The 120,000-nt window shown below is 40.9% G+C and overlaps 8 protein-coding genes and 7 non-coding genes across 21 annotated transcripts in view; 8 read left to right on the top strand and 7 right to left on the bottom strand.

Annotated features, from left to right (window-relative positions):
* The window catches only part of LOC144534277 (uncharacterized), an 18,550-nt gene extending 5,688 nt beyond the window's left edge, over positions 1-12,862 (bottom strand). The window contains exons 1-3 of one of the 2 annotated variants that reach the window (XM_078276115.1): positions 12,663-12,862; positions 1,782-3,220; positions 1,159-1,400 (exon numbers count right to left, since the gene is read on the bottom strand). In XM_078276115.1, the coding sequence (XP_078132241.1) occupies positions 1,159-1,400; positions 1,782-3,192 (1,653 nt within the window). In that variant the 5' untranslated portion in view covers positions 3,193-3,220; positions 12,663-12,862. Of the gene's footprint in view, positions 1-1,158; positions 1,401-1,781; positions 3,221-3,907; positions 4,345-12,662 lie in introns of those variants that run through there. The other variant, XM_078276114.1, reaches the window with a different exon arrangement.
* Positions 12,863-22,231: 9,369 nt separating this feature from the next.
* slc3a2a (solute carrier family 3 member 2a) lies at positions 22,232-28,310 on the bottom strand. Of its 2 annotated transcripts, none has more exons than XM_078276224.1 (11): positions 28,147-28,310; positions 26,857-27,079; positions 26,551-26,735; positions 25,442-25,615; positions 25,191-25,285; positions 24,928-25,055; positions 24,213-24,322; positions 23,704-23,903; positions 23,523-23,597; positions 23,212-23,431; positions 22,232-22,488 (listed from the first exon to the last, which is right to left on the bottom strand). In XM_078276224.1, exons 2-11 carry the CDS (start codon positions 27,051-27,053, stop codon positions 22,346-22,348), a joined length of 1,527 nt encoding a protein of 508 aa, XP_078132350.1. In that variant the 5' UTR covers positions 27,054-27,079; positions 28,147-28,310; the 3' UTR covers positions 22,232-22,345. The 2 variants fall into 2 exon arrangements, with proteins under 2 accessions (XP_078132350.1, XP_078132349.1); XM_078276223.1 differs by lacking the exon at positions 28,147-28,310 and adding an exon at positions 27,401-27,493.
* Positions 28,311-32,478: 4,168 nt separating this feature from the next.
* trnam-cau (transfer RNA methionine (anticodon CAU)) lies at positions 32,479-32,550 on the top strand. The gene has a single exon. It is a non-coding gene; the product is annotated as a tRNA-Met (tRNA).
* A 2,855-nt stretch (positions 32,551-35,405) lies between these two features.
* On the top strand, positions 35,406-42,465 carry snx15 (sorting nexin 15). Its single transcript, XM_078276276.1, has 7 exons — positions 35,406-35,632; positions 36,236-36,392; positions 37,465-37,580; positions 37,889-38,183; positions 38,258-38,431; positions 39,827-40,024; positions 41,738-42,465. The coding sequence occupies exons 1-7, from the start codon at positions 35,534-35,536 to the stop codon at positions 41,851-41,853; spliced, it is 1,155 nt and encodes a 384-aa protein (XP_078132402.1). The 5' UTR covers positions 35,406-35,533; the 3' UTR covers positions 41,854-42,465.
* Positions 38,900-38,981, top strand: trnal-aag (transfer RNA leucine (anticodon AAG)). Its single transcript has one exon. It is a non-coding gene; the product is annotated as a tRNA-Leu (tRNA).
* trnal-aag (transfer RNA leucine (anticodon AAG)) lies at positions 40,733-40,814 on the top strand. Its single transcript has one exon. It is a non-coding gene; the product is annotated as a tRNA-Leu (tRNA).
* Positions 41,396-41,477, top strand: trnal-aag (transfer RNA leucine (anticodon AAG)). The gene has a single exon. It is a non-coding gene; the product is annotated as a tRNA-Leu (tRNA).
* An 8,064-nt stretch (positions 42,466-50,529) lies between the features above and the next one.
* prox3 (prospero homeobox 3) lies at positions 50,530-62,250 on the top strand. 2 transcript variants are annotated; one of them, XM_078276273.1, is made up of 7 exons: positions 50,530-50,879; positions 53,285-53,363; positions 53,921-55,785; positions 55,895-56,008; positions 56,703-56,815; positions 57,324-57,429; positions 60,125-62,250. In XM_078276273.1, the coding sequence occupies exons 3-7, from the start codon at positions 53,923-53,925 to the stop codon at positions 60,296-60,298; spliced, it is 2,370 nt and encodes a 789-aa protein (XP_078132399.1). In that variant the 5' UTR covers positions 50,530-50,879; positions 53,285-53,363; positions 53,921-53,922; the 3' UTR covers positions 60,299-62,250. The 2 variants fall into 2 exon arrangements, with proteins under 2 accessions (XP_078132399.1, XP_078132400.1); XM_078276274.1 differs by lacking the exon at positions 60,125-62,250 and having other exon boundaries at positions 56,703-56,861; positions 57,324-57,405.
* trnai-aau (transfer RNA isoleucine (anticodon AAU)) lies at positions 58,504-58,577 on the bottom strand. Its single transcript has one exon. It is a non-coding gene; the product is annotated as a tRNA-Ile (tRNA).
* Positions 59,233-59,306, bottom strand: trnai-aau (transfer RNA isoleucine (anticodon AAU)). Its single transcript has one exon. It is a non-coding gene; the product is annotated as a tRNA-Ile (tRNA).
* Positions 62,251-64,329: 2,079 nt separating the features above from the next.
* Positions 64,330-70,276, top strand: tmem179ba (transmembrane protein 179Ba). The gene is made up of 5 exons (XM_078275892.1): positions 64,330-64,475; positions 65,501-65,697; positions 66,405-66,542; positions 67,007-67,085; positions 68,065-70,276. Exons 1-5 carry the CDS (start codon positions 64,380-64,382, stop codon positions 68,263-68,265), a joined length of 711 nt encoding a protein of 236 aa, XP_078132018.1. The 5' UTR covers positions 64,330-64,379; the 3' UTR covers positions 68,266-70,276.
* On the bottom strand, positions 68,497-68,578 carry trnas-gcu (transfer RNA serine (anticodon GCU)). Its single transcript has one exon. It is a non-coding gene; the product is annotated as a tRNA-Ser (tRNA).
* Positions 70,277-76,517: 6,241 nt separating the features above from the next.
* On the bottom strand, positions 76,518-83,195 carry brms1 (BRMS1 transcriptional repressor and anoikis regulator). 3 transcript variants are annotated; one of them, XM_078276343.1, is made up of 10 exons: positions 83,060-83,195; positions 81,555-81,800; positions 81,370-81,460; positions 81,129-81,256; positions 78,762-78,841; positions 78,542-78,638; positions 77,361-77,447; positions 77,173-77,237; positions 76,929-76,968; positions 76,518-76,837 (listed from the first exon to the last, which is right to left on the bottom strand). In XM_078276343.1, exons 2-10 carry the CDS (start codon positions 81,766-81,768, stop codon positions 76,830-76,832), a joined length of 810 nt encoding a protein of 269 aa, XP_078132469.1. In that variant the 5' UTR covers positions 81,769-81,800; positions 83,060-83,195; the 3' UTR covers positions 76,518-76,829. The 3 variants fall into 3 exon arrangements, with proteins under 3 accessions (XP_078132469.1, XP_078132468.1, XP_078132467.1); XM_078276342.1 differs by having other exon boundaries at positions 81,555-81,774; positions 83,060-83,194; XM_078276341.1 differs by having other exon boundaries at positions 81,555-81,774; positions 82,924-83,194.
* A 2,296-nt stretch (positions 83,196-85,491) lies between these two features.
* ppp1r14bb (protein phosphatase 1, regulatory (inhibitor) subunit 14Bb) lies at positions 85,492-108,567 on the bottom strand. The gene is made up of 4 exons (XM_078275908.1): positions 107,942-108,567; positions 87,638-87,721; positions 87,441-87,473; positions 85,492-87,317 (listed from the first exon to the last, which is right to left on the bottom strand). Exons 1-4 carry the CDS (start codon positions 108,140-108,142, stop codon positions 87,249-87,251), a joined length of 387 nt encoding a protein of 128 aa, XP_078132034.1. The 5' UTR covers positions 108,143-108,567; the 3' UTR covers positions 85,492-87,248.
* An 8,560-nt stretch (positions 108,568-117,127) lies between these two features.
* The window catches only part of plcb3 (phospholipase C, beta 3 (phosphatidylinositol-specific)), a 55,803-nt gene continuing 52,930 nt past the window's right edge, over positions 117,128-120,000 (top strand). For both annotated transcript variants that reach the window (XM_078276539.1, XM_078276541.1), the window contains exon 1: positions 117,128-117,867. In XM_078276539.1, coding sequence (XP_078132665.1) covers positions 117,769-117,867 — 99 coding nt within the window. In that variant the 5' untranslated portion in view covers positions 117,128-117,768. The remainder of the gene's footprint in view (positions 117,868-120,000) is intronic.

The following is a 120,000-nucleotide window of genomic DNA, read 5'->3' on the forward strand; positions in this document are numbered from 1 at the left end:
TGTGGAAAAACGACTTTAGTACAGCCTCACAGATCCGCTAGTGTGTCTGTCGACTCTTTTAGCTCTTTTTCTTTTATTAGTCAGAAAGGACCATTCCGTTGACTATTTAAACCTTTTTAAAGGAAGTGTTTTTACAGAAGCTTTGCAGAAGTAGTGGGCAGACATATAAATGGTTGTTTACAAGAAATTACATTAGTTCCAACTGCATTTCTGTTTCTAAAACCATAGACTGTCTCGGTCTGTATGTTTAGACATGTTGAATAGGTGAAAGGTGTAAATGAGAGAGATTTGGAGTTTGTGAAAGGCATGTTATTCGCCTTTAACAGAGCCAGGCGAGCTGTTTGTCACGGACTAGTCTATATCCCTTCACACCCTTCACACCCTTCACACCCGTAGAGTACAACATAGCGTACAACTAATTCTGTGGGTTACCATTGTTAGGTGAATGAAAGAAAATGTGTGGGAATTATTGATGGTAGCTTGGCCATTTAAAAATACCGTGTTTGTGCAGGATGTCCAGTGTCATGCTAATGACAATTTCCTCTGACCAATTAGTGGTCTGCAGTGTTTTAACTCCACCTTTTAGTATCGGCTCAGCCTTATTTGGAACCTTGACTGAGGTGGTACCAAAAAAGGTACCAGGTACTGTCCAGAACTTTTGCTATAGGAAAACCAAAAAAGAGTGAGTCTAGTAGAGATGCGTCAAGCCGTACCATGCAGTGGAAATGCACCATTAGGCACAGTGGTGCTAACATCAGCATGATAACATGCTCACAATGACAATGCTAACATGCTGCTGTTTAGCAGGTATAATGTTTACGATGTTTATCATGTTAGTTTAGCATGTAAGTATGCTAATATTTGCTAATAAGCACTAAATACCAAGTAGTTATTGGACAAAATGACATTAGCCAACTAGTAGAGGATATGCATCAACTGAAGGTTTTCTTCACTTAAATGTAGCAACCTGTTAATCTAGAATTTTACCTCAAATTAATCTCACAGTCTTATAAACACACAGGATATATAGTATATCACTTTTCTTGTCTCAAACTCAGCAAGCACAAAGCGCAAGCATACTTCCTCAAATGGCAAACTTCTATATATGTGCTTTAATTGTTTCCTGGGGTGAACAATAGTAGAAGTGCCATACTGTACCTGTAGCTGTGATTGGTTTGGATTAGCTTGTTCATTCTTTGCTTTCTGGGTCACAATGTAAGGAGCTAACTTTTCTGCTGCCTCATAGTGTTGGCCGGAAAGGTGAGATGGATGAGAGGGAAGATGAAAGGAGGGATGGAGGGACGGAGTATTGGAGGGACAAAGGGCTCTGGATGGATGGAGGGATGAAGAGTGGGATGCGGAAGTGAGGAATGCCACTTCTGGAGACTGAACATGGGAGGCTGGAAAAATAAGAATGGGGAAGACAAGAGCAGTGGAAGTTAATGCGCCGTGATGACAAAAAAAAGTCAGAAACATCACTGTTATCTGTGTAGACAGGAAAGCATTTCACCGCACACTGACAGAATCTGTTTGTTATTTGGAGACACTAATCAATTCTTGTGAAAACCCACATACCCCAAAGGCACATACAGTAATTCTTCTACAATAGTACAAATGGTTTTATATGTGAAAATGTAATTTGCATATAGGAAACGGGAAATTTCACAACCTCACCTACAAAAACCCACATGTCCCATAAATGTACATGTGGGTATTAACCTGTGGTTTTTTTGTAAGGGGGGTGGAATAAAGTTTACAAAAGTGCACACACAATGCCTTACCTGTGATGTTGCCATAGTCACTACCATGAGAAGGTCTCAGGTTGCCCTCAATGATGCTGGGGTCGCCTGACGACTGTGGAAAGTTGTGTGACAGCAGTGGAAACTTCCATATCATCCCAGAGGACTGGATAGATGGGAGAGACTGAAGGTGCGAAGTGAAAAACTGGAGCGTACCAAGTGAATCTCCACCCTGGGACAACGAAAGTCCGGGGCCCCCAAATGCATTGGGAGAGTCCATTTTGGAGGGTGAGTGGGAAGGAGGAGGTAGAGGTGTAGGAGGAGGACTAAGAACTGAAGACATGATGTGAGATGATGTGGGAGGAGAAGGGAAGGACGGAAGAGAGGGGTAAGCGGGTGAGGAGGAGGAGGAAGGAGGCAGGTAGGAGTCTGAATCAAAAGCACAGCTGTGCCTTGAATTTACAAATCCAGGGCTTTCTCCTCTCCCTACTCCGAATTCCCAGAGCTGTGCGGAGGAATCTCCACTGGGAACCACAGGGAATTTTCTCTTACGTTGGGAGAGGAAAGCCTCAGAGAAGGAGTCCAGTTTCTGTGTGCTGATGCCGATAGGTGATCTCTGCGGTAGGCACCCTGAGTCCAAAGCGTGGGTGTCTGCTGATCCTCTCCACCTGCCCTCTCCGGTCTGACTCGAGGGAGAGACACTGAGCCAGGGTCCCTCAACTTCTGCTGGTTGGAGCTGATCCTCACCTGAGCCACAGCTGGACCCATAATCTTCTTCCCTTCCCAAATAATTATCACTCACTCTTGAATAATCGACACTGCTGTCACTAAAGCTCCCCGCAGCAGTTCTGCTGTAGGAAGTAGTTTGTTTAGTATAGTGGCTAACGTTAGCCTCCCTATTGTACACTGTTTCACCTTTAGCTTCACAGCTAACAGGAGCATAATTATTATAGGTTGCTCTGAGTTTACGCCTGACTACGTCCTCACTGCCACAATTCACTGTGTAGAAAACATCATTTGCGTTACTGTAGCAATCACCTTTTCTATAAAAATCGTCTGCAGCGCTTTCACAACTCTCCCCATCCTCCCAAACATCCTCTTTTTTGCTACCACTATACCAAGTGTCAGCAAAATGGCTGCCCAACCTGCTTTCTCCATCAAGATGGCCTCCCAAGTTAGCATCTCCGTCCAAACCGCTACCACTTGTGTTTAGGAAGCCCCTGTCACCTCCACTGCTCCCCCTTCTTCCCCCTGACGAGGTGCTTGAAATCGGAAAGGTGTTTGTGGATTCTTCCCCTCTACTTCCATACTGCTCCAGAGGGTCCCGGGAAGGCTGAGAGGACGGGTATCCTACTTCGGGGCTTTGAAGGCTGGGCATGGTGAGGTGAAAGGATTGGCGGTGGCGATGGTGGTGGAGGTTGGGGAAGGATTGGGTGGATGAAGGGTCGTCCATTATGGCTCGCTGGGTGTAGCTAGAGTGCCTAGAGGAGACAGACAGAAACATAGTGTAGGTATAAATGAACAAACATAAAATCATGTCACAACATTAGCGGTATCGCTTTAACTAGTACCAACTTAACAGTAGATTAGGCATGTTAGTTATCTTCTAACTGAGTATCGTGTAGGATGTAGTTATTAAGTGTTGGGCAGAATAGCCAGATCAAGTAACAAGAGTTGGCAAGATTTGTCAATTCTCCAAAATCCCCTGTCAAAATAGTTTGTACAGAGCCCCATTTTATGAAAAGTTTATGTTTACACTAATCTACCTTGACTGATTATTTAGTTTTGTTTGCCTTCAGATTAAACAGATTAAAAAACGGGTGACAGATTATCAATTGTGTGTGGAAATGTCTGCAACGTGGTCTGAAGAAAAACGCATGAACACTCGCCAAGAAGCTAAAGGGAAAGTCATTTTGCTAGCAAATGCGATGCTACGCCAAACAAAACCCTTGCAACCTATTAAGAGAGTAATTAAACTACAGACTTGTTCATTGCGTTGCGTCAAATCTTGAAGTCTATGTTTGCTTTTCTTTCTTTCTTTCTTTCTTTCTTTCTTGAAACCACATTCTGCTCTAAATAGGACAGTGAGTGAGTCAGAAAGAGAAAGTACGAAGGATGATGAGATGAAGAGACAAATACAATGTATATGTCTTGAGGGTTGTTTTTACCAGTCCTTGGCGCTTTATTTCCTTTTCACATATGTTCCTCCTCTGTTGTTCATGTTTTCGGGTCCTGGTTGTTCTTCTGATTGTCTTCATCATTCTCTTTGACTTGTTTATGCTCACTCGCTCTCCACTGTCTCGAGTGTTTGTATCATTATTTCCCCCTTCAGATTTTCATCCTCTCACATAGTCCTTCTTATCTCTCTCTCTCTCTCTCTCTCTCTCTCTCTCTCTCTCTCTCTCCTCTGCTGTGTATCCTTTGACAGCACACGCACACACACACACACACACACACACACACACACACACACACACACACACACACACTCAGTCTGTCGCATACTTAAAGAAAAATGGACACACTAATGATACACAGATCACATACACTGTCTTTACACGCACACAAACACTCATTTACTCATTCAATTACTCACTGAAACACACACACACACACACACACACACACACACACACACACACACACACACACACACATACACACACACTTTCACAATGTATATACATATACACATATACACTCTTGCAGGTGTCAGAAGGGACCAGCGAGTGATGTTGCCCTCTCTGCCTTTCTGTCGTCGTGGTAACCACATCCTGAGGAAACAAATGCTGACGGATCTCCCTCCTTTCAGCTATCTTTATCTCTCTGCCCCCCCCTCCATCTCTCGGTCTCTCTTTCCGTCTCTTTGCCGTCCTTATCTCTCTCTCTTTGTCTCTTATTCTCTTTCTCACCGCACGCCCAACTTTGTTTTCTGTCTCTCTCTCTCTTGTCCTGCCTTTCTTCTTCTGTCTTTTACTTGCTTATTTTGTATCCCTCTGCTTTTCTCAGTCTCTGTGCACTCTTTACTTCTTGTATATTGGTTGACCTTTGTAAATGTATCTGGCTGCGTAAAGTGTGATAAAGATGTCTGTATGTGTGAAAATGTGTCTTTCAGTACTCAGTTATGTGTGCGCCTCTGTGTGAATGTACATGCATACGTCTTTGTGAGGCCACATAGTGTGTTTTGTGAATGTGTGTGTGTGTGTGTGTGTGTGTGTGTGTGTGTGTTTGTGTGTGTGTGTGTGTGTGTGTGTGTGTGTGTGTGTGTGTGTGCAGAAGGTAGCATAGCTGTTTACCAGATCAAGATTCTCCGGCTGAGTCAGCTGACAGGAAATGAGAGATATTGAAACAGGAAGGAAGACGGCGACAAACGATGAGGTTCAGGGAACCCTCTAAACACCCTGCACTCCCACCTACTCACCCGCCCACTTACCCACACACACACACACACACACACACACACACACACACACACACATAGTATGCACCTTTAACTTGCCAACAAGCTGTTTTCTACCTTTGTTATGTCATAGGCTATAACTTTAAAACACCTACTCACACATGCACACGCAACCTCAAACACGACCGCTGACAGCTATTTTATAAACTGGAAGAATGCCTGCAAGATTACTTCAATTATTGTTGTTAAAAGTGTCATTATATTTTACTATAGCATATATAGTCAACTCTAAAATGCACAAAGTAAATGTATACAATCTTAGAAAAACAGAAGTACTCAAAAGAAGTGTCACTGCCTCTTAATTATACGTACACCACTTGAGTTAATGTACTTCATCATTCTAAATCTAGAACACTGTGTGAGTATTGTATTAGAAATGACAGTATCTGTTGTAGTTAACTGCATGAATAACTGTGTGAAATCAGGGGTGTATATCTTTCTGATAACAGTTCAAATCTCCAAAACTGTTATTTAACATGAAATTCCTCTGATCTATGATAACCTATTCTGAAAATTGTGTCCCTTGTTGACTTAATACTCGGCCCGTTCCATTTTTTCTTCTTGACACATTTCACGCATGAAAACGTGTTACAATCCTAAACGATTTAGTGACTGATTTTTTTAGGTAATAAAAGGATAACAGTTACAAGTAGAGCATGAAATCACTTTACTTAAGCAACAAAGAGAAAAGGAGCATGTGTGAGTGTGTGTGTGTGTGTGTGTGTGTGTGTGTGTGTGTGTGTGTGTGTGTGTGTGTGTGTGTGTGTGTGTGGGTGATCATGTTAATGCTGAGGTGACTTGTACAGTGTGACTTCTTCGCTAGAAACCTCCGCATTGACACGCACTGCACATAGTGGAGTTGTGGTACCTACACAACCCGTTTGACACAATAACCTCAACATTAGCATGTGTGATCATTTGGCATACTTTATTGATAGATTATATCACCTTATTTGAGCTTGATTTAGGCTCGTACAATTAACCTCACTACATTACACTTCCTGCAAATATTTTAGGTTGAAGGTTCCATGGTCAAGGCAAAGATTTCAGCTGCTGTGAAGCATTTTCCCGATATCGTCGATAAAAAAAGATTTTTATCGATGTCGATATTTGAGTCATCTTTACATTGCTGCGGGTAGGACTTGAGAACCACGAAGTCGATCGATTCCATATTTTCTATCCTTACACATCCAGCCAAACAACACGCAGTTGTCTAAAAGTGGGGAGTGAGATTCTGCTGCTCCAGAGTTTGACCAAAATTAGTCAGATCACACTAAAAGGGAGTTATTTTCGAGACTCCTTTTATGTCGTTCATGCTCACTAAACATTGAGATTACTTTGCTGAATTCAAAGTGTCAACTTAAAAATCCTCCTCAATAATTAAGTGCAGAGAAGAAAATACATCAAAAAAGATTAAAGGAGAGAAGAAACAAAACCCGTCAAATGCATTTTTGCGAAGCGCTGCACCCAATAGGCCTAAGGCGTTAAGGTTAGCCTTCAGAAGCCTAAACTGAAAATAAAGTGGTTTCTTACAGTTTGTTTGACTTTTTGTTCCCTGTATATAAAACACATCCTACCTTCTTCATACCCGTGATTCTGACATGCTCTGCTAATTTGTCTATGTCTCCTGTGTGTACACATTTGCCTACATTTGTGCTTGTGTGTGCACATAACCTTGAGAAAAATGTGTGAATGAAAGAATGTGAGAGGATGGAAGGGGAGTACGGGGGAGTTTGTACGGGGGAAACGCTTCTCTAGTTTTCTCTCAAATTCACCATAAAAACCTGCAGGAGCAGAGGAGGGGGAACAAGAGAAGCAATTCTGGACTTTTTTCTCTGCTTTCTTTTTTTTGTTGTTGTTGCTCCGAACAGTCTCTCCGCCTGCCTTCCGTCACTGAGAAAAGAAGTGATGACTGGCGAGAAGAGAGTAACTGAATGGATGAGGGAGAAATTAAACAGCCTAACAACATGAATCATTGTGTGTCACAAAACACGAAAAAAGTTTATTTTGCTGAAGGTCAGCCTTGTGGACTATCAGCAGTAACGATGCTTATTCCCCCCTCGACAACCTTAATAACAAGTGCCGATGTTCCATATGAACGCTGTAGGTGTATGTGTACCGGCCAGCACAAGAAAGTGTAGCATTAAGCTACCTAAAAAGCATGACCGTGTATGAAATACTGAACCCACAGAGGTGAAACTGCTACCAAGAAGTAGGTGAACAAACAACCATTTGAAGCTAAGAGATATACTTCAAAAAACAACTTTGAAAAAACATTAAAAGTGTGTTCAAGACAACATTATGTTGAAAACACTGTCAGACAGCGCAGTAACATTCTATAAAATAAATACTAAATAGTAGACAGAAACCTTTTTTTTTTTTATCTTAAGGGGACATTCACAAGATTAAGATTTATGCAAGGCTTCGGTGCAGTGAAAATTTTATTTCTGTGTCATGCTTTTTGGTTGGAGCTTGGAATTTAGGATTTCAGAAGCCAACATAGGCGAAAACACACACCGTGTGCAGGACTTCTAAAACAGCTATATTGATGTATTTTAACTAAGAAATAATGAGGTTGGAAATATAGCATATTTTCCATTTAATGCATTTGATGCTTTTACATGCCGGCCTGAAAATCCCATGCATCTTGACAAGAGCCTCTGCATCTGAAACAAGATCACAGACCAGAAGTTTTTCAGGGACCCCACTGTGAAAATACATAACAGCAATGCTACACACTTCTAAAGACTGCTACAGGCTGCTTTCATGTAGAATTAACAGTCTTCACCACAGCAGGAGCCCTAAAAGCATTTGTAAAATGTCCATAAAATGATCAAATACTACAGCACAGTTTTATGTGGTTCCACGGTGGACATCAAGGGCCATTCTAATGTCGTCACCTTCACATTACTTTCATTTATTAATACACATAGTAAAATGTGCCAAACGTTGGGTATGTATTCCTATGGAAGCCCAGTACAAAAGCAACAACCGCAATCTAAAACCTACTGATCGATCAGAACTGTCTTAAACGGTTTACTGTAGTCTCCAATGACCCATAAGTCCACTTTTCAAGAGCTAAGAAAATGATCAAGCTTTGGTTTGAGAGTGACAAAACAATTCCTGCGCAATATTATTCATAAGCTAAAATATAGAATTCCAACTTTGTACAGCATCATTTTAAAGATGTGCATAATAGCACAAATCAATGGCAACTTTATGATCATGTTCATCTATTTGCTTTAACGTCCATAATCATTTTCTGATTGCGCGCACACACACACACACACACACACACACACACACACACACACACACACACACACACACACACACACACACACACACACACACACACACACACACACACACACACTGCTGGTACAGTCTGATACTGATAATATGATACTTTGATACTTACATACTTTGCCTCCATAGAAAATACCAACATTTGTAGTTCTAATTCATAATTGCAAAGGACGGAATTTAGAATACATGAATCACTTCAAATGAAGGTTAGAGGTCAACTGACGGTGAATCAGCACATTTTGTGAATATACAAACAGAATGAATGTGATATCCCCATTAGAAGGTTTCTTCCTTTCCTTTAAGCTATCACAGCATTCATAATTGATAAATGATTTTGATGTGCAGTATGTAGCATAATAAAATACAGTATTATGTATTTTTGGGCTTGGAAAAAAACATATTTCCTTTATACGATATTACTATAAATGTTGAATTAGCCGCTGATGCACTTCTAAACATACTATATTCTGGTGAATGGCTAAACCACCAGTAATACCAGATAGTGCCAATAAATATTGCATTTTTAGGATAAAATGAATTACAGTCGATCCGTTCTCCAGATTAAAAATAAAACAGTAGTTTGTTATTTTGGTTGTGATATATCAAGGCAATTTTTTTTATTAAATTACATTTTTTTAAACAGTAACCCAAATCACAGTTCACGGACGAGTGTATTTAAAATTGTCATTTTTCTCAAAGCGACAAAAAGGAGTTGCACACGTCCTTATATTTGCGATCATTACTGATATGTCCACCATAACCGACTTCCACATCATGATCATTGGAGTTTATTTCATGTTAAATAACAGCAACACAAAACCTGCAGATAACCCTTAACCCTTGACATTATTTCATACTACTTTAGTATAAACGAAATTAAACATTTAAAAAAGTCATTTTCCTATGGGATTTTGCAGGCCGTCATGCCTTTCTTTAAGAAATTATCAAACTATTTGGGAACTTATGCTTAATGTAAAAGAGTTCATTCCTCCCAATGCACTGCGACAAAGAATTTCTTAATTATTTGAAGGATTTGTTTTGTTTCTTTATAGCAGAAATATATGACTACTAGCCGCCCAACTGGTATGTGAGCAGTGATCAGGCAATAATCAGTGCATTCATATTAAATAAGATCAATGGTGAGGAGGAAAAGCACCTTGTATTCACACCTGCCCATAGTCTGCCTGCTAGTTTAGATTAGTGATATCGCTGACCCCTGTCCTGTCTCTGCGTTACTGTAGCATTCTACACTCCAGTTTTCCTACTGTTTCAGTTTTACACTCAACTGTGACTACAATACCATTACAATTTAGTAATATAGCAAATATGACCAAGTCAAAATAGGAAAGAAATATTAAGTTAACATAGAGTGCCTATAGAATTTTTCATATATTATTTGTCACCGCTTTAAATTACACTGGATGTAACACAAATTGATCTAAATTAAATGCAAATATTAAAGCAGTAAATAGTAGATTTCACAAATATTTACTCCCCTCTTACTTTAACACACCTAATTTATCACTTGTGCAGCCGATTGATTAGAAGTTGCATACTCATTTGAATGGCGATCAAATGTTTGTTATAAGTGTGTGACAAGCGATTTTACATTACACCCGCTCAATGTCCTCGCCAAAACCGCACCATAAAGATAAAGGAACATTGTAGGCTCATCTGCAATGACGGTACCCAATCAGGGTAGGAATATAAGAACATTTCCAAAGCCGTGACTGTAGGTGTGTCTACATGAGACGCTGAGGAGTCAGGGAGGCCTCTAGGAAGTCAACAGCAACTGTGAGGGAGCTACATGCTTCCATGGTTGAGACGGGAGATACGGATGCTTCACCAGCAGCTTGTATGGCCTGATGGGACAAAAATATAGCTTTCTGGCCATCATACTAAAATGCCAAACACTGCACATCAGCAGAAACACACCATCCCCATCCCTGATGTGTGGTGTAGCAGCATCACGCTGTGGGGATGCTTCTCTGCAGCAAGCCCAGGAAAGCTTGTGAAACATAAAGCCAAAGCTACACAGAAAAAGATGCAGTGGGCAAGTCACAATTCAGACCTCAGTCCAATCCAGAATATGTGGCAGAACTTTAAATTGTTGTTGTTGCCTTAAACAGCCCTAATGCTGCTTAACAGAGCTTGAGCACTTTTGCAAAGAAGGATGGGGAACGATTGCAGCGTCAAGATGATCAAAGCAGATCTGTCCACAAAGACTGAAGTCTATCATTGCTGCATGTACTGCTTGGGGCAGTACTTGAGGGGCGTGAATTGTTATGCATTCATTTAGTTTGTGTTTAAGTCCATTGAGGTGTTTTGCATACTACAGACGTTGTAAATCAGAGGCCCCAATAACTTAACAGTGGCATATGTCTTTGGATCCAAGTTTGAGAGTTAGACGTCTCTGGATAGAACTGAAATGTACTGCAATGTTTTTTTCCTTTTCCTCATTTCACCCCCTTTTCCAGATAAAGTGTGTGGAAGCCCATGGGCGCTGTTACTAAAGCCATTTAAAGATGAATACCATTGCAACAAGAAAGCAACATGACTTCATTCTGCTTCTGCATTCAGCTTTGATTTTCATGTTGAACAGCGCAAATGTTCAATACAGATGTTGTTTTTTTAAGTTTGACTTCATAGTGTCAAAACAAGAAAGCAGTTGTTGCCCCCGTTCTGTCTGCAGATGTCGAAGGAGGTCACAAACTCGAAGGAGGTCAAAAATAGCAACAAGAATACAAACTCTTCTTCTAAGGTTTCGTCTGCCTCATTTAAATCCGTTTGGATAGACTACATATTAGAAACACCTCTTCGACACAAAGTACAGCCTCCAAAATGACTAAGAAGTTGAATAAACATGTCTTTTTTTCAACAAAAACTGACCATTATAACAGCAGTGGTGGAAGAAGTATTCAGATCCTTAGATCCTTACAAAGTAAAAGTAAAAGTCCTGCCTTGAAAAGGTTACTTAAGTAAAAAGTATGTAAGTATCATCAGGGAAATGTACTTAAGGTATTAAAAGTAAAAGTACTCCATTCAGAACAATCCTCACATTTTAGAAACTGGAAACGATCAGAACAGTTCTGTCAAGTGTTTAACCATCTAATCACTTCAGCTGGACTTGTAGGCCTATATAATGTTGGGTAGTTTCATTTATAGTAAAGCATCATATTTTATAAACTACTGTTTTGTGTGCAAAAAATCTTAATGTGTAAAGTAACTAGTAACTAAAGCTGTCAGATTAATGTAGTGGAGTAAAAAGTACAATATTTCTCTCTGAAATGTAGCGGCGTAGAAGTATGAAGTGGCATGAAAAGAAAAGACTCAAGCAAAGTAGAATTACTTCAAATTTGTACTTAAGTACAGTACTTCAGTAAATGTACTTAGTTACATTCCACCACTGGGTAGGAGTTAGTACAGGGATGTTATATTAGTTTTAGTAAGGTGTAACAAATGAACTGCTAACATCATATAGTATATCGATGTATAAGTATAAATAAAACACTCTTATCAAAGCTTGGCAAATGAATGGCTACTTTGGTTTCATCACAGACTTCAAATTACGTGTGGGCCTTTTGGTGACAGATCACCTGAATATGTTTAACTGTACCTGGGTCAGGTTTATCATTTCATGATATCTTTACAAAGTGTTCACAATGAAGAAATGCATGCCTGTGGTTAAGCCTCTCTGTGTAAGAGCATGTTTGGTGTAACAACATTGCAATGCTACAAGTAATGTCGAGACTCAGAAGGCTCAGAAAAAAGCACGACTTTGTTACTGCTCGAGCAAAACCATAGGCCCATGCATCTGTAGATGGACTTTCAATCGGAGCACATTTAAAAAAAAAAAAATGGCACTTTCATTAGAATTATTTGATATTTGTGACTTTGCTTTGTATTTTAACTGGATTTATATCTTTATCTTTTCCATGTATTCATTTGGCAGACACTTGTATCCAAAGTGTCGTTCAAATCTAATCATTTAACCCATGAAATTCCTAAAAATGCACCTTGAGTTATAAACTTAGATAAAAGGAATTGTTTAGTCATGTTAAAGAAGACTCAGGGGACAGGTGTGTTTTAGTAGTGTACTAGAATAACTTTAAACTTTCTCATTCTAAAAAACGAAAATAGAAAAGTTGTCTTACCTATTAAGTTGTCATAACGATGAGAGATGTGCCAGTAGCAGTGAAGTGCATGTGTGTATGGTTTGCTGGTAGGCAGACGTGTGTGAGAAAGGGGGAGGAGAGAGAGAGAGACAGCGAACAAGACAGAGCGATGTAGCTTCACCAAAGACGGTCGGCCACTGTCGCTCTTTCAGTTGATCTTTCAGCCTTTTATCCACTTTGTCATAATGGCACTCTTCGTGTGTGTGTGTGTTCGTGTGTGTCTGTGTCTGTGTGTGTGTGTGTGTGTGTGTGTGTGTGTGTGTGTGTGTGTGTGTGTGTGTGTGTGTGTGTGTGTTACAAGCTGTGTCATAGTGATGCTGGAAACAAGAGAAAAACACCCTAGTGTGCGGCTTCAATCTGACATGCACACACACACACACACACACACACACACACACACACACACACACACACACACACACACACACACACACACACACATACAGTACATGCACATACTTTCAGTTTGAGTGGGTGCTTTTTTTCTCTCTCCCTCCCCTCTCATCCCTCATCTTCTCTCTTACAGTCTCTTTGGTCTGTTTATTTTTAAAAAGCCATTTGGTTTGTCCAGGAAGGTGTGCATTTGCAATCGAGGTCTGATTTCAGTTAGGTGAAAGTATGCACCATAAATTCAATTTCTCGGTAGATGTTTGCAAAAGAAGAAGTTCCAGACACTGATGATGTGAAGTCCTGTTCTAGTTTTTGGAAAAGTCAACAAAAAAAGGTTTGGCATTTATTCTCTTTAATGCCGAGAGTTGATGAGGGGTGATGAGGCGATCAATACCACTTTCATGGTAGTACAGTAAATATGTAGCTACAGCAAGCAGCCGCTTAGCTTAGCTTAGCACAAAGACTGGAAGTTTGGGGGAAACAACTAACCTGTCCACAAACAGACATGTGTACTGAGCCTCAGAGGTGATGTTAGGCAAATGTTGTTACCTTTGGACAGAGCCAGGCTAGCTGCTTCCCTCTTTATGCTAAGCTAAAGATGACATCTTCTCATGCTCAGCTTCTCATCTATCTCTCAGCAAGAAATGTATTTCAAAACTTCCAAAAATCACTTTAAGAGGTCTCCTAAGATTGAACTTTTCTCCCATTGCCTGAGAAATGTAAATTCTTTTGTGCATTTTGAGCTAACATACCCTGAGTTTAGGTCTCCAGAGTAGGCTAATGGAGGATGAGTTAGCAGGAAAGGTGGATGTTTGGATTAGGGCAAGGACAGACGGAACAGAGAGAGGAAGAGAGAGAGAGGGTTTGAGAGAGGGAAGAATGGAAGCAAAGTGGATAGGAGTGGAAGAAACAATTAGTGAGGTCGGCAGTTACCTTTGAACAGGGCGTCTTTATGCTAAGCTAACCAGCTGGTGGCTATAGTCTTGAGATGAGAATCCTTTCAGTTCTCATCTAACTTTCGGCAAAGAAGCTAATAAGAATATATTTCAAAATGCCCCAAAAAATTGCTTTATTACTTTATGACTAATATGTCAAGGTGTTTTTGCTTATATTTTGTATGTTCTTAAATATTTATTTGCATTTAATTAAATTACCACACAGCAAATCCGGGAACAGTTGGTATCCAAGCACTGTAAAAGTGTACACAATGCACAGAGAGTGGGTACAGTTGTAAGCTTCAGTATGCAAAATTAGAACAGAACACAGAAGAACACATAATGAACATAGCAAAGAGTGTTCAAGCTGAGAAAAAAAACAGAAAATCAACAGAAAAGTTTGTACATTTGATTAATTCAAGGGAAGAAAACTATCCTGTAGCCACTCTAGACTGATCCTCTAAGAGCTGTCTGGTGGAACATTTTTAAATTATTTTATTAAATTATCATTTGAATTGATATAAACCTCAGAACAGAAAATACACAAAATGTTTCTAAAATCCTCAAGTTTGTCCTTCAGAGCATTTCTGATTATTTGAAAGTGGAGGATACTCGACAAGTCCTTTAGCCAATGCTGTACTGAAGGTGGTTCTGGTGTTTTCCAGTGTAGTATTGTCTTTGCTGCAGAAGTGGGGGGTTAATATGCGCCCAGCAGCTCATTTTGACACATGACATCATTCATCCAACCAATGTTCAATCTGAACAGGAGTGACTACATTCTGATGCACTGACAATAATCATTGATGGAAGTCAGAAGAGAGGATCATGAAATACCCTTGAGCAAGTCACCGAACCTCAAAATGAAGCAGAGATATGGACTTGTGACTTGGTGACTTGGACTTAGGTCGACTCAAGTTACCGTTTTGATGACTTGCGACTTGACAAAAAATAAATGACTTGAGACTCAACTTGGACTTGACTTCACGCATGGTGACTCGGATGACATTTGTAATTCGTGCATTCATAAGTTTAAATGTTGGCTGTACAACACAGGGGTGCCGCCAGGAATTTTGGGCCCCATGACAAAAAATCGAATTGGGCCCCCTCTGTGCAGCTGTTGTCACCACATCTCTAGGACCTAACTGTCCCATCAAAAGCTTTACATAACTCTAATTAAGGCTTGCAACTGTCTTGCTTCTTGTAGTTCAATACAGTTAATATTGTCTGTATCTTACATGCAGGCTCAGGTAAGCTACTCAATGTTTCCAACTGTCCAGCATCCAGTACAGACAGTAGGTTGTTGTTTTATTTTATTTCATAATGATCATTATGTGAGACAAGAATTGTTATTAATGTGTTTGAATTTCTGTCATTAATAAATATTTCATTTTCTTTTTTGTAATGGTAAAAAGAGAAAGAGAGACAGAGAAATCCCCACAGACTCCCTGCAATGATGCTAACTGGCAGGTCATTGAACACAATGTTGCTCACCTTCTTCACTGGGACAGGTAGGGGCACAGTTAAGGGGAGACTGGGGTGCTGCTGACTCATCTGTTGTTAAGTCTGCTAAAAGGGGCAGGGACAATGATTTAATATGAATATCTTGCTAAACGTTTCCCTGCACTGATCAAATGGTGATTAAATGTAGGCTATCACTAGTCTGTATCTAGCTAGCTTATTTCACTATGGACATTAAGCCAACAGGTTAATACCACTCACAGACTATAGGCTACCCACCTTTCTTGGTGAAAAACTGGGTTACAGTTTGACACCTTTTCCTTTGTCTTTCCTCTCTCTCTTTTCTCTCTTTCCTTTTTTGAAAACCAGATTTTGATTTAACGTTACTTGGCAACATTGTGGTCACTGCAATTCTGGCGCATCTACTGACTGCAACTAAACAACATCACTGAGTCTGAGTGCGCTACGGCAGGACCAAACCATTTCGTACAGATACAGGGGGGTGGTCGGTCAATATGGATGTTTACTTTTTGGTCACTGGGGATATTTAACTTTTACTGCCAAAAACAAGTAAAAACAAAGAGATCATTAATTTTATTATTATATTTGAAATATATATACTGAATGTGTATGTGTCCCTGTCAGTCATGGGCCCTTGGAATTGTCCTAACTTTTCCCCCCTATAGAGCTCAACAGTCCCGCCCACAGCGGGTTCCGGAAGTAAAAATACAATGCAATTTCTATATTGACATTTGCAGTATAAGCCATAAAATCATAACCGTCGATGGTAGACTTAAAACCAGCTTGCGTACATGACTAAGCGATTGTATATGCTCATATAGACGCCAAAACTCATGGGGCACTAACCTTGTTTAGAGATAAATGTCTTTTATTCGCGATGTCTTGGATAAGTACTTCATTACCCACAATCCTGAACAATCCCACAATCCCACAGTGATGACTCTGATTGGTGGAACCAAAGCCCGTCTACGGAAAGCCATTCCACTCCCTATTCACCCCCATTGTACCGAATTTGGTTACAGTTCCACCAGAGTTCCACTGGGGGTGATCACGGTCCAGTGCTAAATGAATGGGACCTTATGGAGCTAGACGGCTAAATTTGTCTCTTTCGCCTGATTGTCGTTGAGAAATCTCAGCTTTGATTGTAGTTTTTGCAAGTTCAACATGGATTATAGGTCAAAAGTTGAATGAACGAGTACTTGTGTCCTTTCGATTTGTTACAGGTTGAGTCGTTGTTGCCCATAACACGCTAGCATTCTGCTAATGGATGCTGATTGGTCAGTGAAGGACTGATTACGATCGGCGATCCCGCTTGACGGCATCAGAAGCAGAGCCAGAATGTCAGAGTGAATATTTCGGCGTGGTCTTCAAAACATTAGCAAACCTCTTTCTAGCACGTGTATTAACAGAGAGAGGCTAACCTGTCAGCTGTGTTGTCGATGCTTCGAGAGAACAAAGGAAGCGACTCAGAGCTCGTAAAGCAGTATCTCTGGCCGTATATGTGTATGACGTCATTGACATTTTAAAAGGCTTTTTAGAACAAAAAAGCCACTTTCAAAAAATCTAACACCCAGCAGTGTGTATTTTCTTAGCCTCCCCTTTCGAATACAACATTCAAATTACTAGACAAAAAATGATATCCTGAGAAAAGTGGATTTTGAGGGGTATAGCTCCATAGAGTCCCATTCATTCTGCACTGGCCTGTGAGCGCCCCCTATATCGAACTCTGGTGGAACTGCAACCAGTTCAGAAGCGGGAAGTAACGAGAGAGTGGAACTTCTTCCCATATTAGAAATTCTTTGGTGGAACTCATGCTGGTGAGGAGGGGGGGGGTGTCATTACTGATCTCTGCTGCTTGCACGATCCATCACGAGGATTTACGACACTACACAAATCACAATCTGTTCCCACGCTTCTGACGTTAGCCTCTGCCAGGAAGAAGTTCTGAAACGTTAGTTTAGCTAACAGCTAATTCGGCTAACCGCTAGCTGACAGCTTGATTCAGTGTAAAATAACATTAACTCAAACTTAACACTGGGTAAAGCCGTCTACAGCTGACGTAACAGCCGTTATATATGTTAACATTTATTTTCAGGTTTTATTTTGAGGGTCTTTTAAAGTTATTACATGCTGTCTCAGCTAGCGGTTAGCCGAATTAGCTGTTAGCTAAACTAATGTTAGCTTCCTTTGTTCAGTGGTGCGCGGTGGTTTATGGGATGAGTAGTTCCTTCGCTCTGAGATGACGATGTGTACACAGTCTTGTACCTTTGACTTTTTGGGGATTTTCTGTTCGTTTTTTTATTCGAAATGATACGTTGTATGCTTATGACTCACGTCCCACCTGGTTAGCCTAAGGCATGGTCTAAAACTCTTTATATACGGATTTTCCCAGACGTCAATGGGAGAAATGAATGGGAAATTTACTTCCGGAACCCAAGGTCTCTCAGAGGAGGGGTGGGACTGTTGAGCTCTATACGGCGCCCCTGGTACAATATAAAATAATATAATTCAATGTTGTCCCGTTTCTGTCCATCAAGTATGCTATGTTGCGGCAGCAGCGCAAACTGTGAATCATGACTGGACAATGGTATGTGATTGCCATGATTGGATGACAATCACATACTGTCGGTCAAACTCCTTGCTAAGGCAACATGTAATAAAATAAAATATAGATGCACCAAGTTGAATGTTACAATGTTTGATGTTGTAGTCTGGCTGTCAGTATTTCACCGTTTTCAAAGTGATGGGGAGGGAATATGAAATAAATAAGTAATAATTTGTTTTTGCTTTGATTACATTCATTTCACTGAATATCAATAATTATAATACAGATTAAAGTCATACTATTTGTACTAGTTATACAATAGCCAATTATGTTATTAGATGGGCTACTAATACCTTGTCTTTTATCTCTATAAAGACCGGATACTACAGGTAAGAGTGCTTTATACTTTTTTTTACTGTAAGTTCCCATTTTTGAGCAACTCACTGTAGGGAGGAGAGTAAAGATGGAAAGCTCCTAAAGCTTAGTTCCATATAAATGCACGGATAATTTGTTGTTTTGTCGTTAGTGAAACACAATATTGACCTTGTAGTTGAAAAAGGAGCCTCATATAAGAATGACATTTCCTCCTATGGAGTCCGTTCATTCGCATTCGGAGATCGCCTATTTTTGACTGGGAAAATGGCGGATAGCGTAAACAACAACTGCTAACGTGAGTTGCTCAAAACCTTTCTTTTTAGTAAACTGTGTACACGAACAATGTTTGCTCTACACATGCTTGTGTTTATGTGTAGAGCCCCTGGCGATACTTCGAGCAAAGTTTCATGTTGTGTCAAGCCTTCTTAGAGTTTTAAAAAAAGCTATTTTGAGGCTAGCATAAAAGTGCCCCTAGGACTCCATTCAAAAGGCCATTTGACCGAAAAACGAGAATACGGTAAATCTTAAAAGTGACGCTTCCGTCCTAAATATGCTTTTAAATGAAAGTTTGACTCGGGTGCATTCACAAAAAGACCCTAGGTTGCATTTTGGCGAGAGTTACGCTTTAACTTGACTTGCTCTCACAAAAAAAACTCGAGACTTGCTTGAGACTTGGACCAAATGACTTGAGACTTACTTGGGACTTTAGCAAAGATGACTTGGTCACAACACTGATATGAAGCTTACCAAAATAAGCTTTGGAAACAAGCATTCACATATATATATATATATATATATATATATAAAGACCTACAGTAGTGGTATATTAAATGGTAACATTAGTGGAATGACTCGCTTTGTGATTGCTTTTTGAATGTACAATATCGTGTTTTCACTCACAGGGCTTTCCATTATAAGGTGACAGGTAAGAGTGGATAACACTGCTGTATTTCAGTGTCAAACATCATTTGTGTCTCTGCGGTGCTCTATGAAAGCTAATAAAAGGTCATGTAGCTTCATGTCACCATGATGTAAAAGGTGTGTGTGTGTCAGACTCAGACTGAGAGTCAGTCATGAGTGTGCATGATGGTGGGTGAGGCGGTGGTTGGGTTTCACAGCGGCGTGGGGTGCACAGAGAGGTGCCGAGACAGGCTGTGATTCCCGGTATCATCGACTTCAAACCTCCCCTGTGATACCACAGCACCACGGCGGCCCTGTATTGTACCAAGACCCTGAAACTCTGCTGAGAATGAACTAGACTTTCAGCTGTTAAAGGGACTGTTTGACATTCTTCATCAAAAGGATGGTTTTAAATCAATGTTTTTGAATAAGAAATTACCAGGTTTTATGAGATTACATTATGCATAAGAGGATAATGAAACTGGACAGAAATGAAAAAATTTTTAAACTGAAAGGATACAGCATAAGATGTCAGCGTTTCATGAATACACTTTTTAAGTTAGATTGCCAGTGTAGTTAATTTGTTGATTTGTATATTTTGTGTGGAGTCAAACATTTTGCACATCTCAAATGGGATTACAAAACACCTTTAAAGATTATAAACCAAAATTTGCAACAAGCTATCTTAGTACATTTACTAACCACTACCACTACTAATCACAACCAAAAGAACAGAATAGAATAGATTTATACATAAATACAAAATCACAATTTAAAGTGCTTATTGTGCAGAATGGCCCCTTCTAGAGAGGTATATTATCATATATGCATATTTATATATTATATTACTGATGCCTTAATGTGTGAGCAACATTATAATGTTGTAGCTGGTTGAGGTGGAGCTAATTTTACTTTAAATACCTTTTCCCAAAAGCTTATATGTTTTGTATTAAAATCATAATTTACAAAGGAACTAGTAACTGCAGCTGCCAGATAAAGCACATCTGTGTTGTTCTATCAGAATTGAAGTGGAGAACTGTAGAAGTAATAAGAAGCATAGAATTGAAAAACTCAAGTAAATTACAAGTAGCTCAAATTTGTACTTAAATACAATCATGGCACACAATTAGCACCATCCACCAGCCAAATGCAGGTAAAATATGCTGTAATGCTGCAGTGGCTGGTAGATTTGCTTCACTCACCACCCAGAAAACAAAACCCCATTGTCAGCTAATGAGTGGCTGGTAAAACGGTGGACAAAAAAGTTAATTTTGCACCTTGAATACAGTACTTAAATAAATGTACTTTCCACGTCTGAAAAAAAAAGTACAATTGTCGTGTGATGTTAAGCCAATTACTGGAGCGACATCAGGCTGGGCTATAGTTCATACAGGGTTAAAAGGAATAGTTATATATCGTCATCTAGCATTTTTATTAAGTAAAAAGATCAAATCAGGTCAAGTAAAGACTGCCAGCCAACGTAAAGACAGACTGTGTTTGTTGATAAAGATAAAACCTTGATGGTTTACAGGTAGTGTTTTTCTTGGTCCCTCTTTTGCTCTCCTTCTGTGCCACTCTAACTAAACACATCAATACTTAGAACAGAACATTTCAATTGTGTGGATGGAAAACAACTAAGACAGTATGTAAAGTTATTCTTCCCGTAAGTAATGTTTCAGTCTACTGTATATGAACCCAACATCTAAAGCATGCCAGAGTGATAATTCAAGCAAGAACGTTGAGAGAAAAAATGGCAAGTTTTCAATCACACAAATGAAATTTCTCTCAAAATGTGTCCCAGTGCATTCAGTCCTTTTATTCACAAGATGAATTATTCATATATAAAAAGCAAGCAACTTCAAGCAAACTTCTCACTCATCTACTTGTTTTTGTAAATGCTGATTCATCTAAAAAAAAAAAATCACTAAATTTAGGAGAATGGTCTCGGAGACCACTATGAGACGCACTGCGATGAGAACGGTATATTGCAAGTTACCTTGGGTTAAAGTGTTGCTTAGCATATGTGACATAATGTTGGGGGTGTTATAACGGTAGTTACTTTAAAACAGTCAGTGTATGACCCATTTAGCCACGCGGAGGTATGTGCACAGCGTACATTTTAGAGTCAAGTATAATGAGCCGATATAAGCCATCTGAGGATGTTTATCAAATATAGGAGACGTGCTGCTTCCTCTGTTAACATCTGTGACACACTTCCACACCTGTACGTCCTGAAAATAGTGAATGTCTCATCTGATATTGTCTTTGGCATAAAGAACACGCTTAAGCACAGATAAGATTATAAAAATGTTGTCAAAACATTACAAAATACATGAGCACACAGGAGTCGGTACAGAATGTTGTTTATTCATTTCCAATTCTGTTCATTTAACAGACTTCATGCCATTCCCAACCATTTTGTTTACTAGCACTCTGAAAAGGACTTCAAATCGAGTCACCATACATGTTCAAACTTAAATTTGTTTTTTTCTGTGAGGAATACCTTTCAGTGAGCACAAACAGGATCATGAAAGAAAGTAAAACTGTCACTAAAACAATTTCTAAGAGTTCTAAAAAAAATAAAAAAAAACACACACCACAACAAAAGGACTGCTAAAGAAATGCCCAAAGAACAAAAATGGAATGTCTTTCACATATTTGGACAATGGTCAACAATAAAATTTCACAAAAGAACAAAATGCCCAATTGCTGAGTGCATGTCTGAGGTGGCTGCATCTTTTCCTAGCACAAAACAATGACAAAAAAAAGAGTGTTATAAACGTTATTAAAAAAAAAAACTAAAAAAAAAACTGAATTGAACCAAGTTTGTACTGGCCAACATTCTGTATTTGTATGGCAGATTTCCTGACCCAATTAATTTATGTTCTGCCTAAATAATCTGATAGAAAGTCCTATTTAAAAAGGAAGTTCCTGTATCTTTTGAATGTGCCATACTATTCCTAAAGGATTAGGACTGACTTTAATTTCTTTTTAAAAAACATTTCTGATCTGTAGGTTCCTATAGTTTGGCTCCATCTTTAGCCTGTGTAGGGGAACTGCAGCAGGACGCCTTGTCCGGGTCCTAGGGTGATTTGGTCCAGGCTGACGGTGGAGTCAACCTCCAGCAGCTCTGTGTCAGTCGACAGCCTCACCGTGGCTTTCTCTGGCAACTCGACTCCTTCTGCAGGAACAAGGATCGTGGTGTTAAAAACAACCAACTACTGCTAAAGCGTAACGCTCGCCAAAATGCAACCTAGGGTCTTTTTGTGAATGTGCCCGAGTCAAACTTTCGTTTAAAAGCATATTTAGGATGGAAGGGCCACTTTTAAGATGTACCGCATTTTTGTTTTTTCGGTCAAATGGCCTTTTGAATGGGAGTAATAGGGGCACTTTTATGCTAGCCTCAAAATAGCCATTTTTTGCTCCTGGTGATACTTCGAGCAAAGTTTCATGTTGTGTCGAGCCTTCTTAGCGTTTTAAAAATAGCTACTTTGAGGCTAGCATAAAAGCGCCCCTAGGAATCCCCCCCGTTGGACTAACGTTACGTCACATGACCACCTGTCTTAAAAAGGGGAAGGGTCGGTCGGTAACAATCATGGAAAAGGAGAACGGTGAAAGTTTACTTTTTGTATCAAGCAGCAAAGAAGTTGTAACGTCAACATCGCAACGTCCTGCGATGGGACTATCGCGCATGCGCACATCGCGATGTAGACGATGAAACTAAATATCGTGCAGCCCTACTATACAGCGTATAGTTAGTTTAGGAATCACGCAAGACTTTTGAAATTAACATTTGAAAGACATCTCATGTACCCCCTGCTGTACTCCAAAAGGACCCTTAGGGGTATGCGTAGCCCCATTTGAGAAACACTGCCTTAACTAGATCTTTCTGTTGAAAACTTGCCTGTATGTGCCAGTTTGAGTGCGAGCGTCTCAGGTGCTACTCCCCAGTTGACGGCCGTTATGTATCTATCGCTCTGGTCCCACAGACGGAGGAAAGAGAGCGAGGAGGCGGAGGAGAAGAGAGGGTAGTAGTCGCCGTAGAGGAGAGAGCGCTCTTTCACTCGCAGGTCGCTGAGGGATTTGAACCACTTCTTTACAGCAACGCGCTCCTTCCGCTCAGCCTGGAAAACGTGAGAATTGAAGAAAATGGTAAATATTTTTGACCAAGTCCTCACTACTATTCTCAAAGACTCACTGTGAAAACACTCTTACCTCGGCCGTCTCATTAGCAGCTCCTTCAGCAGGTTCCTTCTCTATGTCCCAAACCATCTTAGGAGATTCTGAACCCTGATAAGGAAATAAAAATGGAAAGAAAAAAAGAAAAGTTACACTCGAACTGCGGTAAGCTCATTGAAACATTTGAACAGCTTCTCCGGTTTTTTTTTAAGCTTACGACTGCCTGAAGGCCGATCTCATCTCCGTAGGTAAAGACTGGGGTTCCAGGCATGGTGAACAGCAGGAGCTGGTAAAGGCGGATCAGGCCCGGAGTCATTGCTAGCTTCGACAGCTGGCTCTTTTGGGCGGCACCGAGACCCCAGGCCACACTTCTCTGCTGAGAGTGAAGGGTGTCCATGGCCTGGATGCGCTCCACACCTGTACATAATTAGATTAAATAATCTCATGCAGTGCACCATTTTTTTTTTGCACCAACTACTTGGTTTTCACACAATAAATGGACACTCCGCTCAGTGAAATTGTTAGCTTCTGATTTAAAAACACTGAGAAAGTGAAGATTAAATACACAGAATAAGGAGAGATGAAGTAGAAATGAAAATTAATGGATGCATTCTGTCCAAAATATTATGATATTGTGTTCAGAATAAGTATAGAAACCAGCCCAAAAAGAGAAACACTTGATACACATGCAAGTATGGTGAGACAAACGGGACACTCCAGCCTTACCTCCACTCTTGCTGCTGAGCAGGTCAGACAGTACCAGATCTACACCTGTGGTATTGGCGAGCTGAGATACCTCTGCAGCCGAAATGTCTTCAACCACACCCATCAGCAACCTGAGACAGAGAGAGAATGTGGTAAGATGACACTGCTGACACTGGTTTCACTTAGTTGAAAGTTAAAAATGTTAAGTTACGGTGCAAGTTGGTTAAAGAATAGTATACAATTCTGATTGGTTAATTCAGCAACTTGAAATAACCCCTTGCATGTTGAAATAGATTTCTTTTTTTATTTTATTTATTTGATTGTGTAATTCCTCAAACCGTCCACAAGGTGTCGCGTCACCATGAGAGGGTGTAAAGAACAACTGGCCTGGAGGCCTCTCTTGTTGATCTATGGACCCCACCCACAGTCCCCTGCCTCACTGGAATGCTTTTCATCTCCACCTTCCCTCAGGAAACATTGACAATTAATCATGCTCCGAAAATTACTTTCCTAAAAAAAAAGTCTGATTTTTTTTTTTTTTGCCAAACTGAGCTCCTGGTAATATTCAAATGAATTGTTCATCATACCAGCATAGTCTCCAAATTCCTTTCCCTATCCACAGGGAATAGCTAAATTCATTCAGAAGTCTTGCAAATTAAACAAACACTTGTGTGTTCCTGCACAGATTGTCTACTTATGCAGAACCAAAGAGTCAGAAAATGGCAGCCGTAGTTACTTTTTATTGGTGTGGTTGCCATGGACGGCAGCCAGCAGCATTGACCAATCAACAGAGTTGGTGGCTACAGTGAGGGCAGATAGCTTGATGCCATCGACATCCAAATTCAGCCAGTACTCAGCTGCAACCTGAAAGAGAACAAGAGCACTTTAGAAACAACACAAGCAAGAACCGTTCAATGACATGGATTCTTTTCAGCAAGGAAATAACAACTTAGTAAATAAAAAAAAAAAGGATTACAGAAGAGTGTTTGTGTGTCCTACCTTGACTTTCTCCAACACATCACCAACATCCTCAGTGCTGAACCAGGGAGCGGCTCCCAGGTAGTTTGGAGTCAGGTCAAGCACCACAGACATGCCTAAGAGGAAAAGTAAACAAAAACAGTTAGTGAACAACATTAAACGTTAGATACTACTCTCTTAATATTAACTGAGTATGAGCCCAACATTGGGGGTTCATACAAATGCTGGTGTGAGCTTTTAGACCCTAACTTATTTGTTTTATGATGACCTACCCTTCTTGTGGGCTTTTTCCATCACAGCAACCAAGGCTTTCTCATTTCCCCGGGTCGGGTTGATCTCTTTAAGATACAGGGTGTCCGGTTGGTTGGCCTGGACGTTGTGAAGCGGGCCGAGAACCAGGCCTTTCACCTTTAACTTGTTGATTTCGTCCAACTTTGCCTCAACACCTGCAGACAAACAGGAGGGACAGGAATGGAGAATGAAATGTCACATCAGTGTGAATTTCACATGGGGAAAAGACAACTTGGAGTTGATGTGTGAAAAGGTAGCAGGGTCAGAGGGGTAGGAAGAGAGGGCAAAAGGCTAGAGAGACATTTTGATGGTTTAGGGACAGCAAAGTCAAAAATGCTACTCTTGTGGCTTGGTTTTGAATGCAGGCGCATTTGAATGCCCCCCCCCTCCCTCTACTGGCCATGTGAAGTCTGAGCACAAGGAGGTCCTTTATGTGAAAACAGCACCAAGTCACGTGTGGTTGTTGGAATTCTGCCCAAGGCCTGTTGAAAACCCCAATGCTCCCTAGTAATTCACTTTAAGAACAGCAGTACAACCTGCCCTTCCTGTCTGCCTCTTAAAACATACATAGTTGAAATCCAAGTAGGAAAATGAAGGCTTATAATTGTGTTGGCTATGTTAAGCGACATTTTGATGAAAAAAATAAAAGCCTGAAAGAAAATTACTTAATCACTTTTGAGATCTAAAATAAAGTCTGAAATGCGTTTGCACACCACTCCAAAAATGTACGGGGTTGCTTAACATTGACCGTAAATCTGAGAAGTAGAGATATGAAAGACATGACTCGTAGGCTTTTTGTGTTCTTTAGACTCTGAGTCACTCGTTGTCAGCTTTGTCAGCAGTGTGGTATCTGACCAGCTGAAATAGGCCACGCAGAACAAAGGAAACCCAAGACCATGTCACAAGGTGTATCCCTTGTGAATACGTGGGTTACCAAGACCACTTTGTAAAGATAATCTCAAATCCTTATTTTGGGAGTACAAAAAAAGAACATTCAAACAGCAGCAAGAAATGCAACATTAAGATTCTGAAATGTACTCTGAAAATACATATTCACTAAAAAAAAAAAAAAAGGTTAAAAGTACTCTACCTCCCAGTCCATCAGAGAAAGCATCCAGGTCAGAGATTTGGTACAGAGATCCTTCGTTCCACCAGTTCATCTCAGGGATGGGTTTGCAGCGAGGGGCCTGGACTATGATCACTATGGCTCCAGCCAGCATGCCTACCCAGCCCAGCCAAAACAGGACAAGAAGCACCCAACGGGTTCGCACCCATCTAAAACACAGAAGATGGAAAATAGGAAAATAAGATGTTATGACCACTGATTGTATGTACCCTAACCCTTTTTTTATTTTTTAAAAGGTTGTTATAGCGACTTTTGTCCAGTGGCTCTTACCCTGGAGTGCCAGCAACCTTCATCAGCTCCTCTTTGGACAGACCGGTGAATGTCACCTCGTCCTCCGGAACCTTTAACTTGACGCTGCCATTTTTCTCTCCGCCTGCAGTCTGGCCATCGCCTGTCATGGGCTCCTTCTCAGGGTCCAGCACATTGAGCTCTACTTCCTTCATGTCGATCTCCGTGTCCTTATTCATGGTAAAGAATCTGATTTCTGTTAGATCTGGAGGTACGGGTTGGAAACACAAGGAGAGAAAGAGATAATAGATTGTTAACGTTTCTTCTTCAGGGCAGCCTTGTTTCATGATACTATGTGACCAAATAAATAAAACAATAATGATGAAAAGAGAACAAAGTCACTTAAAGTGTATATTACAAACAGTACAGTTAAGGCAAAACATTAACTAAAGTTAGCTAGCCGAATCCAAAAGCGGAAATTAATGTGGGGGTGATTATAACGTTAATTAGCTAACACTCGCATGTTAGCTAACGTTAACAGCTTCTAAACCCGCTGGAAATTAACGTTAACTAGCTAGCTACTTACATTGCACTTTGTATTTAGAGCATTTGTCTATCATACAAAAATTCAAATGGGCAGACAACGCTTAAGAAAAAAGTTTGTTACGAGTTGTGTGTGTTCAACAATTGAGTGATGTTACGGTGCATTCGGCTAACGTTACAAACAGCGGTATCAACGGAAACAACAATGTAACCTTCACAATAAAACTGGATTGTTGCATTTATCAAAGAAGTGCAAAGAAGAGCACACCATGGATGTATTATATTAGCATACACTACTGTGTTCACTTCGTTGTGTATGCTTCCATATGGGCTTGTAATAAAAAATAAAAGAAAAAAAAGGATGTTGTTGCAAAATACATCCTTATGTATAACTTTACGTTTTTTTCCCGACATAAGATAATGTTGTAATACATTTACTCTACCGGAAGTCGATCAGTTTGCCGGTTTGCTCTATTTCTTAACGTTTCAATATTCGTTTGACAAAAACTCTTCAACTGAAATATTTGCCCAACTTGTTTAGCTAAGTCAGGTGAAACTGACCTAACCCAATCATCAACGGGCCCCAACAATGTTCGTCCCATGTAATTTGTCTTCTATGAAGATGATGAAATCAAGCCCATTGCTACGTCATCTGCTGATACACGAGGCTGTTTACAGAATTGTACTTTACTTCCCAGTGATGATGAATCTATAAAGCAGTTCAATTCGGAGTTACACAGTATTGCGCTTGTTCTGTGGCTCAACTCGATTAAATAGATTCCACATTACCTGTTAAAAAGCAACGTATACCGTCCGGGTTTGTTTTCTCCCCCTTTCCAGTCGTTAATCCTGTGGCCTTTTCTAATCTTGTTACAGGGAGGCTCGGTCTGTATTTGTAGTTGGCCTGGTTTCTCCGCCTACCAAGGGACGACCTGATACTCACTCACTCTCTCACTCACTCACACTCTCTCTCTCTCTCTCTCTCTCTCTCTCTCTCTCTCTCTCTCTCTCTCTCTCTCTCTCTCTCTCTCTCTCTCTCTCTTCCCCAGAAACAGAAAAACAGTAGCTAGGCTACTACACCCCATCCTCCAAACCAACAATCATTTTAATACCCATTCTATTCTATAAACCCACTTATGTCTGTTTTTACACACTATTATGTCTGTAAAATTGTTGCCTCTCACTGAGAATATAAATAGGGGCTAATGGATATGCCATTGGGGTGAAAGACAGTTGCCCTCATATGTTTTAATATGGAAGGTAAGTTATATAGGCTGAAAATATTCTGTTAAAAATGATTAGCAATAACTAACAAGTTCTGTTTGGCCTTGCAAGCTTTTCCTAAAGATTATATAATCAGTTGCATAAGCCATGCTGATGACCAGCTGATACTGATTGATTGCATAGTAGCCTATCTAGGTTTATGGTGAGGCCTTCATTCTCTTTTGATAAATGGAGATTGCCATTCTGTTCTTTAATCTAATTTAACCCCCACCTCATACCCGTTTTCTTCCTTTTGTTTTACCATACAGACTTCATTTGCACCATTTTTGTCTTCCAATAGCAAGTGACAAACACTCACCCAGTAATCTATTCAGTCTGATATGATCATTCTCTCACTATAGTGCTCTCAAATGCATCAAAATAAAGTAAAAATCTCTTTTGAGCTGAATTGGACTGTACAGTACAGTGCTGCTGTAGTAAGCAAATTATTAGAAAAATTACTTATATTAAATTTCTTTTTCAAGTATAGGGTTCCATTTGTGATAAACCAGGTCCAGAGAGAACCATCTCCCTTATTACCATAATGTACAATTAAACCTTCTTTATATATAACTCGTTGTGTCAGGTTGTTGTTGACATTGCTGCTGTTTCATTTTGTCACGTTGCTGCTTCTGTCCATGTTTGTGCTCTGAGTCCTTCCCCAGCTGTTGCTGACCTTGGTAGAGTTTCAGTAACAGCAGACATCTAAGAAAAGCATCCAACAAATGAAATGTACATACAGTACTGTGGGATGTTTCAGGCCATATTTGTACAGGTCACATTACAGTATGCACTGCAGCTAATCTTTTAATTTGTTGTAATTATTACAATGAAGAGTAGGAGAAGGAGGATGTTGTTGTTGTTGTTGTTTTTCTCAGTCAGGGACAGTATGCAACCTGAGATAACTTCAGGAACATGCTCCACCACTTTGCTCTGGTGTAACTGTATACCTTTGCTCGTGTGTGCTTGTTTTATGCACCTGCATGTTTTTGTTCACTCTCTATCCTATTGCCCTGAAGGTTTTTTTTTTAATGAATTTGTCTTTTTTTGACAAAAACTTTAAATCAAATCTAAATACACAGAGAGTCACATTTTCATTTACTTTTTTTCTTCTTATTCAGAGCAATTTCTCAGGCTTTTTTTTTTTGTAGAAAAATATAACTCTTTTGCTGTTATTTTATGTAAGTGGTTCTCAAATTGTGGTCTGTGGACAGTTAGTTACAGATAGTAGCCTCTGCAAAAAAAGGATATTCTAACGAGTATTAGTTTTATCAGAAATATTGCTACTGAGAGAATGTGTGTAGTGCAGAAAGGTCAGTATAAACACATTCTCAATAACACTTTTCTAGATACATTTCTATATTTGGGCCTGGGATAAAATCTTATTCAGTGGGCATTTATGGGCTGCTGCAGTGTGTCTATTTGTGGATCTGTGACATCATAACCCTGTCATTTAACCTCAATTATTGAGCCAGCTTTTGGAAAGTGTATCAAAACCTAAAACACTTTATGTGATGACCGTTTAAATATAGCCTTAAACGAAATATGGGCCCACAACAAGTGTATTGCATTGTAGAGATGGTACTATCTCCCTCCTCTAGACAAATTCAAACACACACCATCTGTTTCTGTTTATAGCTCGGCCTGTAGAGCATGTTTGTGTTTGGCAGAGTCAGGTTGTAACAGAGCTGTTGACTGTTGGCTGATGTGAACACACTGTCCTGTTGATCCAGGAAAATTAGTGGTGGACAGACATGAGGAAAAGAAATAAAGGGAAAGTCTATGTTTCTTATTCATCATCCCTCCTCTTTTTTCCAATTTGTCTGCTGTCATAGACTAAAGACACCACTGTTTGGACAGACATCCATGTTGGATAGTAGGAGATTTGGGGGGAAAAACCAGGCAAGAGGAAGAGACAGAGGAGTGGCCGGCTCAGGAAACAAGAGTAAGGAAGGGGAGACACGTGAGACGGACAGAGAGGAGGAGGGGGCAGGCATTTGAAAACATCTTTACGAGCTGAGGGTGTAGTAAAACTCAGAACAAAATTTGGAACGGAACATGGTCACAATTATTAAAGGAAACAACACTGAGCTTTAGCAAGACTTTTACCCACATGTTGTCTGAGTCAAGTTAATCGAGACATCTCTAACAACCAGAACTAACAGGATAACAGAGCAGCATTTCAAATTTTATGTGACCGTGTATTAATTCACATGTTTTACAAATTGGCAACTATGTCAACCACTAACAATGGAGATAAGTTCATGGAGGACACTAATGAAATAATTCACTCCAAGACTGTTCTGTTGTCAAGCCTGTGTGCTTTCTTTGGCAGTAGAGCAGGGGCAGTATCGCTAAATCCATCAGCAAGCATGCACACAGTCCCACACACAGAACGAAGAGAGAGAGCAAGAGGGAGGAAAAAGGAGAGCAAAGTTGATGGATAGTTTTGTAGGCAGGAGGGAGAACAGGCAGTGATTACTGTGCATGCAGTACACTGGTGGTTCAGGGTCGCGGTTTCAGAAAGACATACACGCTTACTGCAGATATCAGTTAAGTTATTTCAACAGCAAGTGTTTTCTTTTCATTAACAGTTATTGCACAGAACACAAAAAAGTGTATTAACACACAGTTTAGAGTGTAGTAGACCTATTCGATTGGTAACTGAGACAAATACGGCACAGTTTTGGGGCTTAACATAATCACAAATATGGGTAATAAATCACTTTTTTCATCCTAAAATCACTAAGTGTAACTTTTAGCGATGCCTGCATGTTCCTGTATTCTTCTGTAACAAAGTCCCCTGGGCTGGAGGGACACACACACACACACACACACACACACACACACACATGAATACACACACAGGGCCTCACTATAAATCCCCGTCTGATCCCTCTGAGAGAGTTTATTTTGCAAGACAGTGTGAGCTTGGAAAAAACAAAAAAGCACAGCAGAGCAGACCTGGACCAGTTTTAACCAGTTTGTTTGGGGTCTTGTGCTTTCATCCCATTGTCTCAGGCTCACTGCAATGTGCAGTCCTATAGATCAAGAGAAATCTATAGATCACTACTATATCGCGTTGATATTTAGTGATTAATTTACAGAGAAAGTTGCGCGGGAAACATTTTATAAGGTCATGCAACACAAACATTCAATCATATTGGGTGTACTTAGAGACTTTGCCATATTGTGTAATTGTATTGCTTTATGTTCTGCGCCACTGATATCATTGTACAGTGTAAACCACTGGGTATAACACACACACACACACGCGCTATGCCTTGCTTGTACATTTTTAATAACTTATTCAATAACCACCTCATCCTTTTCTGTTTGTCTGAAATACATTCAGTCCTGTTCTTTCTTTGTTCCCTATGTGTGGCCTAGTTTTCTCTCTCGGACAAAGGGGAGACTGTTGAATGTGAAAAGCCTCCCTCTCATAGTCTTTAGTGGCATAAATGGAGAGCTAATATGGACAGAGCAGACACTAATGAGTTCATCACATGAGTACATTCACATCAGAAATACATCAAAAATATATAAAAGAATAAATCACATTGAGTACGGCACTATATGTGGTACAAACTGCATATTAAAAAAAGAAGACACAATGGCCAGTACTGCTGGTACAATATGGTATATATAGGCAATACAAAAGGGTTAAATCAAAGTCAATGTCATCCTTGGGTTGCCCCCCCCTTCACACACTGAACCTTGTTCCCCCTACCACCAACTCTTTCTGTCAGCAGGAAACAGCGGTAGCTCATTATGTAAGAATGTGCCTCTCTGTGAGAAGAATGCCAAACGGCTCAGTTCACAGATGTAATGCTCTTTCTCTCCACTCCTCTTCCACAGAGCAGAGTGGCGCAGCGGAAGCGTGCTGGGCCCATAACCCAGAGGTCGATGGATCGAAACCATCCTCTGCTATTTTGCACATAATATCCTATTGAACAAAACCTGACTGTATGTGCTGTACCTATACTCCATAAGCCACATATGCTCACAAAGCCATCTGTATATACCTCTGTGTGTGAAAATATAGAAGGATGTCAGAAATACCAGCGGTGGAAGAAGTATTCAGGTATTTACTACAGTGTAGAAATTCTCAGAAAGTAGGAAGTAAAAGATCTGCATTCAAAAGTATTAGCATCAAAATATACTATAATGTATAATATAAAGTAAAAGTAGGTATTATGCTGAATGTCCCATTTAAGAATAATGTATATTCTATTATTGTAGTATAACCATTGCATTAATGTGCACATCACTGTAATGTTGCAGGTTGTAAAAGTGGTGATAAGTTTAATAACTTTAGCCTACATACAGCTGGGTAGCTTGTGAATTAGATTTTGTGATCCCCCCCAGATCTATAAAGTCTCATCTTATCCTTTGATATTACACTGCTAGAGTAGAAGTACTTCCAGCACTGATACATGCACATTAAAGCTGTAGCCTGAACACAACCTAATTTGACTTCTGTTTACTGTGCGTGTTAGTTTTACGTCAGTGAAGCCAACCTATAGTGGTCAAGCAGGTTATCTCGTTACCTCATTTGTGTCTGCAGCACGTTTCACCTTCAATTTAGCAGGCACTTACCGGGAAAGAAAGCAACACTGACCTTTGGCCTACAGCCTGTGGGATATATACAGTCTATTGATATAATCTCACACTCTATCTCTTGTTCAAGGCCTCCTTGAGGAGGTTTTACAGACTACATAATATGAAACACTTACACAAGGATCTGCTGAAAAGTTTCATCATTTCAGTTCACTTATGTGTCTGTGAATTAAATAAAGTAAAAAATAAATACTGTAAGGCCCTCTGACCTAAAATTCATTATATCATAGAGAAGAGCTGGGAAATAAATAAAAGCTTGGGAAAAGATTGTTGCACAATATGAATGCACAGCTGGAATTTCCTCAGCGCAGTGATGTCTGATGTTGCTCTCTTTGTTGTATTGTCTCAAAAAGGGTAAGGCCTAGACCTTTATGTGCTTCTGTTATTTTAGCGTCTTTGACACAGAGACACAGACAATATGAATACAGATTTACATTGGTTATATCAGGAAGGTATCATCAAACAAGTCATTTTTATTTACTGTAAAGTCACTTTTCCACTAGAATTCACTGGGTAAATGACATGAACCTTTAGTGCCCTCTGGAGTATTCCAATGGTCTCTACACTAATTTAAAATAAAAGGTGCAAAGGCAATACTGACGATGATCACACATATCATGATACATTTGACCTATATTATGACTCTAACTTCCATTTTAATCAACCATCGTTATATCAATTGATTTTTAGCTAAACATTATTTTAACTAAAACGTTCTAACTACTGGTATATTCTATTTCATAAGCACTTGAATCTATGTTTGAGATATTTAAATAAGGTTCTCACACCTCAACAGTATATGTACCAACTTCTAATTGAAATGCAGTGTGTCAAGCCCTGATCTATTGTCTTGATTTATCAATATTAGAGCATTATAGAAAATGGTCTGAATAATACGTCAAAATATAATTACAGTTTGCAAAGAAATCATCCTAATTCCAACAGCATTTCAACTGCAAAAGCACACAGCGTGTACTGCAACTTACAATAGAACAGAAAAAAATGTACACGCCTTATGTTACTTTGAAGATGTCAGCGTTCAATAAAGAAAATATAAAATAAATGTGCAAATATTTAACCACTGCTACTGATGTTTGACTAATGTTTAAGGTATTGTAATAAGTGCTTGGCATAATTTGTTTTGCTTTATATTCAGTGACTTTTACTATTTACTGGGGACAATAGGTAAACATAAAATGAACATGATTATATATTTTCAATGTCCTGTATGCATTTTGAATGCATCCGTGTTCTTTGGGATCAATTTGACCCCAGACTGTTGTGGCTGGGTTAGGGTATAGGGTATAGGCTATAGGGTTATACATGTATAAATATGATGAAAATATGATATTTTTACACACATTTGTGTAGGTTGTTTTGGCTGACATTGAGGTCACTATCACATGCAATGTTATAGTCTTTAGGGCCCTAATGTGCCACAACCATACCTGTAGTAGTGCGAGAACTCCTGATACTGTATGTAGGGGAACTTTGGTGAAGGTGAAGCAACAGAAAGCCTTTTGAATACTGAAACTGGAAGGGTGATATGGTTCCAGCCACCATGTCTCTGAAGACATTCCATGTTTTCTCCATGGTTTTCTCCCGTGTCCTACGCGACAAACTCGCAGCTTTACAGAATTGATAGGCCAAGTAGGTCCAGCGATTACCCTCTCTTTACAAGCCAGGCCCCCGTGTGACTGAGGATACACACCAAAACAAACCGGACAAATACAAAATATGGGCTTCATGCACCGTCCAGCTATGCTTGAAGTATGCAGGTGTAAACTGGGAAAGCACCTGAAGAGAATCAGGGCATGAGGGTGGTACTATGGCAGATGGACTGAATGGTCATACAATTACATGTGATATTTTGTTTCACATTGGACGCCCTGCGTGTGGAACTGCTGAAAAGGGGGTTATGTTTTATCTAGAGAGATATTAAGGTAGTCAACAAAGAGACATAAAACACTCTTTTGACACTACACATACAATTGGGTGATCTTTTTAATTACAATCATTTTCTGGAGGTTTAAATTGTTGGGGTCAAATTAACACCAAAAATAACAGATGTTAGTACATTTCTCTTTACATCTACATCTACAGCTACATCTTTCACTTGGCGTCGAACTTGAAGCCTAGCCACACAACGTAATCACGCATTTGCTGACGTCACCAACCAGGAAGTGAGCGGAGAGGAGGGAACAGCAGAATCACAACAGAGCTACTACAGCTTTGACAGCCCTGTTTTGTGTCGCTGAAACACGCTGTTTTTCTGTTGTTGCCGGTAACTGACATGTCACGAAAACCCAAAGATGAATACTACCGTTTTTTTACCGTTACAGACCCACGCACACACGAGAAGGGACACACCGAATACAAAGTGTCAGCAAGGGTAGGTTTACACTCTTTATCTCTCTTTTGCTACAATTACCAGCAACGTAAACCTACATTGTTACTATAGGCTACCCAATAACTTTCTGTTGAGCTAATTTTACTTGTGGCTTGCCTTTATGTTATGTTATGTCACTTAAGTACGTAACACACACGTTATTGTACCATTGTAGGCTTTGGTCAGTTAACGTTACATCAATCAGAAGTAACTGACTTTGTGTTGTTATTCGTTTCTAACACAATGAAGCCACATAGTCATTAAAAAAACAAAGGCTCTTTCATTCAAGTGAAACAACGCGAACTTGTGATTCAGTTCACGAGAACCCCCCATGACCGCACTACTCCGTGGTCCACGCAGGAATGCATACACAATCTGATTGGATCATATCTTCATAGATTCAAGCCTTCATCACCCTCCCTTATATTTATACACAAACATACTTACACATAACAACTGTACTGATCCACGACTTGTTGAAAATGTTGCCCGGTTTCAACACTGTTCTTTGATATGTCCAAAGGTGCCATAAAAACTGGTCTGCAACTTAATGGTAAACATGTTGTTTTATTTAACAATCCGTCCTCTCTCCTCTGTGGTTTGTAGTTTGTGTCCAAGCGTCATCCAGAAGATGTGAAAGAGGTGGTCGTGTGGAGGAGGTTCTCAGAGCTGAAGAAGCTCCATGGGGAGTTGGCCTACACTCACAGGAACCTGTTCAGAAGACAGGAGGACTTTCCATCTTTTCCCCGCGCACAAGTCTTTGGTATAATGGGCAAAGATTGTGATACACTGTAGATAGATACACTCAATTCCAGCATGCTTACCAGGTTTTAACGATAAGGTTTTTCGACTTGCCCCAAAGTCAATTTTTATTTGCCCGTATTAAAAAAAAAAAAAAAATCCAAGAAAAAAAGTTTGAAAACAAAACCCGTCAAAAATAGAGTCAGGGAAAAAAACATCAAAAAACAATGTCAAACTTTACATACTCTTTACTTATTACAACTTCACAAAAAACGTCCAAAAAAGTATAAAACCCCCCCACAAAAAACGTAAAAAATGTAGAGAAAAAAAGTTCAAACTTTGAAAGCATCACAAGTGTTAAAAAAAATTCTTGGTTGGCCAACGGCACATCCAAATCAGATGATTATGATACGATGATGCCCCAGGCCATCGTGCAGCCCTTATTGCTGAATCCTGCTTACCAAGTGGTAGGATCACTGACTAACTGAGTTGTTTGGTGTTCTGCAGGGGCTAGATAAATAACATAAATATGGTAACTCCTAATAGGCTACACTGCAGAGGTGTTTACATTGTCAGAGATGGTAATTCAATTCAACTAGGCAGTGGTTTGTAGCTTTTCTATACATTTAGCCTGTTGAGTGTCTTTCAGTCATCTCTGGCAAGGATACTTGTTCCAGTTTGCCTGTTATTGGCATATAGTCATGACTCTTGTGACACTTCCCCTCAGCCTATTACATTATTTTTCAGTGGTTACCGATTTACAACTGCAAAGGCAGCTACACAGTTGAGTCAAATACCAGTATACAGTTACCATGTATAGTGAGTTTCAAGCTACCGTGCTGCAGTGGTTGAATGCTTTGGCAAAGAGTAAGAGTGGTTCTAAACCTTGTTACTTAACAACACTGCAAACTACAGCCAGAAAAATGTCCATTTGAATAAACACATCTAAAAGTCTCCCCAAAAACAAACATTGTAAGGTTGATCAGTCCGGCTTATATTTCTGCTGTTTGTTTCTATTATTTTTTTCCATGCAACGTAATGTCCTAGCATCCTAATCCACATTGCCATTATTATATTGTCTGTCTCTGTTTCAGGAAGGTTTGATGAGGCTGTGATTGAAGAGAGGAGGAATGCTGCAGAGATCATGCTTCTATTTACTACCAGCATACCTGCACTCTACAATAGCCCACAGCTAAAGGACTTTTTCAGAGTAAGACCCATACAGAAAGTGAAACAGATATGAAATAGCCACGCACATCTGCACACAGGAAACATGTGCCAGACCAGGAGTCGTGTTGTAATGGACTCTCACCTTTCTGTTCCACATGTCCTACTTATCCTGCTTATTTCTCTCTCTTTGCTCTCCTTCTACCCCACACCACCTCCTTTCATCCTACCTACCCCTCTCTCTCTCTCTCTCTCTCTCTCTCTCTCTCTCTCTCTCTCTCTCTCTCTGTCTCTGTCTCTCTCTCCCTACATTTACCCTGATTTCCTCTCTTTCTCCCTCTTCTTTCTCAGGGTGGTGAGGTGACAAGGCCTCTGGATGCCACCCCTCTGTCCTCTGCTGGGCCCCTGCCCCCACCTCTCATCCCCCTTCCCAAGCGCAGGGCGTCAGACTGTGAACCCGCAGAGGAGGAGGAGGGAAGGGAGGCTCCCACCTTACCCCAAGACCTGGGCATCAACCTGGGCATCAACCTGGGCTTAGAAGAGGGAGAACCGGAGGTGGCGGCTGAGGCTTACAGCGAGATGGGAGGCTCTCCGAGAGAAGAACAAGAACAAGAGGAGCTTAGCGATACAGAGCTGGATGACAGAGGTATAAAACATCTGCCATAGATTTACACTGGTGTGTACTTTTCTTTCCTTATTAATCTTGTTTTCCCCCTCTAGTTCCGTCTCCTGACCCTTGCCCAGCCAGAAACCACCAATCAGAGGAGTCCCAGGAAGAATTTGATTCACTGTTTGACTCTGTGGCAGAAGAGCAAGTTCCATCCTCCAAAGAGGAAGGTCCACCTCCTCTGACTGATAATGACTTGGCTGTCTTTGATCCCTGCTATAAACAAGGTGAACATAAATGTCAGTGGATGCACATGAAACAATACCAATGCTCTCAGCCTTCTCAAATCTGTCTTAATCTAATTACAGCCTGGTTTTCCGGTCTTTTGTGATTTTTTTTCTATAAGTTTGTATCTTGTGCCGATTCTATTATGTTTACTCCTGATTTCTTATAGGCTGAGTTGCTTTGAGAAGTTATGTTGAGCTGACACTTGAACATTATAACCCCAGGCTGTGGGACCAAACACGAAAAACACATCATTTGCTCCAAACTGATATCCTTTTCTTGAGCTTGGTTAATAATTGAGTTATGTTTAACAAATGAATGAAATAGCTCTGTGGTATAAATATTATTGCAGGCATAAAAACTTGCTTGTTTTGCATTTGCTGCTCTCCCATTCATATCTAGCCATGGTGGAGTATAGCTGATCCACCCTCCCTTGAGCAGGATCTGATAGTGATTTTCTTGTCTTGTGGGGTAGCGTGGCCGAGCGGTCTAAGGCGCTGGATTAAGGCTCCAGTCTCTTTGGGGGCGTGGGTTCAAATCCCACCGCTGCCAGTGAGGTTTTTCCTATCTATGTAAGACAGAGAAGTAAGGAAATGTGTGAAGCAATCTGATGTTTTTCACCTCTAACGGGGCTTTCTGAGGAGCTGGATCTTGAACCATTGAAAAAGTATGTTAAACTCTTATATACACAGCATAGCACGTTCTTTGGGCTGAAGTCATTTCCAAGATCATCTTTTGGTACACAGAGGCAACACTTGAATAAAGAAATTAGCCAATTTTGAAAGAACTATAGAAGATGATACATGCGTTTTAATGCAGTAGTTTGGCTAAGGTCTAAGGTGCTGAATTAAGGCTCCAGATTCTTCACGGGGAGTGGATGGAATCCCACTGCTGTCAAGGGAATTCTTCCTGCTGGACATTTAGAAAGAGCAGTTGATTGTGGATTTGCCTTAAGTTGACTTTTTGGTGTATAGTCACGTCTAAGTAGGGATGCAACTAGCAATTATTTTCATTATCTGCTGATTACTTTCTTGACTAATTAATTATTTATCTAGCTATTATACATCAAACATTGTAAAAGGTGTAGATGATAATTTCCCAGAGCCTAGGTGACTACTTCACAGTGCTTGCCAACCAACAGCCCCCAAATTAAAATATTTCTGTTAAACATTGTATTAGACAAAGAACATTAGCAAATTCTTAAATGTGAGCTGGAACCAGACAATGTTTCCCATTTTTGCTTGAAAAAACAAACAAACATCCAGTAACTTTTTAGAGTCACTCCATATATTTTGGAGTGTTACAAATATGAAATCAAACATAATCTTATAATTGGCTTGTTGTAATTATTTCTCTGCTAGTAAATAAATCATTTGCTCTTTTTCTCTCTATTCCAGATAAATCCAATTCTTCCAGTGACCACTCTGAATTGTTCTCACTGCCACCAGCCAGTCTGAAAGGAGTGGACGTGGGTTACTTAAACCAAGCTGCCACTGAGCTCACAGCTGCAATGAAGAGGGAGAAGGAGGGAGAATTTAGTTCTGCCATTCGTGGATACAGGACGGCGGTGGATATACTGATCACTGGAGTACAGGGTGAGAAGACGTATGAAGGGATTGAGGAAGTTAGATTGCTAGGAAAGGGTAAAGCATTCAGTTCAGCAATAGTCCAATAATGTTTCCAAAATATTAATCAAAGACCCACATGCTAATGAAAAGGGGAAAAGTTAGTGATGACTAAAGAGTGCAGTGGTGCACATCTACAAAATGAAACAACGCTGCAGCACTTTCTGTGTTGTCTCTTTTTTGTGGTTATTTACAATCTTGTTCTTTCTGTGGTGTGTAGAAATTGGATTAATTCTGGTTATGACTTGGCTGTCTTTGATCCCTGCTATAAACAAGGTGAAAGTAACTGTCAATGGATGCACATGAAACAATACCAATGCTCTCAGCCTTCTCAAGTCTGTCTTAATCTAATTACAGCCTGGCTTTCTGGTCTTTTGTGAGTTTTTTGAAAAGTTTGTATCTTGTGCCGATTCTATTATGTTTACTCCTGATTTCTTATAGGCTGAGTTGCTTTGAGAAGTTATGTTGAGCTGACACTTGAACATTATGACCCCAGGCTGTGGACCAAACACGAAAACACATAATTTGCTCCGAACTGATATCCTTTTCTTGAGCTTGGTTAATAATTGAGTTATGTATGACAAACAAATGTGCTGCTCTTCATATCTAGCCATGATGGAGTATAACTGACCCACCCTCCCTCGAGCAGGATCTGATAGTGATTTCCTTAGATTACAGGGTAGCGTGGCCGAGCGGTCTAAGGCGCTGGATTAAGGCTCCAGTCTCTTCGGGGGCGTGGGTTCGAATCCCACCGCTGCCAAGTGAATGTTTTCTGCTCCGTGTTCTTTCTGTGGTGTGCTTAATATGTAGAAATTGCGTTCATTCTGGTTAATATGTGAAAGGGTCACGTGTGCTGCAGGTCACGGGATATCCATAAATCAAAGGTGGTTTGCTTTTCCTTTAGATTCTTGAAGATATTTCACCTCTCTTTTGACTAATTTGACTCTTTTAAGTAATTCACTTCTTTTTATAAATGACTTCTTTGAGAAATATATTGTAAGGGACACCACTATATTCTTTTATACGTGCTGCACCAGCTTATGGAGATTTCTCAGTTTGTCAGAAAAAGAAGCATTTGATGCATGCATTAATCAAACAAAAAATAACTCTGAACCTTCTGGTGTGCTGTCTACAACAAAGTCATACACAGATCTAAATTAGCTTGACAAACTAACACAAGTATGTGTGTTATCTGCTACCGTGTTAACATGTGACAGCCCTCTAATGGGTTATCTAGGGTTACTTTGTGCCCTCTCAGTTTTTCCTGAGACCCTTGGCCAATGAAACATTGACCTGTCCTTCCCTATGACTCGTCCAACAGTGACGTGACAGCTGTTATGAGGTAGCGTGGCCGAGCGGTCTAAGGCGCTGGATTAAGGCTCCAGTCTCTCCGGGGGCGTGGGTTCGAATCCCACTGCTGCCAAAGCACCTTTTGAGCTCAGCTGCTTCTTTTTTTTTTAGCACTGCTGTTTAAATTGATAAATAAAGTTAAACAAAATCTTTTTTAAGAAAGCTTTGACATACCTTTTTCTTCTTTCGCTACCTTCCCCTCTCTTTCCTCTATGTCCTCTTTACACTTTCACAGCAGCAGGACCAGGGACACTAATACCATTATTGGACAGTAATAATGAAAATAATCATATTTGTCTTCCTGTCTACGTGTCTGTCTGTCTGTCTGTCCAGGAGACTCAGATCCAATACGCAGGGAGTCTGTGATGAGAAGGACAGCCCAGTATCTGAAGCACACTGAGATGTTGGTTGACAGGCACTCCTCGCCCACACACACACACACACACTGACACACACACACACACACACACACACACACACACACACACACACACACACACATACACAGGACCCTTAGATGCACACTTTTTTTATATACACTGTTCACACACATAAAGACAGATCAAAGACAAAGAAGCTCAGGGTTGTGACATACATATGCACACACACACACACACACATGCACACACACACACACACACACACACTTACGTACTCATAGGCATACACAAATTCACAGTTATATACAGTATGTATGTTAACAAAAACTCATTTAAACCATTCAGAAATACATTCAGGTGCAAAACAGCTACCAGCACACACACATACATAGACACACACTCCTGAGGTACACACTACACTGCAGACTGCTACTTTAGCGGTCTTCGTGTAGGGAAGAATTTTGATTTACTAAATATAAATATAAAACTGTAAACTTCATGCATTAATGGGTAAATAATCCTTCATCTCTCTCTCTATCAATCTCTTTCTCTCGTTTGATTCTTACTCTCCTTTTACAATGTGTTCTTGTTAAATACAGTAATGTGTAGTGTATAACAGTAATTTGCATTTTGCACAAACAATGTTTTGATTAATAAATCTGATTTTAATTGAAAGTCAAAGAGATGTCTGTTTCCCTGGTGTTAAGTCAAGAGTAGATGGAGCGAGTTTGCTGCAACAGTGTTTGGTAAGACTGTAACTGCAAATTTTGGATTACATAATCAGATGGTCAAAATAAGTGGCACAAGGCCAGGATATGTTAGTAGGTCTAACCTCATTAGCCAAAATCACTTACTCAACATCAACAATAAATGCACAGGATTTGTTTTGGTGACAAATGGTGCTCTATAGCACAGGGGCTGCAGGTACATTTCTGTTTAGAAATGGTTAGAAACTTCCAATTGGATGTTTTTGGTCATACTCAGTGGTAAAAACTACTGATTTGAAACTATACATACACCTTTTTTTCAATAATGTTACTGTAGTTTAGTAGACAGCGACTGCTCAACACAATCAAAGAGCTGTTGTAGATTTTAAGTTTTTTCTTATTTTTGGGCTTTTCCGCCTTTAATTTGACAGGACAGCTAGGTGAGAAAGGGGAGAGAGAGAGGGGGAAGACATGCAGGAAATCGTCAGAGGTCGGATTCGAGCCTGGACCTCTGCGTCGAGGCATAAACCTCTCAGTATATGTTTGCCTGCTCTACCCACTGTACCAACCCGGCCACAACAGGTTTGAAGTTTTGCGGTAGTAAGGCAGTACCTCTGAGAGGCGCTGTTGGCTATTAGATTATATTAATTATGCTCTATTGCAGGAACTGCTCATTCCCGGTGTTCTCCACCAATAAATCAGCTAAATCTCAGCAAGTTTGACAGCAAAGTAGCAGTTTAGCTAGCTAAAACAAGCTGTTGGACTGCTGAGCAAACCAGGACTTACACTGCGGATGAACGCTTTTTTCAGCTACAATAATCAAATAAAAAACAATGGCAACTACTGTAGTGTTTTTTTATTTTTGTTACATACACTGTATGTACTGTAGCAAGTACAAGCCCTCCAGTTCTGCAAAATGACAGTTAAAGTTAGTAAAATAACATCACTAACATCTTTATCAGAGCTGCTGCTTACTTGTTATTGCTGATGTTAATTGTGCATATTATTTATTGTTCACCAGTCTGTTTGTATGCCAATTTATTCTTGGTCTACTTTACATCCCCCAATTCCCTGTCAACAAGTACGTTTCCTCTTTCAGTGCCCGATGTTGTACCTGGTTAAAGAATAATTACAAGATGCATTAGAAGAACAGTAATAGAGTGTACTTTTTTTGATTAATACCATACCAAGATTTTCACCTGAATACATTATTCCTGATATTAGACCATATTGTGTATTATTTTTTTCTGCAGGAGTTTCAATGTGCCCATTTCTAATAATATCTTAAAGAACCAGACCAACCTCCTTTGAACAGTTAAGTTTTGGTATTTCAAGTATAAACAAAAGAGGAGAGGGGAAGTTGGATGCAAAAGAGAGAGAAAAGAGGGACGAGATCAGCGCCATACAGCAGAATCCCTTCTCTGGAGAGGATAGAGGGATGGAGGGAGGACTGGAAGGACAAACAGATGGAGAGGCGACAAAAAAGGGAGGCCGACGTGAGGAAAAAGCTACCCTTTCTCTCACCAGATGAGAAATAGAGGGGTTGCAGGGAACGAGAGATAACAGAGAGGACGGAGGAGAGGAAAAAAGAAGGGATGTGATTAAAGGATAAGCAGAGATCATCCCTCCATTGTTAAAGGGATGGAAAAACTGACCCTCCCTCTTCCTCTATTTTTTTTCATCCTCCTGTACCTCTTTTTTTTCCCTGCATGCTTTGTTTTGAGCATTGTAGGGAGCTTGAAGAGGATGGAGGGATGGCAGAGAAAGCGAGAGATAACATTGCTCCATCCTGTTATGTATCCCTCTTTTCCTCTCATCTCTCCACCTCTCTACCTTTCTGTCCATCTCTCCCTCTTTCTAGTGCTGCACCTGTGAAATGCAGAGGATGTGAGATACATAGGAAGATGGAGAGACAAAGAGATGGATGGAGGGAGGGATGAAATCGGGGGTGGGGGGGTGGGGGGGTTAGAGCCTCGCAACATTAGCATGCTGAGAGTGTCAGCACTCTCCTCTTTTTCTCTCCCTCCATCCACATCCCTCTTTCCATCCCTCCCTCTGTCTCTTTCTCCTCACTGGTCACTGCAATTATACCATCAAAACACTCCAGCCTGAGAGCATAATAGCTTCCCCCAGTGTGTGTGTGTGTGTGTGTGTGTGTGTGTGTGTGTGTGTGTGTGTGTGTGTGTGTGTGTGTGTGTGTGTGTGTGTGTGTGTGTGTTTGTGTGTGTGTTGTCATGAGAGATCAGAAGAAAGAGATGTGTGTGTGTTTGTGCATAATTTAGTGCCATGCATGGTGCATTACATGTGCATGTATGACGTGAAGGGCAGCTGTTGGTGTGTGTGTGTGTGTGTGTGTGTGTGTATGTGCCAAAAACTGGATTTGCGGCATGTGTGGGTGCACATGAGAGTGTGTGAGTAGGTATATATTGAGTCCTACCAGCTAGAAAAACTGCTTCTCCAACCTCTGACCAAACACACTCTTATCAGCACGCTAAGAGACCCACTTTACATGCGTGTATCTAGTGAGTTTCTATATACGCACACACACACACACACACACACACACACACACACATACACACACACTAATGGATACACACAGGCATACAGTCATGGCTTTGAGACACAAACCGTTATGACCTACATGCCCAGTGGGTCATCATTAAGCCAAATAGCACACGCTGACACCTTTGGCTGTCCACACACACACACACACGCACACACACACTCTCACACTCTCTCCCTGTTTTTGTTTTTGTACCCTCAACTTCCTCTATCCCTCTCCCCTTCCGCCCTCTGTCTCTTCCTTTTTCTCTCATTCTTTAACACACACAGACACACACACACACAATCCCCCCTCTGTGAGCTCGTTATCCCTCTCTGTCCGTTCGTTTCTCTCTGTCACCTTGCCCTGAGCTATTTGAGTACACTTGTCTCTCTCTCGCACTCCCATCTCTCTCACACACACACACACACACACACACACACACACACACACACACACATAAACACACTCGTTGTCTTTCTGCCTGTCTGTCTGTCCCACTGCATGCTCTGTTCCAACCGGTCTCTCTCTCTGTTACTGTCAATCTTGACATATGTTGTCTGTCTCTCAGTGTCTGGTTCACTTCAACTCAGGGCCTGATTGTTAGGTGAACAGTATCACCAAAAGAATCCAAATACATCCGAATACAATTCAGTAAATGAACGCTCAGTACAGTTTGAGAATGAAAGATGCCATCCACCATGACGTTCAGTTTACACGTCACAAGGAGGCTACACAGTCTATGAAAACAGTGGGATAATGTCTGCTGTGGCTTTGGAGGGAGCTTTCCAAAGTCTGAAAAAATTACCCAGATGATGTTGTAGTGATGTCATCAGGGTTATTTTGTCTAGGGTTTGAGACAAAAGTATTTTTTTTTCTGTTTAACCGAAAACAAAAAAGGATGCCATTGAGTTGCATTATGGGAAATGTAGGATCCGGTGTTTTTGGAGAACATTTTGGCCATTCTTTTTAAAATCCATCTCTTGTGAGTCCCCCAACTATACTTAATTAAGCATTAATTGTTTTTTTTTTGCCTTGTGGAGGCAACAAAACAAGCTGCTGTATAACACCATTGACATATTACCATATAAAGCTGTTACGGCTAATGTGTTAGCAAGCGTATTTACACATCCAGAGCTGAACTACAAAATTGGTGGTAATTCTCTGCGGGTTCATCACTATGAGCGACCCCATCACATTACAGTCATTTGACCCATTGCTAATGTTAATATATTGATTTAATGCAGCTTTAATTAGGTCTCTATACCTCACATAGTCCCTCGCTTGATAGTATTGTTCTGACATGGGTGCTGTTTCCTCCTGACAGTAGTATAACTGATTCTCCCTCTCTCTCCCTCCTCTGCTTCTCTCTGCCCTTCCTCTCATTCCCTCTTTCTCTCCCCATCGCTCTCTCTCTCTCTCTCTCGCTCTCTCTCTCTCTCTCTCTCTCTCTCTCTCTCTCTGTAAGTAAATCAATGAACATACACTTTATGCATCTATTGATTCTTTCATATCTATCTGTCCTCGCCCCCTCCTGTTCTTGCCCTCTCTATTTCTCTCAGTTTTTCACTCAACTCTTTCCCCCATTTTTTCCTCCTCCCCCCCTCTCTCTCTCTCTCTCTCTCTCTCTGTCAGTCAGTCCCTTTCTCTTTATATCTCTCGCTCTGGGACGTCCTATTTATATGGCTGCCACCTTCATGTTTGTACTGAAGTGTGTGTGTATGAGTGAGAAAGTGTGTGTGTGTATGAGTGAGAGAGAGTGTTTGATGCTAGTCTAAGTGGTTAACATAATATGAGCCCTCAGAGAGGTGATGTTCCCGTACTCACTCACTCACTCACTCACTCACTCACACACACACACACACACACACACACACACACACACACACACACACACACACACACACACACACACAATTTTAGGTTCTTTGGTATAGGCTTTTCTGTGAACAATTTGTGCTTTTTAGAATTCTCTAGCTTGTGCAGCAGATCCATGTATTATGTTTCAATTGCATTCTCTGGCTCTGCCACTCTGTCCAATACACACACACACACACACACACACACACACACACACACACACACACACACACACACACACAGACACACATACATACACACACACACCTTTGTGGCTCGGCCGCCTTCCTAGAATGACGATAACCCGGTATTATCTTTTGTTATTTATTATTGCAGATGGAGCCATCATTTCATGACCTCGCCATCTATTGTGCTCCTTCCTCTGCATATGTTTATATTCATTCAGACCTCTCTGACTTTCTCTCTTTCCTACCCTCTGATCCTCTCTGCATGTTTATGTTTATTCAGACACATCTCCCTCTTTTTCTCTCCGTCTATCCCCCTTCTCTCTCCCCCTCTGTACCCGTGTGTCCAGCTTTTGTTACGAGCCTCGTTTCCATAACAACTGCGACCTTTCAGTTAGTGCCTTACCATTTTTTTTAATCAGAATTAGAGAAAGACAGAAATGAGATGAGATAGAGAGGGGGAGTTAGTTTGGAAGGAGAAGGTTACGCGATGCATTTGATGGATGAAAGAAAGAAATGATTCTCAAAGGGAGATAATAAGAGGATCTGAACAAAGTTGGCAATGGAAACTGGCCCTAGTCTCCTGGTATGACTCTGTGAACAGTTTGGAGGCTGGCTTACATGGGCAACATCCCCAGCAACAGGTAACAAAGTGCTGCTGAAGGTCAAGCATCTAATTTATAAATACTTGTTTTCCTGGAAGACGTTAAGGTAAATCAGTGCGGATAGTTCAAATGAGACTTCACTAAAAATGTAATGGTACACCTAAAAGGCTGTGACGAACAGGGTATTTTAACTCCATTGTGTCAATACTACTCTTCATTTCATCCTCTGGCACCTGGACTCCTCAGGAACCTACGCCAGGATCTAGGATGTGGACTTCAGCTCTGCCTTCAACACCATCCTCCCGGCTCCGCTGCAGGACAAGCTGTCCCAGCTGCACGTGCCTGACTCTACCTGCAGGTGAATCACAGACTTCCTGTCTGACAGGAAGCAGCCTGTAAGGTTGGGGAAACACATCTCTGACTCTCTGACCGTCAGCACCGGTTCCCCTCAAGGCTGCGTCCTTTCCCCTCTCCTCTTCTCCCTATACACCAACAGCTGCACCTCCAGTCACCAGTCGGTCAAGCTCCTGAAGTTTGTGGACGACACCACTCTCATTGGTCTGATCTCTGATGAGGATGAGTCTGTCTACAGGTGAGAGATTGACCATCTGGTAGTCTCGCTTTGCCAGACCTTCCTCCACAGCACTGCAGAGGAGGGTCTGGTGAGTCCACACAGCATTCCGGGATGAGAGAAAAACCTGCTCTGGTTTATTATTTATTGCAATTGTGATTGGCATTTCTTTAAACCAATCACAATCGTCTTGGGCGGCGCTAAGCGCCGGACGGAGCAACAGTGCCTCTGCAAAATAGCCTTGAGAAGGAACTTGTATTGGTGGAACGTGTATGTTCAAAAGTTGTTTTAGTTGTGCAACAGAAAACTCAGATTGGACAGATAGTCTAGCTAGCTGTCTGGATTTACCCTGCAGAGATCTGAGGAGCAGTTAACCATAGTCTTCAGAAATCCACCAGAGTTTAGAATTACAACACAAAGAAAGTGAAAGGTGACGGACATCCGGACAAAAAGAGTGCATCCGGCGAAATTTCCGGCGGCAATGGACCAATCCCGTAAGTGGAACGTCGTGGATATAGACTAACCATCTGGTGACCTGGTGCAGTCAGAACAACCTGGAGCTAAACGCTCTGAAGATGGTGCAGATGGATGTGGACTTTAGGAAGGAGGCAGCCACACCCGTCCCTATCACCCTGGGTGACTCCACAGTCAACCATGTGGAGTCCTTCTGCCTCCTGGGCTCCATCATCTCCACAGACACCCAAGTGGAAGCTGAACATCAGCCCCCTCATCAAAAAAGCCCAGCAGAGGATGTACTTCCTGCAGCAGCAGAAGAAGTTCAACCTGTCAAAGACAATTATGATGCACTTCTACACCACCATCATCAAGTCCATCTTCACCTGCTCCATCACCATCTGGTACGCTGGCTGCAGCCACTGCTAAGGACAAGGGCAGAGTGCAGCGTATCATCTGCTCTGCTGACAAGGTGATTGGCTGAGATCTGCCGTCTCTTCAGGACCTGTACGCCTCCAGGACGCTGAGGCGGGCAAGAAAGATTGTAGCCGATCCCTCTCACCCCGGACACAAACAGTTTGAACCCCTCCCCTCTGGCAGGAGGCTGCGGTCCATCAGGACCAAAACCCCACGCCATAAAAACTGTTTCTTCCCCTCTGCAGTCAGCCTCACCAACAAGGCCCTGGACCCCCATTGACTCTCAACCCCCAACTCCTAGTCACTACAGGTTGCATTAACCTCCATCCTGGACTAATACATCTGCTCATTGCACATACTAAATATTTTTTGCACATTCTTCACTCAATCCATTCAGCCTCCTCTTTCTTATGTGAAACACCTATTTTGTATATATTTGTTTCTGTATTTATTGTTTATTTGATATTAATGTTTAATTATGTTTGTTTGTTAATATATGTACCAACCACCAATTATTATTTATTTGGCAATAAATCGTTCTGATTCTATGAAATCTTTAAATTCTACAGCCTATATTTTAAGTATGGGTAATTAAGTCATCAAAAGATAAGTTTAAATTTGTGGTCATTTACAGCATATAACATAATCTTAATAATCTTTTATCTTCTTTTAAGTTCACAAAATGTTCCATTTCCACCGCTTTTTACGTTTTTAACTTAAATAAAGCATTACTTTTTGTTTACATATAGGCTATTTTGGAATCAGATTAGGTCTACAGTAATTTTATTTTATTTGACCTGTTACCTTAAATCTGAATATGTTTGGTTTATACTTAAATTCAAATTTAAAAGCTCAAATTGTAACAAACTGCGTGAAAATGAAATAGTCAGTTCTGTGTTGTTTTTGTGCTTGGTTTCAAGGGAAATTCCTGTGAGATAAAACTGTTAATAAATGACCTGACTTTCGGTAAATACGACCTTTACAGTACTGTAGCTGAGAATATGCTGCTGCTAAAAATTTGACTCCATTATTTAAATGGACTTTGTTTGGCCTTTAGAAATGCTCTTCAGTCTTGGTCAAGATACAGTAGATTTCCCATCTCCATCTGTGGGTGTATCTGGGTGCTGTGAACAAGTAGCCACCTGCAACAAACTGTTGCTATCATGACTTATCAAAAGAGGTAATTGCATTAATTTGAAATCAGTTAGCATTACTTCTGACTATTTAAACCAGCATCCTGTGTGTGTGTGTGTGTGTGTGTGTGTGTGTGTGTGTGTGTGTGTGTGTGTGTGTGTGTGTGTGTGTGTGTGTGTGTGTGTGTGTACACACACACACACTGAGGGTCATGCCAACATGGGAGGGACCGTCAAGTGGCCAGCTCTCGAGCCCGCCCGCCCACCGCGCGCCCACTCCACACCACACCGGGAGCAGCGCGTGATAGGGTTAGGTTTAGGATGATGCCAGGGCAGGGGAAAAAACCTGCACAGTGACACAACTCGAGTAAAGAGGAGGCGGTTGATGAGTGAGAGTAAAACTGAGAGAGTTACGGAACAAAGGACAAATAAAGAGCAGAGGGGGACAGAAAATAGCCGGAAACTCGCTGCAGGCTGGTTCTTTTCTGCCCGCACCGATGACCGAAGCCCGACCGGTGCTAGAGAAGACAGTCGACCGAGGTAGAGCGCACAGGAACGGCCACTGGAGTGGAAGGCTTCGGGGAACGGACACCGCTGGAGCTCTTCTCTGTCACTGAGTGTGAGTTATTTTTTTTAAACTTCAAACATTATGTTTGACATTTTACACGTTGAATAGCGTAAGCAACAAGGGTATGCTCTACTGGTCTCTCTGTGTGTTTATTGTTTATTTCATACTGCGACATTATTCCACCGTTGCCAATTAGTCACAGGACGCAACACGCGCGCGCGCGCGCGCGCACACACACACACACACACACACACACACACACACACACACACACACACACGCACACACAGCTCGTGCGTCAGACTGGCCAAAGCGGATTCCTCTCGCGTGGCAGAATCGGCAGATGTTACCACGAGGAGGCTTCAAACATAAGCTTCAAACATTACATAAATTATTTAAAGTAACGTTATTTCCACCAGCATAGATAGATAGATAGATAGATAGATAGATAGATAGATAGATAGATAGATAGATGAATGAAACATTAGGCCTATATAAGCAACATATATAAAGATAAATTTAAACAAAGTTAGATCCTGTGTAGGTATAATAATCCCAGACAAACCAACACAAAAATAACTCACCCCAAAAACTCCTTATTAAATTGTATTAATTTGAAAACTCTTGTTGAAACACACATATCCTACTTACTGAGTATGCTAAATTATCTGCAATTTAGGTTTACATGTATCTATCGTGATGTAATAGCCTACAGTTTGACCACAAAAATATGTTTTTGAATAAAAAACTGCTTGTATGCAAATAGGCCTATATGCCTAATATTTGATACAGAGGGAAAACCTGTTGGCCTATGTGATTTTTCCAGTGTACTAGCACATCAGCACATACACCCTGATTATAATTTACCAATATACATTATTTAATCCCAGTGAGTTGTGTGTGCTTTACTTAATGTGAGTTCCCTCTCTTGTCAGTTTTCCCAGTGACAGCTACAGCAGTCCAAAAGTACCATTCTTAAATCTAATCTAGTGGTTAATAACTTTCATTTTCATTGCTCAGTGTTAATATTTTGTGCAGCTTTCCGCTGGCTTTAAAAAGCTAATCTGTCCCTGATATAAGCGCATTGGCTGCTTTGCCATCTGGACTGTATAATAGTAGAGAGGACAGGGCATTTGAATAATTGATATTTAGCTATTTATAGTAGGATTATTCTCTTCATGTTGCACTGGTGGACCTATGCACTGAGCTATCTATCTATCTATCTATCTATCTATCTATCTATCTATCTATCTATCTAGCTATCTGTCTGTCTGTCTGTCTATCTATCTATCTATCTATCTATCTCTCTATCTATCTATCTATCTATCTATCTATCTATCTATCTATCCATCCATCCATCTATCTATCTCCATCCATCCATCTATTTATCTTTCAATTTTAACCACTGACAATCAAGTAGCTCAATCAGCCTACATTTTTAAATACTGTCTGTGTTCACATTTTGTCTGCCTACATTAACTCTTTTAGCTGTCCCCACATCTGTCCATTTATCATCCATCATTCTTTCTGTTCGGTGAGCAGTAGTTTATCCATCTGAAGTGGATTAGGGGTGTTATCAATGCTAAGTAGGACTGCTGTTCACACACACACACACACACACACACACACACACACACACACACTCCCGCATATGCACACACACATAGACACATGTACATGCTACTCTCACTCTATTTCACTCCCCAAGGACCATTGACCATTGTCAGCCCTCTCTCAAGCCTTTCTCTTTTGTGTGAATGTGTATGTGTGTGAGTGTGTTTGACGGTAAACACTCTGATCAAACAGTGCTTAACAAGCTGCCTGCACTGATAACAGATAGAGGAGGGAAAGAGAGGATGAGAGAGGAATAGAGAGAAAGGAAAAAGGGGAAAAGGGCGTCGGGACGGAAAGGAGGATACGCACTGAAAAAAAAGGACTGGGGATGCGTGTTTTTGATCTTGATTAAATAGTGAGATGTACTGTTATTCATAAGCCCAGCATTCGCTATTCTGTTTTACAAGCTTTTTCAGGTAATGTAGGGAGGCCATGCAGAAGTACCTACTGCCAGTATTTTAATTACCCACATTTTCCAGCAAAAAATATCCACGTCCAACCACAGTTATCGCCCTCCATTTTGTCACATGTATTTTGTGAATTCTTAGACAGCACACAGTTGCGAGAAACAGGAAATATAGTTTGAAGAGAGGTGGGTGATATGTGACAAAGATCAGGAGCCAGATGTTGAGCCAATACTGCAACACCAGCACTATAGTCTCTTTCGCTCTGTCTCCATTGGGTTGTGATCAGTTCTGCAGTGTGCCGTTTCCTCCTATGACATGTTCGAAAGCCAGGGAGGCCAATATCAACCTTTTGAATAACTGTTTGGACCATTTGGGAATTAATCTTCTCTGTGTTCCGCTAAACTCAAAAACTGTCACCATGTTTGTATTTCGCAGCTCTATGCAAGGACATTGCAGCTCATTGTTATTACAAGTGGAAGTAGCTGTGTGTCCTGTGACCTGTTTTGCAGTCCAGGTAAGCGGAAGTTATGTGCTAGTCACATCAGGATCTGCATCTATTCATTTGTCAACATGGTGTAGTCACGAGTGCCATACAGAACATTACATGGCCCTTAAGTTCATTTAAGTGTGAAAACCATTGAAAATGTTACTAAAGTAAAAGTATATAAGTATAATCAGGAACATGTACTCAAAACTACTTAGCAAAACTACTTGCAGAAAAATGTCCCCTGTGACAGTTATATTATTACAGGTTATTATTACTCATGCACTAATAAAAACAAAAACAGGATTTTACTGTTGGTTGAGGTGGAGGATTGTTTTCATTCTAGATTAACCAGATGATTATTTTTTCAATTTACTGTAATAGACTGATTGTTTGGTTTGTAAAAGAATCTGAAACAGTGAGAAATGCCCATCACAATTACCCAGAGCCCAAAGTGACACCTTTACAATGCTTCGTTTTGTCCTACCAACATGAACCCAAGTGAACCCAGCTAAATCAGTGTAACAACAGAAACATCAGCAACAGTAATTCTGTGTCTCTCTTTCCTCCTCTGTGTCTGTCTCCAGTGATGGATTCCCCCACAGATCTTTTCGATGACTCTGCTCCCCAGATGCACACATTTGCTCCCACTCACAGCTCCACAGATCTCCCTGGAGTTCATCCTCAGCCCAGTGTAGGTCGCCCTGCTCCTGCCTTTAGACCCCCTGGCTTCCCCCTCATCCACCACCTCCTCCAGCCAGGTGGAGCCTCCAGGAGGATCGGAGGGCAACTCAACACAAACCTGAGCACACACCGACACCTGGAAGACAGAAATCTGGAGGAGGACAGGGGAGAGAGGAATGGACAGGTGGAGCAAGGGCTGGAAGGAGGAGAGGAAGGAGTGATGAAAGAAGAGGACAGCTTGTTGGGGGTTAAGAAGAGGCACAGCGATGCCACCCTTGTGGCCGAGTGGAGTCAAGACATCTTGAAAGTGAAGAGGATGAAGCTGGAGAGCCGACCAAGAGATGGAGAGGCAGAGGAGGGAGGCAGGAGGCGCGAGGGAGGGAGGGAGGGGAAGAGAAAAGAGAGGGAGGAGCTGAAAGAACAGCTGGAGGAGGCAAGAGAGAGACTGCAGGCCCTGCAGGAGAAAGTATGGAGGGCTTTTGGGGAAAACCACATGGCAGAGGAGGAGGAGAAGACAAGGAGGTGTAGAAACAGAGGAGGAGATGGAGGAGAAAGAGATGCTGGGATGATGGAGGAGGAGGACATGACAGAAGGTATGTACGATGAAGAGGACATTGATGGTGGAGAGATGGAAAAGGAAACTTTCTCCCTTCTTTCTGTTTCCCCTTTTGACAACTTCCACAAACAGAGAGAAGAGAGGCAAAAAGACAGAGGAGAGAGAGGAAGTGGAGGAGGGCTGCACTTGGAGGGCGTGATGGAGGGAGCGGGGTTGTGGTTGGATTGTGGAGGGCTGGTACGTGGAGATTGGCATGGAGGGATAGAAGACGAGGGCGAGGAGGGAGAGCAGAAGTTTGCCCAGGCGCTGAAGCTGGAGTTGGGCAGCGCTGTGGCTCGAGTCATCGACCGAGTTCTCCGCCTTTACACTGAGATGACAGATGTCAATTCTTCCTCTCCTCCTGCCGCCATCTCTTTCCTCCCAGCCGACGCAGGAAACGATGAAGGGAGGGAGAAGGGGGCGTGGATGGGACTATTAACGAGAGGAAGAGATGAGGAAAAGATCAGAGGTAAGGTGGAAAAGGCGGGAAGGCAGGACGGAGAAAGAGAGCAGCATCTCCAAAAGAGGAGCAACGGGAGCGCCCTGCTTCCTCGCACTGAAGCTTCAGATCTGGCCATGCCATTGGCTGTTCAAAGGTCACCGGACATACGAAAAGCCCACCCACTCCTCGGCCCACCTCTCTCCACTCACCTAAATCCCTCCCATCCGAACCTCTCCCTTCATCCCCCTTCTCTACCTCGCCCTCCTCCTCTTTCTCATCCTCCCCTCCTGCCTCCAGCTTCACAACCCAAGGACCTCTCCTCCTCCTTCCACGTGTCCTCCTCCTGCTCTTCTTCTTCCTCATCTTCCTTCCCCGTGCCTCCCCCTCCCCCTCCTCCTCCTCCTCCTCCCCCCCTCCCTCTCCCCCTTCTCCACTACTCCATGCAGCAGCTCTTCTCTCGCTCTCTCCACCACCCTCAGCTCCCGCACCTCCCTCCGTCCCGCAAGGACTACTTGAACTCGGACCCTTTCCTGGAGTTCTCCTCTCACCCCTCGTCTCACCCCTCTTTCCCACCACTCTCCTTGCTTGGTCACCTAGACCCCTCCCTCGCACGCCACGCTCACGGAGGCAGAGAGAGAGGGATGAGGGGGGACGGGGGTATGAGGGGGGACGGGGGGATGAGGGGAGGAGGAGGGATGGACGGAGGAGAGCTCTACCTAACTGCTGGGGGAATATCCTTTTGTCAGCAAAGGGGGAGGAATGAGGGAGGGCGGGAGGGAGGGATATGTTTATTCATAAGTGTGTGTAAAAGGACATGTGTATCTCCTTAACTGGCCTCATGTATACACCCAGGAGGGCTTGTCTCCCTGCCATCTGAAGAAAGCCAAGCTCATGTTCTTCTACGCACGCTATCCCAGCTCCAACACGCTCAAGACTTACTTTCCTGATGTCAAGGTGTGTGTAACCCATCACAGTGATGGATCAAGATGGGTTTTTTTTTAACAATAGCAAAAGTTTGATAATATTCTTGTTTTTACATGTGTGACATTCACTTTTAAACTAAATTATTTTATGGAACGGATCACTTCAATTTGGTGTTTGCAACCAGTGTATGCAACCTACAGTAGTCTGTTTTCTGTCATTTTGTGGATATGCGTCTATTATTAAACAAATAGATTATTAGATGATATAATTATTATTAGTGCTGCCTCAAAATCAACTTGGCCCATACGGGGATTGAAACACACAGCCTGCAACACATTGAACTTTAATAAGAAAAATTAAAGGTCTAATATACATAAAATGTGACATTTTGAAAATGGATTTACTGTTGATACCAATATATCTGTAATATAAGCCTATATTAGCAGGTAATATCGGCTTGCAGACATTATCTCTAACTGTGAAATGTGGTACTGTGGTGAAAATACAATGTTGGAAAGGGTTTTTTATTTCTTTAACCAATTATAAGCTAAGGTTGTGTTCACATATTTATGATATTGATATGTGAGTATTAACATTTTCCATTGTGAAGCACAAAACAATTTCTCACTTTCTCTGAGCTACTGGCTAAAGCTCTCTTTGAAGTCAAATTTGCTGTCCTCACCTGCTCTCTTCCTGTCCTGCTGTTTTCCTGTCCACTGTCTAGTTTAACCGCTGTGTGACCTCCCAGATGATTAAATGGTTCAGTAACTTCAGAGAGTTCTTCTACATCCAGATGGAGCGCTTTGCACGACAGGCTGTCCGCGAGGCTCTCACCCGGTTGGTTTGAGTTGGCACTGGTTCATGCAAAACTTCCATTGTTTAAGTGGGTTTAATAGAAGCTAGCATTTTGCCACTGAATCTTTACATTAGCCGACACTCTGTCTGATTTATGCATCAGATGCTGTGCATAAGCTGATCTGCAAATTTGGTCATTTGTAAAAAGAAAGAATTACAGATTGAAGAATGACAAAACTTTGTTGTGTCATGCTCCAGGCCTTCCTGTTTTATGCACACTGTTGCATAAAACAGGAAGCAACAGTGTTTTTACAACATAAGTGTGTACGTAATGTCCATTAATATTTCAAGTGGTCAAAACTTGCCACAGTGCATGCATTGTATAACCTCAGGACTGTTAGGAAAAAAACATAATACAACGCTAAAAATGATTCAGGATGAGGTTTGTCAAGAATAATACTAGAACTACAATTAAATGTCAGCATTGTCAGGCTGGCTTTTTATAATGATTCCATTTAAATGAGTCTATTTGTCTGCCTGTGTAATCCAGGGATGGTGCACCTCGTCTGGGCAGAGAGAGTCAGATGCGAGTGGGGCGCGATACAGAGCTTTACCGCATACTGAACATGCACTACAATAAAAGTAACGTCTACCAGGTAAGAGTGTGTCTATATGCAGCATGTCTAGTCGTTGGGTGGATGCTTTAATACCTGTATACACTGTCGTTGTAGTTAAAGCATAATGCTTGGGGACCTTGTGTCTGGTTAGCTGAAGTTTTCTGTAGTGCAAGAGCACCCCAAGTTGCTTTTTTTCATGTAATCACTGTTGCATTATGTATAGAATAATACACAAACAGGATGTACATCTGAAACTCAAGCTGCTGTCTATTATGACATTAACTCTTGGTTTGTCCAATGTAGGATGGCTGGTGCTCTGCCAGATAGAGAGCTGTTATATTTTTACCTTGCGAATAACGGATTAGCTAAAGCCTTGGTAAAGACTGTAAAACCAACTAGATGAAAGAAGTGATAACTTTTTTATTTTTTATTGACATTTTATTTATTTTTTATTTCAACTACTGTGAGTATTTATTTTCACGTACATACATTGTTCTTCCCCAATTATAATTTTTTTTAGTGTTTTAAGTGTTTAATTAATTCTCCCCAGGCTTGGTTGTCAGCTGTCCTAAATAATCACAGTTAAAGAGCTGCTTGATATATGTCTTTCAACTACTGTAATATAAGAAGGCTGTGTACATGTAAGTGAGAAATGGAGCTGTTACGTGAACCTGTTAAAGGTGCTTTAAGCGATGTTGGGTGACGTCAGTTCTTGTTGACGTTCGAAATATTGTCAAACAAAACAGAGGCTAGCTCGCCCCTCCCTCCTCCTCCCCCCGTCCCCTCCCCCTCCCTCCTTCTTGTCGATTATTGGCTGGAACACTGTTTGTTATGGTTCGTGGTGCAGGTTGGCACAGTTTGTTTTTGTTGCCATTTGTGGAGCCGGGGCTGTCTACAGAGACCGCGTTTTTTTACAGTGTGTTCAGGGGCAGGCAGCTAGCGGATAGCGAGGAGATGTTCGCTGTATGTGACAAAAAATGTCGTAGCCTAAAAAACACAACATCGCTTAGAGCACCTTTTAATATTACAATGTACGCTATTAGGGGTAAGCCAGATTACAGTTTTTCTTCACACTGAGGTGTGTGCGTGTCAAATGCTTGCCCCGTAAAAATATGGCCAGTACGGGGATCGAACCCGCGACCTTGGCGTTATTAGCACCACGCTCTAACCAACTGAGCTAACCGGCCATGTTTAATGTATTGTATAATGGCCAATCCGTCGGTAATCATAATGATATAACTGCGATATTATTGTAATTGATTTGATGGGCAAGCAATACTTACATTCTCAATAAGCAATACAAAGGAAGGTGGTATTGGTCACCGACAATTCAACTTGAGCTGAGGCTCTCAGTGAGCTTAATCACAGTAAGGATTTTCATTATTTACTCATTATCATGTATGGTGGTTCATATGGAATGATAATTTGGGAAATAGTGTTGTTCTAGAGAACTTGGCTTAGTGTATAACCCCTCCATAGTATTAACACTCTCAATAAGTCATAAATGAGAGGAAATAGGAATTTAGAAATAATAACAACAACAATAATAATAATAATAATAATAATAATAATAATAGTAAAACATTTTCACAAAGGTCATAATTGTTGATTCCTAGTCCATGTTCTCTAAACCTCAGTTTACTTCAAACATAGATGTAACGAAATGTAAGTGATTTTGAGGGAGTCTATGATAAGACTTACAGAGTTCCATAAATAAACAAAGTGTACAATGTGTTTCATTCAATTAAGAGAGCAACCTATTTATATTGCATATTTACAATGAAGTGCATGTTTTTATAGTGAGTGCTGACATCATGTGTTATTTTCAATGAAAAACGACCTTGGCCCGTACGGGGATCGAACCCGCGACCTTGGCGTTATTAGCACCACGCTCTAACCAACTGAGCTAACCGGCCATAACTCAGTCAGACAGCTTATTCGGTCAGGAATCTGAACATGTCATAGTCCTTGATTAATCTGTACAGCGTCAGTGTGAATTCTACAGAAATGATTATTTTTTGTCGTGGACAAGGCAGATTTGTGATCAGGGAAACTCCAACAATGATTAAGCCTTGACAATGTAATAGAAATGCTTTAGCTGTAAAAACCAATCTTGATATTTTCCACAATGTCAAGGCTATATGTCACGGTTGAAAAACTAAGTCACCTCCTGAGTTAACTGGCTGATTAGTCTTCCTCTCCTGTTGTTTTTTTCTTCTTCTTTTTTTTTTTAATGCAGAACATTAATATTACAAAACTAAACTAGGAGCTATGCTGCATATATTTTGACATGTCATACAGCAGGATGAGCACAGGTGTAATTAATAACCGTAACTGTGCCCACGCTCCATTAACAGTTCAAGGGCCCACATGGCTTTCTGTGACGCCTAATGGAACAGAGCTATCATTAATGTTATTCTTCACACCTATGCTTTTCTTGCTAGCAAGGTCACCAAACTCCGTGCACTGATAAGAAATGATACGTAGACGTTTACTCCTCGACGCAGCAGCCGTGGGTTTTAATTAACATCATTTTAGTCTTGCACTTAATGTTTAAATATATGATTTTAACTGGTGGTTGTACGTATGACTCAATTTTATACCGTACTGAGCTTGTAGATTTAGTTTGTGTGAATTCTTACTAATTTCCATGTGTGTCCATAATTCCAAAGCCCTAATGCTGTAGACCTTGAAGTATTTTATCCTTGGATATAATTCACATTTCTGTCTGCAGGTCCCAGAGAGGTTTATCGAGGTATCAGAAGTGGCTCTGAGGGAGTTTTACTCAGCCATTTGGACTGGGAGAGACAGCGACCCCTGCTGGAAGAAAGGGATCTATAAAATTATCTGTAAGCTTGACAGTCCTGTACCGGATGCCTTCAGACTGCCTGGTTGTCCTGTAGGCTGATGATTGAACCACTTTCATCTGGTACACAAATGTATGCATGCATGGTATACAAATGCATGCATAAAACACAAACTCACTGAAAAAAGAGAATTTTATTAAAGCATTCACAAACTGTACAACACTGTAAGAACTGATAATCCAAACAATTCTACTATTCGGTTCATTCATAATTCATTCATTTTGAGAAAAAAATCATTTTAGAGGATAATGTGTATATATATATATATATACACAACATATTGTGCAGGAAAAGACACATACATGCTTAAATGGACAGACACACACAGGGTGAATAGTTCTACTGACCCCCTCAGTGCTGTGATAAGAGTCTTGTGACTGCAGTTTTCATGGAACGTGACCATGCAATTGAATTAAAACAGGACAGAACAGGAATTCCCTTTCCAAACATTCTTCATCAGTCAGATGACTTGTGAAATCACAGTGCTGCTACACGGGTGTGATAAAACTGTCATTAAAATAAGAGTTGATGCAGCCACAATGCTGGAATAGACTGATTGACTGGTTTTTTATTAACAATGTCATGGAAATATGCATACGTGCTGTGTCTGGTGTGTTACCAGGAGATGGCTACTGTTTCAGATGGGTTCAGGTTCAGGAGCATCATGCCCTGGCTACACATCATTCATTCACATAAAAAAATATAATAAACATTCCCTGGCAGTCCCTTGCAAAGGATTGCAATTCACCCAAAAATGCCATTCTATGCATTCCCTCAGTAATCAAATGTACTGCAGACTGTTTACCAAGCATGGACACTGCTGAACAAATACATGTTTCAGATACTTTCAGACAAAGAGTCCACAACCTGAGAACATACTAAGTTTCTCAGATTAGGTGCCCCATTTTCCTCAACATCACTTTCACTGTGAGCAGTGTTCCTACTCGGAAAAACCCAGCTTCCTGATGGACATTTCTTTTAAGAAAAGCGTAATATTGCTGTGTAATCATTAGCAATCTTGCACAACCAGCACTCATCTATCACACCCAAACATTTCAATGTTGCTCTCTCTCAGGAGTGTGTTCACAGTTTTACATTAGAGACTTGTCAAACCATCAAATATGATTGTTTGCTAGAAATAAACCGTAACTGTTGCCTTGTGTGTGGGCTTCTCTGGAGTGTCAGAAGGAGTACCTTTTTTGATCAGTGTGCCCCACAGCATTTACACTTTAGTTACAGACATTTTCCCACATCTGTAAGGATGCTTTGTATCCACTAAAGAAATCAGGCTTGGAAATCTTTGAAGAAAACATGAGGACCAATCATCATTAATGTTACACAATATATTGGAAATGTTACTTGTAAGACTTGCCCTTGGTCAAGAGAAGTGGTTTCAGTCAATGGATTTATTTTGCTTGTATATCCATCTCTTTGTTCAATTTTGAATTATTATTATATAGCTTTTGTACATGATGGCACAATGTATTTAAAATTCTGCCAGGATGGGAGAATATATTGAATTTAAAATAGTAAAAATAATGTTCTGTTGTTTTCTTGATGTACTCTTATTGTTGAAATATTCACTTCTGTTTTTGTATTCCTTAAATGTGATGCTAAACTAAATAGGCCGGTTACACAGTTAGTATATATTGACATTTGTTTCCCAAAGGTATTGCGGTAACTTTCCATCTACTGTATATCATGACTCTTTTATCTGGAAGAAACTTGGTTTTCTGTTCATTAAAATGTTGCTCCTCTGGCTTAATCCCCCCTCTGTGAGACCGAGCCCATATGTAAACTATTTGTGACGTGTTTTCAAGTGCATGTTTCCTATATTTGCATAACATTTTGTATTGTTATCTCTTTCTCTCATGGCTTTTATTGGTCTCTCTTTTATATTGTACTTGTATATTCTTTAGAGCTGTGCCTCATTCAGACTTTGGTGAACTTTGGTGTGTAGACTTATCAGTGAATTAAAGTGATACCAGGCTTGTGTTGCGATGTCTGGATTCTCACACACACACACACACACACACACACACACACACAAGCTCTCTCTCTCTCTTTAGTTTTCAGGTCCTGGTAGTCAACACTAATACCATCATACTATAAGCCTTTAATCTAACAACACTACCACACTAAAACACACACACATACACACATTCAAACTGGCATTAATACGTAGATAATGGCTGTGTAAGAGGCTCAGTCCTGCACTAAGTCTAGCCACCTGAGAGACACACACACACACACACACAGAAAAGCTCCTGTTTTTTTGATTAACAAGCTGGACAATGGGTCTGGTCAACGTGGACCTGGTTAAGCTTAGATGCATGCTCCACATACTAGTTTCAGTTTGGCATTTTGAAGGAAGAGAGGCTGTGCTTGATCACAAGAGACACAGAACACACATATAAATAAAAATATTCCCTAATTAACTTATTTTTGGATTGTCTTTGTCAACATTTGAGAATTAACCAGGTCAGATTTCCAGCATTCAACATCAACAACAAATGTTATATAGCTGTAAATTATATTAGGATCTGTAAAGGCTTTGTGACACCAAATCAATGTTAAGGCTGTTACTGATGCTTTAAAATAAAATGGCCTCTTTGAATATTATTGTGGCATCACTTTGTGTGCTTCCTCTTTAGAGAAATTATTTATGGCTGTGGAATCGGGAATGCACAACAACAAGGTTGCTTTTCACAGTTGTATAGAACTCCTCACAGCAGAAAACATCTAAAAGAGTCTACAGTGGCCTGACACAGAATTGACACAGAACTCAAAGCCTGACTACAGACTGTATAAAGCCTATTTGTGTAAATCAGTAATGAGTAGCTGTGAAGGAAAACTCCATCAATGCAGCAGCTTTATTCAACTTGCAAAACCTTTTTTTCGTCATATGACAAGTCTAATAGACCATCTTGATACTGTTGTTTCATTTGTGCAATAAAAGGTTATACATATTTATTTTGCAAACTTGAATGATGTAGCACCTTCCCTGTGGCTTCGGATATGTGTCAGGAATTAGTATTTCTACTGCAGAAGTGAACCGAGTGTTTCATCCCCAGAATGCTTAATCAAACCTTGTGACTTAGGTCATATGACCATGCTATTCTAACATATGTAACACAATTTTCTGTTAAATCCTGAAGTAGCTCAGACTAAGTCTAGCCACCTGATCTATTCTGTCCACTGAAGGTAAACCACAAACGTACATGTGCATAACACTTCCAGCCAGTTCTTCCTGATGAGCATCAACATGCTGTATAGTGCATCGTCACAGATAATAGGACTTATAGTGTAAACGTTTTACATTCACATAAATAAAAAGGAGATTCATTATTCATTTCTCATCCCTTGTTTCTGCTTCCCACAGCTTTTAGTTTTATCTTTCTGGGTTATCAGCTGAAACCAGCCACTGACCCGAAGAAAATTGCTCTGTATGACAACCAGTGTTGAAGTTCCTCAACCCATCAGTGTGACAAATAAACGATTTTTACGCATTTGTAAGTGGACGTAGCTTATGTGGTGGAGCTCAAGAGAAGCAGTTGCTTATTGAAACTAAAAACAGAACGGATGATAAGGGCAGGCTTGTCCCTTAGGGAAACTATGAGTGAGAACTGAGTGAAGCCGACCAAAAAAAAAAGCCAAAATAACGCCGGAAATCATATCTCTCATCTTCAAATATAAGCGTGACATTTGTTGCATTGCATAAAGAAGAGACAGGTGAGTTATCGGTATCAAAATGATCTCATCTAGCTTTACTGACAGACTTTTAAATTATGTTTTTGCAACCTATGACAAGTTTTTTTTTGTATTTTCCGATTTTGGAAATCACATTTTTCTGGCTGTGTGTTTGCTTTCTGTAGGCCTACTCTAAAATTGAATGGGAGGTTTTATTCATTTATCCAGTTGTAGGCTAATCGCACTGGTCTTCCCTGTTTCTATTTCAATAAATGCTCATTATTTTCACGGTTTACCGCAAGTCAATTACCGTTGCGACTGTGCGCTTCATCTAGGATTTTATTTTGAAACACTCTACCGGAAGTTTTATTTATCTTATCGTGGCTAACTTCATGCTGGTGTCTTCCCAGACAGGAACCTGGCCGCAGGACGATGGCGTTTGCGGGGCTGCTGTTGCTGGAGTTGGGTCTGTACGCCAGCTGCTTCGTCTGTGGGATTGTTGCCGCCGCTTCCATCACCATAGTCCAGGTGACTTCACCCAGAAATGAATAAACTAGCCTAATGTTTCTTTTATGTCCACCCTCTTCCGGGTAGAGTTCAGATTCAGTGCGTGTGTCGGTGCTAGAAAGGTTCAAAGACACAGAAAAAACTAAAAAAGAAAATCGTATCAGAGGTTGGACTTTTGGCACTCATTTGTACTTCATTTTACAGTAAATTACGTTTCCGATTAATTTGCGGTATGTGTTCTAAAAAAGCATCATAGAAGGTTACTTTCTTTGTCAAAACTAATTTCTACCGTTTGTTTACGCTCGCGCACAATAAAAAAAAAAAGACACGCGCTTTCACTTTCTTCTGATTTCCTGCTAACTGAGTGATGTTAAGCCTCGGACGCATCTCTTTGTATTTACCTAGGCTAACATATCACAATGTATTGTATCGTACATCAGGGGAACTACGCTTTCCCTATCAAACACAGACCCTAGGGAGGATTAGGCTACAGAAACACTATTATGATCCGCACGCGCACTAACGTTACAGTATTACTTCCATTTCCCTTCATTCCATTAGCTGCACCCATTTTACGCGAGGCTACTAAAACTAGAGGCACTGTAAAAAAAGAAAAAGAATCATTTATTTTGAGCCTTAGTTTGCTTTTAACCTAAATTTCTCTCTTTTTATTTTTTACAATGTTAGGACACGTGTGAGCGTGTGGAAGTGCGCGCGTACGTAAATGTTGATGTGCGCGCGCGAGAGTAAATGACAGAGTCCTACTGTTCTCACCATGTGACCAGGTGGACCTCGTGCCCAATCTTTCTCTCTACTTCTTTATATAAGTCAGGTGTGTGTGTGTGTGTGTGTGTGTGTGTGTGTGTGTGTGTGTGTGTGTGTGTGTGTGTGTGTGTGTGTGTGTGTGTGTGTGTGTGTGTGTGCGTGCGCGTGTTCTGGTGTTGCTGTTGCAATTCTAACAATGTAACAAAAAGGAAGTTGTTGAGTTATTGAAACTCTGACTGAAAATTAAAGAATCCAATCTCTTTTTCTCTCTTGTCTCTCAGGGTAATTTTGGAGGCCGCTGTATGCTTTATGGACTTGTCAACTACAATGCTACAGAAAGCCTCATCGGGGTCCAGTCATCCAGCGCTCCGTCTCTTTGCTATTTTGTGTCGGCGATATCAGTCATAGTAGCAGTGGTGTGTTTCTCACTGTCTCTGTACTGGGTGTACACTTGCTGCATCGACGGGGATATCAGAAGGTAATGTCCACACCTGATACCAACACATGGCACTAGTCAATGTTTCCTCTCAAAAAGGGATGCATGATCAATATGATAATGTGTTAAAGCAGATACCAATATCCCATACAGTACTTTCCCATTCATTTTAGCCGTCTCAGGCATGCATGTGTGAAAGAATTGCATTACAAATGTGTGTACAAAAAACATGCAGCTGCACAAAACATTTTGGAGATTGTTGTAAAAAAAAAAAAAAAAACGACACAATTCTAGCAATATTACAACTGGCCAAACTACAAAGATAAAGCTGGACTTATAGTAATGCTGCTTGTTAAATCTTATATTGGCCAGTACGTTGTCTATCTCTACTCCAAAGTTGTATTCTTGTTAGCATGACACTATGAAAACAGCATGAAGGGACACTCAACCCAGACTCTTAAAAAGTATTTTGGGCTTGTTAGCGGGATGGCTTTATTAGGGATTACTTCAAGTTTTACAGACCGAATGGCATCCCTGAAGCTGGTCTAACAGCACTTGCTGCAGAACTGGGGAGGAGGGAAAAAACATTGAATATAAATCAAAAAGAGGACATGCCATTGTAACATAGTCATATGTTACATAAAGTAGTTTTAACGTCATTTTCTCATTTGTTCAGAGGTTGAAGTAACACTTTGTTCTGGAGCTTACAGCCGTGCTTACGCTCTTTCTGTGTATTCCTTTCTCCACAGGGAGCGGGTGTGGATGAACCTGAATATAGCTGTGAGTGGCGTCTTCCTGTTCTTCCTGCTCATCACGGGGTGCATGCTGAAGATCGGACGTGACTCGCTCTGCGACTCGGTCATACAGACCGTTCACAACATCACCAGGTGGCACGCACGCACACACACACACGCGCACATACACACGCACACACACAATGCGGATGCATGCAATGGCATGTCCACACAAAACCAAAACCTCTCACAAACAAGTCAGAAATGAAACTTAAAAACATTTGAAACCTTAGTGAGCTTTACTTCATGTTTGCTACTCAGAACAGTTTCTCTTTTTCACAGCCTCATTTATCACTATTAAAAATACTTGCCTTTCAGTTGTTCTGTCAAGAAAAGCTCCACTTTCTTTTCCCTTGGCATATGAAAGCACATACCAATGGATAACTTACTGTATAACTTTGTCATCTACGTGGATACGTTTAATCTTTGATGATGATTTAGAAGGGACTTTGGCAGCTGAAATATCTCCTGTTAGCTACTGTTGGCATACACAAAATGCGTTGAAACTGTATTATCTGCAACCTTTTATAACGTGTAATCTGATCCTTTTTCTCAAGATGTGAAGAGGCCCAGGCTAGAAAATGGGTCAGTCCACTTAACGGGGAAAGGTTCTACAGCAGTCTATACAAAGCCGAGGTCAGTAGGCTTCATTCAGTTTTTTGTTTCATGTCTAGAGTGGATACAATAAGCAGTTCTAGTAACTCTTTGCATTATGTTGACAGCTAAATTCACGTACTAGTCAATAAAGCTAATCTACTTTGATTACAAACTAGGATCAAAACAACATTTTACAAGATTTTCATGGTCAGCCCTGTATTACGGGTGTAAAGTTTCGAGCTCAAGCTGAAAACCCCAAACATTCCTTTTATTCATTTAAATTAAAAAAAGTTTTAGTTTTCAAGTTGAATATGGTAATGGTTCTTCTGTTGAATAATTGGAAACTTTTCCTAACATTCGCAGAAACAAGAGGTTTTAAAAGAAAAGTGTCCTGAAGGGTTTTCTTTACAAGATGTGTGAATCAAATTGTACACAGCTGCTAAATCTGTTTATGTACAGAAAGTCATTCAGTCAGCATTACTGTTACTTTAAATAGCGACAAAGAACTGTTAGTGCTTCAAAGAGCTTCCGTATATAGTGGCAGCTGCTATAAAGTATCATAAGTCATTATCTATATGTACTGTAGAAGGCGTGTCCATTAGTAACTGTTAGGGCTGGCTACCGAATTCAGTACTTTGTAGCCACTGACTAAATTGCCTCGTTAGTATCGAGTATCGAAAAATACCTTTTTGTTCAATACCAAATTTCAGTACCTAAGGAGTAAATCTCATCAGCGTCAGTGAGCCAATAAGCATGCAGCATGCTTCTACTAAGATCTAATAATGCTGCTGATTGGCTGTCTAACGTAACAAAACTCTACTTTACGCACAGAGATGGGGCTCACGTAAGAAATTGGTATAGAAAAAAAGTATTGTTTAGGAACCGGTACCGAAGTCACGGAATTGGTATTGGTACCGGTATTGAACATTTTATAACGATACCCAGCTCTACGAGCTGTTGAGATTCAGATGAAAGAGCTTCATGTCCGTCTCGTGTGTCATGTGTTGTCTCCTCTCAGACGGCAGTGTGGGTCAACTTCTTCTTCTGGCTCATCATCGGGGTTCTGGTGCTCGTACAGAGGCGTCAGAGTTCTGGGCCGAAGGCGATTGTAGGAGGGTACGAAGGGTACGGCGGGCCAGCCGGAGGGCTTTTCGGTGACGCGGGGGTGACGGCTGCAGAGACGGAGCCTTTTTTCAACAATCCTGCAAGGCCGCATTGAGGACAGGTGTCGCAGATAACTTACAGAAACACACATACGTTAGCACAACACGATAATGTGTGAGTAGATGTGGGGAAAAGGGTAAATACATCTGGTGTACACTGCCTCGTATTCCAGTGAATACTCACACATTTTGCGAGATAACACATGATACTAATCACAGTAATACGTGATTACTTTTGTTTGCTTCAGGGTGTTGCACCACATAGACACAATAGCAATGCTTACCCTCGACGAGGATGGGATTCGAACCCACGCGTGCAGAGCACAATGGATTAGCAGTCCATCGCCTTAACCACTCGGCCACCTCGTCTGGCATGTAAAGTATCCTGAACCAACAACACTGTAGACCATCTTTGAGGCATGTCTGAAGATTGATGTACATGTACCCGTTTCCTACATTTACTCACAAAAGCCACTCCAAATGTCTAACTACTGGGTCACCCACAAATATGCGTTTGTTGTATTTTGTTTATAAAATATAACAATAAATGGGAGAATGCATATTGCAGGCATTCATTTTTTTTTTTTTCAGTACTTTCTTATGTGATTGGCAGATGTGTCCTATGTAAAACATGTTTTCACTCATTTTACAAATTATTGTAAACCTTTGAGAAGTTAGTATTCTGATGTTCCACTATGTGCCTGTACCAGTTTTATTTCTGTAAGTTGTCTTTATTCTTCATTTGTAGTTAATTAGTTAGTGTGACATTGAGGCCAATCGTATCTTCTCTTCATTTCGGATAGTTCACTCTCACTATGTGAACAAAACCACTGCTTGAAGAAGCACCTGCTACAGCTCAAAACAATAGGAATTACATTATAGCCAAATCAGAATCAGAAAAGGGTTTATTGCCACAATACGTTCCACTGATGTGGAATTTGCCTTGGTGTATAGTGCATACATAAAGTAACAAACAAACATATTACACATTAATATCAAATAAACCATACATACAGAAACAAATGTTTACATACAAAATAACTATTGCATAAGACAGAGATCTTCAACAGGGGGTCTGTGACCCCTAGGGGGTCCTCAGAGTTACTGCAGGGGGGCCACCAAATTCTTTAAAAAAATCTATTTTTTTGAAAATTTCTTTTTTCAAAAATGATCGATGTGAATCTAACATATTACCTAATAGCAAAGATAAATTGGCCTATTTGTGCAAAAAAAAAAAGGTAGCCACTATGTTAGCTATACAGTTTGTTTAACGTTAAATACTATCCATTTTGTTTCATCCATTCGGCCGAGTTTAATATGCAACTCAATGGTTTACAATATATGCAGTAGGGGTCCCTACTCGGTCTCTCTTTTGCGAAGGGGTCCCTGGCCTAAAAAACGTTGAAGACCCCTGGCATAAGAAAAATGAGGTTGAATGTTACATTATGCAACGAATAATTCAGATACATTTTTTTTTACTTTAAGGTATGACATATGTGCTCCCATCCTAACTTTTACATCTAATATCCTGGTTCACTCATCGGTGCTCATCAAATCCTGTGTTTGGGATATTGCACCTTAGGAGTTAGTGTACCTAAAATGGCTGTATGTCAAGATATCAATCACCGGGTTTGTGATGCTACTTGACACTGGGTATGCTACTTTTTTTTGTTGCAACAAATAAACCAAAGAGTTAAAGCACAACGACCCAAATGTGTTTTTCTGTGCATGTATTTCAGAAGGGAATGGAGCCATAGAACTAGATATGTCGAACTGTGTCTCCCTCTGCTGGTTGATAACGAGTAAGGACTCACTTGTACCGGAGATACATTTGTGTTAAATGGAGTATATTCTGGTGTCAGTTCACTGTCATTTGCAAAGGTCATTTTTTTCGTGAGTATCTGGAAAAAGTTGTATATTGTGCGATAAGTCATACTGGTATTATTGTGGTTATGAAGTGATGTAATGAGTCAGTAACCTCTTGATATCCAGGCTCTCTTGCTATGCTATTGCATTCAAATGAAACTGTGGTTCTTCTGGCAGTACAAATAAAACAAAAGCAATGTCTTTATTTTGCCATCCCATATTTAACAGCAATGACATAGAACAGAGATCTTCAACAGGGGGTCCGTGAAATGTGTCTGAAAATATGCATCGATGTGAATCTAACATATTACCTAATAGAAAAGATAAATTGGCCTATTTGTGCAAAAAAAAAAGGTAGCCACTATGTTAGCTATACAGTTTGTTTAACGTTAAATACTATCCATTTTGTTTCATCCATTCGGCCCAGTTTAATATGCAACTCAATGGTTTACAATATATGCAGTAGGGGTCCCTACTCGGTCTCTCTTTGAGCGAAGGGGTCCCTGGCCTAAAAAACGTTGAAGACACCTGATATAGAACAAAACCTATGTTTCTAAAAAATACAACAGTAGGGATCGACCGATACTTGTTTTTCAAGGCCGATAGCAAATATTAGTAGTTAGTGAAACCGATAACCAATATTTGGAACCAATATGCATTTACAGTGAAAATCAAAGTCAAAATTAAGGTTTTGGAATGTTACAAATTCCACAACACAAAACTGTGTTTAAATGCTTTAAGGGATTATTTAATAAATTAGAAACGTGTAACTTAATCCCCAGTAAAAGATAGTCGGATAGTGTTGTGGGACATGAAGTCAGACTCAGTGGTGAGTGAAACCGAATCAGAGGGACAGACACAGAGCTGTAGCTGAGCCAATGTTGCGCACTTTTTAATGAATTAACTTCATCGGCTATCAGTCGAATAAAACACACATACAGATAATCTGCAAACTGCCATAAAGAAACGGCAGATAATCGGTCTACCCCTAGACAACATACTTTTGCCTTTTTCCCTTCCATCAAAAGCCTGTTTCCAGTGGTGTAGTCTGTGATACGCAGGTATACACAGTATACCCACTAAGAAAGCTCCAGGATTTCCATGTACCCTCTTAAAAATGCTCAATGACACGCAAAAAAATACTTTCCTTCATATTTTTGATGTATTTGTGTTTTTGATATATATATATATATATATATATATATATATATATATATATATATATACACTACAGTATACCCACTACAATACATTAGACTACACCACTGCCTGTTTCTGCATTGACCCATTACAAAACTAATAGCACTTACCCTAAATCAGTTTTGCAAAGTTTATTAATCTTGTCCAAGACAGCTTCACCTAACAGATTTGTGTTATTGATTAGCATACAATCAGTTTCACCACACCTGGTAAGATCAGTCTATAATATCAACAAGCCCCTAAATAAATTCAAACCTTATCATTCTTTTGGTATTATTGTTGAAAATACAGATTATAAAATATGCCTCTGTGCAAAAATCAAATCAAATCAAAAATCAATCTGTGCACTGGTAGCGAATTAAGACATACTGTAGCTACATAGCCTCAAATCTAGAATCATGATTTAGCCATCAGCCTGAGAGGTCCAAACAGACATCTTACTCCTGTTATTACAACATGACTCCTACTCTCTTTCCTTAACTGTCTAATCTCCATGGATTACCTGACCTTGCTTGAGCCCTGAGGTAGAAGATAATGCTCACTAAAGACAGAGAGAAAGTAGAGACGGGACTAAAAAGAGGGAGACGGGTGGTGACGGAGAACGATCAGAAAAATATATAGGGAAGACAAACCGACACTTTGAAGGAACGTCGCTCGCAAGTAAGATTTCCAACAGCCACTTCCACGATCTATACCTAAAGTAGAATCCATACCTGGAATTTCTGTCTGTTCTTTTTAAATATATATATATATATATATATATATATATATATATATATATATATATACACACAGTAAGTCTGAAAAGGACAACGAAGAAGAAGGAGAACTCTGGAGAACAAAGGGGACTGTCTTACACTCGAGTCTCAGAAGAAAACCACAAAGCTTGTGATAAATTGGACTTTGAAGTGTATGGTAAGACCTTTTCACATCCTATTTGGCTGTTATATTGGGCTACTGATTAGAAAAATAAACTGGATACAAACATTTCTGAGGGAACAAAAACTAGAAGAGTGAAAAAAATGGAGATTGATGGTAGGACGGGGGTAAAAGAGAAGCACAGACAAGAGCAGTGGCCACTGTAGACTGAGCTAAGCCGTGATAAACCTCTTTAAGCTACTTCACTCTACGGATCAAATTTTCTGTTTAAAACCTGTGGATCTGTGCTGGACATCTGACTGTGAGCTATTGATTCACTTCATTGGATTTTTTGGCAGGATAGCTGTAGTTCACTGCCAAATCTGACAGTAAAAAACCCCCATAGAGAAACAAAGTCTTCAAATCTGAAAATTGAATCACAGAGAGTAAGGCTACACGATATGAGGAAAATATCTAATTGCGATTATTTTGACTGATATTGCAATTGTGATATGATTCACGATATTGGAGGCAATGATCGTTTTTGTATCATTATTCTCATTTTCATTGAAAATGATTAACATTGAAAGAAATTAAAAATGATTATAGTGTGATTTTTGCGAGGATCTGTACCAAACAAAGATTTTTTTTCTTTAGTCTGTAGGATATGATTTGTAGACCGGGACATCTCTGCAGCACCACAATACTTCATTCAGAATAGGTTGCCATTAAGAAGTATTGTGCCACCCTGCGATTTGGATAATGCACTAGTCCATATTGCGATTTGGATACCATTGCGATTAATTGTGCAGCCCTAATAGAGAGCCTTTCGAGTTGACAAACATATTTTAAGTCTCTGTTTTCAAGCATCTGACTGCTTGATGTCTTAAAGACAATCATTGTATAATGCCCTGCTCCTGTTTTGATCTTTGCCCTCCATCCATCCCTCTATCTGTCCAGAACATGTCTCAAAGTCAGTGTGAGTCAGTGGCAGTGAGCGTGGAGTCACTCCTGAACGATGCCAAGAGGTTGCAGATGCAGTGCCGTGAACGCAGCGAGCAGTTGACCATGGCCACCACGCAGCTGAGGGTGGAGTCGGCCGCCCTGAGGGAGCAGTGCGAGTCCACCCAGCTCGACATGGCCCTAATTCGCCGGCAGCTGGACGAGCTGATGGATACCAAAGCCGCCTTGGAAGCCAAGGAGAGGCAGGCCCGCAAACTCAGCAAGCACCTGTGAGGAAATGAGGAAGAGGGGGATAGGGATGTCATGAACTGTTATGCAGGCCTCCGTTGAAACCACTAGATTTGCACTCAGGAGAAAGAAGGGAAGTGGGGGCGAGGAGGAGATGAAGAAGGGGTTCATCTCTAAAAACTCTGAGGGGAGAAAAAGAAAAGGTTGAGGGAGGAACGGAAAAGATTAGTTGCATGTAGTGTCGATGTGAACTGAGTTACCACCGGAGTAGTAGAGTCTCAAATACCACTTGAGTATTAAAAACTTGAAAAGATATCTCTCATTTAGAACAGATTAAAAAAAAATGCAATTAATTTGCAATTGCAAGACAAAACGGAGGGAGGGAAAAGATGCAAAGTCACGGTAAAGAGAGTCAAAGAAAGGAATACGATGCAATTTAAACCCAGCACCAACTTAAAATGTGTACTTGTTGTCAACTTCAACAGATCCTAGAATGTAGTTTAGGACAGAATATTGTTTAGGATAGAACATGTATTTGACTTTTCTGAAGAAAAAAGTTAATCAGAAGCCTGAGAAAAACTAAATTGTTTGTGGTTTGTCAGAGAAATGGAGAGAAAAAAAGCTCTGCACTTTATCGATATTTACAGCTCTTTCTCCTTCTTTTTGGCTTTTGCAGCCATGTGAAACACACGTGAATACGCACAAAAATGTCATCCTTCAATCTTTCCCACTTTTCATGTCAAATAAACACTGTCCAAATACACTCTTGTCTTTTGCTTTTCTCTGGCACGTCATCACATCCACATTTAGCTTGATTTCCTCATGTTTTCCCACAGTAAATGTAAACTCAACCATATCATTGTGCATGTGAGGTAAGTGGCTCAGAGTTGATAAAGATCAACCAATGACTGTTGAGGAATTTGATCTTAAAATTTTAACAGGCTTGAAAATGAGACATGTTTTAGTTTTTTCACACATGAATTTAACCAGATAATCCTGAACGCCTCACAGAGCTGTCTAACTGTTCCCACTGATACAATGGGGAGCCAGAAACTGTTGAACATGGGCTGCTAGTTAGCTGTAGCAGCTATAATGATAAATGAAGGGAGCTAATATCAGCACAAGATTCTCCTAGCCCCTTTCTTGCAACCTCTGGTGTAAATAGCCCTTAGGCTGTCCTGTTTGTAGTGTCCTGTACACTGTCTTGTGACGCCATGACTGTCCCAGGACAGTCAGACACTGTCCTGTACACTGTCCTGTGACTCCCATGACTGTCCCAGGACAGTCAGACACTGTCCTGTGGCTCCCAGACACTGTCCTGTGACTCCATGACTTTCCCGGGACAGTCAGACACTGTCCTGTACACTGTCCTGTGACTCCCATGACTGTCCCGGGACAGTCAGACATTGTCCTGTACACTGTCCCGTGACTCCATGACTGTCCCGGGACAGTCAGACACTGTCCTGTACACTGTCCTGTCAGACACACTCATATATATATTTTTTTAATTGTCCAAATGGTGGCTCTTTTCTGGGTATTTCTTGTGAGGCTACACTGATGAAGGCTGTTGTTGATAATTAGCTGTAAACACAGAATTTACTGTTGGACTGTGTAGTGTGATGTTGACATTTAATGCATTTTATTTTGTAGCCTAAATATGTTCTTTCATTTAACAGTAGCATCATAACACCATGCTGCTAGCATTAGCCTCTTATTTAGCATACAGACAGTATCCATCATCTCGTATAATTGTCGACACAAAAGCATATTTCCCAAAACCCTTTTCTTTAAATGAGTGAATAAAGTGACTTTTTGTTTTTAAATGTACATGGTTGTTTTTTTTTTTGTTTTTTTTTGTTTTTTGGGGGGGGGCTGTTTAAACATTTCCTTGGTGGGTGGTGTTGTGCTGGGGGAATTTATTTGAGTTTTTTTTTATTTGAGTCATGGCATCTGTATTTGTAAAATCCAGTACAGGGTCTTTATTGTTGCTGGTTCAAAATAAATGGCTCATAAGGATGAGTGGAAAAAGTTGGGACACAAACTTTCATCACTCATATTCAACCTGAGAAATTGTGTGTATTGCCGTAATGAAAAACTTTGTTGAAATTACAACTTTTTACTAATTTCATTAAGACTTTAGTCTTGAAATATTTAGACCTAATTCTCAAAATCTCAATATTTCATTTTCGAAACAGATACCCTCATATTCCCTTATATCAGTGTTGTAGGACTCTTTGAAGGTCTCGCCTCGGAATCAACCACATCTTTACTCGGTCTTGTCTCGGTCTCTAAATGAAGAGGACTCTGGATTTTATTTCAAGACCGGTCAAGACCACAACTTTAGGGATACTAACTCACTAAATTGCCTGTGTATCGTCTGATTTATGTGTTAACATCATTACTGTGATTGGAGGTAAAACTTCCTGCTTCCAATGCAACTAATTACTTGACTCATTTCTAGTCTGAAATGTGTTACTGTTAACCCCCCGCCCCCTTAACACGCACTCCCAAAGTGAATGTAGTTGACAGGAGAAGAAGCCAAATCGTCGGTAATGTTATGTAATACATTTTATTATATTTTTTATGAGTTTATTTGCAAAACAACATCTGAAAGCGTGTAAATTCTGCAATGTTACACCGATTGAGACAGCTGGGACCACTAAATTTTTTTAAAATCGGCACTTAGAAAGGAAGCATAAAGAAAGGTAAGATAAGTGTAAGTGACGCTAGCGAAGCTAGCTAGCTAAAGTTATCAATCTGCCTTTGTACCAAAACTCTCCACCCAAAGGGATTTGCCGAATATTAGCTATACATATTAGCTAGTTGTGTATATACTGTATGTTTCAGTTGTTTGGTCTGGTCTTGGTCTTGAATCGGTCTCCAGTCATGTGGTCTTGACTACAACACGTCTTGGACTTGGTCTCAACCCCTCAAAGTCTCGGTCTCTATAAACTCTGGTCTTGGTAATGACTTGGTCTCGAGTTATGTGGTCTTGACTACAACACTCCCTCATACTTTAAGTAAATGTGTGTGTGTAAATATATATATATATATATATATATATATATATATATATATATATATATATATATATATATATATATATATATAGGTTACAGTTATCTACATTTTCACAAAAAACTGTGTGTGCAGTCATAAACATTGAGCGGGAATCAAATAAACATGCAACACCTTGTCACAAAAGATTAAAATTTTAATCATTATAAATCATTCTATAAATACATGGTTGTCATATCATTAAGAACTCGTTTTAAATAGCAATAGATAACAAACAAACAAGCAGTCGGGTGGTTGGTTGCTGGGGTCAGGCACGATTCAACACAATCTTGTGGGTCTTGAGGTGACAAAACCGTAACCGTTAGTGGAAGTAGCTGTGTGTGTGTGTGTGTGTGTGTGTGTGTGTGTGTGTGTGTGTGTGTGTGAGTGCGAGTGTGTGAGTGATGTTTGGTTTTTGCCACTGGTCTTCAATAAGATCCTTCTATTATCACCGCTCTGAAAGACAAAATGAGAATGGCTTACAGGAAGAAAAAAAATCTCCCAGCAGTATGGTGTTTTTATGCTAATATATGACAGGCAGACTTACTTTCAGCTTTCTTTTTTAGTGGTGACAGTGCTGCTTTCGCCTGTAAAGCACACAGAGACAAGTTACCAAAGTATATCTCTAACCAAGATACAATTAGTTTGTTGTTGGAGTGTGTAGTGTAGCGTTGTGGCATTGAGGAGTTTATTTACCTTCAATTAAGTTTAATGTCAACACTGAAATTACATGTTAGTGCAAGGTGAGAAATGTGGGAGCTTGAAAGGAAAAGTAGCTCTTAATTTTTTACCTTCTTGATAGCAGACCAGTCTTCAAGGATGTCGATGTCTCTCAACATGTAGACGATGAAAGGCCCTGTGAGACAGAGAGGGACACATTAAATCATCTGGCGGTCTGTCCAGCGGTCAGGAGGCAAATAATATTAAAGATACTGTTTGTGTCAGAATAAAAAGGGAAAAGGAGGATGAGAAATTTTACCTGAAACCAGAGCTACTTTCTTTTTTCTCTCTGACCGACCCAGCAGGTTCTTTCTTTTACACTTCTTGCCCATCTCATCACTCCACTCTGGAATAAGAAAATATAGCATTCATTACATTACTCGTCTCACTGTTTAGATTTATTTCTTCTGACAAGAGAAGTCTTCTGAGTGTAGTGATTATTACTTTGCGTAATGTGTGTAAACATTAGTTTTAGTTTTCACTAAGAAATTAGCAGGTTTTTGTCCAAACATTAAAAGGTAAAGTTTGGATTTTTTGAAGTGAGGTTGTACTTATCCATAGTCAGTGTATTACCTACAGTAGATGGTGGTCGGCACACATGCGAGTTGTGGTCTAAAGTGTTATTGTGTGACTTTTGGCATTTTAAAAAGGGTTAGGAATAGTGCTGTCAGTTAAACGCGTTATTAACGGCGTTAACGCAAACCCATTTTAATGGCGTAAAAATTTTTAGCGCGAGATTAATGTTCTTTTTGGCTTAGCAAACTTTGTAGTTTTTTTCACATGCTGTTGCAACAACTAGTAACGTTAGAAAAACTACAACACCACACCGGATCTAGCTAGACCGGAAACAAAACAACAGGCACGCCGCACACTTGTTTGGGCTTGCGAGCCGGCCAAAGAGTAGTAGGCTAACGTTACGTTCTGAGTGGATGGTGAGCGCTAGATGCCAAAATGGATGCCAGTAAGATTCTGAATGGAAAGTTTATCATCGCCGCACGTCCAGTCTGAAATACCACTTGATGGCCAAGCACACAGCTGATGCCAATTCTCCGCCCCCTCGTCAAAGCCAGGCGACAAAAGCACAAAGCAAGCCGATCCACTTTTCCAAGTTGATAAGAGCATTAAAATGAGAAAAAAATAATTGGACAAAAAGAAATCAAGGGACATTTAGAATAGATAAAAATGTGCGATTAATTGCGATTAATTGTTGCTGGGAATCCTGCCTGCTTCTCCAAACAGGGGGCGTGCCGACCGCCACCTACTGGAGGTTATACACTGACTATGGATTCAACCCCACTTGCAAAAAAAATAAAAAATTGAACTATACCTTGAATAATGGCAGCAAATGTACCGTAGATTTTGTTCCCTAAACCAACAAGACTAATAATGATGATGATGATGATGATGATGATGATGATGATGAGGACATTTTAGCTGTACCTGAGGTAAGGTCTACATTCTGTCTGTCCTCCTCCAGTCTTCGTATCTTCTCCAGCAGTTCGGTCTTCATGGCATCAAACAGCAACATCCGCTCACTCTGTATCACACATACATAAATACATACACACTTTTACTTCTGTAATAATTGTGTTCAATAAGATTGGCTGAAGTGTACGAGACTCCTGATGCAGTATGTAGTACTGTAATGTGTGTGTATTACCTCTAGGTGCTGCTTTGCTCCTTGTTGTTCACACTCGTACTTGTGTTTGATCACCTGCAGACACAGCTCTCTGTACACTCCTGTAGTTAGAGACAGTTAGAGAGGATGCTAAAGACAGTGTGGCTAATTTTAGATGTTTTTTGTGTCCTTAGTTTCTTTTAAAAGGTAGACAGAAACAGAGAGTGACACCATACAGCATATTAAACTAATACCAGTCTTTTAGGGCGCTTTCACACCTATAGTTCGGCGGGGGTGAAGTTACAACATTGTTAAAAAAAAATCAAATATCACGATATTTTTGACCAAATACCTCGATATCGATACCGCAACAATATTGTTGTGTTGACTAGTGGTGCTTTCACAAAATATTTACACAATGAGATTTTTGATAAATAATCATCAGTAATGTGGATATAATGACTTAGTGGGTAAAGGCAAATCATAGAACAGTTACAACAGTCTGGTAAGTTCAGAAAATGACACCACTTTAAAACCATATCACGATATCAATATAATATCGATATATTGCCCAGCTCTAAAGCGTACCAAAATGCATCATTACAAATCACGCAAGAACGTTCACTCCTTTTTATTGGTCGAATGTGTCTGGGGCGGGAGCAAGAAAATAAATCCAGGAAGAAGCTCCTGTGTGGACTAGTGCATATTTCTTGCATCTCCATGGTCAAACCAGCTCACTTCATTTAAATAATCAGACATTTTCACCGAGACTTGGCTCTGCTCTGCCGGTGTGCGTCTCCAACTGTAGTGCCGGCTGGTTTGACCATGCAGATGCGAGTGACGGTGAGCTTGACCGCAGTCTATTTCTGTGAGAGAACCACTGCAAGTTGCTACAGTTAATGTTCTGCCGCATCGCAGATTGCTAAACACAACCGACTACAGGAGACATTAGCTCAGACTTGCGGAGTATGTAGAGTTGGTGCGGTTCGAGGTCGGATCACGTTCTCACCACAAACAAACCGCTCCAGAGTTGGTTTGAAAGCGTACCAAGACCACCTCTTCAGGCAGGTCTCGGTACGCTTGTTTGGTCCGCTTTTGGTGCGCACCAGAGTGCAACTGTCGCATTCTCACCTGCCCAAGCGTCTGAAAATATCTTGAAATCTGGAATTTACGATAAGGAGGTCTGAAATTTCATGTGGGACCGAGTCTGACTCGTCATCCGTTTTGGGTTTTTTCAACCGCAATTTGACCAGTGCACCATCTGGGGTCAGCACTTTGCTCTATGTGGCTGCAACCTGCATCATTCCATAGGTGATTGATGAATGCGTTGCATTTTCTTGGGGGAGAACCCCCCCCCAAACCACCCTCAAGGCTATTTAGCAGCCACATTTGCCCATGATTTAGAGAAAAGATGAATACTTTAACTTGTGTGTATTTGTGGGGGTTTTTAATGTCCTGGGGCTGTCCTCCATGTCTTTTTCAAACTACTATGAGGGGCCAAAATTTAGAAATTACCTGAAGTACCTTAAAGGCTGATAGTTTATACATACACAGTCAACCATGTCAGGGTTAAGGTGAATCAGCACGTGGTATAAAAGTTGTCGTGTCCCTGTGACCTGTCTGGAGCGTGGCTCTGGTGAGCTGTGCCGCGCTACGCTTCGCCACACCATTCTGTGTCGTGTCGCGCTGAACATTTTGCGTTTTTTTTTTTTTTGTCGTGGTAAAGTCTTACATTTTCCTTTATAGAGGACTTGAAAAAGGTCTTAAAAGTCATTAAATTTGCTGTTAAAAAATGTGCAGACACCCTGAAACAAACTGCACCAGCGGGGCAAACGAACTCTAGTGCTATACAACTGAACTAAACGAGGCAGGTGTGAAAGCACCCTAACACCCACTCCACCCATCAAAGCAAAGATTTCAAGCTGCCTAGCAGACCATTTCCAATTCAACACAGCTAAAGAAACTATAATTGGGCAGAATAGGAAACATTACAACAAGACACTGTTAGTGTAGGAATAAATTCCCTTAGATCGCCCCTATATAGCATTTGAAATTAATTCGATCATACTGTAGGCCATCATTTCCATTAAATATGTTGGTGGTCGTCCTGACTCCCTTCACCCTACCAGAGAGATTAATGTGTGCAGCCCCACCCAGAGGCCAGGTGTTGAGAAACATCTACACCCTACAGATGATGTGTGTCTGCTGGAAAAGATATGACAAAAATCAAATTGTATCACAGGTGCTGCTCAAGTTCTTTCAGATATTGTGTGCCGGGTTTTTAAACTTAATTTCAACATCATTCCACTGTGGTCAAAGTGACTTGTAGTGTGTATGCCATGATAGAAAAGTTTAGGCTGTTAAGCACATCATATCCTGTCTTCCTGAGAAAGGGTGTGTTTTACTTACCGGCCACTTGTGTTCGTATGTGCATGCTCTCCTGTAGTAAAACCAGTGGTTCTCTGTATTCTCCAGCCTTCCCTGTCAGCACCTCGTCCAGCTTCACTTTCACCTGGTTCTGCCGCTCCCGAAACAACCTGCAATCACACAGTGGAGTCAGCCTTTCCTTCTTTTCTTTTCTTCCATCCTTCAAAAATCACACCAGAGGGACACACTGTCAAGTTTCTTCCCTCGTCCGCTTTCAACGTACTTCTCTTTCAGCTCCTGAAATTGTTTTTCCAGATCCAACATCTCATCTAGACATTCTCCTCTCCTGCGCTCACAGTCTTCATCATCCATCTCTTCACAGAGGACAGAGAGACAGAAACAGTTTAAAAACAACCAGTGACATTGCATACAATCGGGCAACAATTTAGCAGAGCACTTGGATTTTACCTGAACTCTCCTCTTCTTCCTCCTCCTCCTCTTCACTATCCTCCAAGTCGCTATCCCTCTCCTCCGTGCTTTCCTCCATGGTCTCCTCTCCTCCTCTGCCTCCTCTTTCATCCTCTCTCGGTTGCTCCACCTCTCCGTTGGTTTCAGGGAGTTGTGACTCTCCTTCTGCCTCCATCTCCTCCTCCGGCTCCCTCACAGGGGGTTGGGCTGGCATGGCTGGCTGAGAAACATGCAGACACACACAAACTATACCACAATGTGTCTGGGTAGAGGTTTAAAGGTCAACCAAATCTGGTCTGTCCTTCTCTTGAGCCATTTCATCAGTAATTATCAGTTAGTACACTGGGTTACTCGTGTGTACTGATGTTTGCACTTTGTTAATCTGTTGATTTAAAATACTGAATGACTGCATTTGGAAATATAGCAGGTGCCTAGTTTTAAAATCCCTATCTTAGGTTCCACTTCTACTGCACACAGAACATCACAACTGCCTTAAATATACTTTCCTTATGTTTATTTTGCTTAAATATTGGTGATGTTGATTAATGACAACAAACTCCAGCTGGGTTGCAATAAGAGTAAACCACAACAAAGAGCATTGAAAGCAGACAAACGACCTACGTTGCTAAAACAGAAACGTGTTTAATTGTAAATTGTGGCATACAGATAGAAAATAATTTAAATATAGTAGCATTGGGGCGACCGCGGGACATCGAGCTATCGTGTTCCGTATCTCTGTCAAGCCAGCTAGAAAAACACAAGACAGGAAACTAGCCGAATTTCTTGTCGAAAAGCAAAAAGGGATGGTCTAAAAATAATTACCTCACACTGCGTTAGGAACGCTTTATGGGAAATAATTACAAATGGAACATAAACTGTTTATTTTCGCCACACTTCTGCTACATCCATTAATAGGCGTTTAATTTTGTTTCCTTGCCGGACGTCCTATTTTTTTTTATTAGCCCAGCTTGACCACTAGTAGCTTCCGTGATGTCATTCAGTAAGACGGTAAACGTTATGGACTCGATGGCGGTATTTAGACTCAAATAACGACCCTAACAGAGTCTGAAGTCCGTTATACTATCAGTATATTTACATTCAACCCCCAAGAAATTAACCGAGACTCGTCGTTGCATTTTCATGTCAAATTAACGGCAAATAAACCACAGTGAAGTCAAGTGCAACACAAGCTAACAGTGAGAAACCACAGAGCGAGGGAACGACTGCCTGCTCATCACGCTGTCAGACTATTATTCAAGTTAATGTATTGCTAGATATTTCCTCTACACGTATTTGGTAGTAAACAATATAATCGGCGTTAAAATGTCATTAATCACAACGAAGCATCGCCACAGTAGCTTTCACTGACCCTATCTTCCAACTCTGCACGGATTAACGTTAACGTTATCCCTCCGTCCATGCAGGCAGGCAGGCAGGCGATGCTGTTGGTAAACAGATAACCTTCCCTTCCCCGGACAGCACAGTGACTAGAGGAGCCTGCTCACCTTCTCCCTCTGCTCGGCTGTAGAAAGTTAAAGTATCATTTTCTGTATTTTCATTTTAAAAAGTACTTCCTCTTCACTTCAGTCGTCAGTTCGATACCTCGCCGAACTCTACAACCCGTAAATTCAACCAATCAGCGCCGAGCCGTGATGTTTGAGTGACCAATAGGAGTGACCCCCCCTCCAAACGTCGCTTGCCCAATCAAAATGCTAAAGCAGGTTTAGTGGGGTAATCACAATCCGGTTTGGTACTGTAAACCATCAGAATTAGCCAATAGGCTGGAATTTACAAAAAATACCGCGCATCTCCCTGTTTTCAATCGCAATATAATATAATATAATATATACTATAATATAATTAATATAATATAATATAGCTAGGCCAGACCTCTCAGGTGAGAGTACACATGCACTACATACAATAATTACAGGCTTCAAAAAACAATACACCTTTTTAGTGCAATAGTTCTAAAAATGTCAGTCTATAGGCCTACAAATATATTGTTAAGAGTTATATACAGGTGTGTATATATGGCCCAACTAACTAACTATATTGGAGGAATTATGTAAACCACTGTGATCTTTTTATAGCTAAACTACAGGAGATGTATTAATTTGCAAAGCATTTGTTGTGGCAGATACATTTTAAGCCAAACATCGACATAAGGATCCAACGTTGTCCCTTAACGCAGATAGGAGTAATGAGCACAGTGTGATGCAGCCATTTATACTACTGGTGTTAAGCATCTTTCTTACTTGGTCTTACATTAACCACCTTGAGATTAGAACAGAATATAATTCACAGACCCACCTTTGCTTCACACTCAGGTATGAATGCATACTGCATTCAACCACAAGATGGCCCCAAAGTGATACAGAATGTCTAGAGAGCAAATAATGGTGGAATTCATATAATTTGAACAATAGGCCTTCATCATGGCAGACATTTTGGCTTGTCAATGTAGGAAAACTACAGGTGGAACCAGTAACATTAATTAAGTCTGCATTCCATTTTCTCATATTGTGTATGCTGGTCACTGACTTACAGGGACACCTAATGTAACAAAGCCAATGTTAATGGTATTAATTACATCTGTGCCTGTCAAAATGTCTTCCATGAAAAAGGTTACAAGTGAATTAATCACACACTGATTATCAAATTTCATTAATGATGCTTTGTTGATCTCAATAGCTAATAAACCGTTGTATAATCAGCTATAAGGCTTATGCAGCAGATAACAGACAGACAATATATAAGACAGACAATATGTCCATTTTACATGTTTTTATTAAAGTTGCATAAAAGTGTAACAAAATTGGGCAAAAACAAGACCTGTTGTTGCTATTGCTACATTTGTTTGTTGGTTTGATCTAATCATTGTCCAAAAAACACCTCAATCTGCATGGTTTAGCTCTTGTATTTAGCATCATGATGATAATCAGTATATATATTTTTTTGCATTTTTTTTCCCCAAACAGTAAAAAAACAGACTTCTCAATAACAGTCTCAGAAGATATAATCCAAACCTGGATTTAGAAATGAAAATCCACTCAAATTCACCTTCTGATTGAGCTTGCCTGGTACAATCCAATGTCTACAAAAATGCAGACCGTGCTTGATTTGGAAACCCCACCAGGAAGGCAAAAGCAATCGCACCAAAGTGTATCTGATGGGATTTTTGTTTAACTACATGTTAATCCAAGGCCTGGCATCAAGAAGTGTCATGATCACAATAAAAACAGACCAGTATTCAAATGGAAAAATGTAAAGAACATTGTTTCATCTAAACAAAATCACTGTATAAAGGCCTACGTATTAAACACTCACTTCTAAAAAACAAAACAGAATCTCATTTTGTTTTTTCAAAACAAAAAATAGCGACAGAAGGTCCACATGCCGCAGTTCTGCTCAGTAACACACGTGTTTAGCAGTTTGGGTTACCTTTTTAAAAATTAATGTCTCCCGTTTTTTTGGTTTGTGTAACATAAATAATACCTAAGGCAACATCTGTTTTTTTTTTTTTAAAGGAAAGGAAAGTGAAGACAGGATAGAGGGAGGGTGGGTAAAAGATGGAAATGGGTGGGAGGAGAGAGGGGATGCCAGGGAGTAATAACATAACAGCAAGAGGGAAATGGGTCAGTGTGTGTATGAATGCACGTGTGTTGGCGCTGAGACAGACAGTGGAGGTCTGCTGTCACCGCAGGTGTTAGCAATTGGTCACAGGAATCACAGCAAATGCTATTGCTTCTCCAATTGGCCGATGGGCTTCCGTCTCTGATCTGATTGGCTCAGGATGAGAAACAGATGGCTTATTCTTAGAGATGATTGGCAGCTGCAGCGGAGAAACACACCTCGTGACCGCTATGGACCTGCTTCTCAGTCTCTCTCAGCATTTTGTGTGTACATCTGTGTAAGAGGCAGCTGTATTTGCTAATGTGTTACAGATTTTCTCCGCTACACGGGTGGCCTGTGTGTGTGTGTGTGTGTGTGTGTGTGTGTGTGTGTGTGTGTGTGTGTGTGAGAGAGAAAGACGAAAAGGAAGGGTGAATGCGTTTAGACAGCTTCAATGTAAAACAGTGGCCTCCATCCCTCCCATTCAGATGTCTCATCATTAGTGGGTCTACTGACAGGTAGAGGACAGTACAAAGTCCCAACATCAACATGAAGCTCCAAAGACATTTTCAGAGTTGCATGTTGCATGTGTGTGTGTGTGTGTGTGTGTGTGTGTGTGTGTGTGTGTGTGTGTGTGGGGGGGGGGTTGTATTGATGATACAAAAAAAAAAAGGCAGCTTTGTTCTGGGTCCCCCTGTCGGACTGTCAGTGTGTGTGACAAAATGCATCCAGAAAAACAAAACAGGAACCAGTCCTCTACTAAAAATCTAATTTGTCATACAGAACAGCAGAATATACAGGCCAGAAAATAACACTCCTATTATGAATGTTGCTGTACATTATGTAGCAACATGTAGCATTTAGCAACACACAGACGTACATATGTATGTGCAGGCTGGACAGCAGCGACTTCTAAAGAGCCTCTCTTACAACTGCACTACACATTTGAGGAAAGCAAAACTTTTTCACCCCCAAGAATTTGAACTCTATTCAAGCACACCCAACCTAAGAGCTACTTCTACACAAGCCTCAAAGGAAGATTTTAAGTCTAAAATTGGTTGGACAGTATGACCACCACAGCCAACCAGGGACTTTTTTTAAGGTTCAAGCACTATTTCCAGGGATCCAATTTCCCTCTTTGTTGGACTAAAGATATACCACACATATTCTTCGTGGTCAGAGGTTTAGATTTTCTTCCCAAAATGACAAAGTGGAGAAAGAAATGCACCACTGTAGCAAATGCCTCTGATTAAGGGGGGGTAATTATCTGAAAAGACTGTACAAACCCCCCCCCCAAAACCCCCCCCCAAAAAAAACAACAACAAAAAAACAAACAAACAAACAAGTTTAAACCCCTTACAAATAACAAGATAAGGAATCTTATTGGTAGAGACATAAGCAATGATTAGGCCCTGCTTCAAGCTGATTGGCTGTTTCCGCCTTCGTCGTTCTCCCTTCCACTCTTTTCTTTGCTGTTGCAGACTCTCTCTTGTTCCTCTTCCCACTCCCAGCCGCTCCACTCTCAGTAATTACGGGACTTGTCTCGTCTCTGCTCCTCTTCTCTCTTCCTCCTCAGACAGATGGAGGGTGGTATGAGGGAGGGTGGGAGGAAAAAAAAAAGAGCTGGATGAGGAAGAGTAAAGCCAAACAAAGGGTGAAGGAGGAGCAGGAGTGAGAAAGAGGCGGAAGGAGAGTGCCTGGATTAAGACCAACGATTCGCTCCTGGTTGTTTTCGCCTGCTTATCCTTACACGTTCTTTACTTTTTCTTCCTCGCTGATGGGTTTTAGTAAGGGAGTCCAACAAACAACAAGGGAAGGTCACAAAATAATGAAAATTAAAAGTGATTTATGGGGCTGGGTCCAAGCAAAGAAGATATTAAAAGAAAGGGGTTTAGAGCAGAGGGTGTAATGCAAAGACAGAACAAGGTTCAGTGAAAAAACCTCAATGAAAGAAAACTGACCTCAAAATAAAAAATAAGTTGGAAAGCACGTTAGGAAGACGAGAGGTGAGGGCTGAGTTGGAGGGGAGGGTGTGGGTGTGGAGGAGGAGGAGGAGGAGGAAGAAGAAGAGGGACGCCATCATTTCTTCTGAGGCGTGGAGAGCTTCTGCATCCCTCGGATCTTGTCAAGCAACTCTGAGATAAAGTCCTACGGGGAGACAGGAGGGACAAAACACATGACGGGGATTCAGAACCAAAAAAATCCACAGTTCATAGATGCGGGGGTAAAGTGTCAGGGGGTAGGAGGATGGAAGAGAGGGAGAAATCTTACCTCAGTAGGTTTAAAACAGTCAACCAGTAAGTCCTGTAAAACAAACAAGACAGTCTGAATATAAATCTTGGCTTTTGTGTGTGTCCGAATTGTATCCTTATTCCGTACGGTCGAAACGTTGCATTTATATTTAAATATGGGAGTTTAAAGCAGTGTTGCGGACATTACATTTTTTTCGTTTTAGAATTGTATCCTACCTTGACCCTGGCTCCCCGCTCAACGTCACTGGGCATATCCAGCAGCTCATCCACATCTATCTCAAGCTCTGGAATGGCCTCCTCCTAGAACCCGTGGAACAAGAGATGAGCACAGTTAGAGACCACCTACAAGTGTACACGGAAAGAAGTGTTCTCGGTTGGTTAGTCAACAGTAGGGATCGACCGATACTTGTTTTTCAAGGCCGATGCCAATTATTAGTAGTTAGTGAAACCGATAACCGATATTTGGAACCAATATGCATTTACAGTGAAAATGAAAAACGTGTAACATAATACCCAGTAAAAGATAGTCGAATAGTGTTGTGGGACATGAAGTCAGACTCAGTGGTGAGTGAAACCAAATCAGAGGGACAGATATATATATCTCTCTCTCTCTCTCTCTCTCTCTCTCTCATGGATAAAAATTGTCCTCGTCATTTCTATTCCTAGTCCCTGTGTTTATGTTATGTGGTTGTCTGCAAATAGTCCAGCGCTGGCATTTCTGTCTCTGTGTATGACGCTTTACAGTGACTGATGAATGGCCACTTCTGAACACTAGAGGGCGGTGTCCTTCCATTACCACACATGTTGTACATGACGAAGAAAAAAAGAGGAGAGACAAAGACATTCGAAAAATAGGCTGGTATTTTCAAATAATATTTTTTCAAGGGAGCAAAGAACAAAATGTCTATTTAAATGCAAAATGTATTTGCCCATGCACACAGTTTGTGAACATGCTTGTTCTGTCTAAAGAGCAAGCATTTAGTGTTTGCAATGCAAATCACAGCTTCACTTGACGGTTTAAAATCCTAATGGAAACAAAGTAGCGGGGAGGTAACAGTGTTTCAACAGGGGTGCTACACTGTACTGAAGTACACTAGGGCTGCAACTAACAATTATGATCATTATCAATTAATCTGCCGACCTCAATCTTGTCATTTTTACACTTTCTTTCTTCTTCTTTAACTTTTTGTACAAAAGGAGATATAACGTGATGCCTACGGTGTGATTTTGTTATCCTGGGACAGAACCAGGCCAGTTGTTTTCACTTATTTTCAGTCTTTATGCTAAGCTAAGCTAACCAACTGCTGGATGAGGCTTCATATTCAGCGTACAGATATCAGAGTGGCATCTATCTTCTCATCTAGTCTAACTCTTGGCAAGAAATCAAATAAGCGTATTTCCCAACATGTCAAACTATTGCTTAATAACTAGACTAAGTGCAATATTGAAAGCTTGCCTGTAAATGGCTGACTGGCATGCTGTTGTAAATCTCAAAAGGGTCCAATGTACTCCAATGAATCATCGTAGATGTTTAGAACTGCACAGAAAGTTAGAGAATAACTTCATCCATTCCCACCTAAACAGAAATAGCTGCAATTAATAAAAATGCACACTTTTCATTTCAGCAAAGCAACTACCGCCTGATACTGATGAGCTGACATGTAATATGAAGGGTAAGAGCAACCTTGCCACTAGCTCAGATATATTTGGCTTTTTAAATATGTAAAAGTGAATTAGCTGTAAGTTTGTCTTTGTCTCGTTCTTTCCCTTTCTCGCCACACCTTCTCCCTTAAGCCAATCAAGTCCTTTCTTTCTAATTAATCTGTCGCTCTATAAAAAGTGCTTTAATAAAGTGCTTTAATAGTCTCCCTCTCTTTCTCTGTTTCTCCATCTGTCTCATTCGAGCACACTAGCTCAGTGTGTGCGCTATCAAAGTGGTTCACCACTGGCAACAACAACACACACACACACACACACACACACACTCGTACTAAACACTCGTTTCCCCTTCTTTTGTAGCTCAATTGCTACCCTATATTCATGTCATTCGCTTGGAATCTCTCCCTCGCTCTCGTCCTCCCCCTCGGTTGGAGTTGCCCACACCAGCTGTCTCTGCACCTGCCCAACTGCCCCATACTCCATCACACACACACACACACACACACACACACACACACACGGCACATTTGTGTGTCACATTAACCGAATGGTACTTTTTTTTTCAAGTGACAAGGCTTCAACATCACACACACCTCACATACACATGGATTAAAGAATTATAAAATAAGCATTAATAAGTCTGAGCTAGATCAAGTGTGTGTGTGTGTGTGTGTGTGAGGATTTAATTCGGAGCAGGACAGCCTGTGTGTGTGAGATAGAGACTGGAGGTGACAGACAGACTTACTGTCAGCAGAGTAAAAAACACACGCACAGACAGCAAAAATACTGACACAAGTACACTATACACACACACACACACACACACACACACACGTACGTATTATAGAATTTCAAAATTAAAGCTTTGAAAGAGACACAAAGGTGCACACATGCTTAGACTGCAGACATACTGACGCTGTCTGTTAAAACACACACACACACACACACACACACACACACTCTACAGGCTGTGAAGTCTGACACAAAGACTGTTCTGCACAACATGTGGGCTCCATGTGCTGCTAATACATGATGCAGTAAAGAAAGCAAAGACAAAACGTGAGAAAGGCGAGAAGACAAAGGAAACATATTGAAACTCAATTCTTACTGTAATCTACAGTTTTAAATGCTTTCCTGCCAATTCATTTCTTACATTAACAGCATTTTATTTCTACTTTGGGTCTGCTTACAAGGTAAATGTAATGCACTAATTGCCGTTCCAGAAAAGCATAAGAGCTACACATTGGCTTCCATTTAATACAGCTTACTTGAAGATGATTTAAGAGACAGACTGTTCAATCTGCTGGGGGGGAGGGGGAGGGGGAGAGGGAGGAGGGGGACGCCAAGAGGAAGGAAGGTAAGAGGTTAAGGAGCATATCGAGAAGAGAAGAAGAGAAGAGGGAGCAGCTGAGTGGAGCAAAGCGAGAGGGAGTGAGGAGGGAGGGAGGGATGTTGAAAAAGGCCGGAAGAAAGGCTTCAGAGAAGAGACACAAAGAAAGCAGGGAATCACGAGGGAGGATTTCCAAAACAATCCTCCAGACTGACTTACTGAACTAGTCTAGAGTCTGGAGGGGATTTTACTGTTGGCTGCAGATGTGATCTGGACTAAAAGGTGCCTACAAGATATTGGCAAACACTGCAGGATTGTAAACAAAGCAGTGTGGATCTATTTAAAACCTGATGTACCCTGAACCAGGAACAGTTTCAGCAAATCCACAAAACATCAGCAGTTTGGATGTTTGACATTAAAGGAGTCACTGTGTAATTTATGATAAGACAAGATAAACTTTATTGATCCCACAGTGGGGGGAATACACAAGTCACAGCAACTCAAGAGTCTAAAAAAAGTAAAAGGAAAGAAGACTTTTATTTCCCATAGTTACTCTAGACTACTGAACAAAAGGCCAACAGTATTTTATAAGGCCTATGTAACAATTCCCACATATTAAGCACTTCACTCGTGGTTCTGTTTATGCTACATGTAATTAAAAACTCTGCCTTTGTCATTCTGGACCACCAGCATCATCTGAGAAACAAACTGCTACTACAAAATGGCATATTTCACTGTGGTCTTTAAATTTAATTACACTCTGCCCAACGAGCTTGCGAATATGATTCACACACCACCACAATGCAGCTGAGAGACAGGGAGAGAGCGATGTCCGTCTTACTGGAGGCTGCCTGCGGAACAGAGCAGAATGAGATGTGACAGTATGAGAGCGTATTTGTGTGCATGTGTAGGTCACATAGTACTATTATTCCTCATACTGTGTATAGCGGCTGCAGGCTTGGGCAGATCAGATGCCAGATTCAGCTCCCTCACAGGAGAAACATAAGACACACACACACACACACACACGTTAAAAGCGTCCAACACTGTGAATGTTTACGTGTGAGACAAACATAATGCAGTTACAGGCTACGCACGGAGAGAGATGAACTTTGCAGATAAATAAAGGGAGCGTAAAATCAGAGAAACAGCCACTAGACACCTGCAGATCGGACCATGTATGTTTAGGCACATACGTATAGACACATGGATAATGAAATGACAATACAGGTCCATATTCAGTGTAATAAGGTGGATATAAGCTAATGCCTTTTTGTGTAGGAAACTTTGTTTGTAAGTAGGTCACAGAGGCCACCTACAAGGATTACACAGAATTTCTTCCAGTGCTAACGCACTACATAGCTGATTCCTATGATAAACTGTGTTTGTGAGTGTACGAAAGAGGGCCAGAGAGAGAGGGAGATGTAAAAAAGTAATTAAAATGTACAGCATTACAGAGAGGTTCACCAAACGCTGGATGATGAGTGACAAATAGCCACTTTTGCTTTCCTACTGCCGCATTAACAAACAAGGATAACAAATAGTCAGACTTCAGGATGGCCAGTCGCCCGTTTTGCAATAAAAACAATGTTTTGGCCGGTAACAATGCAGGGACGAAGGGGGGGAGGAAGTTGGAGACAGAAGGAAGTGATGGCTGGAGCCGGCAGGATGGAGGATGAGGAAGGAGTAGGAAAAGTAGGCCGCGTGGCGTAAACAATGTCGCCACTCACTCCAATTTCCGTGTGTGTGCTTGTTTTGACTGAAAAAAAACACCCCTTTCTACGCCATTTGCTTCTTTTATGTTACTTGCTTGTTATTTATTTTTATTGAATAGTTGTAGAAAGAAATACAGATGCGGAAGGGGAGGTTGACAATTGGAACCATTTTTACACTGCTAAACTAACACTATGGGTCTCTCCTTTCCAATAATATATTGAATGTCTTACTGTATTGAGTTCAGTCCAAGCAGGACAGTGTGTTTTTGCTGAGTGTTTAAATGTGTTTGCATTGTAGAGTGGGTAAGTGAGTGCGTGTTGAAGTGTGCTGCTCCATTAAAACTATTACTCCATGCCGGTTGACTTGGCTCAGTGACACAGGTACAAAATATGTGTGAACGCTGACAATGACAAGTTACAGACACAGCCACTCTGCGGGGAATGTGAGGCATAGCTGTGATTGTTTGGCTCTTAAGTGTGTGTTTCGGTTCTCACGAGTTGAGAGAACCAAGTATCCACGCAACAATTTTACAGCTCCACATCCCTAACACCAGAGCAAGAAGGGTGCTAGTATCAATCTGTTTCAATTGGTTTGGATCAATCACTCAAGAGCTAAGAGTCTGAAACCAACGCATCTGCTTGGATTTTCTGCCTATTTGCACTCAAAAAGCATGTTGAAACATTTTTCATGGAGAAAACCGGATTGTCTTTGTCTAATGGTCCAAATCAAAAAGGCCTAAGCTGTAAATCATTCAGCGCTTTGTCAATACTTTAAAAGCTTGGTTGTGATTGTGAAAAAGGGTTATTGGTGCATCACGGACAGAGAGGTGTGCTAAAGGACGGACAAAGGCGAGGGAGGGAGAGAGAAACGAGGGAGAGAGAAGAGGCGAGCGCAGAGGTTGAAAAACAGAAGCATGGTTAAAGGCCAATGAAAACGCTCGGATGAGCTCGGATGAAAGAACCGAGAATTTGTATTAAATATTCTGACATCCAAGTAAAAAGAAGAAAGGAGATTCGAAACAAGCGTGGTCTTGTTTACCCCACGGAAAAGACAATTCCTGCATTGCTCAAGTTCAGGATAGTGGCGGCTTAAGGATGAAATATGCTTCTGCAAAGAATCATGCAAATATATTTGACTAATTATACAGAGACGGTTTTAAAAAGGCCACAAAGACTCGCAAGATGAGCCGATAAGCACACCTTTTGAATCCACACGTTGTATGCATGAGCAGGCCTGTTTCTTAAATAAACACTGATTGATTGGGCCAGAAATATTATGCAAGAAAACTAGAGTTGAGTCACACCGAACATGGCACTAAAACAGACAGTAAAGACAAAAGCAGTTTGTGATTTATTTTGTAATTGTTCAACTTACTTCCCAGTGCAAGATCATAAAAATGTATTAAGGAGTTAAAGTTATGCTGTCTTATAATGTGCAAATATCTGTGGATAATACCTGTGCATGGTAATGATGAACATGCCAATATGGAAACATCGTACTTGATAATATGACTTAGTGACCTATTTATATATGCTAGAGAAAAATAGTGGAAAAATACTGGGCTTGAACCCGCTTCCTGTCATGCTCTCCCCCTCTGTCTCTTTATCTTTATGTCTCCTTTGATGCCCTTCCTGTCTGCTTGGCATTACCCCTCTGTAATGTCCTATAAATCACTCTCAGTGTGTCTCTAACAGGGCAATTCACAGTGTGTAGGCCACTGTGCTGTGGGCACTTGTGAGCGAACGAGAGAGAGAATATAAGAGAGAGGGGTGTAGAGATTAGGGATGCATTGTGTCAGTCATCGGCTGCTGCTTTCCATCTTCTCTCTGTCTCCCTCTCCCTCACACGATTGCTTATCAGGAATCTGCAGCTCTTTCAATAACAGACATTTTTGGCTTCCCTCTCCAAACACTTATTTTCCTTCCTCCCAGAACCAGATTGGCTCACAAAATATGTGACCCCCCCCCCCCCCAGAACATGAGATTAAAAAGGTCTCCTTTTCATTCTTTTCTTATGCAATGAAGGGGTTAAAACACCAGAGCACCCAGCTACTTCCTGTCTGGGCACGATAGCGGGGGAGGGGAGGTAGAACTATCTGTGGGAAGTGGCTGGCTCAGTGTGTGTGTGTGTGTGTGTGTGTGTGTGTGTGTGTGTGTGAGTGAGAGAGAGAGAGAGAGTGTGAGATAGAGAGAGAATATTTGTGTATGTTTGTTTACAGAAATACTTTTAGGGCAGAGTTGACAGTTGAATGTGTCTGTGCACGCAATTAATATAAGTGGTGATTGGCTGCTGTAATGAATATGCACACACACACACACACACACGCGCGCACACACACACACACAACGATAAACCACAACAATCTATAATCAATACAATGCAATGTACTTAAACCAGTCAGGAGAGTGGATGTAACATTATGTGTGTGCGTGTGTGTGTGTGTTATTGTGCACCTTTTGTTCATGTGTGTGTGTGTAATCATAATCTCTATTGCACATCTAATCAGCTGAATGTGTTTCCTCCCAGGAAGAATATAATGTCCAGTTTTAATTATACGAAAAACAGTAGAACTGAACTAACTGCTTTACAGCCACGAAAGAGACTATTAAATATAACTTTTATTGGTCATATTTTCTGTCCCCTTTCACACACCTTGCAGTGAGTAAGGATTGTTTTTGTTCTATTAAAAACCCCTCCTAAAACAGCATGTACCCCCCATTGAGCACATCCTACCAGAGCCTCCATATGTTTAGACTCTGCAGCCCTGTCAGCCTTCCTGCTATCTCACTACTGATAAAACAGCTCTGTCATGTAAAGTAAAAGGAACCAGAGCCTCCAGAGTCTGGTGGTAGTGATGTGGGCTTGCCATTGTGCTTCAGAGTGTGTGTGTGTGTGTGTGTGTGTGTGTGTGTGTGTGTGTGTGTGTGTGTGTGTGTGTGTGTTGCTTCAGAGTACTTATTGCAGGAGAAAGCCAAACCAAACAGGCTCCAAGTACACAGAACGTATCTTCATATGATGCCAGGAAACATTCATCACTATAATTAGGAGGCAAGAACAGTAGTTTTGGCAGTTCTTACACTGTAATTAGGCAACAATAGCACACACACACACACACACACATATATATATATATATAGATATATATATATATATATATAGCATTAGTAGAGTCAAAAGACATATACCATAGAGTAAAGTGATATATTAGTAAAGAAGAGAGTGGCTAGCTAAATCTAAAGTTGCTAAAAGATATGGATTGGCCATGCATGCACCCAGAACGCGCACACATGCACACACATTGCTACAAATCTATTTGGAGAGTTAAAATATAGAGTGTCACCCAACCTTGACTCCCCCAAAAGCTGCCCAAAGTCATAACTGCTCGCAGTACGGTTGAATGATTCACACATCAGCTTGTTTGGCCTGACTGAACGGTTCAGTGGTTTCTGTGTGTCGACTGGACATGTCTGTGCTGCAGCTTCTCCGGGGAAAACAAGCCGGCTGGTCCCTCAGGGTCCCAACCAGCCTCGGGAAGACTTGTACTGGCAACCGCGCAGTGCCACCAGGGCTGAAGCTCTGCTGCCGTACCACGCTTACTAACTACTACATGAGGGCCACATGTTGTCACTGCTGCTGCTCAGTTTACACCCAACTATGAAGTCAAATTTAAAGCAAAAAGAATCACTGGAAGTGATGCATTTCACTTTTCCAGCCACAGCAAGAGGCACATTCAGCATTGATAAAAAGGTTAGGATAGGCTGAAATAGCTACCATAGCTGGTCAGGCAAAAAAAAAGGCATCATCTACATAAACTTTGTCAAAAGATACGATTCTGAGGAGCATATCATGAGTCAAGCCTTGTAACGGTGTAACATTAAAGCAAATTCATTGCATTTCTGTCAGTTAGGTAAAGGCAAATACAGTAAATATAACACAACAGCTTTGGCTGCTAACATTTAACATTTCAATTTCCATGCAGCTCTTCTATCATACAGCTTCTATCTGTACCTCTCTCTATCATACACAAACGGTGATCCCGGCAGCATCTCAAGTGCCCACTTTCACCCTTTCACATCCACTCTCCATCTCCTCTTGAGTCTGTCATTTCTGCAGCAGAAAACGGAGGACAGATCTGAGGAGGAGATCATGGTGCTCCGCAAATTCACACTGATATCGACGTGTGTGTGTGTGTGTGTGTGTGTGTGCGCCTGCGTGCACGCATCTTGGGAACATTAGAGAAAAAGTAGCCTGAGGTGCTCTAACAAATAGATTTTTCCTTTTTCTTCCATCAATTATTGAGCATGAGAGCAGACAAGTAAAAATAAAACAAACTCTGGAACAAAAACATACAGAAAAAGGGAGGAAGGACACACACACACACACACACACACACACACACACACACACACACACACACACACACACACACACCTCTATGAGCCAGAAAACAAGATTACGTGCAGATTAAATTAAGACTACAATACAAACAAGGATTAGACCAGATTATCATGATGTAACTCTTGGTGGGTACTACACACACAACCAAATGGCCCTACATTCATTTGTTGATTTTGCCGTGTCATTCATTGAATGATTTATTCCTTTATTCTGGCAGTTTGAGGCAGGAGTGAAGTTTGGCAATCCTACAAGGTTGTTCTAGCCTGACAAGCCAGACTGGATCTGGGAACTCACCATTGGCAGGGCTCAATCCGAGAGGCGGGATAAACGGTTGTCTTTCAAATCCCTTCTGCACGCAATAGGATAGCGCTAAAACCAACAAGAGCAACGATAGTTGATAGACTAAGCTTTTGCCGTATCCGGTCGGCAAAACTCCGAACACATCTTCCTTTTTTAAGAATGACTTCAGTGCTTAACTCCAAGTCTTCCAGAGTCGCGGCCAAAACCGATTCGAAAGACCGCTGTTAGCCAGCAGCAACAGCCATCTTCTTTGTTTTCAAGTAGCAGGGAACCGTCGCAACTCTGCCGTCCTTATGTTAAGCCCCGCCCACCTACTCTGTACACGATGTGATTGGCCTGACTAGAGTTTGGTTTTTCCAGCTCGCAAGCCAACGGAGAGTTGCTAGACTGATCCTGGCTGCAAATTACATTTGCTGCCACTAGGGTGCGTCTAGATTTCTAGGCTAAGGTTGTTCAGGTTCCATTGAAATATTTCTCCCCATTAATTTTCACACACTTTGCCACAGAAATGACCCGTTTATTTGTGTAGCCTTTTGATTCATTCTGCCATTACTGAGATGTAATCCCCACATATTTCAAAAGGGATTAGACTTTAATACAGATCAATCATCAACACAACCTCTGACTTCTCAAACACTGGCAACACATTGGGAAATATAATAAGCGGATGTTATGGTTCAATTCCATATTCCACATCTCTTCTTTTAGCAGCCTGGCAATTCATGTACTCTCCTCAGGTGTGTTCAGTACCAGGTTCAAATAATGTTGTTGGGTTTTATGGCAATTACAGAATCCAACTGTAATAGATTAAAGTGATAATCCACCCAATATCACATTTCAGATATCAGATGTTATAATATGGAAAAGAGGTGAATGACTGAACACTTGTTGATCATTATGTGTCACATATGTGTAAGAGAGAGAAAGAAAGAAAGAAAGAGAGAGAGTGACCCCCTTCCTGATGAATCAATAATTTGTAAGTCAGAGTCTTTGCCCAAATATGGTCAGTTTTTCCTTCCTGCTCAATGACCAAATGCACATTGAAGGAATAAACTCCAAAGAAGTAAATGCATTTATGATTCACTACTAAATTAGATGAACAATATGAAACTACATAATTAGACTTTCATATACTATCATAAATGACATTATTCCTCCACCTCAATCATCTTTTATCTCTACAGTATCTGCCTACCAGCCATCTGTCAACACATCCAGTTCTTCCCATAGCCATTTTAACAAGAATCCTGCCGCATGACTTCCACGTTGCGATACCGTGAAAGCTTACGTTCACACAGCGGTGGCATCATGGAGGACATATGAAGCCAACACGGCACCGGTGCTCTAACCTGGCAAACTCATGATCAGTGTCTGCTAACACAGTGCCACAGCTCTGAACACAGTCTGTTCCTGTAAACCCATCTGACCCTATCATTCATCAACTCCTCTGAATACACATTAGCAGGGAAGACACCGTGCACAGCTCCTGCACTGTCTGTTATTGGCGTACAAGAAATATAATCAACACATTATACAAACACAATCAGATATATACTGAAATATGCTGCAACAACAGCTCAACTGGCGTCTGCTCTAATGCACCTCCTGGGACTACAATACACTCCTGAGTGGATCTGTGTTACCTCACTCAACCTACAGGCAGTTGGCTTCACTTCACGATGACGACTCCGTACCAAAGACGTATGTATGCCAGGCAGCTGCTGCCAACTCTAGTCGCAACTATTCAATATTGGGACAATGGCTTTGTCGGTTTTAATTTAGTTTCAGCATGCAGGCCAATAAAAACACGCATCACCAAAACCTCATATTCATCTCTCATTTAAAAGCACTATTACAGCAGCCAACACCCTGGAGTCACATATGGTAATAACACTGGCCTGTGCTCCAAACTACATCACTATTACACCCATGCTCTCTTTAAAAAGCCTCCTCAGGGGTGTTAGAGCTTTCACATAACAGCTACCAAAAGCATATGTAGTCTTAAAATGATAAAAGAAATTACAGTGAATAGACTTTGGTTTGGACCAGGAAGAGTTTTTGTCTGAAACTACCTTGTAGCTCATTCACAATAATGAGCAGAGAGGCACAGGGGTGCTTTAATACATCAGTCATTATATTTATGGAAGCAAAAATCAACTGTTCCTTAGGACGATGTGAATTAACAACCGGCTTTCAAGTCTGTAAACTGTCTCATGACATTTAAACAAGTTACCACCCGCTATTAGACTTGCTGCAAGCAGCCGCGTTTTGTAATCATACTCCAAATTTGCCCCGCTTGACTTGTGATCATTGAAAGGTGAAATGGCTTTGTTTAAACCTTTTACACCTGGCTGACAGTCCAACCTGTGTGACAAGAGGATGGAATGATAAGTTCATCAGGCTTAGCTAGTGCTGAAACATAATACTTAAGGGTTTTACACGGTGCAGAGGTGTTGGGCAATCAGTACTGTACATGCAGCTTACGCTGGCGAACACATGACAGAGCATGTGCCAAGGATCGTGACAAACAAAAAAGTAAATCAGACAATCAAAAAAATATAGAAGAATAATGTATGCAATACATGCACACACACACACACACACACACTATTTATTATGCTTGTATTATTATTTATATGTTATTAGTAGAGCTGTAACAATTCCAAATTTAGTTTTTCAGTCCAATTTAAAACTATCTATTCATGTTATTTATTTTTCAGACATATTAAACTTTTGAATGAATCCCGGATAGATCTTTTGGTTATATCACTGTTATGTGACCCAGATAATGTCATAACACAAGTAAACCATGCCTCTTTATTATCAGTAAACATTGTATTTTCTTTCTTAAATGAACATAAAGCTGATAATTACCATCAACAGTAGGGCTGAACGATTTTTGAAAAGAATCTAATTGCGATTTTTTTCAAAAATATTGCGATTGCGATTTAATATGCAATTCTTTTTTAAGCTCTTTGTCTTCTGTATTATACAACAAAGACATTGTATAGTACGAACAACACAAGATTAGATCGATTAAACAAACTTTCCTTTCCTTTCCTGGAGGCCAGGCCTGTATGTGATGATGAAATTAGGTGATGCATGAATTTATATGTGACATCTTTACCGCAGGGAGGGGTAACAACCAGACTCTGATAAATGACGTTCGGGGAGGTTTCACAGCAGCGTGGCTGGCTAACTGTACTAATAAAACCGTTGAAACAACGCAGCCACGCTGCTGTGAAAGCTCCCCGAACGTCATTTATCAGAGTCTGGTTGTTACCCCTCCCCGCGGCAGTCTCCTCCACTCCATATCTTTATAACGGAGCTAGCTAACTGGAGCTAATCGCTAATCAGAGCTAATCGTTGCTAACCGAGCCTTCAGTTCTGCGTGCCTGTATCCATTAACTGCATGTATGGACTCAAGCCCGAATAAAACCCTTCATTTTATTAAAATGGCTGTAAAAGTTTTAAACTACAATTCAGAGGTGTTTGAATGACAGAAATCTGCTCAAGGTACGGCATAGCATTAGCGTGCTAAGTTGATGCTTTCTCTGCGGAGTGCAGACTGATTTGCTCTTGCGAGTCACATGACCAAATCGCAGCCTTTGCGATTAGGAAATCACGTTTTAACATATCCCGATATTATTGCAAATGAAATTAATCGTTCTTTTACTGTTTCTCTCACAATACTGGAAGGGAGTTTTTATTATTCTCACATGTTGAAAGTAAGAGCCACAAAGTCTGGGAACGTAATGTGTACGCTGAACAGATAGAGGCTACAAGGTCACCCTAAACTATCTGTTATTTCTCCCTGGATAGTTGAGACTTCTCACATAGTTGAGATAAACGAGATGTCTAAACCTCGGGGTAGAAAGTGCTACAGAGGGGAAGAAGTGAAGTGGTTCCTGAATGTCTGACTATGTTTGATTGTAAGAAATGTTAAGTCATGTTTAGAAAGGGGGCATGTCTTTCTATCTCACTGGAGATGCATATATACTGTGTGCTTTTTGTTATTCGTTGAACAGACCTTTCACACCAGCGCTGCGTGCCTTTTGTGAACCGTGTGCTTCCTTGTAAACTTGCAAGTTTATAATAAAATACAAAAACCTAACTTGGTTTAGTCTTCGACTGTCCTTATTTCGTTTCACCTTCCTATTTTAAAACATCTACACCTGCTGCATCAAAAACTTCCACCACATCGTTCAGCCCTAATCAACAGTCATACCCCTTACCTAATGTTGGCAATTAATTGCGGTTAAACAAAGAAACAGCGATAATTAAAAAATATTGCGGTTAAAACATTATGCAATAATTATTACAGGCCTAGTTATTAGGGTTAAAGTTTTTGAAACTTACCTCTAAAAAAGGTACCCTGTGGAGATTTCTTGTAAACAAAGTTATATTTATTGCATCTTTGAGCCCTAACAAACATGGTGAATGCATTTCTGTGCTCATAAAACACCGCCGGAATCGTTTACATCTACATTTGCTATCTATCTTCATGCCTTTTGCTGGCAACTTTCAATCAGTGGAATACGGTGAACCGTCTCCAGGAATGTAAATCATATCGCCAATATACTTGTGCACATGAATGCGTGTCCTCGTGCATGTGCACAAGATACAAACAAAACAGGGAGCCGCTCTACAAAACATTGCTCCATAGCAATACTAGTGATCAAAAAACTCAAAAAAAAGGTATCTTTAAGTAATTTACACCCAAACATTTTCACAATACGTACCAGGCTGCAAGTCTATTGTTTCCAGCAATGCATGCTTACATATTAGAATTAATTAGTGTTGAGTATTCAAATCACAACTTAAAACACATCTGTTTAGATTAGCATACCAGACATAACTTCCACCATATCCACCTTGATTTTATTGACTGAAATGTTTTAACTAGTCACCTTGATTTTGCTTACTACTTGATTTTACTATTGATACATTTGTTGTGCTTTTATTATCGTTTATAATAATGTTGTGTAAGGTGTCCTTGGGTGTCTTAAAAGGCGCAAACAAATAAAATGTATTATTACATTATTAATATTATGAGTGATAAGTGACTAGCATGATCTGATGCACTCTTGAAATGTAAGCAAACAGATTTGGCAAAAGGAGGATGCAATGTGACAAATAAGTCACAAGGGAGGATTTCTTGTCAGCTAAAATGATAAATTGGCCAACAGAACTGACCCCCACACATGTGTTGCATTACATTCCTTTATCTCTTATCTTAACATTAGGCAAAGCTTCACCTCAAACCTGACTCACATGTTTAAGACAGCCCCTTAAAAAGTGATTGACAGCTAAAAAAGAAACCCTAAACTGCACATAACGCAACTGCAAATGTACTTAACCAAGACCGACATGTGAGTGTGTTTGTGTGAATCAACAGGTGTGTATTGATTGTGGGGGGAGTGGTGTGTTAATATTCTCCATTTTCCTATGTACTCTATGTGTTTGTCTCTCGCACACATTTCCTGTGACAACATACATAAACATTCCCCTGGATGACTCACATCCCTCATTTTCTCTCTCTCTACATCCCTCTCTTTCTTCAGCCATGCCTTCTCTCGCTTGGCGTTCTTTACTTCCTTCCGATCTTAGTCACACACAAACCAAAACACACGCTTGGTCTCCCTCACTCACAACGTTCTCGGCAGCCTCCCTCCTCTCTTGCCGGATGGATTTATTCGCTCTGTGTCTTAAAACTGCTCACATGGTCAGTCAGTGGGTCAGGCTACAGTACATGCTGACTCACCCCTAATCAAACAGGAAAAGAACTGTTCAACATGTAGGACCACATGTAAGCTATTAACACAGTGTGTGCATGCCCGTGTGTGTGTGTGTGTGTGTGTGTGTGTGTGTGTGTGTGTGTGTGCGTGCTGGTGTGGGGGGTGTTTACAAAGACACACTGGAGTCTTTCACTCCCGCTGTGTAACAACCACTCTTTGTAGTCACCCTCTTACACACACTGAGCGAAACAGGGTAATACTGATTGGTATTCAGACCTTTAAGTGTAAAGGTTTAAGCAAATGTTGCACACTGTTTGTGTGTGTGTGTGTGTGTGTGTGTGTGTGTGTGTGTGTGTGTGTGTGTGTGTCGGCTGAAATGGCTTACTTGCACAGACACACAACACTTGGATGCATGTTGTGTTTTTATTGACCTGGCTGTAGCCAGCCGTTGTTTGAGACCATGATAGATAATCAATTTACAAACTTCCTTTAGGGACTGTTCCTTATTTATTTAAGGGGCCACTGGAGGAGTTTTGGGACCTTTAGGCTAAAAAGACTTGTCCTGAGACCATTCAGCAAAGGACACTGGGAAATAACAATTCAACATTGGTTGCTTTGGACTCGTCACTAGGCTTCCTCAGTCGTATATCTAGCACATAGGTAAAGCTGCCGAAGCTGAACATTATATTCCAAAACATATACGTTTATTTTTAAAGCAGATTTTAAGCCCCAACACTTAAATTCAACTAAAATGTAACAGTGAACAATCAGTGTTGGACCTACAGTCTGTTGAGATGCCTCTCCAAACTCACCATAAAACGTTAAGACACGTTGAGAAAAAAGATCCGTATTTTGTAATCCACAGCGATCAGTAGATCCACAAACAGAGTCACGGTGTATCCAGCAAGGCCTATACGGGCGTCACATTCACCAGCCAGCTCCAAACAGGTGAACGAGGCCTCTCCACTTCGCCGTGCAACAGTAACTTTCGTTTTTTTTGCGTCCTGCTGCTCCAATCGTCAGCCAGGTAATATTTTTTTCCGTAAAGCAGTATATGAAATCTGATGTATTACCTACCACCATTTAGTTGTTTTGTGTTATTTAAGATATTTATAAAATATCTGGTCATGCCAGATAGAATTAATTATTATTAATTATTCCATATACCATTATTCCAATTATTAAACAATGCAATTACCCGTTTCAGCCACCAGGGGGGCAGTGCTCCTCCTGCCCCCCAGCAAACTCATAGGTCAGACCCATCTGGTAGCGAAGGAGGGCAGAGACTAAAGGCCCTGACACACCAACCAGACGGGCCGACCGTCGGCAGAAAAGGCAGTCGGACTGATCAGTCGGGTGCCCGAGTTCCAAAAAATGTCTCAGAACACACTGTGGCGACGCCGACTTGAGCGTACGCTCTGCGCGTGCGCGAAACGTAATACGTCTTCATAGCAGCAGGCGGCGCTTCTCTGTATTATTTCCCAGAAAATGAAGAAAAAGCTCGGAAATGACGGAACATCTCCCCGGACCTACTTACTTCACAGAGCATGCTGTTGTCATTCATTGTTTTCATCAGAGAGTGTTGAAAACTGAAAACCGGCAGCTGATAGGACGAAAGTGTCACGTGGGGGTTTTTTTCTCCGGAAATTCACAGCCAGACTGTCATGGCGGCTTGTTCAGAATACGATCTCATATTGTAGTAAAATAGTTCACCGAATTTTAAGCGAGGCCATGCAGTTGCTGAATCTGTCTTCATTTCAGATTGACAAAGGTCCGTTTTAAAAGATTTTCGTCAGATCCGCTCGCCATTTCCGGGCGAGTCCCGACTGCCCTGTCTCCCGACTGAACATGTCAGGTCGGCCCAAATGAAGGCCGACGGCTCCTCGGACGAACGACGGCACGGAACACACCGAACAGACTTGAGTCACCGACCTCGCCAGACGGTCCGACGGCCGATTACCGGCTTGGTGTGTCTCCTCTATAAGAGCTACATGAAAAAATATGCACCAAACAAGCCACTTTGAAATGTTGCTTTTGTCATGAATACAAAAGTTGGGTGACCCCCCCCTCCTAGACTAAAAAATGTTGGGTGACCCTCCCCTCAAGAAAGAATAAAAAGACATGACCCTCCCCTATTTTCCTCTGGTGGTCCATTCCATAAATACTGAACGGTCCCTTACTGCACTGTTAACAGAGGTTTGAGTGAGAAAAAGTAGTTTTGTTCATTTATTCAGCTGTCAGAAATCACTGGATTGTTTTCAGTGCCTGATCGATTGAGTGCTGCCTCAGTAAAGAAAAGCGGACTTTAGACACTACTACTATATATTAAAGCAACAGCAGAGGACACATGTTACAAAACACTTTCTCCCTATGTGCCAGCCCCGCCTCCTCCAACTGATTTTTCCTTCTCTTCTTGCCATCCCCTCTAGTTTTTTTTCCTTCTCTTCCCCCGTTTATTGCATTCCTGCTCTCCTTTTCTGCCTCTGTTCTCTCATGTCCCCATATGTGTGTGTGTGTGTGTGTGTGTGTGGCCACGTAGGGCCCTGTAGTTTGGAGATTGGACCGCCCACTCGCCCAACTGTTAACTATGTAGCTTCTGGTCAGCCCCAGTGTATTATAAGCAGAAAACACAGCGGACTGAGAGAGAATAAGTCTTTACTAATAGAGTGTAGGCTCAATAAACGACACAGAAAATGTACACAGTTTAAAAAGGCATATATCCTTAAAAAACACTCCCTGATTTTGTTATGTGCCCAATAACACTTTTAAATCCTAACACTTCAGTTCAGTGTTTATGTTTTCAACCTAACACAGTTTACAGTTGGGTTTAATAGAATATAAAGTGTGAGATGGGCTGGAGCTGGATTTTGAGCCTCTATTTTAGTCTTATATGAATTCAAGTAACCCCTTTACTAACAATGGGAATTACTGCTCTATTGGGCACTATATCCAAACCAGTGTTTTTTTAACAAAGCAAATGCCACATTAACATCAACTGCAGGAATATAATACGTAACTGAATGGAACTAGTTATAATATTGCATCGAAAGAAAATAATAAAAAACAGGTGCTTTTTGGAAATTATGATTTTACTGAGCTTTCTTTTACTAAATGGACCTTTTTTTTCCACTGCATGGTTAACCAACACAAACATTTATCCCCGCCTTGTTGCCATGGAAGGCTCAGCTCTTTACTATTACCCATAGCAACTCTGACTGATTTACTATTACCCATAGCAACTCTGACTGATAGACTGACTAAGTGGCTGGATGAATATCTGACAAGCCAGGCTGGCAGAAAAGACTGGCTGACTGCTTGTAGCATGTTTAAAGGGATTATATGAATGGGGAAAATAGCTCATTATGAATCCCCTGTTGAACAAACCCCATGTCGTCTTATTAATAGCAGAAATATGTGTCCAAGACAGGAGAGCAATAAAGTGAGACAGGAAATAATGAAGGGTGAAAATGTGGATTATGGCATGACAAAAAGACAGACACAGCGAGAAAAATTAGTGAAAGATGAAGCGATGGAGGGATATAGGGAGGTGAAAGAAAAGGAGTAAATTCCCAGGCCACATGCTCCAGATCTTTTGTCAGTGAACAGGGTTCTCCCACTCTGCTCCCTGACCGGCTAAAGCTGCCTCTCCAGTTACACTGTTGAGTAGCACGTGCTCCACATTTCCCCATCTAAATGAGCCCAATGTGTCTCTATCAGTGACTGTAAATTAATCTCTTTGTTGTCTAAAAGCCTAGCCAGACAGAATCAGAACAATGAAAAGCAAAAAAAAATAGGCATCAATATTTGAGATGAATGAGAGATGTGTGTCCAAAAATGTGAAATAAATCAATATCCTATTTTTTATTTAGAATAATCTCATAAGCCCATAACCTCACTGTCACTGTGACACCTATTCATAAGGCTTTTATGGACTTTTTGTGACCCTATTTGCTAAAAAAAAAAAAGCAGACTAAGCAACAAAGCATCAGTGCATTAAAAACATGCCTGACTGGAAGACTGGGTGGATTAGTGAATGTGAGGGATGGATGGATGGATGGATGGATGGATGGGTGAATTAATGAACAAACACTGACAAAAGAGAAATATTCATCCTTGAAAATCCTTGTGCACTGTCTGCTATCACTCACCACTTTGATTGTCTTCTGGTGAATTATAAAAAGGTCATACTAGAACACAGTACTGCATAGTACATACATAGCAGACAATCACAGCACATTGATTTTAAAATCCTCTCTAGGCCTTTTAAATCGCCTCTGCTGGCATGCAGGGCTCTGTGGTATCCATACTACTTTATTATTATTCATATGTCACAGGATATCACTGTACCTGCCGTTAAAACCTCATTGACAGTTGGATACAATCTGGTTTTCACACCAGATGATAAGAGAGGTGTTGTGTCTGTTGTTAATGTCCAGCCTGTCTGCAACAAGACAACTCCACTATTATAGCAACAGCCAGGCCATCCCTTTGTGTGTCTATGTGCGGCAGGGGAGGCTGAAGAAATAAGTAGAATGTTTTGAGAGTTGTTGAAAGTTTTGCTCCGAAACAGCAAAAACTTTTTATCCTCTATAGGCCAGCCTAACTTAGTGTAAGTATGAGTGGATTTTCTTCCAGCCTCTTGCATTCCTTGCCTTTTTGTCTCCATTAACCTACTAGGAATTCTCCAAACCTGTTAAGTCGTTGTGTATTCCTCACACTAGGAATAGAATGTGGGTCAATGCCAGCTCAGCAAAGACCACATGAGCTTAGCAACTACTGACTGCATCACAGCTGCCGCCAGGTTACATTAGAACTGCATGGCTCTCCAAGTAGGGTTTGATGTGCGATAGTGCAGAGTGACTCTAAAGTTGGCTTCCACTGATGGTTATACTCTAACCATTATTACAGCCAGGGGTCATTATATAATCACAGGTGTGCTTTAAAACGACTTCAGCCAATCAGAACAGAGAGCAGAGGCTGTCCATTTTATGGTAAGGCTATAAAGCTGCATTTAGCCTACCTGTGGGTGTGGGGCTGAAGTTAAACCACAAGGTCTTTATTTGACTGTTAATGTCTGACATGAAATCTTTATTTCCTGTCATGTTCACACTCTTTCATAATGTTCCGTCTTCACTAACTCATCTACTTGCATATGGCCCAGATCCTATAGGCTATAGAAGAAGCGAGGCTAGGCCAAAATCAGCGACAAATGGCCTTTTAATGTTTCTTTATCAACAGTTTGCTTTAGGACTAGACAGACAAGCCCTAGAGCTGATAAACTGATTTATTAGGCGATACAGTAGAGCCCTATTACTTAGAAGGGCCGCCTGATCGATACGTCCGATCGGTTTCGAGGCCGGTTATTGTTAGGGTCTTTACCTCACAGTCGTAGAGGTCCGTTAGCTGGTCGATAATCCATTCCTCCAGGTTCAGTCTCTTCCTCAGCTCCTTACGGTCGTATTTGACGGTTACGCGTCCCTGCTTGCGAACGGGTGTCTCCGGTTCCTCCGTGGTGCCGGCCGGAGTCTGGAAATATACCCGGGGTTGAGGGCTCGTCTCCGGGCTTGTAACAGCAGCCATGGTCGCTCGGTTTGGGAGAAAAGAATCTCCCCTGGAGGTGTGGAAGTGTGAAAGCGGCGACGGAGCGATCTGTGGACGTGCTGCTGCTTGATTTTCCGCACTGAAAAAAACCCGACTGATAAGCGTGAGACTTGGAATCCCCGAAGAAACAGCGTTAGACCTGATGCTTTTGTTGTCCAAAATCGTTCAAAGGGACATTGGCAGTAGCTGGCCGCTTCTACAAAACAAAACGGGCCGACAGTTACGGCTAAACGAACAGTGTAACCGGCTTATTGGGCTATTTACAGCATGCAAACTCTGCTTATATAAAAAAAAAAGAGAGGTGAGCAGTAGCAGAGCCGGCCTCAACTCTTCATTCAGTAGTACAAAGAGAAATCACACGTCTCTCTCTCTCTCTCTTCCTCTCTGTCCCCACGAGAGGTGCGTGCGCGCTCTCTGACTCGAGCGCATCCGACGTAGCGCGACTGAAAAAAAAAAAAAAAGAGCAAATGATGACCCCCCCCCCCCCCCAACTTTGAAAACCAGTTAACTCCCCCTTTCTCTAGTTTCATTCTCATATACACCCCCTCTATCCCTTAAATTTAACATGTGACCCCCTGGAGCCCATCTGTTCTCATGTTAACACTTTAACACACTTGGCAAGAGAAGAATATGCTCTACTGCTTTTCAAATTCCTGTGTTATTCCTATATGGTCTACAGTCCAAACATGGACGACTCTCTCCCAACTCCAAAAACTAAAGTGCTAAAACTCAAATTTGTGAGCAAGTATAAAGTGACTGCTCTAATGAAGTCGGAAAGATGTTATAGATGACACTGAGAGCGCCAAGGGAAATGTTCTGACTATATGGGAACATTTTCTGGTTGAGAAATGAGAACACTATAATAGAATAAAGCTCATTGGGTATTAAAAAAAGAAAACAAACATGTTGTGGGTCCATGAAATTCATTGTCTATGGAGCAGCTCCAGACTTTATACTTGATGACATCAGAGTTACATCTCTGGTTTCTGCCTTAGAGAGAGAGAGAGAGAGAGAGAGAGAGAGAGAGAGAGAGAGAGAGAGAGAGATAGATACTGGAATTCTTAATTCAGGTGGTGTTCCCCTTTAAGTCTTTCTCCACAGTGACCAAACTTTGACAAACCTTTTGACTTTTACATTACCTATTATTTATCATAGAGTTCACCAAGAGCCAATCCATGATACACTAAAGACATATGTACTTTGTCCCGGCCTACACACTATTTGCACAAATTGCCTGTTTGGCCAGGGGCCTAACTGCTTCAAACACTTGGTATTTGAATGCTCATTTGACTAGTTTACAACAAATGTCTCCTCTGGAATGTGTAAAAAGGTAAAGGCCTACAGACAAAATGTCACACGGTCACACCTTGATAAGAAAAGAAAAGAAAAGATAAGAAAAGATAATCTTATAATCCACAGTTTACAAAAAAAGTGATTGTTAAATGTATTCCATGTTTGCAAAATGTAGTTTTTCTCTTCTAAGATTATAAACTGTACTGTGAGTGTAAAGCAGCTGGAGTAGCTGGATTTTTTAGTTTGGGTTCAGATTTTTTACTTTTAAGTTTCATCTGTAGCTTCAACAGAGATAAAAATCCACTGGAGGTGTTCCATTAACAGGAAACCAGTCCCATTTTTTTTTTACAGTATGTCCATTGTGTTGTCACAGCAGGGAACCCCACACCCCGGCTAGGCTGGTTAATAACAAGAGTTATATTAATAATAGGAGTGTGAAGTGAAGGGGGAGGTAAAGAGAGGGAGTCAATTCATAATGTCTCGCTCTTTCTCTCTCTTTCTTCTCTCTCCCCCTCTTTGGAGTGTGTATGGGGGTGTTCACATCTGTCAACATGCTCATATTGGTGTGTGTGTGTGTGTGTGTGTGTGTGTGTGTGTGTGTGTGCGTGTGTGTGCGTGTGTGTGTGTCTCTCTCTGTCGGTCGCACCGGCCCAAGCAGCCATTTCACAGACAACCATGGCAACAAGACATAAAAAAACCTGAATTATTCAGTAAGCATGTCTGAAACTTACAGTTGAGTAAGCACAGACAGACCAACACACACACACACACACACACACACACACACACACACACACACACGATAACGTACACATTCACATCACACACAAAACACGCAACACATGCAGTCACTGTTACACTGAAACACAAACCTAGTGTGTCACCAGGTAAAATAATACAATGCATACAAGACATGTATGATGTGATGTGTTTGGAATATTTGGGTCTTTCTACTTCATGTCAGACAGATACTAGACTAGCCAGACCCTCCTCCGTGGCGCTGTGGAGGAAGGTCTGGCAAAGCGAAACTAGACAGACACAGACCTCTTGAGAGGAAGTCAGTATAATGTTCGCATGCAACAATGAAACTGCAGTGGCCTTGGGGAGAGTGATAAGGTACGAGGCCAGTATATACGGTATGGGTGTGAGGAAAAAGTAATGTCATGAGCTCAAATAATCTCACTAAGAACCTCGAGCTTACAAATAGCCATAGAACTGAGCTAATTAGATTGTATAGTTAATATCCCGGGGCTTAAGCACTGTGGGAGACCTATACACGGCACAGATCTGCTATTACCTAACACTGTATGTAGCTGTGTCATATACTATACTCCTGATCAGTCCATGGCTCCACAGTGACATGGTTATTTTCTGTGAGAAACCAGTCAGGAGCTCCCCCATTTAGACTTTAAGTGTGCAAAAGCAAAACTCAAGAGCCAAGAAAACCTCTTATCACCCACCTTATCATCCCCAAAACCCCAATACAGCAAAAAGAATGGATTTCACTTCTCCAGACAGTAAGTTGTCAACAGTACAAAGACCTCTTTTTGCTCTGACATTATGAGCTTTGGGAATAAGCAGCCAGGTAACAGTGGTGGGGGGAAGTATTCAGAATCTTCTTAAAAGTAGCAATACTGCAATCTGCGGAACATTTCTTTACAAGTGAAAAAAAAGGTCACTAAAATAAAGTACTGCAAGGACATGTACAGTAAGAAGATAAGCGGAAGAGACAAATTTGGTAGTCTACTCTCAGTCTCGACTTCCTCCTCTGTAGGTTTGACACTGTAAACCAGGCTTTCACCTGCTATTTATTTATGTACATGGACTTTCGGAGCTTCATTTAGAGAACTGCTCTCAGAAATACAGACCTCTCTCCTTTTGTTACTTACACGGAGCCAGCCAGGAGTTTAGGAAGTCATCCACCCACAGAGAGTGACAGTTGAGCTGTTGCTACTCAGACGTTGGCTCTGTGAGAACCAACCTGGATGGTTTTGTCCCAGTACATTTGTATTCACCTTGTTTCTTGCCATTGCACATGTTCCACCATAAGTAATAATAAGGCTACACTTAGTTTATGATTACACATTCTTTTTTCTCTATCCTTCTCCCAGGAAGGAGTTCAGAGGTCAGCGTCAACTACACAACAAACCAAGTCAGACCAACACACTTTGAGCTGGGCTGAATTCACCAAATAGAAATTATGATATAGTCTTCAATTATTAATGGAAATATAACATGGTGGATGATACAAATACAATAAATACACAAACATATGAAGTCAGCATTGAAGTGTATTGCAAAAATAATTTCAATCCAACATTGTATTGTTTTGTACTCTTTTCCAGTGGTTCTCATACTTTTTTTAAGTACCCCCTAACCAGCACAAAATATTTTTGGTAGAAAAAAAAAGCCTACCTATATAAAGAGGCACAATACAGCGCTGCACCATCACTGTCTGATTTACTAAGCAACAATATTGTAACTGAAAAACACTTAAAAGTCACATTCAAATATTAAGAATCCCTAAATTAATTTATTACCATAGTGTATAATTCTTTTAGGGATAACGCAAGGCTCAAAAGTACCCCATAGGGTTACCCATCCCCCCATTTAAAAAACACTGCTCTATTCTATTCTATTCTATTCTATTCTATGATTTTCCAATTCACTGACTGTCAGGATGGAATCTGAAACAGTTTCTCTCATTTGTCTGCTAGAGTCTTGCCTTATTTGCCTATGTTATTTATGAAGGGTACACAATGGTTTCACCCTGATTCACGTGTGCAAATACGCTTAACGCAGATTGCTGTTATTGACAGGTATGCACATACACAGGTGGGCTACACCCCCAGTATTCTCACAGCAGAGGAAAGCTTTAACAGTGTCTGAAACTAGTGCATCCATATTCCTAACTGTTGCACAATCCAGTCAGCACTGCACAAAGTGGAGGGTAGTGCTGCCATGCAGCCAATAGATGGCAGTATAGGATTGTACTACAGACATGTGGCAGTGATAAAAGGAGTAAACATCTTGGGTTCAGTCCCCCCATGTGGAGCATTTTGAGGCTGCAGGGGGAATGGGGTTGAGCTAACTGGAGCTAAACTCATTTGGACGGAGTGGACTGTGATAAATGGAACTATCATGAAAGACAGGTTGGTTCTCGGCCACCATATCCATCTGCATTGTATATGAATGCCTCTTCTGGGGAAAACTGTAATCGACACTTTGCTCACATGCCCACATGATAGCAGCTTTTCTGGACAATAACCGTGCAGTGTTATGGAGACAGATGGGTCCAGTCTCTGCTGAACTGTCAGCGACTTCAGGCCAAAATCTCAGCAGCGCTGTGGAAAGTAATCTGATCAAGTTTTTATTGCTACTGTTGACTGAGTCAGGCCTTTCTTATTAAAGTTAGTGTGTGTACTGTACGCATGTGTGTGTGCTCATGCGTGCTTGTGTGCTTGTGTGTGTGGAGAGGGGGCAGTGTGTGGCGAGACAGTGAATATGCCTGTGTGTCTTTATACAATGTGTCTTTGTGAGTCCTTGGCTTTGCGTTGGAGAGAAAGATCTGGCTGTCACTAGAGAGAGGGAATAAGAGAGAGAGAGAGAGAGAGAGAGAGAGAGAGAGAGAGAGAAAATGTGCTAACCTTTTTATTTTTCCCTCTCATTATTACTTGAAGCTTTTGCAATATTGTCTTTGTTGCACTCATGCCAATAAAGCATATTGAATTGAAAATTGAAAATTGAGAAAGAGAGAGAGAGCGAGAGAGGGGGGGGGTTCTCTGCAACATCTTTTCCATGTGTCTTTGTCCCTTACTTTGTTCCATTTTTAACCTCCATTGTCCCACTTTTGTCTCCTTATTAGCAGGCTATTATGATGAGTCCTTTTTTTCTCACTGCCTACACATATTCCAAACTCTACCCCTTTCTCATTCTCTATCATTTTTCTTTCACTTGTTCTTTCTTATTGACTTCGCTTTCATTCCAACACTTGTATTTTTACTGTATGTGAAACAGAGACAGCCTTTCTTGTTAAACTAAACACAGAAAAGTAAATACCTGAACATGATTAAATCTCACATTCACTCTTACATTTCCAATGAATGTAAACTAGCGCTATCCCTTTCATCCCCCTGCTTTTTTGGTATTCTTTCTAATGTAATTATACTTCCTTTTGCTCTGCTTGTCCTCCTTTGCCCCCTCTCCTCTCTCAGCTTTAAAGGGGGCTTGTGAGGACACTGCAGCTGTTTCATGGCAATCCAACTAAAATAAGTTTTAATGTGGACCCAGTTGTGATAGAGCTCAGGTCATACAGGCGCAAATCAACCTCGGATCCTATTCTTTTTTTTAAGAAGTTTTTTTGGGGCTTTTCTGCCTTGATAGGACAGATAACTAAGAAAGGGGAGAGAGAGGGGGACGACATGCAGGTAATCCTCACAGGTTGGATTTGAACCCTGGACCTCTCAGTATATGTGTGCCTGCTATACCCACTGAGCCAACCCGGCAACAACTCGGCTCCTATTCTAGAAGAGCCTGCTCATCTACATTTACTCTTGTTACAGACTGTTTTGTTTCCTATTTCCATGTTTATTATGATGAGCACCACATACACTACATCCAACTGACCAATTAGTTCCAAACTGTTGGAATGAGAGAGCAGGAGATAAGGGAAAAACACAGAGGAGGAAGAGAGAGGCTCGGACAGAGCGACCTAAAGCGAGAATGTATTTGAAAGATGAGAGAGAGAGAACAGAGAAAGGGGTGAATGGAGGGAAGAGGCCATCTATTTACACCACAGGTGCCTGCACTTCAAATGCAGCGTTCGACACAATATTGTCTGGCTAAAAAGAAGTTAATTTGTGTCTATGTGGGGGGAGAGAGAGAGAGAGAGAGAGAGAGAGAGAGAGAGAGAGAGAGAGAGAGAGAGAGAGAGAGAGAGAAAATTTTATTATGCACCAGAGAAACACAATATCCCTGCTTATGCATGTGTGTGCTGTGCTGCGCTGTTGAAATGATGCATTTCCATGTGTCCATATTGTATTTGTTTGTTGTCATTTGAGAGGTTGTGTTTGTGTGTGTGTGTGTGTGTGTGTGTGCGTGCATGATCAGATAAATCAACCAGATAAATTTACCTGTGGACTCGGTTACTGCCCGGATTCAAACTCAGATAACACAGCTCAGATATACAAAGACACACACACACACACACACACACACACACACACACACACACACACACACACACACACATAACCAACTCAATGCCAAACTGTCTGGCTGCTGAATTGTTAAACAATGTATCTCCCGCTGGATGTGTGAACCTCCTCAGGGTCATGTAACACTGACACCGGCACAAATATGGAATTTTCTGTTCATGATAGATTATTTCTGATTAATACCTGTGGATATTCTTTGGATTTCCTCTTCCTCGCTATGGTTTTGGTCAAGGGAAAACACACTGGCAGTCACTAAGGCAGTCAGTCAGCAGGCTGCAGCATAGCAGACATTCTTGCCGAGTATAGCTAAGGAGTTAGAGAATGAAAAAAGTCGCCAAAAATCTGTTTTTTTTTTATGAGAAGTCCAAGTTGTAATGTTGCTTGGCAGCAGGATTTGGACGGTATTGGACTGTTACTGTGCAGCCTCCTTTGCTCTCACGCTCCTTAAAACATGATACGCTGCCACTGATCAGGAGGAGGCAGGGGAAAGTTACCTAATGACTCGCAGTGGCTTCAATTACCGCACCTCCACATCCTCTGAATGATTTCCTGTTTATATGAATCACATTTAATATCATTCATAAAGTATATCCTTAATTCCTAAGACGCCTCTATTGCTTCAGAATTAGCTCAGAACTGATTGTATTTCCAGTAACTGTGATGTTTTTAATAACATTACTGGATACACAAGTAATCTTTCACTGTCAACACCAAGTAAAATCATTTAAAGCAATTAAAGTATAATTAAAAAAGAAAAACAGCCTTTGATTATACTTTTGCTTCCTGCAGACTACAGTAAGTAGGAGATTACTCTTATATGTCTACAGGTATGCATGTGTGCCTGTGATATTAATGGACCTTACACAATTGTATATGTATACTGTGTCAGCAGTTCCCAAAATTTTTGGTATGTGGCCCCTTAAAGGAACCCTTCACAAGTGAATAGTTGTGGAAACTAAGGTACTTAGGTACTTGTCCTTTACTTTCATTGTATGAAGGCCACGTGGACATTGGCAGAGAAACCAAAGAGTTGCTAACAGATTCTTTTAACCCTGGTGTTGTCTTCCCGTCGACCATTAACTTGTTGTCCTTCCGGGTCAAAATAAAAAATGTACTTTTTTCCGACCTTTACGTCACTTCAAAGCTTTCTTTATTCATGGTTCCTGGTCAATAAACCTAATTTAAATGACATTATAGATAATGTTTTTAGTTAAAAAAAAAGAAGCAGAAATTATGATTTATTATGACTAATAGTTAAGATCAGAGGATGTTGAGTGGATCACAGACAGGTTTATGTCAAAGTTTAGTCCGGATGCTGTTTTGAAACTATTGACAATTTTTTTTTCAAATACTATACAATTGAATAAAACATCCAAAATTCAATGAAAGTAATCATTTATTTGACCTGCGAAGAACATTCTATTGGTTCTCCACAACGTAAATACATACATCCATGTTATTTGTGGGTAATTTGGTTGAAAGAAACCCATATTTGTGACTTTAAAAAATTTGACCGGGGACAACACACGCGTTAATTGATGAGGAGGTGATGGAGTATTTCACCCCAAATAAAATAAAACAGGAATAATTTGAGAATAGACAGAATCAACATTTCTTCTGCATTCTTATGCATTTAATCATCTTGAGCCCCCTGGGATTCATCCCGGCTCTCAGTGTTGCTAATATGTGGATGTATATGCTTATATAAACATGCTGTAGATTTATATTTTTACTTAACACTGTGCTACAATTCAGAGAAGGCTTATGATGGGGATTCCTCTCAATAACACCTGAGTGTCCTATGTGTACTGCTGAAGACTTTAGTAGTCGAACACTCATTAAAAGGGCAGTCAGCAGATTTTACACATCAAGGTCAATGTAGCCGGCATGGGAAGTAATACATTGCCCAGAAAACTGTTGTATAATGTCCTCTGTGGCTCCAGAGAAGCTTTCCAAAGTTTAAGAAACAATTACCCGCAGTGATGTCACCAGGGTTATCTCGGCTTGGGTTTAGAGACTACACATTTTCAATTCAATTGTGTAGAACATTATTTATATTGATTTAATAAGAATTGACTAGAAATGGAGGGTTTATTGGAAGAGACTTCATAGTTGCATTGTGGGAAGTGTAGGACCTTTGGAGCCTGACTTCATACTAGGGACCGAAAGGATATCTCAGCCTGTTGCTTTTATTTTGACGATTCTTCTTTTTCAAAGTCCCCAAAACTTTATGGAAGTACAATACTAAATGAAGTAGGCTACACATAAAAGCTGTACACTTTAAGCAAATAGGCTAAAGGGGGGCATCGGTATGGTTTCAGAGTAAAAAGCATAGACGCTATCATTTTCAATCTAAATTTAAGGAGAAATGCAGACAGTGGCAGGCAGAGGAACAGAATTAAAACACACCCCTTTTACACGAACTGACTTCCCCCCTCCTCTCTCATTCCTCACTCACTCAGCGCTATCTGACGCTGTCCTTCCTCACACACTCTCCTCTCGGAATCTTCTCAGTTTTTCGCTCCACACAAAACATGCAGGGAGGAGAGGAGGAGGAGAAAAGAAGAAACGCGTCGGAGGCGACAAGAGAGAGAGGAAGCAGAGAAAGTTGGTAGAGGAGCGAGAGGGCAAGGAGGAGAGGAGAGGGGTCGACCAGATGGGAGGAAGGAAGGAAAGGATCTCTCAGCGGGCTCAAGTGTGCGATTAAAGGATTCTGCATAAATAAACAAATATATGAATCAAAGCCTATAATAATAATAATAATAAAAAACAGCAGTAGGCGCGCCTCCGCGTTGCGTGGACGCGGACAAGACAGCGGCGGTGCGCGCTGAAAACAGTCAAATCCTGTCTTTCTCTGTTTGGATTTTACTCCTCATGTTCTTCAAACTCTCGGCGAGGTTCACTAACTTTTCAGAGGTCAGTGTCTGACAAACTTTCCCTCCCCTCGTCCTTTTTAAGTCACTGTCTCCCCGGAAAAGAAACCCCAGCTCCGGCGTGGAAGTGAAGGAAGGAAGAGCGTTTTTTTTTCCTTCCGAGGAGACCAGCTCACCGTAGCCGGGGTTTAGGCGTTGGCACCCGGGCAGGGAGTCCCTCGCCATGGCCGGGGCCAAGCCGGGAGTCCACGCGCTGCAGCTCAAACCCGTGTCCGTCCACGAAGCGCTGAAAAAGGGGGGCAAATTCATCAAATGGGACGAGGTGAGAATGCAATGTTTGAAACTTGTTTTCTTCCCGGTCAGCACTTGTGTCGCTGTTAAAGCCTCAAAGTGAAACGAATCATTGTTTTCTGATCAAGAAGGGCTCCTGATGTGATCAACTTAGGACAAGAGACAGACAACATGAGACATGACAGCCTGATTTGATTCAAGCCCACTGTTGTGAAGTGACACACAAGACTGGTGTGTGTGTGTGTGTGTGCGTGTGTGTGTGTGTGTGTGTGTGTGTGTGTGTATGTATGCATGCGCGCGCGTGTGTCTGTGTGTGTTGGAAAGAAACAAACACGGATCATGTGTATAAGTAGCCTAGTGTGCAGGTGTGCGCATAGCCTCGCAAAAATGCGCTGTGTGTGTGTTTGTCTGATACTGTGGTAGAAAACTCCCTTATAGTTGCCAGCAGTGTGTGTGTGTTGAATTCTTGTCAAGCCGGTTTTCCTCGGGCTCAGGTTCAGTTCAGACGACCTTACACCCTCTCTTCCTCATGTTTCTCTCTCTGTTTGTACTTGCCCTCTTTATTCCCAGCGGGATAGAGAAGAAAGCACCTGCCTGAGTGCACCTTGAGCTGCGAATCACACTCTGAAATATCACTTTTTTAAAATAATTTTGTTAAAACTTAACCAACATGTTTATCGTTTTTTGTTTTGTTTCTATGACTATTTTAATCCATTTAAACACAAAGGATTTGCTCTATTTTTCCTTCCGCGTGTTTCTGTAGAAGCGTGTCTGGCAACCCTGACATGCACCGGCCTGTGTCATTGACTGTGTGTGTGTGTGTGTGTGTGTGTGTGTGTGTTGGAGTTTTCTGAGACAGAGTGCAGGGCCATTCTGCAATCTTCCCCACAGAGTAAATAGGTGTGTGTCCATGTGTCTGAGCGGCCATCAATGATTAACTGAGTTGCTGACTGACCTAGGTCTTCTAACAAATGCGTGTGTGTGTGATCGCAATATTGCATGGAAAGGTCCATAGTTCCAATAAGGCCGTTATCATAGGTTTTATTATACTTTGCAGATATGAGGTCAGGTGTGGTCTTACATGCACACACACACACACACACACACACACGCGCGCGAAGAAAAAAACGACAACCCTAATGTTTAATATAAAACCATATGTCAGCAACAGAGCTTCACACACATTGTAATGATGACATGATATGTGTGTGTGCGCATGTGTGTGTCTGGCCTCAGAAGATGGGTCTTGTCACGCAAACCGTGCATACCAGGTCCTTATGATTTCCTTTCTTTCACTGGCTCTCTCACTCTCTCTCTCTCAAAGGGAATTCCCAGGAAATGGTTATGCTGGTGATTAAGTGTGTGAACACTCAAACATGTTCATGCTTTCTCCTCCTTGTATATCTTTCACCCCCTCTATTTGCTATTGGCTGCTTAAGTCAAGATATGAATTATGGAGAAAGAGAACACATGTGGGAGAGATGGAGAGAATAAAAATGCCAGTTTTCCAAAATGTACAGTTCATAAAATAATTACAAGAATGCTTTTGTATTTGGGGACAAGATGTCAAAGATGCTCCATTGTTAAACATCATTAAAACATAATGGCACCCTGGTTGAGATGGTACATATGTCATCTCTAACCAGGGGCTGTTTCACAATTCAGGATTATACATCCTGCAAAATCCAGAAAACCATTTAAATGTGGAAGAGAAATAATGAACTAATGTACAGTGAAATGAGCTGTTCCAGGGTTTATTCAGTGCAGTTATTCAGCCAGCAACATAACTGCTGCAACAATGATGCTTTTCCTGAATGTACAAGAAACTCACTGAAGAAACAGTATGTCCTTCTGTTTTATCCCATAAAGCCATCTTGCAGATTTTCTGCCAAATCCATAACATAACTTGCTGCATAAAAAAGTAAATTAGTCATCCAATTCTCAGTTTTACCATAATTGCATCGCAAATTTCTTCCAATAATGAAATGCGACTAAATGAATGACAAAAGCTATTTAAGTCAGTAAGCAAGTTGTTAATATTGTGTCCTCTGGACTCCAGCATCTTCTCTGCACGCCAAGATAGTGCACAAACAATGAATTATTCTTTGATTGCTGAGCCACAGAAAATTAGCTGTCAGTTATTTATCAACATAAACTCCTTAAC

This window comes from Sander vitreus, chromosome 19 (assembly GCF_031162955.1).
Source record: "Sander vitreus isolate 19-12246 chromosome 19, sanVit1, whole genome shotgun sequence".
In the NCBI taxonomy this organism is placed as follows: domain Eukaryota; kingdom Metazoa; phylum Chordata; class Actinopteri; order Perciformes; family Percidae; genus Sander; species Sander vitreus.

What these genes read in the sequence shown, in the direction of transcription:
- tmem179ba (XM_078275892.1), top strand. Translation starts at nt 64,380, where the DNA reads ATGGCGTTTGCGGGGCTGCTGTTGCTGGAGTTGGGTCTGTACGCCAGC. An exon ending in CTTCCATCACCATAGTCCAG is followed by an intron (nt 64,476 to 65,500) that starts GTGACTTCACCC and finishes CTTGTCTCTCAG; the next exon opens with GGTAATTTTGGAGGCCGCTG. An exon ending in GCAGTCTATACAAAGCCGAG is followed by an intron (nt 67,086 to 68,064) that starts GTCAGTAGGCTT and finishes GTCTCCTCTCAG; the next exon opens with ACGGCAGTGTGGGTCAACTT.
- snx15 (XM_078276276.1), top strand. Translation starts at nt 35,534, where the DNA reads ATGTCACGAAAACCCAAAGATGAATACTACCGTTTTTTTACCGTTACA. An exon ending in AGCTAAAGGACTTTTTCAGA is followed by an intron (nt 37,581 to 37,888) that starts GTAAGACCCATA and finishes CTTCTTTCTCAG; the next exon opens with GGTGGTGAGGTGACAAGGCC. An exon ending in TGATCCCTGCTATAAACAAG is followed by an intron (nt 38,432 to 39,826) that starts GTGAACATAAAT and finishes TCTCTATTCCAG; the next exon opens with ATAAATCCAATTCTTCCAGT.
- prox3 (XM_078276273.1), top strand. Translation starts at nt 53,923, where the DNA reads ATGGATTCCCCCACAGATCTTTTCGATGACTCTGCTCCCCAGATGCAC. An exon ending in TCTACCTAACTGCTGGGGGA is followed by an intron (nt 55,786 to 55,894) that starts ATATCCTTTTGT and finishes AACTGGCCTCAT; the next exon opens with GTATACACCCAGGAGGGCTT. An exon ending in GTCCGCGAGGCTCTCACCCG is followed by an intron (nt 56,816 to 57,323) that starts GTTGGTTTGAGT and finishes TGTGTAATCCAG; the next exon opens with GGATGGTGCACCTCGTCTGG.
- ppp1r14bb (XM_078275908.1), bottom strand. Translation starts at nt 108,142, where the DNA reads ATGGCTGCTGTTACAAGCCCGGAGACGAGCCCTCAACCCCGGGTATAT. An exon ending in AGCGGGGAGCCAGGGTCAAG is followed by an intron (nt 87,474 to 87,637) that starts GTAGGATACAAT and finishes TTTGTTTTACAG; the next exon opens with GACTTACTGGTTGACTGTTT. An exon ending in ACTGTTTTAAACCTACTGAG is followed by an intron (nt 87,318 to 87,440) that starts GTAAGATTTCTC and finishes GTCTCCCCGTAG; the next exon opens with GACTTTATCTCAGAGTTGCT.
- brms1 (XM_078276341.1), bottom strand. Translation starts at nt 82,974, where the DNA reads ATGGACGGAGGGATAACGTTAACGTTAATCCGTGCAGAGTTGGAAGAT. An exon ending in CATACGAACACAAGTGGCCG is followed by an intron (nt 78,842 to 81,128) that starts GTAAGTAAAACA and finishes CTCTAACTACAG; the next exon opens with GAGTGTACAGAGAGCTGTGT. An exon ending in GAAAGTAGCTCTGGTTTCAG is followed by an intron (nt 77,238 to 77,360) that starts GTAAAATTTCTC and finishes TCTGTCTCACAG; the next exon opens with GGCCTTTCATCGTCTACATG.
- slc3a2a (XM_078276223.1), bottom strand. Translation starts at nt 27,434, where the DNA reads ATGATAGACAAATGCTCTAAATACAAAGTGCAAT. An exon ending in GGCAACCACACCAATAAAAA is followed by an intron (nt 24,323 to 24,927) that starts GTAACTACGGCT and finishes TCTCTGTCTCAG; the next exon opens with GTTGCTGATGGGTGTGGTTG. An exon ending in GCTCAGCAGCAAGAGTGGAG is followed by an intron (nt 23,904 to 24,212) that starts GTAAGGCTGGAG and finishes AATTATGTACAG; the next exon opens with GTGTGGAGCGCATCCAGGCC.